The 135,963-nt window shown below is 38.6% G+C and overlaps 2 protein-coding genes across 2 annotated transcripts; both read left to right on the forward strand.

The window, feature by feature from the left end:
• Positions 1-1,703: 1,703 nt before the first annotated feature.
• ELOC (elongin C) lies at positions 1,704-4,659 on the forward strand (the record flags this gene model as incomplete). Its single annotated transcript, XM_084230138.1, has 2 exons — positions 1,704-1,803; positions 4,456-4,659. The coding sequence occupies 2 exons, from the start codon at positions 1,704-1,706 to the stop codon at positions 4,644-4,646; spliced, it is 291 nt and encodes a 96-aa protein (XP_084086264.1). The 3' UTR covers positions 4,647-4,659.
• A 30,983-nt stretch (positions 4,660-35,642) lies between these two features.
• On the forward strand, positions 35,643-89,176 carry UBE2W (ubiquitin conjugating enzyme E2 W; the record flags this gene model as incomplete). The annotated part of the gene is made up of 6 exons (XM_084230552.1): positions 35,643-35,744; positions 59,974-60,065; positions 66,027-66,129; positions 76,099-76,254; positions 79,986-80,061; positions 89,043-89,176. 6 exons carry the CDS (start codon positions 35,643-35,645, stop codon positions 89,174-89,176), a joined length of 663 nt encoding a protein of 220 aa, XP_084086678.1.
• Positions 89,177-135,963: the final 46,787 nt, after the last annotated feature.

Below are 135,963 nucleotides of genomic sequence, written 5' to 3' on the forward strand. Positions count from 1 at the left end.
GAAACTTTCCCAACAGACATACTAAATAATGGATTAGCTTGCAAAAAATACTGAAAGTATAAATTTTTGCTCTCCAGGGTTGGCAAAAACTGCTAAAAATCTGCATACTATAAGTGTCAGTAATTTAGACTTTTTTTTTAAGATTCATTTATTTATTTATACAAGAACCCGGGTACAGGCCAGATGCGCGGGAGGGGGAGAGGATTTACCAGAGACAGAGCCAGTAACAGAACAGGCAGACTGACTAAATACACTGCTGAGAGGAGCAGTGGGCGTGACAGGAGAGGTCTGCCGCCCCATGTGGGACCCTTGCTGGCCAGCCGGGATCAAACCGGGGCTGCAGAGGCTGTGGACAGGTTCACAGCGCTGCGCTCAACCACCTGCGCCACCAGGGGAGGCCCAGTAATTTAGACTTTACTTGACTTGACCCAGCGTTTTATTATGGAAAATTACAAAAAATAATAAATTGCATAGCCTTTTCTAATTGTTAATGTTTTACCACTTTTGTTTTCCCCGTGTATCTTTGTGTTTAAAAATAGTTCCCTATTTTGGGTGGTTGAGGAAGTGATATCTTTTGTGACTATTTTAATTTAGATTTATCTTGAGTGTTTCCTTCTGATTAGATTCAGATTAAACATTTTTTTAAGATTTTTATTTATTTATGCAGACGGACTGCGGTATAGGCCAAAGGTGGGGGCGGGGGAGGTGAGAGGATTCACCAGAGACAGAGTGGGGAGCAAAACAGGTGGATCTACGGAGATACACTGCTGAGGGGAACAGCAGGCAAGACAGGAGAGGTCTGCTGTGCCATGTGTGGGTTAACTCCCTGTGTGGGGATTGAACTCAGGCCACAGTGGCTGGTGATAGTTTGATAGCTTTGAGACTATAACCCCTGAGCCACCAAGGAGGCCCACAGATTAAACATTTTTTGATAACAGTAGTATATAAGTGATTTTGATATTTATTAATCTAATTTTAGAGATTTCTAAATTGACTATTAAATAAATGAGTAAATGGAGGTTTTATCTGAATAGTATTTCAGCTTCTGTACTTCCCTTTTCCAGGATTTCCTGAATTTTTAGAATAAGCCTTAAAATACTTTCAGATATTGGTAGCCATAAATATTAAAATTCTTTTATCATAAGTTGCAAAAATTGTGTTAATGTATGCGAGGAAAGATCTTAAAGGGATATGCAGACATACATACCCCCCAAAAAATGTTCTGTTGAGTTAACTACTGTGGTGATGGTGAGGGGAGGGAAAGGTTGTGGCTGTTAACATTAGAGTAACATCTACACACTCTTATCTTCTCACCTCAAAAGGAAGCCCTAACAATAATGGGCTTGTCAAAGTTGAGCTTATATGACATATGTAAGTTTTACTATCTGAGTATTTTGTCTTAGTTCTGAGTATTTTGTCTTAGTCTTCAAATTTGTGTGTCACAAAAAGAAAATGATAATACTTAAAGTACTGGTACGTAGAGTTTATTCTGACATTGAAAAACGTTTAGAGAATAAATAAGGAATTAAAAACTTTAAACTCTTGGGTTGCTTTTTCCTTCCAGAAATGTTTCTAGTCTGAGTTCCTCAATTGTTGGCTTTGGCAGACCTATATTAATAAATTTTATGATCTGAAAGTAATTTTAATACTTTACTTTAGATGGAGAAGAAAAAACCTATGGTGGCTGTGAAGGCCCTGATGCCATGTATGTCAAACTAATATCTTCAGATGGCCATGAATTTATTGTAAAAAGAGAACATGCCCTTACCTCAGGAACTATAAAAGCCATGTTAAGTGGCCCCGGTAGGTACATTATATCTTTTTTTTTTAAAAGATTTATTTATGCATTATAAGAACTGGCACAGGTCAGAGGTGCAGGGGGCACGGGGTGGGGGGGGGTCCTCACCAGAGATAGAGTAGGAACAGAATGGGCAAATTGGCTGAAACACTGCTGAGGAGAGCAGCAGGTGAGACAAAGAGAGGTCTGCTGCGTCATATGGGTTTGCTCCCTGGCCAGGGATCAAACTTGTGCTGCAGAGACTACAGATAGCTTCACAGTGCTGTGCTTAACCCCTTGCGCCACCAGGGAGGCCCGGTACATTATGTCTTAATATATCTTTGCTTTTAATGTTTAGTGAATGTTTTCAAGTTGAATAACATTCAAAGAGAAACAATAATATATTATTGTATTGTGTTGTGGGGAAAAATTGGATTTTGCCATTTCCTGTTTTCAGTTATCTACTCTAGTTTCAGTAAGACTGAATTGATAAAGGATCATTTTCCTCCATTAGTTTCCATGATCAACTTCTTAACCATAAAAGGTCTGGTGTCTGTGCTCCTAGTTATATACAGAGTTTGTTGATGGAAGCCAAACAAACTCCTGATACTTCTTTTTATTTGTAAAATCTGTAGTCTCTTTGCAACATCCCTCACTTTTCAGATCTTCAATTTTACAGAGAAAAGCAGGTTTTTATAGTGTCTACCTTCAAATATGGTTTAATCTTTTATCTTACAAATTCTTAATTAGAACTCTAGCAGCTTGAATCTGATTCATGTTTTTAGGCTAGAATACCTTATAGTTGGTATTATTGTATTCTTGTTATATGACATCTTTTAGCAGTGTTAGGATTGATTAGCAGAGGCTGGGGCTGTCAAACTGATAGCATCTATGAACAATTGCTCAGACTTCATATAATGGTTTTAGCATTTATTGTAATTATTGCTGAGATGTACTTTATTTGGAATTACAAAACAATGGTTTCCTAATTCTATCATTTATTAGCTAGATTTCTCCTGTAAAGAACTATTTGGCTGCCCTGACATAGTGTATACCAGAAAGAAAAGATAAATGCTTGTTTTTCCCCTTTATATATTTTTCAGACTAATGAGGTAGTTCTCTAGTATCTTCCTATAGTAAGAAGTGTTTTGTCTGTCATGTATATCATTAGCAACTTTTTATATTGATGTTTTTCAATCTGGTGCAGTCATTCTTACACTTATATTGCTCCATTTTTATGCCAAAAGGAACCTTATCATATTGACTCTTGAGTCCTTTTGACATGTATCCCTTAATCTTGAATAGTTATACTACTTTCTATAATATAGTAACAAGCTTTCTTGGACTCATTTTGAACATTACTCCCCAATCCTGAGAACAACTGTTTTCTTTTAATGCAAAATAGTACTTAGGGCCCTAATCTAGGTCCTTGCAGTTTCTCATTGTTTGAAAATACAAACTTTTCTACTGGGCAAAGCTAGGATATACTGTAGGTGAAAAAGCCATGGATGCCAACATTTTAATTAAAAAATTGTTTCTTTGTGTAATTTTGAAGAGTTTTATCTTAGAAGCATAAGATATTCACCCAAAACTAGTATTTACATTAAAAGGAATGAGTTACTAACATGGCGCAATGTGGATGCACCTCCAAAACATTGTGCTAAGTGAAAGAAGCCAGACACAAAAGTTTGTAAGTTGTATAATTTAATTTTAATGAACTATCCAAAATAGACATTCCATAGAGCCAAAGTGGCTTGGTATTTGCCAGAGGCTGGGGATTTGGAAATGGGGAATAATTGCTTAGAGGTTTTATTTTTGGATGATGAAAGTGTGGAACCAGATAGAGTGGGTGGTTGCACATACATTGAATTGTATACTTTAAATGGTTAGTTTTTTACATGAATTTTACCTCAAAAAAAAAAAGAACTTTAACCTAGCCTGTTAAAGTCTAAATTAGTACCTTCACTAATCAGAACAAGATTCTGAGGTGGTGAGCTACTTAGAGTATCTAAACTTCTGGGAGAGAATTAGAATTTTAAATTCAATCTTGATAAATCTCAATTGCTGTCTTAAAAAAATTTTTTTAATGTTGATACTCAGAAATCAGAGTTACATATTTTGTTTAATGCTAGTTGGGGTTATTCTTTTCATATTGTATCACTGTGTTAGGGCTGCCATAATAAGGTACTATGAACAAGGTGATTGCAACAGCACAAACTTATTTTCTCATAGTCTAGAAGCTAGATGTTAGATGTCATGGTATGGTGGGGTTGTTTTTTTGACTCTCTGGCCCTGCCTCATAGAAGGCTTTCTTTCTCCTTGTGTCTTACATTGTTTTCCCTGTGTCTGTAACCTAACTTATTTTTATAAGGATACCAGTCATATTGGATTAGGGCCTGCCTTTTAATAACCCCATTTTATCTTACCTCTTCAAAGACCCTGTTTCTGTGTATCGTCTAAGATTAGAATGATACCAAGATTAACATCTGCACAAGGATGGCAAGCATTCATGAAGTGTCCCATATTTTTTAAAATACTTATCAAAAGGGGGCAGGGGGAGGGGGAATGATGCTATCTCCAAATATAGTTATATTCTGAAGTACTAGATACTAGAAATTCAGTGTATGAAGTTTGGAGGAACACAGTTCAGCCCATAACATTTTCCTTTTCTTTCACAGGTCAGTTTGCTGAAAATGAAACCAATGAAGTCAATTTTAGAGAGATCCCTTCACATGTGCTATCAAAAGTATGCATGTATTTTACCTACAAGGTTCGCTACACCAACAGCTCCACCGAGATTCCTGAATTCCCAATTGCACCTGAAATTGCACTGGAACTGCTGATGGCTGCGAACTTCCTAGATTGTTAAATAAAATAAATTATAATAAACTGTTAACTTTTTTTCAGTATTTAATACCTGTAGTTCAGTTAGTAATTTTTTCATATATAGCATGTTGCCTATGTGCAGTCGAACTTTAAAGTTCATTACAAAGCAGATTATCTTCTGTTCTTTTGCATAGCAATCAAAGTTGAAATTTGTTTGCTACATCAACAAATTCAGGACATTTTCACAAACTGAGATATAAACAATGCCAGTTCATAGGGGGTTTTGCCTTATCCTTTGGGTATGGTTTTTAAAATTAGAGCAGTGGTGATACAGTAAATGCCGAAAATTAGGCACCAATGAACATGTTCTACAGGTAAATAATGGGGCAATGTATTTTTTATGTTTTTAGTGTTTTTTTAAAAACTTGATCTTATAGCTGTCATTAGCATCACTAGTTATGCAAATAATTGCATTATAAACGTGTTTATAACTTAGCCAAAACAATTGATTTTTATAACTGTCAAGGACATAGAGTTGGTGTTTCTTATGTGTCTTTTGATAAACTGCAGTATTGTTTAAATGTATCTTTTTGTTTAATGCTACAACTTAAGAATTTTATTTAAAGCAGTTTTGGAAGATTATAAGGTACAGTTTTGGAGTGGTGACATTTTAAACTGTAGCCAGATGGTCAAAGGTCAACTATGCCTTTGATTTCCTGTGCATTGTGCATTTTGGCCAACCCAAAGTACATACCTTCAGCTACTATAAAGCTTTTTTTGCAATATTCATTCTTCTTACATAGTCTTTGTGATTTCATTTATTATTTGAATTTGTTTTAAAAGACTCACTATGAATTTTATCCAGATCTTAAAAGCTAGACGTTTCTGAGCTATCCTAGTCTTCCTCCATCCAAATAAAATATGTATGAAAAACATGTGGAGACATGCAGTGTAAATCTTACAATACCCTTTGATATAGTATATAGATTCTCTTCTATTAATTAAAATATGTCCCAATAAATATGACACCCATAATCTTTGTATCTTATACTGAAATAAAACTTAGAAGGATGTCAAATCAGGTTTTATACTAAGCAAACAAAAAGGATTTTGAAAAACTGACCAACATCTTTGCTTAGGCATTGGGAAAAGAAGCACTGGAATTGGGTTTATTGTCTCTGAAGTAAAACAATGCTGTCATCATAGGGTCTATAATATTTAAGTCTTCAACTTAATTCTTCTAGACTGATTCAATATGGACCATTTTTTCTGGAAACTGAAAAAAACCATAAACAACAAAGACTTATAAAAATAATTTTGCATCCTAAAAGACCTAACTGTACTTTCTGACTCATTGAAAGCATTCAAATATAAATGTTACTTGCATATATTTTAGTAGTAAATTCTTAAGACATACTGGTACATATTTTAGTATAGAAGATTATCAAGTACAGGAACTAGTATAGAAGATTATCAAGTACGTGACAAATTATGCCAATTATAAACCTAAATGATGATCTTAAAGGTCAAGATGATGGCTAGAAGTAAAGTTTAATTTTGACCAATTTAGTAGGTTACTTTATGTGTTAGGTTCCGAAGTAACCTTATGTTTAAAACATTGAAATAGAACTGAAATGAAGATTAGGAAAACCTGTATATCTTGCAAATGGTACTTGCATGTTAATAAAGGCTCTATTGACCGAAAGGTTTGATGAACACTTGGTGTTTGATCTTTTTAGCCTTAATTTTCTCTTTTTTCTGAGGATCCCTGAATCTTTGCTTCAGAACACCTTGTCATGATTGAATAGTGGAAATTTTTATTTGGTGAAATTTAAGGCATTTTTATTTTTAAGACAATTTTATATAGCAGTGAAGCCTTGGCAGTTTTCTGACACTTGATAACTTCAAATAATGTGCAAATCTCCCCACCCCACCCTTTTTTTTTTTTTTTCATAGACAACACTGCCGCAGAATCCTTGTTTTATTCAGTTAATCTATTTTTGTACTGTTTGGGCATTTTTTATTACAGAAGTATTGCTTTGTTTTATAAAACTTTTCTTTAAAAACAAGTGGCAGGGCCATCCCCAGTGGCTCAGCAGGTTGAATGCAGTACTGTGAAGCTGTCCATAGCCTCTGCAGTGCGAGTTCGATCCCTGCCAACCGGGGAGATTAACCACATGGCGTGACAGATCTCTGCTGCCTCGCCTGCTATTCCCCACATCAGTGTATTTCAGACAGTCTGCCTATTCCATTCCCTGCTGTCTCTGGTGAATCCTCTCACCCACCCGCACATCTGGCCTGTACCCCGGTTCTTGTATAAATAAATAGATCTTTTAAAAAGGAAAAAAAAAGTGCACCTTCAGCTTCCTTATATACTTGGCTGTTGTTCAAGCTGATTTTTTTCTGAATCCCCAGTTATATTAAGAGGGTACAGGTAGACTTTGCTCAACAACATGAAAGTGTTTGAGTAAAATAATGACTTTCCCAGAGGTAGTATTTTATTCATCAGATATAACCTGAGTACCTATCCTATTAAGTATCAAACATTCTACTATTTCTCAGGACCCTTTCATCCTTAAAAACAGTCTGAGTAAATTGAGAAATTTAAAATTGAATTACTGTATTAGGACTTAATCTCAAAGTTTTTCTGCTTTTTAAACTTCTGAAGGTAGGAAATTGTAAGAGAGCCTTTTACTTGCCCTCTTGAAAAATTAAAATATTAATTACTAATAATCATTGAAAATGCTGATTTCACATCATCTATCAAAATAATGAATGAGCCATTCCTGAATAATCTTTGTTCTTACATGACTTGGGTTTACATTTTTACTCCTCCATATGTGCACGTTTCACTCACCACATAACCACCTGTGCCAGTTGCCTATCTACCTTCCTCCATCCTCCCCCATTTCCTCTGGTAGCGAGCAAATATTTTCACTGAGTCCAAGATTTGTTTTTGCTGTTTTTTGCCAGTGTGTGTTATTTGGTTGTTTATATTCCACAGATGAGTGAAACCGCGCCAATATCTGTCTATTCACTTTCTGACTTATCTCACATAATCTCGAGGTGCATTTATTTTGTTCCAAATGTCACTATCTCATCTTTTCATATTACAGTTTTCATATTGGGGGCAAATACCTAGCTGGTATTGCTGGATCATAGTAGAATTTCCACTTTTATTAAGAAATCTGTATTTTCCACTGTGCACCAATTTGCATTCCCACCAATAGTAGACAGGTTCCTTTTTCCCCACAGCCTCAGCAACATTTGTTTCCATTTGACAATGTACCATTCTTACAGGAGTGAGATGATACTGTTTTTGATTTGTATCTCCCTTATAATAAATGATTTTGAACAGTTTTTCATGTCTGTAGGCCAACTGTAGTCTGAAAAATGTCTATCAATGCATAGACATTTTTGATTGAGTTGTCTTACTGAATTGCGTAAGCACTTGTATATTTTAGAAATTAGCCTCTTGTCAGATGTGTGTGATGTACAAATATTTTCTCGCAGTTTGTAGGTTGCCTTTTTGTTTTGACTATGGTTTATTTTGAGACACTAGAACTAGTTTCATGCAGTTCAACTTGTTTGTTTTTGCTTTTGTTTCTCTTGCCTTTGGAGTTGCATCTTTACAGTAGATATCATGAAGTGTATCACCTGTGCTTTTTAAGTATTTTATGGTTTCAGTCCAATGTCCAGAGCTTTAATCCATTTTTTAAATTAATTTTCATCTAGGAAGTATGAATCCAGTTGTTTTTTTCATTAGGTTAGCTTTGTTTCCCAATGCCATATGCTAAAGAGGCTTTCTTTTCTCCATTGTGTGGTTCCATTTTCTCCATTCATGGCTCCTTTGTCAAAGATTAAATGCCCATACTTCCATAGATTTATCTCTGGGCTTTCGGTTCTATTCCATTGGTCTAAGTTTCTGTTTTTGTTTCAGTACCATTCTGTTTTGATTAGTATTGCTGTGTAGTGTCATTTGAAGTCAGAAAGACCATTTTTTGTTTTGTTTTCTCTCAGGATTGCTTTTGGTATTTTGTGATTCCATATAAATTTTATAACTGTTTATTATTCAATTTACTTGATAAAAGTTATTGGTATTTTGAGAGGTATGCTGGTTAATTTTTTTTAGATTATCTTTTCATACAATTTTCACTAACATGTAAGTTTCCCTACTTTCTCAAAGTCTTGTTGATCTTGAAATAAAATTTACTATCAGCAATAAATCCAGCTCATGCTAATAGAAATGCGTCTGGAGATATGTTGTTATGGATGCATGCATAAAACTGTAACCTTACTGTGAGTCATTTTGCTATGTATCAATTCAAAATAGTAGAACTATACTGAGAAATACAAAATTCCTGTTAAAAATTGAAGTGTTTAATCCTAGTCATTCCTAACTATATAGGAGAAATTTCGTACAATTTAACAAAGCTTGTATGTATCCAGTCTCAGCAGCATTAAGTTGAGCGGATTAAATATATCTAAGTTGCATAAAACATACTAGGTCTGGTAATCAATAGATGCTATTGACTTTATATGTATGGTGTTTTGTTTGCAATATATTAAACAGGTCTTATTCCAGACCAGTCATATTTGTTCCACGATTTTGTAGTATTAGGCTAGACTCTTAAATATTGTATCTAATATTTTACTGGTTTGAGCAAATATTAGTGTAGAAGTATTTTGGAATATTGGAGCATTAACCTAGGAGTTAGGAAGTCTGAGGTCTTGTGATAATTAACATTGTGTTTTCTACTGCCTACTATATAAAGAAAATTCAATTTTAGCTTGGTTAACAATAATTATTGATATTAAAAGGAAATAAGCAATGCTAGGGCAACCTGAAACTCATTTTCATTCATGCTATAACTTATCAGTTGAATTAGGTACATATATAACTGCTGTAACTTATCAGTTGAATTAGGTGCATATATAACTGCTACATCTACTTCATGTATCAGACATTTTAATAACCTGTGGAATATTCAGATTCCTTCACATTGCCTAGTTGGTCTCCCAACCCCTAAATTTTTTAAAGTTGGAAATATTTTTAAGTTGCCCTGAGTAGAATTTATGGTCTTAATTATCAATATATTCTATAAAATTTGTGCTTTTGTATGTTAAAACTGTCCTGTAGGACACAAGTGCATCAGAATTGTGTTTCCACCCTATAATACTGGATGCTTACATTCATTTTAATATAGAGCTATCTTGTTATGTAAATATGTGCTGAGATCTTTTATTTGTGATAGAATCTATTGCTTCATTATCTAAAGAAGTGTGTGTGAAACTTAGAATAAGAAAAGTTTTAATTTTATGACTTTATTCCACCAGGTAGTAGGAAATGCTTTTCTTTAAATGTGTTGCAATACCACTAGTTTTTGATCCAAAGCTGAACAAAGGTTAGTTGTGACTTCTAGTGAGTCCGAACCTGGGACACGATGGGGAGGGAAATCAGCCATGGGGGACTGTCATGTCCAGCATGCAGTAAATCTTTATTGTCTTAGTGCTCATTATATACTATTTTAATTGCAGCAGGTGTAACATCAAAGCATACCATATAATGATAACATGTATGAATGATTAGTCTATTTTCTTACTATTATTTATTCAGACAGTAGGGTACCAGGTGGTTAGTTCTCACACACATAATCTTATCGCCCCCTAGCCAGAGCCTGGGAAGTGCACTTATTATTTTTGTTATTCTTAAACTGTGGAGTTGTACGCAGGTCACTTCCAGGCTCTCAACACCAAGTCCTGTCACCCAGATGTTTTCCTCCGAGACGCATGTGTTTTCACATGCCTTAGGGACTCAGGTCAAGGCCCTTCTGCTCACTACGCGGGGTGGCCGCCTCCAACAGTTAGTGACCAGAGTAGGTCAGGAAAAAGATGTACCTGAAAAAATTAAAGTAAATTTCTCTGTACTCTACAACCTGACTCAGGTAACATGACTTGTCTCAAAACCAAATTTTAGAAAGTGGTTGCATCAAACTTCTAATTCGAGTAGATTATATAAAATACTGTCTTGTAATGCAAAATATCATATCTGTTACTTTGCTCAAAGCAGTAGTAAGCTTTAGCATTGTGCTATTTTTCTTTTACTAGTATTATTATTGCAATATATAAAAAGACAGTTTTCCTGTCATAGGCAAGAATGGGACCTACCTGATAAAGTAGCACCCATCCTTAAATACTGAAGGTACTCTTCAATGAAAACTATGGCTAAAGAGTCTATAATAAACTACATTGACTAGTGGAATGACAAGCTGTTGGCCTTTTGTGATTGGTAGAATGATAATGTTAACGTTAGTCATTATGCTATACATTATATCTCCAGTACTACTTTTTACTTGCTGCAAAAAACTTTATTGTTCCCATTTAGTCCTCAGCTTAGGAGAGGGCTCCAGGGTGGTTAAAAAACAGCTTAATAGCTGCAGAGAGGCTCAGGTAGAAAGCCTTGTTACCAGGCAAAATGTCAGAGAGGTCACTCAAAGGCCACTGGGCTCCAGAGGCTAATAGAGTTTGATAGCCTTTTCCCAGCTCACATAGGGGCTGGCTGGCCAGTTAACCAGCTGAGGTGATTGGATGCTGGTAGAAGGGGCAGTCTTTTCTATTCAAATTTAAAGCAAAAAATTTGAGAACTCCCCAGGGTACTTCCCTTATTTGTCTTAGTGCCTTTTGACTACCTTCACCCAATTCCCAAACACCCTAGCCTCTACTTCCACTCCTCCCCCTGCTAACCGTAAACTGATCTTATCTTTGAATTTGGGTTTTTTAGATTGTAAATATAAGTGAAATGCATTGTTTGTCCTTTTTTATCTGACATTTCACAGAGCATAATGTCCCCAAGTTCCATTCATGTTATTGCAAATGGCAGGATTTGCTGCTTTTTTATGACTGAGTAATATATAAGTATATATATAATATATATATTATATATATCTCACAACTTCATTATCCACTCATCTATCAATGGACACTTTGGTTGTTGCCGTGTCTTGGTTATTGTAAATAATGCTGTAACGAGATAGGGGTGCAGAATCTCTTTAACATAGGAATTTCATTTATATGCCCAAAGTAGGAATGCTGAATCATTTGTTAGTTCTATTTTTATTTTTTTGTGGACACTATGCTATTTTCCATTGTGAAATTGACTGCACCTGTCTATATTTCAACCATAGTGCACATGCATTCTTTTTTTCTCTACATCCTCACCAGTATTTGTTACCTGTTGTCCTTTTCTTCTTTTAAAGTCATTTTGATGATAGCCATTTAGCAGGTGGGACATGATGTCTCATGGTTTGGGTTTTTTTTTTTTTTTCCCTTTGTTTTTAAGAGGGAGGAAGAAAGATAGTGTTGTAAGGAAGAATCAGGGTGTAAACCAGAGGCACAGGGGTGAAAGAATTCACCGGAGACAGTGGACAACAGAAAAGGCAGATTATTTGAAATACACTGCTAAGAGAAGCGATGGAGGAGACAAGAGAGGTCTGCTGCAGCTGCTCATGGTTTTGATTTGCATTTCTCTCATGATTAGTGACATTGCAAACGTTTTCTTGTACCTGTTGGTCATTTGAACATCTTTGGAAATAAGTCTATTCAGGTCCTTTGCCCATTTTTAAATCAAATTACCTGTGTTTTTTTGCTATTGAGTTAGTTATATCAGTTCTTTCTATTTATCTGTTAACCGTTCATCAGATACATGACTTGCAAATATTTTCTCCTATCCAATAGGTTGCCTTTTTATTTTGTTGGTTTATTTTGCTGCACAGAAACTTTTTAGAAAAAAAAAAGAAACTTTTTAGTTTGATGTAGTCCTACTAGTGGATTTTTATTACAACATGACTCATTGCATTATATTAGTATTTCAAAAGTATAAGTCTGCCAGGGGTGAGATGTACTGAATATCAGGTGGGATATTCTTGGTTTATCCACTGAATGTTCTTAGTTGGAGGGATTCTTCCATTGTGTGACTTTTTATAAGAAGGATAACTAAGATTCCTGTGACAGAAACCCAAGCAAAGTGGTCCTTTACCATATGGGAGCCAATGTGGAAGCTCCTGATCTGGAATTTTGAATCCCAACTAATGATGGAAAGACCTGAATAGATTTGTAATGAGGTACCTGGCCACTGCGGCTGTGTCTAGGGATTGGTGGAATATTATAGTGTTGTCAGTGGTTTCTGCTGCCTAATAGGGACTCCTGTCCATTTTCCAAGACTGTTCTCCCAAACTCATGTCCATTCTGTGAGTCCTTCTCAGTCCCTCTGCCCTACCCCATGTTCTTCCACAAAAATATTTTTCAAATCAGCCAGAATTTAGTGGAATACTAAATTATATCATGTAAATTTTTTTTTAATTAGTCAACAAAATATAGTATTTTCATTTCTTTGTTACATGTGCTTGTATGGAATCATCTAACACCTGGATCTCTTCCACGTCTGTTATCTGGTCAGATGCGATATCCTATCCATTTGATATCCTATCCATTGATTCCATTTCCATAATATTTCTAGCACTGATATTTTATTTTCACACCAACTATCATTATCCCATTCATACTCTTCATTACCTATTACCTACACTGTTTTTGAAATTTTGAAAACCATGTTATTGTAGCACTAGAGTTAGTGATTTTTTTTTTACTATTTTATTTATGCATACAAGAACTGGGGTACAGGCCAGAGGTGCTGGATATGAGAGGATTCGCCAGAGACATAGTGGGGAGCAGAACAGGCAGATCTACTGAAATACATTGCTGGGGGGAGCAGCAGGTGAGACAGGAGAGGTCTCCTGTGCCATGTGGGTTGGCTCCCTGGCCAGGAACTGAACTCATGCCACAGTGGCAAGTGATAACTTAATAGCACTGAGACTTTAACCCCTGTGCTACCAGGGACACCCCAATTAGTGATATTTAAAAAACAAGTTAGCTTATTTAGAAAATTAGCATTTCCCTTATTTCAATTTTAATTGTCACTACAAATCCCAAACAGTCAAATCTCATATCTGTCTTCTTTTTTAAAAAATGTAGACAAGGGCCTCCCTGGTGGCGCAGGCAGTTGAGTGCTGCTCTGTGAAGCTGTCCGCAGCCTCTGCAGTGCTGGTTTGATCCCGGCCTGCCGGCAAGATTCCCACATGGTGAAGCAGACATCTACTGTCTCGCCTGCTGCTCCCCTCAGCAGTGTATTTCTTCAGTCTGCCTGTTCTGTTCCCCGCTCTGTCTCCAGTGAATCCTCTCACCTTCCCGCGCATCTGGCTTGTACCCCAGTTCTTGTATAAAAATAAATAAATCTTAAATAAATAAATAATGTAGATGAACGTTATAGGAAAGTACTAAATCTAAGTGTGCAACTCAAAATTTTTCAGAGTACACAAACACTACCCAGATCAACAAATAGTATATGACAGTTACCTTACAAACCTCCCTTACAGCTTAGTCACCTCCCTAGTCACTGTTTCCACAAAAGGTAATCACCTCAGATATTTAATAACCAAAATTCTTCACAATTTTAAACTTTATAAATATGGTGTAAGACATACCTGGCTCCCCGCACCCCCCCCCAGCATTGTTTATGAGATTCATTTGTGCTTTATTTAAAAAATAGATTGTTTATTCTCATTGCTGTAAAGTATTCCTGTGTGTGTGTGTGTCTGTGTGTGTGTGTGTGTGTGTGTGTAAAAGAGAGAATGTTAAGTTCTTTCCGGTTTTGAGCTGCTATAAATAATGCTGCTATGAACTTTTTGCACATGGCTTTTGATGTCCATATGTATTCATTTTGTGTAAATAACCAGAAGTAAAACTGCATATGTATAGGGAATGCCTATGTTTGATTTTACAAGTTGCTGGCTAACAGTTTCCCAATGTAGTCGTACTAGTCTGCACTTTCACTAGCAGTGTACGAGAGTTCCAGTTACTCTACATCCTTACCAACAACATAGTATTGCCATTTAGCCATTCTGTGGAGGTGTAGAGGTACTACATTTATTTAGATATTCTCTAGTACGGTGCCTGTAAAGGTTTTGGTTTGAAAATGTCTCATTTACCCAGTTTTCTATAGAGTTGCCTGTCTCTTATTTGCATGTAGGACATCTTTCTATACTCTGTACATGTATCTTTTTGTTATATGTATTGAAAATATCATCTATCAGTCTGGTTTGCCTTTCACTGTCTTAATGTTAGATTTTTTGTGATCAAAAGTTCATAATTTTGATATAATACAAATTATTTTCTTTATGGTTAGTACCGTGTGTTCTGTTTAAGAAATCTTTGCCTACCCCAAGGTCATAAAGCTATTCTCTTATGATTCCTTTGGGAAGGTTTGCTTTCCTTTTCACTTTCAGAACTACAATCCATACAGAATTGATATTTTATGTATGGTAGTAGGTAGAGGTTAGGATTTATTTTTTTTCTGTATGGATGGCCTGGTATCATTGACTGGAAAAGACTATTTCTTATTTCTTAGCTCTAGTGTGGAGTTGTCTTTGCTATGAGTCAAGTCACTGTATGAGTCTGTTTCTGGACTCTTGTATTGTTATGAACTAATGAGATGAAACCCCTTCTGCCATGCCTCCAGTCAGAATCATCATCTTGGGGCAGATATGATTTACTTCTAATACATCCAAAATAAATAATTTCAAGGCCAACCACAATCTCAATTAAATGTGTAATACCCACTAGCAGCTAGCACAATTAATCTTCAGTTTTTAGTTCAATTATGTGGAGTTCTAGCTCAATTCTGGTTAAATCATGTATTTTAGAAACCTCACTCCCATTATTAACTAGAGACTGGAATGAATGTTGCTGTTCTCAACCTGGTATCTAGTAGGTCTGGGTTAAATTTAAAGAGTTTCAGCTTAAACTCCTTCATCTCTTACTCTATATTGATATGACTTCATGTTTACACAGGGTCCTGGTTCCAACTCAAATCTCTTACCAGTTATGGTGCAGACCTTTACATCTGTCTTGAGTTGGGACAAAACACCATGCCTATATCTCTTTATAGGTATATAATTTCTCTCACGCGTGCACACGTGTGCGCACACACGCACACACACAAGATTTGTCTTCAAACTTGGCTTCTACAATACGGGGGCTGGCAAGTCTGAAATCCATAAGGTGGGCTGACAGGCTGGCAAGTAAGACAGGAATTGATGATGTAGTCTTTTTTTTTTTTTTTTAAATGCTTGCCATCTCTCTTTTTTTTTTTTTTCCCTTTAATATTTATTTATTTATTTATACAAGCACTGGGTACAGTCAGAAGCGCGGGAGGGTGAGAGAATTCACCAGAGCCAGAGCGGGGAGCAGAGCAGGCAGAAGGACCGAGGTACAATGCTGAGGGGAGCAGCGGGCGGCAGGAGAGGTCTGCGCGCCATGTGGGACCCTCCTCCGGTGGCCGGGGAGCAACCGGGGATCGAACTGGCGCTGCAGAGGCTGCGGGCAGCTTCGGCCCAGATGATGTAGTCTTTTTGATGCTATAGTCTTGAGCAGGATTTACGTAAGAAAACCTCAGTGGGCCTCCCTGGTGGTGCAAGGGGTTAAGCACAGCACTGTGAAGCTATCGGCAGCCACTGCAGCATGAGTTCGAACCCCAGCCTGCCAGGGAGCTGCCCACACGGCGCAGCAGACCTCTCTTGACTCGTATCCACTGCTCCCCTCAGCAGTGTATTTCAGTCAGTCTGCTTGTTCTGCTCACCACTCTGTCTCTGGTGAATCCTCTCACCCCCAACACCTCTGGCCTATACCCCAGTTCTTGTATACATAAAAAAATCTTCAAAAAAAAAAAAAAAGAAAACCTTGGCTAGCTCTTAGAGCCTTCAACTGATAGCATGAGCCCTCACCCAAATTATCTCATACTTAAAATGAACAAGAGTGTAGATGCTTACCACATTTACAAAATAATCGTAAGAGCAAAACCTAGATTAGCGTTTGATTAAATACCTGGGTGCTATAATGGCCAACTCAAATGCTATCATTTGAAGATTTATTTATAGAAGAACTGGGGTGTAGGCCAGAGGTGTGGTGGTGGGGAAGTGAGAGGATTCACCAGAGACAGTGGGGAGCAGAACAGGCAGACTTACTGAAATACACTGCTGAGGGGAGCAGCGAGGGAGACAGAAGAGACCTGCTTCACCATATGTGGGTTAACTCCCTGTTGGGAATCCAACTCACGCTGCAGAGGTGATAGCATGTTATCACAGACTTAACCCCTATGCCACTAGTGAGTCCCCAATACAAATACAAATACATATTTGTATTCCATATGTGACATTTGTAGTTTTGTTGTTTTGACTGACCCTTTGAAAGTTGCAGAAATTCTGACATTTCAGCCATAAGTACTTCCACAGGTTTCTCCAAAGTTTACTTATTTCTTTTGTATTATTTGACAGATGTTTGCTCTAGAATTAAAGAGTAAACTCTAATTCTAGAACAGTCATCACCTTTTTCTTTTGTTACACTGACATTTTTTTTAAGGCGTCTAGGCCAATTGTTAGTATTTCAGTATAAGTTTGACTGTTACTTCATGATTAGATTCCAAAATTTCAGTCAAAGAATACTAAATAAATAAGTTTGTGTACTTATCAAACCCCACCAAGAAGCACATAGTATCAATTTGTCTCTCAAGCTTATTTATTTAGTCTCTTTAAAGAGTTGGGGAATATGCCACCCTTCCTGGTACCTGAGCACATTTGTTAATTCGTAACCTTATTTCAGAACCTTATAATTGTTGGGGGTAATGGTGATTTCCACACATACCATATATGCATGATCAATTGTTAACTCAATCTCCCACCCTTCTCACCTCCCTAGAGGTTTTGGGTTAGGCTGAATGTTCCAGGCTTCTAATTAAGATTTGTTCTTGGGGGCCACCAGTTCCCAGCCTGAGGACGGCCAGTGGCCTGCCAAGAGTTGCCATATTACAATATGCAATGCTCCCATCAACCAGGGAATTCCAGGATATTAAGGAGCTCTGTCTCAGATGCAGGGCACTGAGATCAATTATTATACTGAAGATGCCTTTATCACTCTGGAAATTATAAATTTGAGGACTTTTGTGTCAATAATCAGGGACAAAGATCAAACATATATTTCTTATTATGCCCTGTATCTTTTAATGTTTTTTATATTCCAATCCTATTTTTCTTCAGAGGCCATCAGCTGTGCATATATTTTGTTTATAAAAAAAAATAGAACAGGCCCAATATAGAGTCCTTCCTGGGATATTGTTGGGGGGAAAGGGTGAATCAGCCTAGGAAAGGAAATTACAAGCTGGTAAGATGAATTGCCCCAAGTCATGTTTGAACAGGTAGACTAAATGAAGGACTGGCGAGCCCTGTCCAAACAATTTGGCCCAACACACTGACCATGCGGCACCATGATAGACAAAAAGTGTTTGACCTTTACTAATGATTATCTCACAATTTCCTAGAGGGAGAAGGACAAGGGCCTAAATGTGCAGTTGGATTGTAACCCATCTACACATGCCCAGACCTGTACATGCCCAGGCTTGCCCAACCCAGAACAAACTATGATGCTGTTCTCCACTCCACCTCTTAACTCCCTTCAAGGAGCCAGGGTAATTTCCACTTCCTGATGCGTGTATCTCTAATAAACCCTCGTCTGGTTCAACTATGTTTAGTGTGCTGATTAATTCTTTCCCTAGTAGGCAAAGGACCCACAATTTTGGGTTGGGGCCTATGACAAGGCTTAACTCCAGTTCAACATCTCTCAAAAGTATAATTCTAAACCAATCAATTGGAGTTTCCTAATTAGCACCAGTAACATAATCTGCATGATACGACCACCCCTACCTTCCCCCAGGAAAAATGGTTTTGCCTGAAATAGTCTTTTCCTTTGCTAATAACCTTACCCCACCCTCTATCTAGAAATACCCTGCATTTTATGTAATATCTGGCAGAATCTTATTTTAAAAAAGATTTTTATTTATTTATGCATACAAGAACTGGGGTATAGGCCAGATGAATTGGGGGTGGGGTGGGTGTAAGAGGATTCCCCAGAGACAGAGTGGGGACCAGAACAGGCAGATCTACTGAAATGCACAGCTGAGGGGAGCAGTGGGTGACACAGGGGAGTTCTGCTGCACCTTGTGGGTCAGCTCCCTGGCTGGGGATCAAACTCATGCCACAGTGACTGCCAATAGCTTGATAGCACTGAGACTTTAACCACTGCACCACCAGGGAGGCCCCTTCGTGAATTTTTTAATAAAGCCAATTAGATCTCTAAATTTGTGATTTTTGTTTTATAGCAATATTTAATGATATTTTTTTGTCTTCCACATCTATCATTTCCTCTCTAATCCTTTTTAAAAACTACTTCTATAAACTAGTATTCATGGCCTCCCTGGTGGCGCAGGGGGTTAAGATGCAGCACTATGAAGCTATCCCCAGCCATTGCAGCATCAGTTTGATCCCTGGCCAGCCAGGAGCTACGCACATGGCGCAGCAGACCCTCATGTCTCCCCTACTGCTCCCCTCAGCAGTGTATTTCAGTCAGTCTGCCTGTTCTGTTCCCTACTCTGTCTCTTGTGAATCCTCTCACCCCCCACACCTCTGGCCTGTACCCCCGGTTCTTGTATGCATAAATAAATCTTTAAAAAAATTAATATTCAATTATAGGAGTCATTCTACCACAAAAATAGAAAATGAACTGGATTCTACCTCAGCAGATTTAGTTCTACTCTCAACATGGGGATAGGGCTAAATAACACAACAACAATTTAGGTTATTATCAGTCACAACATGTGAGGTTTAAATGCAAACATCTTCCCAAAATGCCTGAATTCTAATAACTATAATTCCAACAGTGAAAAACATATCTGTGTCTAGGTGTATAAGTCATATAAATACATGTGTGTACATATATTTAATATTATCCAAAATATTTTAAAACATTGGTATGTTTGGCCACCTCATAGTTGAAAGTTTCAAAAAAATTTCACATAAAGTCATAAAGGAAGGAAACATATGGGACAAATCATATAGCCTACAACACAAAACAGAAATCACATGATGTCAATAACCATCAAATTTTCTCAGTACCAACATCCATTTGAACACGAGAGAACTTTCAAAGGATGTAAAAAAAAATTAATATTCAATCTGTTTAATCTCCTTTTGTCCAAAAATAGCATTTTACAGTTTATCTGAATCAGGATCTAAACAATGTTAACATGTTACATTTGTTTAATATGCCTCAGAAGTACCTTTATCCTGTTTTTCTCTACCTCACTTTTGTGCCATTTCTTGAAGAAACTTCTCCATTTACCCTTTAAAATTACTTTAGTTTTTGGCAGCTTTATAACATGGTTTGACAAGCTTCTATTTTGTACCTCTCTCATCCAGTATTTCTGTAATAGGACAACCCCAGGGGAAACTGGGGTGACAGGGTTGTGAGTTGGGACAGAACCCAAAATTAGATACAAAGGAAAACTTCATTTTTGTGAAAAACTTCATTTACAATGGAGTTACAGGGCCTCAAGCCAAAAAGAGTGGGTACTTTGCCCTCTAGGGAAAGAATTTGGCATACAGCACTAGTTCTAGCTGAACCAGGCAAGGCTTTATTAAAGGGACTGGTGCACGAGGGAACAAGTATGGGAAAGGAGAATATAGCCTGGCTCCCTGAAGGGAATTAAGAAGATGTGTCCCCGAGGTGGGGAGAAGGAGAGCGGTGTCATAGTTTATTCTGGGTTGGGCTGTGCCTGGGCATGCACAGGGTATGCAGAGATGGGCTACATTCCAACTGTGCCACCAGGCTCTCAGCTTTCTGCCTCCAGGAAATTGTCAGATAGTCATTAGTTAGAATTTAATGCCTCTTTTTTATCATGGCACTTCATGGTCAGTGTGGTGGGCCAAATTGGACAGGGATCTTCAGTCCATGATTTGGTTCACCTGTTCAAATGGGACTTTGGGGAACTCATCCTACTAGCTTACAATTTCTTTCACTTAGGCTGTCTCAAGGCGAATGAGAAGAGGGAGAACACAGAAAGAGAAGACGAATGGCTGATGTGCCGAGAGAGCGGGGTACAAGTCACATCTGAGATCTCAATCACATCTGAGATATTGGTGTGGAGATGGGAGTGAGTCTGTTTAGGACATCATTTCCTGGTCCATAGTTTGCTCCTCACGGTTCTACTGACATTTCCGACAAACTGATCATGAGATACAGGAAGATTTTGATTACGTTTTTTGATAAAAGCAATTCATAGTACTGATTGCACAGTCTTCAGGAGACACATAATGCCCAGATGTTCCACTTACCAATGATAAAATTGACCATTTGCTTCAGGTGTGTCAAATAATAATATGCATTATGAAGATTCGCTAAACTTTTTTTTAAGATTTATTTATTTATGCATACAAGAACTGGGGTACAGGCCAGAGGTGTAAGGGGTGAGAGGATTCACCAGAGACAGAGTGGGGAACAGAACAGGTAGATCTACTGAAATACACTGCTGAGGGGAGCAGCAAGCAAGTCAGGAGAGGTCTGCTGAGCCATGTGGGTCACCTCCCTGGCCAGAGATCTAACTCATGCTTCAGTGGCTGTGGGTAGCTTCATAGCGCTGCATCTTAACCCCTTGCACCACTAGGGAGGCCCCGAGAAGCTTCTCTCTTATGGAAAGTCTCATTCCATGTGATTTCCCCACTCCTCATTTTACAAGCGTCAACTCAGTCATGATCGGTCTGGGTACCTCACACCTCCTTCATCTTTGATTAGTTGAGAGATAAAGCTGATTAAACTAAGCCACTTGGAGTTCCTCCAAGGTCTGTGTTGCTAGAACTGTCTTCTGGAGTTACTGAGCTGGTAGTTTGGATATGAATCTGGAGACGAGAGGATACCCTGTTCACCAGAGACTGACTGCTCAAAAATTCCTCCATACCATTTAAGCCTCTGTTTCCAGGATTTACTCATGGATTCATTTCATATAAATTTTGAGATAAATTTTACAATTTCTACTTGAAAAAAAAAAGACTATTATCCTATAGAAAATTTAAAATCCCCAAACCTATCCAAAATAGATTTTTCCCCTTCTCATTCTACTTCAATTTCTTCTGTCAACTACTGTATTTTCAAATATGAAACTTTGCATTGATCTATTCACTCATCCCCTACATACAATAAATTTCAGTACTATCTGTCCCTACTTCTTCTGAACTGTCTCTTTTGTTTCCTTTCCTTTCTCTACATGCTGTAGTCCAAGCCCTTGCTTTCCTTCTTTCAGACCTCACTTTTCTGATCTTACCTGACAAATCTGTTCAGCCACTAGAACAGTCATTCCAAACACAAAACTGACCTCATCATTTCCTATTTAAAAATATTCTAGGGCTTCCCTGGTGGCCTAGGAGTTAAGTCTCAAAGCTATCATCATTATGGTCTGAGTTCTATCCCCAGCCAGGGAGCTAACCCATATTTGGTCAGGAGACTGCTCCTGTCTCACCCGTTGCTCCCCTTAGCAGTGTCTGTGAGTAAATCCACCTGTTCTGCTCCCCACTCTGTCTCTGGTGAATTCTCTTATACACTACCCCACCCCCATCTCCGGCCTACACCCAGTTCTATGCAAAATAAATAAATAAAAAGAAACACCTCAATTTGCCAAATGATTTCCAAGATAAAGTTCAGCCAGCACAGCATTTCCATGTATTACCTGCCTCTTATCTCCCACTCCACTCCCTTCCTCAGTTTCTGTTGGGTAACACCAAACTGTTGCATCTTTTGTAGGTACTAGTTACATAGATCACACTCCCTCTAATCTGAATGCCTCATTTCTACCTCTTTTCACCTAAGCTCAGACTTTGGATCTTCCAGGAAGTCATCTTCAGTTCTAGGTGAGGCCAAGTACCCCTCACTTATGTTTCCATCATGACCAATGAGTAGTATTTTCCATATACCATCAAACTGCTTTCACTGTTTTCTTGACTCTAAGCAAAGTGATTGTAGAAAGTGTATCTTACTTATCTTTATAGCCTCACTGCCTGGTAATCAATATATATGTCTTTTAGACATATTTGAATACTTTTTATTTTGTCAAACTGTCTGACAGGCATCAGGCATTGTTGGTAAAATGTCAAATCTACCTTGCTTGTTAAATTTCATAGTTTAAAATGAGTTCATTTGAATGTTTATTTTTTTCGCCCAAAGCCTCATTGATATGTTTCATTAAGAGAAAGAATGCTTTGGAAGACCTAGACTGTGTACTAGCTAAAGAGTTCAGTCCTTAGAGTCATAGAGTTAGAATTCCCAAGATAGAATTTGAACTCTGCTATTTATTCACCAGCTGGGTGACTTTGGTAAATTGTCTACTTTCTCTGTTTCCTTACCTATAACATGGGGGTTGTGTTTTGTATCTCATAAAGTTATTTTAAAGATTAATTAATATAGGGACTCCTTGGTGGCCACCAAGGAGTTAAGATGCAGCATTATAAAGCTATCAGTAGCCACTGCAGCATGAGTTCAATCCCCAGCCAGGGAGCTAACCCACATGTCACAGCAGACCTCTCCTGTCTTACCCACTGCTTCCCTCAGCAGTGTATTTCAGTCAGTCTGCCTGTTCTGCTCCCCACTCTGTCTCTGGTGAGTCCTTTCACACACCCCCCACCCCACACCTCTGACCTATACCCCAGCTGTTGTATGCATAAAATAAATAAAATAAATTTTTTAATAAATAAAGATTAACTAATATAAGAAATACAAGTGCCTTTCATAATGCCTAAGTAGCACATACAGTCAACAAAAAGAAGCTGTTATCATTATTATCTTTAAAAAGAGATGGCCTAGGAGGATGTCACATTCAGGAAAGGACACTTGGATGGGCAGAGACAGGCAACATCCTAATCTGTCCATGCTCTTGTGTTCACAAGTCAGATGAATGTTTGGGATCTTGGCATGGGTATTTCTCATCCACTGCTATTCTACCCATTCCTTATCACTAGCCAACAACTTATCAGCTCATGAGGGAGAAACATAATGTAACTGGGAAGAAAAACTAGGTATCACCTCTCATCTGGGTGTGCTGTGCAGTTCACAAAGATCCTTTCACATCCATGATCTCATCCAGACTCCACCACAAACCATATGTTAGCATTTTTATCTCTATTTTACAAATCAGGAAACTGAGGTTCAGAGAAGTTTAAAGGACCAACTCCACTTCACAGAACTGATTAAATAGCTGATTTAGGGCCTCTCTGGTGGCGCAAGGGGTTAAGATGCAACTTATGAATTTGTCCGCAGCCACTGCAGCATGAGTTTGAACCCCGGCCAGGGAGCAACACACAAGGCGCAGCAGACCTCTCCTGACTTGCCCATTGCTCCCCTCAGCTGTGTTTTTCAGTCGATCTGCCTGTTGTGCTCTCCACTCTGTCTCTGGTGACTCCTCTCACCCCCCTCACCTCTGGCCTGTACTCCAGTTGTTGTATGCATAAATAAATAAATCTTTAAAAAAAAATAGCTGCTTTAGGAGCAGCTTTTGATTACAAGTGTAGTTCATTTTTGATATGTGCTAAATGAAAATAGGTGAAAATAAATTAAAAATACATATAACTGAAAAAATAAAATCAGGCCCAAAAGTGTACAAAAAAGGGATGTGGAAATGAAGCAGGAGGTAAGGTTATAGGATGAAAAAGAATTGCTTAGCAAAGACAAAAATCACTAGGCTGCCATCCTGTCTAAGCAGCAGAGGAAAGATAAATATGTTTGGCCAATGAAGGTCTATGAGCAGGAGAAAGGGTGGGTAGTAAGAAATTACGATAACTATAAGATTATGATAACTAAATTATGATAATTATAAGAATTATGATAACACATTTATGGAATTTTTTAAATTTTATTTTTAAAGATTTATTTATTTATGCATAGAATAACTGGGGTATAGGCCAGAGGTGCAGGAGTTAAGAGGATTCACCAGAGACAGAGTGGGGAGCAGAACGGGCAGACTTACTGAACTACACTGCTTAGGGGAGCAGTGGGCAAGACAGGAGAGGTCTGTTCCACCATTTGTGGGTTAGCTCCTTGGCTGGTGATCTAACTCAGGCAGCAGATGAGATAGTGTGATAACACTGAGACTTAACCCCTATACCACCAGGGAGCCCCTATGGAATATTTAGACAAGGAAAATAATTTATCCTGAGAACAATGAGGAAATCATTAACTCTCCATTTTACAAAATGAAGAAATCCAGACCTAGGGAGTTACCTGACCAGCTTTAGGTCTCATACCATTTATGGGAGACCAAGACCAAAGACCAGCTAGGATTTACTGGCGTAACTGTTAGTTTATTGAAATACTGTTCCCTGTTTTTAAAACATCTTTACCAGGATATAATTTATATACCATAAACTTCACCCATTATAAGTAAACCATTCAATACTTTTGAGTAAATTTGTACTTGTGCAACAATGACCACAATTCAGTTTTCAAACACTTCTATTACCTCCCCTCCCCCTGCCAAAAAAAAGCACTGAAATACTTTTATATTGATTAGTAAATAACCACTACCCTAAATACCCACCCCCCAAAACTCCCTTCTATCGTCCTTCTATCGTCTCTGAATACCCCTGGACATACCTTTGATCAAATTATAGATATCTGGCCCACTGGGCAGGAGTGTCCAAGTCCTTGCTCCAGCACTTAGCAGCTTCTGTTTTACATGATTGATACCTGTGCCACGTCTGTGAAATAAGTTTGATATCGCCCCATGGAAAGGATCTAGGCAAGTGTTCAACCTTTCTGGTTCCTAATCCAGAGTTTTTCTACACAGTACCCTGCTTTTCAGAAGACTGAAGAATAACCAATAGAACAAACAGAAAACAAGTGCTTTGAAATTTTGTCTATATGAAAGATAGGCAGGTTTTGAAAAGGTAAGAGATTGCCCTGGATACATCCTCACCTCCTCAGCAAAGGTATTCTTATGTTAAGAATACCTTTGCAGATACTGAACTTCTGAGAGTCAGATAATTCTTTGAGATACAAAATTTCATGGGTGTGTTTATCTACGGGGGGCGGGGGGGGGGTCCATGGCTCTTTCATTTGATTTTTAAGGGTTCCATGGCCAAAAAAAAAAAAAGAACTTGTTAAGAAAAAGTTTGTATGAGGTCTAGAGCAAGGAATGTGCCAGTGGGTGGCACTCACACTCAATTCCGTGGTAGAAAGCAGAGCTTTCTTGATTCCTCCACCTGAGTGGGAGCTGATGGGGAAAATGGGCAGAGCTGGAGCTTTTGGCAATTAAGCTGCTGGGGGTTTCAGCAGTTAAACCCCCCAATGAGGAGGGGTGTCTGTGGGGAAGCCACCAGCTTACCTTGTGACTTTTTTTTAAAAAAAAGATTTATTTATTCATGCATACAAGAGCTGGGGTACAGGCCAGAGGTTCTTGTGGGGCTTGGGGGTGGGTGAGAGAATTCACCAGAGACAGAGTGATTGACCGAAGGCAGATTGACCAAAGTACACTGCTGAGTGGAGCAGCGGGGGAGTCAGGAGAGGTCTGTGGGTTGCTCCTTGGAGGGCCAGGATCGAACTCGTGCTGCAGAGGCTGAGGATCGCTTCATAGGTTGCGTCTTAACCTTCTGCGCCACCAGGGAGTCCCTTTACCTTGTGACTTAAACTGGGACCTCAGTCTCTGCTGAGTAGATGCTGTCTGGGGTAGAACAGATGGCATCTGCCCACAAGCAAGCCTACAAATTCTCTTCTCTCTCTCTTAGTTCCCTGCTTTCTCATTCCTTGTGTAAGTAGATCTTATTATCATTGTATTTTACCATGTCTCTGCTTTTGGGTTGTTTTCTGCATTCTTAAGTGGGTGAGGACCCATCAACCAGGTCAACACAGTTCCCCAGAGTTTGCAACCAATGTGGGGCCAGATACCAAGGGACTACTCCTTGTTTTAGCTAGCACAAGTTCATGGCAATTGCTGGACACCTGGTGGGATTTTTTTCTACATCTATTTTAGAGTAGTTTGGTTTTATAGCAGTAGTTTTCTCTTTGTGTGTGTTTTGATTTAGACATGGGCTCAACCTTTAGTTGAAGTACCTCTGCTTCTCTTCTATACCTCCTTTCGTCTCCTCCTCCTACTTCTTTTTTTTTTTTTAAAGATTTATTTATTTATGCATACAAGAACCAAGGTATAGGCCAGAGGTGTTGGGGGTGAGGACTCACCAGAGACAGAGTGGGGAACAGAACAGGCTGATTGACTGAAATACACTGTTGGATTACAGGAGAGGTCTGCTGCACCATGTGGGTAGCTCCCTAGCCAGTGATTGAACTCGTGCTACAGAGGCTATGGGCAGCTTCTTAGTGCTGCGTCTTAATCTCTTGCACCATTGGGGAGGCCTTGTCCTTCTTCTACTTCTTTTCGAAGTTTCAGTTTGGAGATTCTGAGAAATGTATGGAAATTGATTTTGTGGGCATACATAATGGAGCATGTTTTCAATAGCTGACTTAAGACCTGTGCTTTTGGGGGCCTTCTTGGGTGCATGCATGTGTGTAATTTCTACAGTTTTATTTTTGGTTTCAGAGGAGGTGAACTTCTACTTCGGGCCAAAAGTCTGCAAGAACAAATTCTATCTTCCCTTCATAAATTAGATTTAGAAGAATCAGAGGCCTATTTCATGGCACAAAGAAGAGGGACGCAGCCTTGTTCTTACCCTGACAGCAGACAAGGGAAGAACAGGAAGAGGACCACCACCACCTACTGGAGACTTTGAATACCCCAATGAAGAATCTTCAAGAGGTCAGAGCCCCTCCTGGGGAGGCTGCAGAGGCTCTGCAGGTCTCTCTGCCCTACCAAGTAAGGTTTAGAAAGCCTTCTCCTTCTCATACCAGGTGGGGCACCCACTTCAGCCAAAGGAGCTGCCCTAGGGTAGGACAGTTCCCTCTTTGCCAATTCCTGATGGGTAGATTAAACAAACAGGGGCAACTTGGTCTATATTTGATTTTTTCCCCTCTTTGTCTCTTTGAAGGTTGTTTTTCCAAATACATATGTATTTGGGGAAACAGTCTGGCTACTTCAATGTGAGTAAAACTGCCTTTCCATTAGGCAGTGATAAAAAGACTACCTTCAGAAAACTAAGGTTTGTCCTTGCAAGGAAGCAGAGAAAGTTCTATATGTTTGCAAATATGAGCAAAATTGAAGGTTCATATGATATTCCATATATGTTAAATGAAAAAGCTAAGGGAGCTATTTGTGCCCAAATGCTTTATATCTCTATATCTTCCCCTTTGTGTCTAATTGTTCTGTATTCTCCAGAGGATAAAAATAAAATATTGTTCTAGATGGTGCAAATAGAAATTTTGAGCTCAGAAATATGATGGGAACTGCTGCAGGTGTTCCCAGGAAGCATGGCTTAGGATAGACTCTGGTTAATGAAAACATCTGAAATTTAATGGTTTGGTTTCAAACATGTATATCTTTGAAGTTATGCTATGGAGTGTAATGCTTTTCTCCTTTTTACCTGTGTCATTTATGTTAGTACATGCTGCACAGAATAGGCAGCTTGAGGTGAACTGCTAAAGTCTTTAAACATTGGATAAAATGGGAGTTGGGTTATTAAAGATCTTGGAAAGTTAAGAATTCTAATTGTGGAACTGAAAAAAAATAAGTTAAAAGGCCTCCCTGGTGGCACAAGGGGTTCAGACGCAACTCTGTGAAGCTGTTTGTAGCCACTGCAGCACGAGTTTGATCCCCAGTCAGGGAGCAATCCACATGGCGCAACAGACCTCTCCTGACTCACCCGCTGCTCCTCTTAGCAGTGTACTTCGGTCAATCTGCCTGTTCTGTTCCCCACTCTGTCTCTGGTGAATCCTCTCACGCCCTGCACTTCTGGTCTGTACCCCATTCTTGTATGCATAAATAAATAAATCTTTAAAAAAATAAGTTAAGGTTTGGTGGAGGAAAAGTGGTTACTTTTGGAATGAGATATAAGATGTGAAAAAACTAATTCTATTAGCATTTGCTGGTGAAGGCTAATCATAGCTTTGACATCTTAAGTTGCCAATATTGTATAATGTACAATGGTGTTTTCTTTAAGATTTATGATAAAATTTCCCAGAAATCTATATTAGGAAAAATTAGGAGGGGAAAGAAGGCCTTTTATTAATTGTGCAGAGGAAATTTTATGGAACCTCAGTAGAGCCCCTGAGACACTCCATAAAATGTCTCCCTTTCCTTATAAGAAAGACATTAAATGAATTCAACCTATGTGATATTTATCTGGTAAATTGGGAAACACTATTGCCTGAAAGAAATATTTCACCTAATCATATACAAGAATATTTTAACATTGGTGTTCTAAAAATTATGTGAAGCTTCTTAAGAGTCTGATCTGTTTTAGGGCCTCCCTGGTGGCGCAGCGGTTGAGCGCTGGGTTTCGAAGCTGCCCGCGGCCTCTGCCGCACCGGTTCGATCCCCGGCTGCTCCCCGGCCACCGGAGGAGGGTCCCACACCGCGCGCAGACCTCTCCTGCCGCCCGCTGCTCCCCTCAGCAGTGTACTTCTGTCCTTCTGCCTGCTCTGCTCCCCGCTCTGGCTCAGGTGAATTCTCTCACCCTCCCGCGCTTCTGACTGTACCCAGTGCTTGTATAAATAAATAAATAGATAAATCTTTAAAAAAAAAAAAAAAAGAGTCTGATCTGTTTTGATACGGTATGATATTGCTTGTCAATTGTGGTGGTGATTATTGTTGCTCTGGAACATTGAAGCATTAATGTTGAGCAAATTTCCTTGTCAACTACGTTATTCTCAGTTCTTTAACTTTAGTTATTTCAGTTATTTAACGTTTGCAGAAATTGTTTCAGGAGAAATTAATAGGAGAAAAACTTCAGTAATATTTTAAGGCACGTGCTAATTGGCAGAACTCAAGATAGTTTTCTATTAATAGATATGTCTGAAGGAAATTAACACATTTTTTTGCTTGAAATGTTTCTAGTTTTTTGGTTCGAATTCAAGGAAAACTTTTTGTAAAAAAAATTTATTGCGCCTGCTCCATCCCCGGCCGCTAGGGAGGATCCCACATGGCGGGCAGACCTCTCCTGCCACCCGCTGCTTCCTTCAGCAGTGTATTTCGTCAGTCTGCCTGCTCTGCTCCCCGCTCTGGCTCTGGTGAATCCTCTCACCCTCCCGCGCTTCTGACTGTACCCAGTGCTTGTATAAATAAATAAATAAATAAATAAATAAATAAATCTTTAAAAATAAATAAATACCCTTTCAAAAAATAAAAATAAAAAGGATTTATTTATGCATTCAAGAACTGGGGTACAGGACAGAGGTGCAGGGAGTGAAAGAATTTGCCAGAGTCAGAGTGGGGAACAGAACAGGCGGACTGACCGAAATACACTGCTGAGGGGAGCAGCAGGCGAGTCAAGAGATGTCTGCTGCACTATGTGGGTAGCCCCCTGGCCAGACCAGGGATTGAACTTGTGCTGCAGAGGCTGCGGATAGCTTCATAGCTTAACCCCTTGCACCACCAGGATGACCCCTGTAAATAAGTATTCTTATTACCAGTGGGAATGTGTCTATCTTTATATAATTCCAATAAAGAACTTCATTGGCTTCTCTTTAAAATGAGAATTGTAAAGATGATTACATTATCTAAGATTTAATTGTAATGTTACAGTTGAGACCATCTGGAGGCTGTCACTGAGCAGAGAAGAGCCTGCCACCTTGCCTGTAGGGTTCCAGAAACCTCCCAAGAGAGTAGGGAAGCTTATCTCCCGTGGCAGAACTGGAAATACCAGAGAGAAAAACCTTGGGAACCTCTAGAAAGGAAAGTCACCTGAAGATACAAATGGAGAAAGTGGAGAAAGTGGACTCTGGTGAGACAATCCCATGGAATGAAATCCTGCATAGGGTGTCAATCTAAGATTCCTTGTGGAAAGTTCCAATAAGGCCAACAGAAATTCTACTGGTTATTCTGTCCTATGAGTTTATGCAAGAATATATCAAATAGATTGGAGTTAGATTTAGTTTACAGATGCATTTTTCAATACTATTTGATAGAACTGGGATGAGGGAGGAGAAAAAATTATGTTAATTGCCTTTCAACCATTTTTGAGATTTTTTTTTTGTCTTTTTTGCTTGGATTAATTATTTTCTTTTTCTTTCTTAAAGATTTTTATTTATTTATGCATACAAGAGCTGGGGTACAGGCCAGAGGCATGGGGGGGGTAGCAAGAAGATTCACCAGAGACAGGGCAACAGGATTCACCAGCAGAACAGGCAGATTTACTGAAATACACTGCTGAGGGGAGCAGTGGGTAAGACAGGAGAGGTCTGCTGCGCCATGTGGGTTAGCTACCTGGCCAGGGATGGAACTTGTGCTGCAGTGGCTATGGATAATTTCATAGTGCTGAGACTTAACCCCTTGCACTACCAGGGAAGCCCCTGACTGACTATTTTCTAGAAATGGAGGACTTCGTTATACAGATTATGCATGGAGTATGACTGATTGCTATTTCCTTTGAATATACTGCAACATCAGTTATAACTGCCTTCTCAGACTGCACCTCACTATCCAGTTTTTATCACCATAGAAATTGAAGGTGAAAATTGTAAGTGAAAAATTGAAAGTGGGAAAATTGTAAGAACAGTGAAAAGCAACCTCTGAGCCCGTGGATGGGACTCACAGTTAACTTAATGGTAGAAAGTGGAGCTTTCTAGACTCCACCCCCTGAGCAGGGCAGGTAAGGGAAAGGGGCAGAGCTGGGGCTTTTGGCAATTAAAATGTTAGTGCTTTGGCAGTTAAACCATTGGTGGTGAGGGGTGTCTGTGGAGAAACCATGAAATTTGATTTGGCTTGTAGCTTTGGTTTGGACCTTGATCTCTGCTCAGCGGACGCTATCTAGGGTAGGACAGATGGAATCTGGTCATATGCTAGCCTATAAATACTCAGTTTCAAGAGCAGCGGATACTAAGAACAAAGTATTCCAGGGAGACATGCTTAAGCAAGTACTCTCCTACTCTGCCTCTTCTTGCTCCAAAAGCATATTCTTGAAGGATTGCTCCTGACCCTCTAGTCTAGAAGAACTCAAGAATTCATAAATCATGTTCTATATCAATACTGCAGCATTTGCCAGTGAACCCTTTGTGGGCCTTTCAAATTACTCCTCAGTTTCCCATTAATTCCTTCCTTTTCTGTCAGAAAGTCCAGCTGCCCTTTGTACTCTGTGTCACAGGCTCTGCCTTTTCCTTGGAAGGGGAGACTTCAGCCACATACATAGCTTGTGCATATCCTGTTCTGTTTTGTTTTTGTCTCCCAGGGGCGTGGAGGGAAGTGGTTTGTGAGATAAGAATCACCTCCTTGAACCTGATGTTGGTTTTAATTTCTGTGAGAATTAAACAAAAAACATTATTTAATGTAACACAAATAATCCTTTAATGTCATCTAATATCTATTTCGTTTAAATTTTACCAATTTTCTCAAAATCATTTTTTATAGTTTTTTAACTTGAATCAGGATCCAAATTAGGTTGACATACTGCCTATACTTGATGCTTCTTAAATATCTTTCACTACAAATGATGCTATTAAAAAATCCTTTGAAAATATGGGAAACTCTGTTATTGCTGACCTGTTTTCCAAGTTGTATCAATTTCACTTCTTTTTTTTTTTTAAAAGAATTTTTTTATAGAGGCATGTTTTTATTTATTTGTTTGTTTGTTTGTGTTTATACACGCACTGGGTACAGTCAGAAGCGCGGGAGGGTGAGAGAATTCACCAGAGCCAGAGCGGGGAGCAGAGCAGGCAGAAGGACCGAAGTACACTGCTGAGGGGAGCAGCGGGCGGCAGGAGAGGTCTGCGCGCCATGTGGGACCCTCCTCTGGTGGCTGAGGAGCAGCCGGGGATCGAACCAGCGCCGCAGAGGCCGCGGGCAGCTTCGCAACCCAGCGCTCAACCGCTGCGCCACCGGGGAGGCCCTCAATTTCACTTCTTTACAGTTTATGAGAGTTCACTTCTCCCATGTTTGGTATTGTTTCAGACATTTTTACCTTTTGCCAATCTGATACTAAAACCCACTCTGTAAAGGAATGAGATGTGAGCCTAACCTTCAAACTGTATAATCAAGTATTCCAGATAAAAAAATTTCAACATAGGGCCTCCCCGGTGGCGCAGCGGTTGAGCGCTGGGTTGCAAGGCTGCCCGCAGCCTCTGCGGCGCCGGTTCGATCCCCGGCTGCTCCCCGGCCACCAGAGGAGGGTCCCACATGGTGTGCAGACCTCTCCTGCCGCCCGCTGCAGCCCTCAGCAGTGTACTTTGGTCCTTCTGCCTGCTCTGCTCCCCGCTCTGGCTCTGGTGAATTCTCTCACCCTCCCACGCTTCTGACTGTACCCAGTGCATGTATAAACAAACAAACAAACAAATAAATAAAATAAATAAAAAAAAACATGCCTCTATTAAAAAAAAAAAATTTCAACATATACCCTCAACCCATCTGAAAGTCACTGTTTTAGTTTCAGAGTACATCAATATCTTTCTATTACATATTAATGAAAGAGTGAAGAAGACAGTGAAGTAATTATGTGATATTTAATATTTTTTAGGATTATATGACTGGTTCTGGCTTTTCCCTCCTATAAAGAGCCTTTTTAACACATTTGAAATCCAGTGAAGCAGATGTGGGTTTTATGGTGACAAATATCAGGCATACTGTAACCCTTTATCTTTCTTATAAGTAGTTGTCATGGCATGTTGTCAGTTCTGATGATGTCATAATGCTTTGTGAGGTTATCTGATATTCTGATATTCTGATGACTTGGAAAGAATCACCTTTCTTTTTTTTTTTTTTTTTTTTGAAGATTTATTTATTTACTTATACAAGAGCTGTGGTGTAGGCTGGCAATGTTGGGGGGGAGGTCAGTGAGAGGATTCACCAGAGACAGAGTGGGGAGCAGAACAGGCCGACTGACTGAAATACACTGCTGAGGGGAGCAGTGGGCAAGATAGGAGACGTCTACTGCTCCATGTGGGTCACCTCCCTGGGTGGCTGGGAAATCAGTGCTGCAGTGGCTGGCAATAGCTTGATAGTGCTATCTTTAACCCCTGCGCCACCAAGGAGGCCCCAGAATCACCTTTTAAACAAAGTGAACTTTAGGTAAAACCTGATCTTCTGGAGCAATATTCTGTGATCACAGGGATAAAATCTCCAGAAGAAAATATATCAGGAAAAGCTTTTGTCCTTCATTGGGATGTATGGGTTTTACTTACTGTTGAAATGTTGACAACACATCTGAGCTGATGTCTGATATGCTTTTTAAAAAAAAAAAACAAACAAGATTTATTTTATTTATTTTGCATACAAGAACTAGAGTCTGGACTTCTCCCTGGCTGGGGATCAAACTCATGAGTCAGTGGCTGGTGATAGCTTGGTAGCTCTGAGACTTTAACCCCTGAGCCACCAGGGAGGCACCTGATACCCTTCTTTATGATTCCTGGTTGCCAAGAGTTTCCAAATATTCCTCAAGGACACAGTCCTTTTGCACAACAAAGGGAAAAACAGCCCATTTCTGGCAAAAGAAGAAATCTGAGAGGAAAGACACACCATATTACTTCCCCTCTAATGACAACTGTGTTTAATATTACACTATAGAATAATTGGTATATTTTAAAGATCTTTTACCGTCTTGAACACATTATTCATTAGGAAAGTTCCCAGAGAACACAATCTTAAGGGTGGGAAGGATGAGGGCCTCCCGGGTGGCGCAGCGGTTGAGCGCTGGGTTGCGAAGCCGCCCGTGGCCTCTGCGGCGCTGGTTCGATCCCCGGCTGCTCCCCGGCCACCAGAGGAGGGTCCCAAATGGCGCGCAGACCTCTCCTGCCGCCCGCTGCTCCCCTCAGCAGTGTACTTCGGTCCTTCTGCCTGCTCTGCTCCCCGCTCTGGCTCTGGTGAATTCTCTCACCCTCCCGCGCTTCTGACTGTACCCAGTGCATGTATAAAAAAATAAATAAATAAATAAATAAAACATGCCTCTATATTAAAAAAAAAAAAAAAGAGTGGGAAGGATGATATCCTATGTTGCTGATATATTTAAAACTTAATTAAAATTATTTTTTAAGAACAAGTTAATGAGAAATTTTAAACTTTCATTCTGGCAAAATAAAAGGCTTTCTACTTAATGTATCGGTCATCTTAATTTTTAAAGATAGAACACAAGGCGCCAGCTTTAGACTTCCTTCCCTTTTACAAGCCAATGACATCTTCAGTTCTGGAATAGCACTTTAAAACGTGGCTTCTGATAAATGCTGGCAGAACTGGTGCATTCCCTACTCAAACACATCCCTAGGTCGAATGACCACACACACACACACACACACACACAAAAACCGTCACGAAATAGGCGTTAGAAAAGCCTAGAAGTGGAAGGTATGTGTGTATATTATGACACTGGTACATTAAAACAAACAAACCAAAACCCCAAAACCATGTCTAGAATCAAATCTTTAATCAAATGTCAATGTCATGATAATTGCTGTTACGTCTTAAGTTTAAAACAGGGGAGCGATAAGAGGGCGGAAATCGTAAAAGAAACAAAAGAAAAACTTCAAAATTTCCTCTCCCTTCGCAGGCAAGTTTCAGCTCCACAAACTATCCTTGCCTTTAAAACATGAAAGTGTTCTCTCAACTCTCTTCCTCTTGTACAAGGAGATCCGTGTCTCTTTTCTCCAAATTAGGAATGAGAATCCTTCCAGGTCCGCACAAACAGAAAGGAGCCCCGCGGCAAGTTCCTTCTGGCCCCAAGGGTGTGAAAGTGGGCACGTTACTGTGGAAAAAACCTACAGACCCCAAATTTGTGGTTGGGAAAAAAAACAAAACAAAACAAAACTGAAAAAAACCGCACGGGTCGGGACATCATCCTCCCGGGCGTCCACAGAGAGAAACGGCGGCCGGTCAGAACCCCAGCGGCGTCGCCCAAGCAATCGGCGAAAGAGGGTTCGGACAGCGCCATTAACCACGCACCAGCCCGCCCTGAGCGCCCCCACCCGCCGCGGGCGCCGGCCAATCCCCTTGCGCCATCCCCTTCCCATCGGAGGCCCCGCCCCCGATCCCGGGATGCGAGGGCCCCGCGGCGTGACGCGAGCACGGCAGCTCCGCCCCCTGCGTCTCTGGCCTCGCCGGCCTTGGGGGGATGGTTCCATCATGGCGTCAATGCAGGTGAGAGGAGTTTGCAGCATCTGGGCGGGTGAGGGAGCCGCGGAGAGGATGCGAGTGTACAGTCGGGGGAGGCGACCGGGACTCTGGGGCGCTCGTGCGGCTCCGGAGAGGCCCTGGCGGCCGGTCCTGCCCCAGCTTCAGGGGCTTCGGGAGGGGTGAGAGGCGGCGAGAAGGGCGCGGGGGGGTGGGGGTGGTCCTTGGTCGGTCGAAGCGGACACCGGGCGGCGGGGAAGTTGGCGGATAAAGAGGGCTGGAGGCAGGAGAGGAGAGGGCGAAGTTTTGGAGGTGGCTCCGCGGCAGTGGTTGGGAAACACCTTCCGCTCGCAGACGGCCGCCGCCGGCCTGCCCTCCCGCCCCAGGGATGCCTTTTCCTCCGGGTCCCGGGCCGGGCGGAAACAGCTGCTCGCCGTTGTCGCCCGGGCGAGGGCGGCGCTGAGAGGGGCTGAGCGTGGGGGGACTGGAGAGGCGCCCCGGGAGAAGGCAGGGAGCTGCAAAGACGCTTCGCGGTCTCTGCTCAGGCCTCCCGCGTCTGGTCCCTGGCTGCTTGGCCCCTCGGCTCTCCTTCTCTCGGCTCTGAATCCTCTGCCCCGTGGGTGCTTGCCTCTGTCAGCCTCCGCGCTCTGCACGAACGTTCGTTCAGCAGCTCCAGTTTCTCACTCTCCTCCAAGCTGCCCTTAGTCCATCCAGAGCATTTTCCATCAGATCTGCAGTGTCCGCGAGAGCGGGGTCACCGGCCCCCTTATACCTCCCGGGATAGCTCGTTCGCAAATTTTTTTTTTCCTCCTGTGCCCCACCCTTGCGGTCGCCGAAAGGCTCCTGCTGCCGTTTGCCCTTGTCCAGAGACGGAGTGAAAGCTCACTTTGGTAGGAGGCATTTGTTAACCCTGTCGCATCTACCTGACTTGGCAATGCGTAGTTTTCTGTTTTTTCAACTTAATATACTTTTTTTTTCTCCAAACCCGGTGAGTTTGATTTTTTTCCAGGCAAAGATGGCAACCACAGTTGCAGTTTTGTAGAGACTCTGCATTATCTGTAGCCTGCATTTACTTTACAGATGAAGACTAATACCACAGAAAAATAGGAAGAGAAGGTAGAACTTTAGTTTTTTAGTCAACCGAGCCCTATTTAGAGTGTCAACATCTCCTTAATAAAGAGACCACGTTGTTCGTAGGATTTTGTGCTTTTGTTTCTAGGAAAATAAACTAATCTCCCACCCACCAACCTCCCTTGTTTTGTTCCCTCTAAGCAAGAACTGTGTTTTTCATCTTTTTTTTGCGTCCATCCTCTTTTACACATTTATTTGCTTCACACTTCTGTGTTAGTTTTCCTCTTTGAATCTGTTTTTCCATACAATATTTTCTTGACCGTTGCTTCTCTGGACTTTCTTGCAGTATAGAAAAAGAAAACCCCCACACATATACCATTGCTAGTTATAGTGTCGTGAAATGGTGCAGGAAAAAAACAACAATTTCAGGAAATATATTTTACACTAGACTCCCCAGAGACATTAGAGAAGTTTCCTCCTTTGAGGCCAAAAAAGGAAGTATGGCACACTAGTTGAACAGTAGATGGACAGTACAACAGATTTAAGTAATTTGTACTAAGGTTAGAAGTACTTAATACTAAAAATTAAGATTAAATTCCAAAACACTTGTAATTATATTTGAAAAGAGACATTTAGGCATAACCAATTAGATCGTTAGCTGTAGACTTCAAGTGTCTGGAAAAGGTAGATTTCAATTTTTAAGAGAAGAAACTGAGTTGGTCCAGAACTTAGTGTTTGGTAGTCTTGACTTTTACATGGCAGCTTAAGCAATGGGAAAAAATACTTGCCAGTGCAGTACTGTTTTTGTGTCCCAAGTACTTCTAACTTATCACCTTAAATTCTTTTGTGTCTTCTGATTAAAGAAATGGAAAATGGATGTGTTCTCCATTTTAACTAAAATAAAATTAAGTCTTTTATTTTTGTTTTTAAAATCGGATGCAGATTTTTTGGTGCCCTCTTGAAAAATATTTTAATATTGATAAGTCAGGTTACATGAAAAACACAACACTACATGTGTGGTTATTCCATGTCTTTGGTGAGCAGAGTTCTTTCCTAGCCATCATACTTTTCAAAACCACTAGTTTAAAATAAAACTACAACCAATTTATGAAATTTGTTCATTCATCAGTTTGAAACTTCACTTTGTGTCAGGCACTCATCTAGATACTGGGGATACAACTGTGAACAAAAGCAGACCATGTTTCTTTGTGGATATAACAATTTATTTGGGGAAAGAAAAAATATTTTTAAGTTTATTTTCATATTAAAAGGTGATAGTGCTATAAAGAAAAAGCTTGGAAGGAGATTAGGAAATGGATATTTTGCTTAAACAAGAATGATGCTTTGACCATGTATGTACTTCAGAAGCTTTTAGTACATTCATCTTGCCCATACCAGGATATTACTGCTACTGAAGAGGTTGCTTAAGCTGTATGAAGACCTGTATTTTTAAAAACATGCATATTATGCAATCATAGAACTTGGTTACTTGAATTGATAAGAAAGAAATTTGTCTTTTAGAATGAGTTTAATAACATTAGATAAGGGTAGACTTTGATTTTTTTTTTTTTTTTGCTTAGAAGAACTGGGGTGTAGGCCAGAGGTGTGTAAGGTGGGGAGGGGTGAGAGGAATCACCAGTGACAGAGTGGGGAGCAGAACAGGTGGATCTACCTAAATACAATACCTTGTGAAGGGAGCTGGAGCAGCAGGGGAGACTAGAGAGGACTGCCCAGGGGATCTGACTCAGGCTGTAGCCATTATAGTGCTGAGACTTAACCCCTCGGCCAGCAGGGAGGCCAGACTTTGAATTTCTTATTGGATAGAGTGTATATTTTAAGTTGGGGTTCTAACTAGTTTATAGTTTACATGGTAAGCGTCTTCCAACCTTTTTTTCAGTCATGGCTTACATAGAAAATAATTTTTGAATTGCATAGTAGGTGGGTAAGATTGTTGGAAAATGGAAGCCTTATGCAGCTAGCTCCCAGTAAAACATTTGGAATGGGAATCAGTATTCTGGCACACCTGAAATGGTGGGGAAGTTCTGCTTTGTAATATTGCTAGAGTTGTTCAACATACACTTAGGATTGTAGCTTTAAAACTTATGTGAGTGCCTCCCCAGTGGCACAAGGGGTTAAGATGCAACCTATGAAGTTATCCGCAACCACTGCAGCACGAGTTCGATCCCTGGCCTGCCAGGGAGCAACCCACGTGGCGCAGCAGACCTCTCCTGACTTGCCCGCTGCTCCCTCAGCAGTGTACTTTGGTCAGTCTGCCTGCTCTGTTCCCCACTCTGTCTCTGGTGAATCCTCTTCCCTCCCCCCTCCCACACCTCTGGCCTGTACCCCAGCTCTTATATACATAAATAAATCTTTTTAAAAAATAAGACAAATCTATAACAACCTACCAAGAAATGAATATATTAAAAAAAACTAACTTATGTGAGCCCTTCTTTCCTATGTCTTTTTAAGAATGCTTTCTTAGAGAGTGGTGGGCTCTGAGCAGTACTTAAACTTGGCAAGAGTAGGGCCTCCCTGATGGAGCAAGGGATTAAGCACTGCACTATGAAACAATTCGCAGCCTCTGCAGCATGAGTTCAATCCCAGGCCTGCCAGGGAGCAACCCACATGGCGAGTTCAATTCCAGGCTCCGCCAGGGAGCAACCCACATGGTGCAGCAGACCTCTCCTGTCTTGCCTGCTGCTCCCCTCAGTGGTGTGTTTCAGTCAGTCTGCCTGTTCTGTTGCCCACTCTGTCTCTGGTGAATCCTCTCATCGCCCACCCCCCCCACACCTCTGGCCTGTACCCCGGCTCTTGTATGCATAAATAAATAAATCCTTAAAAAAAATAAACTTGGCAAGAGTAAAGAAATAGATCTACATTTCATTTTAATAATTCTAGAAATCATAATTATTAAATAGAAGGTGGTTTGTACAAGCTTTTAGATTTCACCTTTTAGGGACTTGATTTTTTTTTTTTTAAGATTTATTTATGCATACAAGAACGGGGGTACAAGGCAGAGGCGTGGGGGATAAGAGGATTCACCAGTGACAGTAGGGAGCAGGACAGGCAGATTGACTGAAATACACTGCTGAGGGGAGCAGGGGCGAGACAAGAGAGGTCTGCTGCGCCATGTGGGACTCCTCCCTGGCCGGGAAAGAACTAAATAGCTTCATAGTGCTGCGTCTTAACCCCTTGTACCACCAGGGAGGCTCCAGGACTTGATTATTTGGTACAAACTTTCTGTTTTCAAACTGCAGAAACATTATTTGGTGAATTTTTATGCGATTTGAAATATTTCTTAAAAGTTTAATAATATCGGGGTATGTTTTTTCATTTACACCCTAAGATTGTATTTTTTTTTTCCACTTTGTAATTTTTTTTCTTACCCTGTTGACTCATTCATGTTATTTAGCAAGTTTAATCTCCTGGATATATTTTCTGATTTTCAAAATTGTTTCATTCAGACTCCTCTTATGTTGAAAGTTTTTAAGTATTCCTGTTATAATTTTCTAATTAGACCATCTAAATTTATTAATGGTAGATGTAAATTCCCCTTACATTGTCTTAAGAATGTTAGTGTGTAAAAGTCAATGATATTTGTCAACTCTAAAAACAGTGATTTTGAGAGATATGGTCAATTGAATTACTTTAGTAGATTTTCTGCGTTTTCCTCTCTTTGTCTAATGCTCTTAGATTTGAGTTCATTAGATGGAAGGAGATTGAGATTTACTAACAGGAGGCCAATTATAGGTGTGTGCTTATTTTCAGATAATTTAGAAATAAATCCTTCATAGCTTTGCATTGTTTTTTACTCAAGTAATTCATTGTAGTGATTGAGGTGGAATATGACTCTACCAATACTATTATTGTAGTCAGGTTGCCTTGACAACTGGATACTGTGCGGCTCTCTCGATGTCATTATGAAGTATTACAGCATAATCAAAAGTTAGAAAATTATTTCTCATCTTAGATCCTGAGTCTTGCTGAGCAATGGGAACTTGGGGGAGTATAACTGGAATTACAGTATTTGAGAAGGTTGCCTGAATTCTCACTAGGAATAGAGTTGTCAAAGCTGTGGAAGCAAGTGCCAAGAGGAAAGAGTTAACAGTTTAGAATAGAATTGAAGGTATTCCGTGTGAATGGTAGATGTAAGTAGAAGTTTACTAAATGTCAACAAAAGTGTAAAGCTAGGGTAATCATCTCTTTTTATTAAATGTTTTTAATTTTCTTACATTGTTGTTTATTTTTGTATAATATTTGATTGCTCATGTATATTCCCCATAAATCTCCCATCACTTCATCACCTGTGAACTGTCACTCTTCCCTGCCCTATTTTGACCCATCTTCCTACCCCTCCCCTGCTGTATGCCTCTCTCTCTCTTTTTTTTTTTTGATAAGGTAATCATAGCTTAATTCTCAAAGTGGTCATTGTGGTACTTTTTGCTGTTAATTACTATTTTATGAGCTCCTTTGTATTTTTGACCTAGAGAATTTGAATGTTTCTTTAACTTTTCAGGTGTCTTTCACTCCTCTAGGCCATATATTTGCATAAGGATAGGAAAAATTATTCCTCTCTGCCCTTTAATTGTGCACATAGGTACTGCAGTAAATTTCTACCCTTTGACATTTCAAAAAGCATTCCCAAATTGCAAATTCTGCATTAGTTTAATTATATTTTAGAGAACTCTACTAAGTTATTCTTTAATAGGGAGGTTGATTACCTGTAAAGGAATAATTTAAAGATCATATGTATATATTCAAAGGAAAGTTAACTTATTTTCTTGATATATATATATATATATGCCATACTTTAATGTTTTTCACAGTATTTTCACTCTCAATTCTTATTCCAACCCTGTAAAATGGAAAGTCGAATCATCCTGTTTCATTCTAATAGAGACAGACTTTTGGTAAGTAATCACTTGTTTGGAAAGTAACTTACCATAAATTATATAGCAACTGAATAGCGAAGTTGCAATTAGAAACCAAGCTCTTCAGTCTACTGATGCCGTGAAGTTGTAGATAATGAACATTATCTATGTATTAACAAGTTTGGCATTGTGTAGAAACCATTGGGATAATTATTTAGCTTCTCACTCGAGTTAATCACTTAAGTATTATTTTGTAACTCCTACCTAAGAAAACAAGAGGAAAGTAGTTCTGATACTTTAAACTGTAAAGTTACTTCATGTAATGTATCAAGTTATCTTTTTTTAAAAGTTTTCTTAAATTTTATGAATCAAATTTTGAAAAGTTCTTTATGCATATATTGGCGCACTCAGTAATTTAGTGTTTGTCAGTACACCTTTCTGTCATTGCTGTCTAACTTCATTATTAATATTGTCTTCAAAATACCTCTTCATGCTTGTCAGGTGTTTTAAAAATTTCCTCACTTAATAGCCTTTATTTCTGAATTCAGTTTTTGGTTTGAGTTACTTTATTCATTTGCCTTTTTTTTTTTTTTTTTTTTTTGGTAAAGATTTATTTATGCAAGAGCTGGAGTATAGGCCCAGAGGTTGGGGTGGGGGGCGTGGGGCGTGAGAGGATTCACCGTAGAAAAAGGGAGGAACAGAACAGGCAGATCTACTGAAATACACTGCTGAGGGGAGCAGCGAATGAGACAGGAAAGGTTGCCTGCACCATGTGGGTGACCTCCCTGGCCCCTGGTAGCTTATTAGCCCTGTCTTTAACCCCTGCACCACCATGGAGGCCCCAATATTCATTTGCTTTTGTAAAACTTCCGTAGAAAAAAAGCACAGGATCTGGAATTAGAAGACTTGGATTCAGGTTCTGTTTCACTACATATAACTATGTTGCACAAAAATCAATATGTAGTTCAGTGTTAAGAGATTAACAGAGTTAAGCATGTAAAAAATAGCCCCATATCTTTTCTTTGTGTCCTATTACCCTTGTTGGTGTATGGCAACTTCACTCTTACATTTGTTCAACTAGAAAGAAACCTTTTTCTCATCCCACCCCATAGTCAATCCATAAATCAGCAAATTCAGTTAGCTCTACCCAAAATGTATTCAGAATTCTGTTGTTTATTTTTTTCTTCTGAATTGTTCTTTGATATAAATCATTATCTTGGATTATATTAACAGCTTCATTACTGGTTTCCTTAGTTCTGCCCTATTCTCTTTCTTGTCTTTTCTCAACCTATTATTTAAGTTCTTTGAAAAAACAAAAGTCAAGTGTCACTTTACATTTCATTCAAATCCTTACTGTGACTTCTTTGTCTTAGAAAATATTCCAAAGAGTCTTCAGGGCCTTTGCCCTTGTTTCCTCTGCTTAGATTGCCCTTCTGCACATATCTGGATGGCTCACTTTCTTTTTTTTCCTCTCTGGTTTTTGTTTCAAAATACTTTCTCAGAGAAGCCTTTCTTGACCACACAATATCAAGTATTTCTCCACCCATGACACTTTAATTACCCATACCTACTAAATTCTTCAGAGCCCTGATGTCATTATTAATTATTTCCCTGGGAATAATCTAGTGCCTGGTATGTAGTAGATCCTCAGTAAATTTTTGTTTGTTTGACTCAGTAAATTTTGAAGGAATGAATGAGCACAAACTTTGGATTCAGATAAACCTAGTTTTAATTTTAACTTTTCCACTTAATAACAATATATCCTGTTTTTCTAATATAAAATAAGGATAATAAAAAAATTACAAATTTCTTCATGTAATAGATCTCTGGAGTTGATTGTGAGTTATATATTAATTTGTTATAGGTCTCTTTTTTTTTTTTAATAGAGGCATGTTTTATTTATTTGTTTGTTTGTTTCTTTGTTTGTTTTGTTTATACATGCACTGGGTACAGTCAGAAGTGCGGGAGGGGGAGAGAATTCACCAGAGCCAGAGCGGGGAGCAGAACAGGCAGAAGGACCGAAGTACACTGCTGAGGGGAGCAGCGGGCGGCAGGAGAGGTCTGCGCGCCATGTGGGACCCTCCTCTGGTGGCCGGGGAGCAGCCGGGGATCGAACTGGTGCCGCAGAAGCCGCGGGCAGGTTCACAACCCAGCGCTCAACCGCTGCGCCACCGGGGAGGCCCTGTTATAGGTCTCTTATACTACCCCTATTAGGTACTCACCTTTTGTTTTTTTCCTTTATTGTAAGATTTTTATTTTATTTATTTTTGCATACAAGAACTGGAATGTAGACCAGAGATGCCGGGGCAGGAAGGGGGTAGTTTAGAGGATTCACCATAGACAGAGTGGGGAGCAGAACAGGCAGATCCACTGAAATACACTGCTGAGGGGAGCAGCTGGTGAAACAGGAGAGGCCTGCTGCATCATGTGGATTAGCTCCCTGGCCTGTATTGAGCTCAGGCCACTTTGCCCAGGTAGGGCTATTGAGGTGGTAGCTCTGAGACTTAACCGCTAGGCTACCAAGAGGCCCACAGATACTCAGCTTTTTAAAAAGAATCTGACGTCTGTTTCTTTGTGAGCTATCAATGGAAAAAAGCAAGTTTCCTGTCTTATTTTTTTTCTTTTTTAGATTTCCTTTATGATTATGTGTCACAGGAGATCACTGTTTGTGTTTCTAGACCACAGGAAGGCGGGAGGAAATATGATTCCTAATTAGCATGTATTTGCCACTCCTCTTCCAAAATTGAGAACCAAAATTTGAACCTTCTGCATCAGTTTGTGATGGCACATTCTTCTATCTTAAATTGAAGTATACTTTGCATACCATAAAATTTATCCTTTCGTTAAAATTTGTACCATTTGGTGATTTTTATTGAATTCACATCCTTTACCTCTAATTCCAGAACATTTCCATCACCACAAAAATAAAAGCCTTATCCATTAGCAGCTAACCCCCAAATCCCTCTTCTCTCAGCATTGGAAGTCAGTAATCTGTTTTCTATATCTGTGGATTTGTCTATTTTAGGCACTTCATGTAAGTGAAATCATATAATACAGAACCTCTTGTGACTGACTTACATAATACAGTATTTTTGAGGTTTCATCCATGTTGTAGCTTATATCAGTACTTCTTTCCTTTTTATGGCTAATAGTCCATCTTTTCATTATACCATATATATTTTGAGAGGATTATGCCATATTATTCATTCATCAATTGATAGATATTTGGATCATTTCCAGTTTTCATTCATCAGTTAATTGGCAATTGTTTGCATTTTTTAGAATAATTCTGTCAACATTTGTGACATGATTTTGTGTGAACTTGTTTTAAGTTTTACCTAAGAGCTGAATTGCTGGATCATTTGGTCAGTTGTTTAACTTTCTAAGGAAATGTCAAACTTTGAAATACACTGCTGAGGGGAATAGTGGGCAAGACAGATGTCTGCTGCGCCATGTGGGTAGCTCCCTGACCAGTAGGGGGATCGAATTCTTGCTCCTGAAGCTGCAGATAACTTCACAGTGCTTAAACCCTTGTGCCACCAGGAAAGCCTAAGTTCCAGTTTCTACACATTCTGGTCAATAATTGTTACTGTCCTTTCTAAAAAAAAAAATATAGCAATCCTAGAGGGTGAGTGCTATCTCATTATGGTTTTGATTTGCATCTCCCTTATGGTTAATAATGCTGAACATTTTTTCTTGTGTTTATTGGTATATTTCTTAGAGAAATAGCTATTCAATATTTTGTTCACATAAAAACTTAATGTGTCTTTTTACCATTGTTGTGAGAGTTCTCTTTTTTTGACTTGTTAGTTGTTATCAAGAGAAACTATATCTTAGCCCTAATATTTAATGTTTGCTAGTTCAGAAGCTCAAGTCAATGACATGCTTTCATGGACGTCAACCCAAAGAAATTCTTTACATTCCAGAAAGTTCACTTTGCACTCTGAAAGTTACTGGCCTTCCTCATCTCTTCAGAATCTCCCCTGGAATCTGAATTTCTGTAGAAATCTATATATGCCGCCTTTTTCTTTTTTTTTTTTTTTGGTTTTGCTCTAGAGCAAGCTTAAAGCTGCAATCCTTAGAGTTATAACAAATATTCCAACAATATGAAATCAGAGCTGCTTGACCAGAAGGTCACACATCTGAGGTTTGTCAAAGCACTGGAATCTGTAGTAGTTACTTTTAACAATTTACTTCTAGACTGAAGGAGAAACCAAGAGTTTTTATTCTGAATACAAGCCCCTCTTACCAGATAAGTGATTGGTAAATATTTTCTCCTATTCTCTTACCTATGTTTGTGCATCCTTGATGGATTCCTTTGAAGCCCTTTCAATTTTTAATTTTGTCATTTGTAATTTTGGTGTTATATCTAAGAAGTTATTACCATATCCATAGTTTTGAATTCACACTTGATTATACCTGTTTTCTCTTGAAGTTCTATAGGTCCATACTGTTCGGTTTGATAGTATTCTGCTAAATTCAGTTCCCTAAACTGTTAACTGTTTTTCAAATGATAATTTATATTGCAGCCCTACTACTAAAAAATTAGATTGGAATCCTAATAAATTATTTCTGAGAATATTTTGTAGTAATGTATCAACTGTTATTAGAATTAAACTAGGCATCTCTTTAATTTTGGGGATTACAAAAACTCTGAGCCATAGAACATTTTAGAGATTATCTGATTCAACCATTTACCTTAAAATCATTGCTACATGTTGTCATTAGGTGATAGATATAGTTTTAATTTTGTGGTGCATGAAAATTAATTTTTAAAACATTTTTATTATTTATGCATACAAGAACTGGGGTGTAAGCCAGAGGCTACAGGGGTGAGACGCTTCACCAGAGATAGTGGGGAGCAGAACAGGGAGAACTACTGAAATACACTACTGAGGGGAACAGCAGGCTAGTCAGGTGAGATCTGTGAGCCATGTGGGTTCTGAGACTTTAACCCCTGCTCTCTGGCTGGCTGGGGATTAAACTGGTGCTGCAGTGGCTGGCAGTAGCTTGATAGCATTGTCTTTAACCCCTGTGCCACCAGGGAGGCCCCGAAAGTTAATTTTTGAATATTGAGCAAATAGAATACATAGATTTTTTTTCTGTATATAGATTTGATATGAGAAAATTGTTACATTCTTAGGAAATTTTGCATATTTGTGCCATCTTTGCTCGCGATGTTGCTTTTGGAAATACAGAATTTATCTTTTTATTATAATTACCTTGCTCTGCTATTTCTATAGTCTGCCCTCATTATTTGTGGATTCTTTATTTGGGAAGCTTCTTAGTGAAATTTATTTGTAACTCTTAAATCAACATTCATGGTGCTTTTATGGTGAATTATATATAAATGTCCAGGAAAAATTTGAGTCAAATCATTGGATGTATATATTCCCAACTGAGGTCAAATAAGGTGTTGCTCTGTCTTGTTTCAGATGAAAACAAGTGTACTTTTCCTAGTTATTTAGTACCACTTTTTTTTTTTTTTTTTTTTTTGCATTTCTGTGCTTTTGGTGATTTTGCTGTTTGAAATGGCCTCCAAGTGTAATACTGTTATGCAGTCTAGTGTTCTTAATTCTTAAGAAGACTAAGTGCTTTTTTAGAAAATGTGTCAGACCTTCCTTTTAGGTATTTCTGTTGGCCTTGGTTTCAGTGTTAATAAATTGGCAATATTTATTAAGGAGGGGCCTCCCAGTGGCACAAGGGGTTAAGTCTCAGCACTATGAAGCTGTCACAGCCACTGAAGCATGAGTTCCATACCCTGCCAGGAAGCTAACCCACATGGTGCAGCAGATCTCTCCTGTCTCCCCCACTGTTCCCCTCAGCAGTGTATTTTAATCTGCCTGTTCTGCTCCCCACTCTGGTAAATCCTGTCACATACCCCCCCTTCACATACACCTCTTACATCCCAACTCTTGTATGCATAAATAAATAAATCTTTAAAAATACATTTATTAAGGAGTCTTTCAATAGAAACACAAAAACCCAAGGGTATTGTTGATCTGTTAAAGCATTGCAAGAACCTAACTTTGTATTTCTTCTGGAACAGTATTTCAGTATTTGTTGATTCAGCATTTGCTGTGACAATAGAAAATAACTACTGTGAATCCCAAGAATTATGTTTTATTTAAATTTCAATACACCTTTGAAATGTAATTGAAGCAGAGTTAAACCTGGCAAAATATAATGTTGCTGATTTCAGTTACCTTGTTTGCCTTCCATTTTCCAATGTAGATCATTACCTTTCCCCAGATATTTTTTTTGTGTTGCCAACACAACTTAAGTTAGTGGATTTCAACTTGGTGGTATATTTAAACCATATGGGAAGCTTAAAAAAAAAAGCAACTAACTATCCCAGAGATTGATTTAATTGGTATGCATCCTGGGTATAGGAAATTTTCTCAGATCCTCCGTAAGTCTAATGTGCAGCCTAAATTGAGAGGTCATCTTCACTACAATGGAATTTAGGTGTGCAAATTCTGTAAATTTTTTTTTTTTTTAAACTGTAATATATCTCCTTGAATCCAGTTAGGAGACTAGACATTTCAGAGTTGATACCTGTGGAGAAAACTGTAAGAATCAAATTGAGACTAGGAAATGTTTATTGTGGCTCCTGACTATTACTTAATTATAGTTCTATCAAAGAATATCCATTTCCTGTGCATAAGAGAATGGTGTGTTTACTGTCTTTCCATTTTTGGAAACCTCATGTTGGAGAGGTGGAGACTATTTTTATACAAAGAAACAAAGTATCTGCCATGAGAGTTCTTTGTGGAGGAGGATTAGTAAACACAGTACTCAAGATGTGACTACTGGATGCTCCTCTAGATTCATTTTCATTTATGCCAATAGTGTATCTAGACAGTCTTCCAAATTTTGTATCTTTGAAGGAGAGTATGAATAATTACAACCTAAGCTTTTTGGGGGGAAGGTTAACAACTTAGGGACCCTGTGCTGAAATATTTATAGCCCTGGGAATGGTAATCTTGTTTTTCAGAGTTTTAGTCCTTTGTTGGGACCATTATTGTTGCTAGCTCTTGCACCTCCCATTCTAGGGCCTATGCTGAACTTTGTTATTAGTCCATTAAAATTCCTGACAATCAGCTTGTTTATTCTGGATCTCCTGTCTATCTCCTCTGACCTTAAGTTAAAGTAGACATTAAACATTGCTGTGGATGTATAGATTGTGTCACTATCCTTTACTTACTAGGAATACCTAGGCAACTCTTTTCAGTCATTTTTCTGTTGAACATTTTGGTTTCTAACAAGTTTAGACTGCTCCTTCATCTTGTCTTTTCCTAGGAATAATTTTTTAAAAAAAGGTTATTTAGGTTAGTTAGCCCTTCCACTCTTTGTACTGTCATTCTGACTTCAGATTTTACTCAAAATCCTCTTTTAATTTTTTACAACACTGTACCTGATATCCTGAATCCACTAAACTTAGCTTCAGTCCTCATAGCTACACACTTTTTTTTTTTAAAGATTTATTTATTTATACAAGAATTGGGGGACAGGTGCAGGGGGTAAGATGATTCACGGGAGACAGCTGGGAACAGAACAGGCAGACTGACGAAATACACTGCTGAGGGGAGCAGCGGGCGAGACAGGAGAGGTCTGCTGCGCCACTTTTTGTTATTTTCTGTTCCCTCAGAATATTTTACCTCTTTTCATAGGTTTTTCAACTTCCGCCTTATGGTGTATTATAAAGATTCTTTGTCTTTATTGGATTTTTTTAACGCACTGAGGGCAGTGTGCTACTGTGGTAAAACCTCAAATGTTTTCTGAATGAATATAGAACAAAGACTCCTGTAAATGGCTTTTTCAAAATTGTCAGAAATGATTTGAAAGCATTGCTTTCTTGCCCAATCTCTGATTTCTTTGGTGCTAATCTATTAGTTCAACTTTTGGCCTGGCCCAAAGAAACTGAGGAATTTGAATAGGGGAAAGTTGTAGTATTTTTAAATCAGCATATGTTTTATTTAATTAAACCAATAGATATTTGCTTGGTAATTCTGTAACTTTGGTGATTATGCGTCAATGAAAGTTGTTTTTCTGATGGTGGATTTTTTTCTTAAGCTTTCAGTCCTTAATTCTTTCCTTGACAGCAAATAAACCTTAGTTCTTGCTTTGATACTAAGATTATGTGATAACTTTTTCCCTAAGCCCAAATGTATTATGACCCACAATAGTTCTCATTCCTGAAATTGTATTCCTGTGCCAAATGTTTTGTTCTTAGGGTGTGTCTGGGTGTGATTTGCGTGTAGGTCCATCTGTGTGCTTGTAAGAGAAGCAGATATGAGATGGTTATGGAGAGGGCAGAATATCTCTTGCTGTTTGCAAAATGTAAATTGGGCTTCTGGTAAGTTTTTTTTTTTTTTTAAAGATTTATTGTATTCATTTATGTATAAAAGGCCAGAGATGTGGGGGTGGGTGAGAGGGTTCGCCAAAGTCAGAGGGGGAGCAAAACAGGCAGATATACTGAGATACACTGCTCAGGGGAGCACCAGGCAAGACAGGAGAGGTCTGCTATGCCTTGTAGGTTAGCTCCCCTGCTGGGGATCGAACCATGCTGTGAACTCTTGCCTATGTGGCTGGTGACAGCTTGATAGTTCTGAGACTTTAACCCCTGCACCACCAGGGAGGCCCCATGGTAAAGCCTTTTTAATCTTAAACATATTACAGAGCTTCACTTTTGATTATTTTATCTTTAAGTATATGGGTCTGTTTAGAATAATACTACCAAAACAAAAACAAAAACCCCCCACAACCCACCAAAAACTTCCTACAGGATAAAGAAATCTGGCACAGTCTTTGAAACCTTTAATTTTCAGAAGTTTGTGATGGCAGTGATAAAATACCAGAAAACAACAGAGACAATTACTGATCGTTGAAAGGATTACTCATGATCCTCAATAGCAAAAATACTGTTAATTAGGTACTACTTCTCCAGCTTTTTTAAAGCAACTTTTCTAAAATTGGCTTCTGACTGAAAGTAACTATTTCTACTTAAAATACACTTAATTTTTTTGTCTTATTTTCGATCTTCATAAACTGGCAAAAATTAAGTTACTAGATTTTTTAAAATTCAGCAGCTCAGATTTTTGTAACTGGAAAAAAAATTGAAAGGTAAAATGCTCATTTCTTAAACTGGGAATATGGGATAGCAAATTGATTTTATAGGTCATTTGTTTACACTTCACATATTTCCTACTTGTTAGAATGAAACAAAATATATAAATATATTTTATGTTTAAGTTTATATTTTAAGTAGACTGAGTTTTGTGTTACTCTAAAAAAAAAAAACGTGGTTGTTATTTTTAATGACCTTGTATTTCCAGAAATTTATACATAAAGTGGCCCAAACTATGTTTACATTAAATAGGTATTTGGGCTTGTCAAAGTGATTTGGAATCTAAGGGTTTCATTCTCGCTGATGGCTGATGGTAATCTTTTTGTAAATAATGCTTGGAAATGCATAGGAATGTAAGTTTCCCCTGTTATCTCAGTGTGGATCATTCCTATTTGAGATGATTTCCTAGGTTATTTTTTGGGACTAGGAATGCTATTATCATTAATTTATATGGAAAAATTTTTGAGCATTCCTAAACTCTCAACCTTGGAAATCAACATTGCTTTGGGAATATCTACAAAGAAGAGGGACCAGCAAGCAAATCCTAAGAACTGTAACAGAAATAGGAAGAGAACCAAGTATGGTGTAACATAATTAAAAAGGGAAAGCTCTTTGCATGAAGGATTATAAGTGGTATGTCACTGCTGCATGCCCCCAGTAGATTTGATAAGCAAGTGGCACTGAACCCTTAAGTTTGCATGGATTAAAGTTTAAGTGAATTTATTAGAGTAAGTAGTAGCAGTGGATGTTGACTGAAACAGAGTTGTATAGTGAAAGGAAAGAAAAGAATGGATGGAGATTATAAATAAATGATTGTTTTTAAACTGGGAGAAACCTAGTTGACTAAGGGGAATGGGGAAGAGTGAAGTTATTAGAAACCAAATTGGTAATTATGAAAACAAGATCTTGGATGAGTTGATAAGACTCATGAGAGTCCAGAGGAAGATGCCAGGAGAATCTTCTTTCTTTGGGATTTAACTGAAGGACCACAGATTGATATAGGGAGGTGTGACTTCTATTTTTCTTTTAGTTATTGGCTACAAAAAAAGCATGTTGGCAGTTTACATTCTTTCCATATTTAGCATTTTTGCTTAGAAAGAGGCTTTTCATGAATAAATTTTGGAGAACCTTTGGATCAAATTTTGTAATGCTGGTTTGTTATTTTAAAAAAATATTTCCCAAAAGCAACTGAAGCTGGTAAATATTTTCATTTGCGTTCTAATAAAGTGGTTAGGGTAAATTCATGGTTTTAGGATACTTATCTTTATTTCCTATCTTATTTTTTTTCTTGATTGTCATTTATGAATTTTACTACTTCCTTAATGTGATAAATTGGAACTTTACACTTTTCAAAATGCTGTTTTATCTGCCGGCCCACCTCATCCTATCCTATTAATAGCAATCTAATGTAGATTCTTAATTCTAAGAAGATTAAGATACAGATTATTGTTTATTCAAAGTGGCATATATTATATACTGCTGAAAGTAGATACTGTGTTTTCTAATACATCCCTGATAGCACTTAATCTTTACGCTTAAGGTTTTGCCTTTTGCTTACACTTTGAACAAGCAAGTGACAAATCCTTTTATCCTAAATCCTACTACTCTGTTGTCATAGATCTCCGTTTAGATGTGTAGGTCAAAATTTCTACTCTTTGAGGAAAGTATTGGTCATTTTTTTCAAAACTTGATGTGTGCCAAACTCTAGCTATCATCTACGTTTTCTACATAGCATGTTTTTATGCTTTTTTTTTTAAATAAAACTCTATTTATGCATACAGAACTGGGGTGTAGGTTGGAGGTGGAGGGGGTGAGGGGATTCACCAGAGACAGAGTGGGGAGCACAACAGGCAGATCTACTGAAATACACTGCTGAGGGGAGCAGCAGGTGAGACAGAAGGGGTCTGGTCCTCTATGTAGGTAGTTCCCTGGTGGAGGATCAGAACTCTTGCTACAGTGGCTGGCGATAGCTTGATAGCACTGAGACTTTAACCTTAAGTTTGATCCCCAGCCAGGGAACTAACCCACTTATATGGAGCAAAAGACCTCTCCTATCTTGCCTACTGCTCCTCTTAGCATTGCGTTTCAGGAAATCCACCTGTTCTGCTCCCTACTCTTTTTCTGATGAATCATCTCACCCCCCTGCATCTCTGGCCTACACCCCAGTTCGTCTATGCAAAAATAAAAATAAAATCTTTAAAAAATAATTATTACTAGTAATAATAATAGAAATGCAGGTGACAGTTTTAAAAACTGAAAAACTATCAAATTATCAGAACTGTTCAACTGAATGGTCAAATGATTTATAGACCTCACTGTTATCTGAGGCTGTTAAAATTGAATAATCATTAATAGATTAAATAATGTTCAGTAAACATGGCATCCCTTTTTTAAAAAAAGATTTATTTATTTATGCATATAAGAGTTAGGGTGTAGGCCAGAGGTATAGGGAGGGTGAGCAGATTCACCAGAGACAGAGGGAGAGGCAGAACAGGCAGATGGACTGAAATACACATTGAGGAGAGTGGTGGGCAAGACAGGAGGGTCATCTCCTATTTGGGGATCGAACTTGTGCTGCACTGGCTGCTGATAGCTTCATAGGGCTGAGACTTAATCCCTCGCGCAGCCAGGGAGGCCCATAAGTTATTTATTTAAAAATCTTTTATATTTATCTCCATTATATCTCATTTTCTGATCATGCCAGAGAGACATATGTCATATTCAAACTTGAGTTAATAATATTAGTACATGTTTGGACAGGCATCAATATTTTGAATTGGGGAAAGTGGTACAAAACTGATTCAAATATAGTGATTACAGCTTCTAATGGGGTTATGTTTTAAATTGCTTTTACTCTTGTATATTCATTATGACTTGAGCCATCTAAAGGCTTTGAGTTTCAGAACAAGACTAAGAGTAAAATAGATGTCTTTTTATTGTGTTAGTCTTTTTGTGTTCCTACATTGGTATCAAGCAGCTAATACAATGATTCTCAGAGAGGTAATACTAGATAAAGGATATATTAAATAACAACCTCTTAAATAATTTTTTCATATTACATAAATTCTCCCACGCTGTAGTAAACTCCAGTCATAGGGAAGAGCCGATCTCAAGAATTATTCCTAATGTACACTGAGGTGGAAAAAGTTTTTAGGAGCAAAACCATTCTTGTATTATGACTCATTGTAGTGTCACTCAGTTTTGTGGTATGTCCCAGTACCTTGTTGTTGGTAATAGTTAATTGCAAAATTTACCAGTGATTTTCTTAGTTCAAAAAAGGGGAAATAAATTAGATTTGATTCCTATCACTGATTCACTTATAGTCATGAAAAAAAAAAAAAAGGGAAGTGCTGGTTGACTATAAAGGCCCTGAAAAGCCAAGCCAGTTCTGAAAGCATTTAATCATGTATCTTTCATGATATTTAAGGTATCAGGATCTTTTTTTACCAGGCATATAAACTCATCTCTTGAAAGAGCTCAAATTGCTATGAACTTTTCAGACTTGAGCCAACAAAAGATGACACCTAGATAGAATTTTTAGGTTTACTCTAGATGTGAGATGCTTTGAAACATTTAGGTTCTGGGCCAGTCTATTTCTGATGGATGTGGTGTTGCTCGCAACCTCAGGCTCTTTGCCTTGGAGGTCAGATGTCTATATATGCTGCTTTGCAAATTAAAGGAATAAATTGCATATTTGAAGATTGAGATCATGTATCTTGGGATAGGCCAGTCATTGAGATAATAATTATTTTAATATTTAAAATTTGCTCATTTTTCAAGTAGTTCTAATACTTAAGAGTTAGGAAAAGTAAACTTACTAAGACCGTATTTCATGAATGCTTAAATGCACATTTTTTTCCACATATTAACATCTCTGAAATCAGGGTATGTCTTACTGATGATGTATCATTGTTTAATTGGCCAGAATTTTTCTTTCTTGGAAAGATATGTAACAAAATAATGGTGTATCTCTATGATTGATGTTGTTTCTTAGATTCAGAAAGCCGTGGAACATTCATTGTAATATATAGTTTTCCGATATCTCACCAATTTAGGGACAGACAAGGGTAATACTTGGTTATGAACCATTGCAACTAATTTCTCCTCTCCCTCCCTTTTTCAACATCTACTGAAGGGTAACCTAACCCAGGGACCCCAGACCCAAGGGGTACATGCTCTAAAACAGGGTCCACCCACCTGCTCTGTAAAAACAAGGAAGCAGACTCTGAGTCTGAAAGATTTTTATTAGAGTCACTGTGTATATAGAGGAGTGAGAAAAGAGAATATTCCTAATAATAGTTTCCCAGTACCACTTCCAACATTACCTGTCCCCTTGTGCAAATGCCCGGCCAAACAAGGTCAGACAGAAGTGGTGCCTCTGAGGCCCTAAAGCGTGCCACAAATCTAAGTCACCTTCTGGAGGAGAACAGCAGGAAGGGATTCTGAAGCAGACCCCAAAGGACTGAGACAAAAGGATATACCACATTAAGATAATGCCTTTGTCAGCCTTCTCATGTGTCTCTTCCATGTCTCTGCAAGTCTCTGGGTGCATGTCAGAGCTGGAAAGGGAAGAGCCTCTTTTCTTGAGTCCACTTACTTTCCATGTACATAGCTTCATCTGGCCACTCAACTCCACCTTTCTTCCTAGTAGCTAGTCCAAGGTGGCTGCATGTAAGTGGGGGCAGGGAACATGGTCCTTCCCCAAACACTTTCCCAAAGGTTTCTGGGTGCTTCTGCTTCTTTACTTACAGTAGTTAACCTCATATTGTTTTTTTTTTTCCCCCATTAACTTTGGTTATCTCAGTCTATAGTTGCCATTTTCACCACTGTCTGAGAAATGATTGTCTTATAAACTGCTAGATTTTCTTGTTTACTTTTGTAACACTTTTGTCTTTAAAGTTAGGAGGTGAATGTCTCTTTACATAATAGCTTTTTGTTGATTGATGCTACATAGTACATGGGCATAAAGAGTTACACTAGTTCTTCACATTCTCAAATTACCTTCACATCAAGCTCTTTGAGTCCTTCTCTAGGTTAGTGTGAAGAAAGGTGATAGTGACCATATCTAGGGCTTTTAAAACTAGTTTTCTTAGTCAGAAGACCCTTGAAGGTCCTGATTGCTTGAATCATGTCCTGCCTTTTATAGTGAATTACTGTTCCAGGAAGGATACACCTAGTTGTTGAAGTCCTTTTTCATGAAATCTGCCACTGTTTGGCCTTCCACTCTTTGTACCTTTTTAAAAATTTCATTAGTAATAACTCATGGGTAAGTTATTATTTTTAATAATGGGCTTAGTAATTACGTGTACCCAAACTTTAGACCCTGGTCTGTCTCTTTACTGTAGGGAATGTGGGTTTGCAAGGTAGTTTACTGCCTCCTAGCTAAGGCATTAGAGCATGGGTAAGATTGTCTTTTTAATGTCGTGATTCATCTCCCATGGTGCAGTTAATATCTTGGATTCAAATCTGTCATGCAGAAATGAAGAAGTTGGGGGAGATGGGTTTGTGGCAGAGGTCCTGTATTAATTATCTGTTGCTATATAACAGATTAACCTGAATTTAGTAATTTAAAAGCACAAGCCTTTATAATCCCAACTGGTTCCAAGAGTCTGGAATCAGGATTAGCTGGATGTTTCTGACTTTTATAGTCTCTCTTTAGTCTGCAGGCAAAATTTTGGTCTAGGCTGCAGTCATGTAAAAGTTTGGCTGGCACTGGAGAATCTGCTTCTACATCATAAAGTGGTTATTGGAAGGAGACCAGTAACCTCACCACATGGGCCTCTGAATTTAACTATTCATAATATGACAACTAGTTTCCTCCGGAGCAGTTATTCTAGAGAAAATGACTAAGATGTAAGCCATAGTCTTGGAAGTGACATACCATTATTACTGCTGTAGTCTATTGGGCACACAAACTAATTTGGGTACAGTGTGAGAGGGAACTATACAAGGATATAAATACAAGAAAGCAGAGTTAATTGGAGAGTCTCTTGGTTTAGCTACCAGGAGTTCCTTCCTTTGTGGACATGTAATAAGTAGTATCTAGAATCACGTCTTTTCTTTTTTTTTTTAGAAAACTTTTTTTTCCCATAGTACTCTTTACCATTATGTTCAGGACACTTATGAGGAAACATTTTAAACTTGCCTTTATGTCCTTTTTTTCAGTTGGTAGCAAGGCAAATTGATCTTCCTTTATGTCCTTGATTCATGAACAGGGATTGTCTTTTTTGTCTTCGGGGTTTGTTTTTTTTTTTTTTTTTTTTTTTTTTTCTGTTCTGTTTTCTTTTCTTCCTTTTCTTTCTTTCCTTCCTGTCTTTGTAAAGTTCTCACAATCTAGATAATTCCATAGCATTGTTTTCCAAAATGTGGTTGTTGGAAAACAGCTGGTTTCAGATGCTGTACCCTGAGAGGGTGCCATTATTTTTAGAAACTGTATATCATTTTCCTTGGAGTTACCATTGTGCAAGTTACTATAGCAGGAGTCTCTGAGAAGTTGTGCACTGAGGAAGTCAGTTTTGACTTGATGAATCCAGGAGTTTTTAAAATGTCAGTGATACACAACCTATATTTGTTAACATCTGTAGGATAAGGACGCTGGCTGTTCTGACAAATTCATCACAAATGTATTTCTCCTTTATTCAAAACAAATCATATAGGCAACTTTATTTCTATATTTTGGTTAACAATTTTTTTCTTGACTTTTTTTTGAAGATTTATTTATTTATGCATGCAAGAACTGAGGTACAGGCCAGGTGTGTGGGGGAAAGAGGAATTCACCAGAGACAGAGTGGGGAACAAAACAGGCAGAGTGACTGAAATACACTGCTGAGGGGAGCAGCTTGCGAGCCAGGAGAGGTCTCTGGCGCCATGTAGGTTGTTCCCTGGCTGGGCATGGAAGTGGTGCTGACTAATTTTTACTTGACTAATTTTTACTTTGTAATTACTTTGCATTTTGCAGGGCAGCTCAAGTCTGAAGTTACAAGTAGTTTATACTTTATTTGCATTGTTACTAGCAATAATGATATTTTAAGATCTGACAAAAAGTTTTCATTCTTTGCATCTTAAAAGGAACATTTACTATAAAAGTTCTATTAGAGTGACGTGTGTGTGTGTGTGTGTGTGTGTAAAAAAACTGGGGTGTAGACAGCTCTTTTTTAATGTATGTATGCAAGAACTAAGATGTAGGCCAGAGGTGGGGGGGGGGGGGGTGAGAGGATTCACCAGAGACAGAGTGTGGAGCAGAACAGGTGGATTTACTGAAATACACTGCTGAGGGGAACAGCGGGCAAGACAGGAGAGGTCTGCTAAGCCATATATGCCATATAGGTGGGTTAGCTCCCTGGCCAAGTCCAGGTTGTAGTGGTGATAGTGCTGAGAACCCCTAGGCCACCAGGGAGGCCCCCTAAAGTGATTCTTAGTAAAGAAAGAAGTGTTTTTAATCTTTAGTGGTTTTGAATGATGGAATGTTTATTTAAAGGTATGAATTGAAAAGGTCTAGAAACATTGCTGTGCTGATAGTAATGTTACACTGTCTAGAAAAAAAGAAACTAGATTTAAGCAGAGTTCTGAATAGATCCTTGCTTATTTACTTTAACCCAAGAAAAGATTCTCATTAAGAATATATAATGATGTTGCAAACAATTCTAATAACAGTTTATTTTTTAAAAAGATTTTATTTATTTTTGCATAGAAGTACTGGGGTGTAGGCCAGAGCTTGAGAGGATCTCCACAGATAGAGTAGGGAACAGAACAGGCAGATCTACTGAAATACAGTGCTAAAGGGAGAAGTGGGCAAAACAGGAAAGGTCTGCTGTGCCATGTGGGATCAAGCTCAGGCTGTAGCAATAGCTGTTGGGCCTTCTCTGTGGTAGCACTGAGACTTAACCCCTATGTGCTGGTTACTTGGCTTTTAAACCCATAAATTATGGACTGTTGTGATTTTGCTTTGTTGTTTACTAAAACAGAATGATCTCTGATAGAAAAAGGAAGACTTGAACAATAAAAGTTGTACCAACAAGAATGCAGAAAATACGTATTCACTTGGGTGCATCTGATACATGGAAAGAGAACATTTTCCCTCTTATATGGTGGTGTTAGATTAAATTATGTGCAGATGATCTTATTTAAGAAAACAAATATAGACTACAGTTATAAATTAAAATTATTTAAAACTTTTTCAAAAGGCTTTTCTCATGAAAAGTTACTTGTATAGTTCCTCTGGAAAGCTTGTCTGCCTGAAATAAGACACATTCGTTAAGGATTATGGAGAACTATGAGCAATAAAGGAAGAATCAACTATTAAAATCTTTAGGCACGTATAGCCTAGGCTAAGAATTTATAATCTCAGTAGCCTGGTTAAGATCCTATAGGTAACTGGCAGCTCTTCATAATCCCTTTACAGCATTGGTGGCATTCATTGGGAAGTTTGCCATCCCATCTGGTTTCTTCTAAAGCTGAACAGATGGGACAGATTAACATCTGACAGATTAGTAGGAGACGACCAAAACTAAATAGCATAAGTATGGAAAATGTTCATGGTTGTAAATTCTAAAGAATAATGGAGCTAGGGATATTTATCCTGTGTTTAGGGACCTGGTACATAAAAGAAAGGGAGGAGATTTTACTGACAGACCTGAAGGGATTATCTCATCCTAACTCTGATAAAGATGAGATGATTGGACAGAGAGGACATGTTCCTTTGATAAACCTACAACTAGATGAGAATCTCCCCAAACTACATTTTCTAGGCCATAAAAAGGGAAGCAGTGATTGCTTCTGCAAGGACATGCAGATACCTTCTTTGATCATGGAAGGAAAAGGATTTAGGCATGAACAGCAGCTTCACCTCAGCTTGTAGGAATTTAGCTGCTCTTAGTTTAAAAGTGTTTTGTATGCCAGATGGGGCATCTTGAGGAGACCAGTTTGAAGGATGTTGGTATGCTGTAATTTGGGCACCTTAACATCAGTGTTTACAAATATATTTAGAAATATTTTCATAATAGGTTGTGAATTGCAGGGCAGTAATTCAAATTTGAAAAGTAGAAATTCAAGAGATATGAAAGATGTAAAGGGCTTATAAAGGAAGAAATGAGCATTTAGAGGGAATTTAATGACAAATTTCCGATTGTGTCATTTGAAGGACAATTGTTGAAAAATGCAAATTACTGTTGATATTCTTTTCTAGAAACGACTGCAGAAAGAACTGTTGGCTCTGCAAAATGACCCACCTCCCGGGATGACTTTAAATGAAAAGAGTGTTCAAAATTCAATTACACAGTATGTATTTAAATTTTAAAGTACACGAATAGTATACATTCATTATTTAAAACACATTTTCATATTTCATCCCATTCTCCTATACCATGAGATAAATATAATAAACATCTTAATTCTGTGCATTTATGTGCAGTCAATTTTGTTTGATATCATACCTATAGTGCATAATTTGTAAACTTTATTTTCAAACTATATCTTTGGTTAGTAAGGTTTTTAAATGTTTCATGATGATGAGACAGCATTTAAAAACTTTGGTCTGACTTTTGTTTCAAAAAATTTTCATCTATAATAGAGCAATTTGGTATGAGGTTATCAGGTTTTTTAAATACACTTTTTTTTTTTTCCCCTGGGACCCTCCCCTGTGGCCGGGGATCGAACTGGCACTGCAGAGGCTGCCGGCAGCCTCGCAACCCAGTGCTCAACCACTTTGCCACCAGGGGAGACCCTCAAATACACATTTTTAAAGCATTGAGAAGCATAAGTCAGAGGTATCCGTATCTTCATCCACTGAACACATGAACTGCCTCCTGTACAGAAGAGTTGATGAATAAATGTTAGAATCTTCTCATTTAATAGATAAGAAACTTTTCCATGAGTATGAAAAAGTGAAGGGGTTATGAAGAGAATATAGAAGTATTTTCTCTAATTGAGCTCCTTCCTTGGGAGTGGAGCCAAAACAGGTTCTTTTCCACAAATGATACCAAAGAGATGGATCCCTTCTCTTAAAAACAAGCATTTGAAATAATTGGCAGTGTTTTCAAGAGTATTATCCAAAGGCTTTACAAACAGTATAGTCTGTCCTTGTCACTCTTGATTTAATAATTATTTTAAATGATAAATGTTTTGAAAGAGAGGAAAACTTAAAAATAATTGGCTCTCCCTCTCAAAAAGAAGTCCCCCCCCCCCAAAAAAGCATAGAAGCCAACAAGATAAAAACTTACTATAAGCCAATTTATAGGACATATAAGACAGTTCAAATATTTAACTATATTTTAGGTCGAGAGAGCAAAAATAACCAAAATTCACATAGTGGGGGGCATCAGAAGAAACAGTTTACCTTTGACTTTGATTTCTAAGTCAGTCCTTAAAACAGAAGTCCACTTTTAAGAACAGGAGTATGAAGAGAAGATATATTTAATTTTTTGGATGGATGTATTAATGTTAGAAAATGTAGTACACTTCTCTCTAGATCTGTAACAATCGCTTCAGAATAATGTTAGGTTCCCAATTGACTTTTTTAAATTAAGATCTTTTTTAAAGAATATTTTCAGGTTCATTGCAAAATTAAGTAGAAGGTACAGATGTCCCATAAGGTCTCTGCTCTCACACATGCATGCATAGCCTCTCCCATTGTCCATATCCCCCATTAGAGCAGTATATTTGTAACATTGATGAACCTATGTTGATGCATGGTAATCACCCAGCACCTACAGTTTACATTACGACTCATTCTTGGTGTTGTATAGTCTATGGATTTGGACAAATGTATAATGACATGTAGCACCATTATGGTATACCAGATATTTTCACGACCTTAAAATCCTCTGATTACACCTATTTATCCTCACCCATGTCTCTGGCTCTTTAAAGTGTCTCCTTCCATGTCCTCCAAGCCCCTGGTACAAGTCCAAGGCCAAGAAGCAAGCACAGCTTCTTCACATGTCTCTGCTCCATGTGCCTCCTTCAGGTCCTCTTAATCTCTTTTTTTTCTTCTGCCATTACTCTCTAGCTTCTCCTCCCTGCTCAGCTCCACCCTTCTTTAGGGTGTGGCAGGGATCCTGGAACCTCCCCTTTTCCTTGGGAATTATTGCCCTGTTACAGGATTTTATGGACTGTAGCTTTATAATAGATAAGGAAGATGACGAAAGTATCTTAAATTTTCTGGGGGACAATTGAGATGTATCTATAAAACTAAAAAAAAAGTTACTTTGACCTAATAAATGTACCCCTATGCTATCCTGAGGAAGGAATAGCTAAGACTGACTTAGAGGGCCTCCCTGGTGGTGCAGCGGTTGAGCGCTGGGTTACGAAACTGCCCGCAGCCTCTGCAGCACCGGTTCAATCCCCGGCTACCAGGCGAGGGTCCCACATGGCGCACAGACCTCGCCTGCCGCCCGCTGCTCCCCTCAGCAGTGTATTTTTAAAAAAAAAATTAAAAAAAAAAAAAGACTGACTTAGAACTAACTGTACACATTTTACCATTACTGTTTTTTTTTTTTTTTTAAAGATTTATTTATACAAGACCAGGGTACAGTCAGAAGCGGGGGAGGGTGAGAGAATTCACCAGAGCGGAGAGCAGAACAGGCAGACTGACGAAGTACACAGGAGAGGTCTGTGCGCCATGGACCCTTGCCTGGCAGCCAGGGATTGAACCGGCGCTGCAGAGGCTGCAGGCAGCTTCGCAACCCAGCGCTCAACCGCTGTGCCACTGGGGAGGCCCTTACCATTACTGTTTCTAGGGAAAATTTGGACAATGTAATGTCAATATCAGGGAACTGGTTTCTCAGGGTAGTACAGAAAATTGGCATCACTTGAATAATAATATGTAAAGCAAATATATTGTACAGTCATAATTGCCTTTGAAAATCCCTTCTTAGAGGCTATATTGGTATGTATCTTAATATATACCACAATGCTAGTTTTTCCTTCAATGAAGAATTGATGTTTCTTTAAGAGCCATGATTTGTGAAAAATAACCTGTTTAAACATTGGAGCCATAAAGCAGTCAATCCTCATAATAATTAAAGAACTGAGACTTCTATTGTATCCTTACTCTGGGGTTTGTGCTCATGATTGGAATCATAAACACTGGTGGTATGGATTTATGTAATTAAAGTATATGACTTTATCAGGCTTTGCATCCATCGATAGAGAAACTGCAAAATGACTAGAATGAAATGTACCCAAAACCCAGAATGATATGTACCCCCAAAACCTTATGGTTATCTTTGGGTTGTTTTGTTTTATTTATGCTTTTCTAAATTTTCTATATTGAACTTATTTTATAGTTAATAAAAGTTTATTTTAAATTTTCCTCTACAGTATTGAAAATTATGCCTTCTTTCACCTGTCTCACCTCAGAAATTGGAAGGATTACTGAGATATTTACTTAACTATTATTTAAAAACTGTGTTTGAGTAGGTCACATATATATTAATGATACATTTTCTGTCCTAAAATTTGCTAATGATATATTTTGTGTCCTAAAATTTGCTAAGTACTCCGATTTTTCCTGGAATATCACTCTGCTTAGTGTATGTCTGGACAGGATTATAAAAGGGAATTTTGCTGGCAAGGTAGGACCAAATTTATTAAGGAATATGGTTTGGTTTTGGTTTTGGTTTTTATTTTATTTATTTTTAAAACTTTTAAAGATTTATTTATTTTTATACAAGAACCGGGGTACAGGCTAGATGCACGGGAGGGTGAGAGGAGTCACCAGAGACAGAGTGGGAAACAGAACAGGCAGACTGAATGAATACACTGATGAGGGGAGCAGCAGGCGAGACAGGAGAGGTCTGCTTCGCCATGTGGGAATCTCACCGGCTGGGATTGAACCAACTCTGCAGAGGCTGCGGACAGCTTCGCAGTGCTGTGTTCAACTGCCTGCACCACCAGGGAGGTCCTGGCTTTGGTTTTTAAATGAAACTGTTGCATTGTATTTAATTTGTACTGGCTGTGATGTCAGGAATGTGCTAGGTTTTTTGCCTGTATAATATCTATCTTCCCAACAACACTATGATGTGAATATACTTTTTTGTTACAATTTTAGCAGTTTATTTTGAAGATCTTTTTCGCAGTTGAAGTACTTAAAACAGGAGGGGTAAAATGCATACTGGTGGCCATACACCTATTTAAGGAGTAAAATCTGTCAAATTTCACTGTAAAATGTTGCTTCTTGGGCCTGTGGTCATATCTTTTATATATATATATATATATATATATGTTTTTTTTAAAAGACTTATTTACTTGAACTAGGGTACACTCAGAGCTTGGGAGGGTGAGAGAATTCACCAGAGACAGAGCCGGGAGCAGAACAGGCAGACAGACTGAAGAAACTGCTGAAGGGAGCAGTGGGCGAGGCAGGAGAGGTCTGCTGCTCCTAGTGGGTTACTCTCTGGCCAGCCAGGAATCTAACCAGCGCTGCAGAGGCTGCGTACAGCTTCACAGTGCTGTGTTCAACCCACTGTGTCACAGGGGAGGTCCATATCTTTTATTATTATGTGTGGTACTCACATGCATTCTTAAAACGAATTGCTCTGCTTTTAACAATCTGCGTTAGCTGATTGCTTTCATGGTGGGAACATTAATTATTATTTTACATGCTCCAAAGTCCATAGTATGTGAGTTGGTGAATAAAATCCCTGCCTTCTATTTTTAGTCTTCCTTTTGTTTCTGTATATTTAATATAATAAAATTTTATACATGAAAAGTATAAGATTAAAGGAACTGGCTAGGTGTATAATAATTATAAGTGACAGAACTATAATTAAGAACTCATTCTTAAAACTTTGGCCCACTTTTTCTTCTAAATGCTGCCCAGTCATCTTTTTTTTTTTTTTTTTAAGATTTATTTATGCATACAAGAGCTGGGGTATAGGCCAGAGATGCAGTGGGTGAGAGGATCCACCAGAGACAAGAGTGGGGAACAGAAAAGGCAGACTGACTGAAATACACTGCTGAGGGGAGCAGTGGGCGAGACAGGTCTGTCTTGCCATGTGGGTTGCCCCCTGGCTGGCCGGGGATCGAACTCCTGCTGCAGAGGCTGTGGATTGCTTCATAGTGCCATGCTTATTAACCGCTTGAGCTACCAGGGAGGCCCTGCCCAGTCATCTTTGCCATCATCTTCCCCAGTCCTCTGTCACCACCCTCTCCCCTTTAAAGTTGAGGACAAACAATAGTGTACAGAATATAATTAAATCCTATTTGTACTCATGATTGTGTGTGTGTGTGTGTGTGTGTATATATATATATATATATATATATATGAGTGAAATAAGCCATAGAAAGATTCCATAGCATTCTATTGTGGGGCTTTATTAAACAATAATGGTAAGTAAAGGCCATATAGAACCTTGCATAGCGACACCAGAGTTAAGTGGACTGAGGTCAACTTAACTTTTTTTTTCCTGTTTAATCTTTAGAATACTGATGAGCAAATTGGTCTGAATGTTACAAATTTCTATAGATACTCTTGGTACCTACTTCCCCCTTTATTTCTAATTGATATCAGAAAGATCGTTCATTATTGTGATTATTTATAAAATCTACATAGTCATGCAGAAATAATTTTTGAAAAAAATTTTTGAAATAATTTTTGAAAAAAATCCTCCTCGGTGGCACAGCAGTTGAGTGTTGGGCTGTGAAGCTGCCTGCAGCCTCTGCAGCGCCAGTTTGGTCCCCAGCCAGGGTCCCACATGGTGCACAGACCTCTCCTGCCATGCCCTCTGCTCCCCTCAGCAGTGCATTTCGTCAGTCTGTCTGTTCTGCTCCCCGCTCTGGCTCTGGTGCATTCTCTCACCCTCCCACACTTCTAACTGTACTCATTGCTTATATAATTAAATAAATAAATAAATAAATAAATCTTTAAAAAGAGAGAAAGAAAAGAAAAAATATGGTAGCATCAATTGTATAAGAAGTAAAGAAATTTTGATACCACACTCCTGAGTTTGGGTTTTTATTGTTTGCAGACCTTCCTGTGTTAAAATTTGGCTCTATCCTTGGCTAACTCTCTAATCTTGGTCTAGTCATTTAACCCTTGAGTATATTGGGAGAGGAATAGGACCAGGGGTGTTAACACCCACTTTTATAGTTGTTGTAAGGATGAAATATGCTGTTACACGTGAATGATCCTATCCCAATGCCTGACTTAGGTGAAGTACTCACTTTTCCCATTCTCCTTTTCACCCCAATTCCTTTTATCGAAAGTGTTTAATTTTTTTTTTTTTTTTTCTGTTCTAGGTGGATTGTAGACATGGAAGGTGCACCAGGTACCTTATATGAAGGGGAAAAATTTCAACTTCTATTTAAGTTTAGTAGTAGATATCCTTTTGACTCTCCTCAGGTAACTGCCTTACCTTAAAATTTTTTGTTCTGTAGTATTTTAGATTATATAGCTAACTGCTCAATGCTAAGTTTTTACTTGACTAAGGCATTAGAATTATGTGAATGGATTTGCCCCCTTAGCTTATTTGCAATGTAACGAAGATTTTTTGAACATTTTTGCATTCCTGGGATTATATCTTTGCTGCTTTTGTATTTCCCAGAACTTAAAGCTATTTCTTATCCATAGATGTGAACAGGAAAAGGGATGGAAATCTAACCCAGGCCCATGAGTTGTAAGAGAGCTTAAAATTTGGGAATAATTGGAAGCACCACTTCCTAGAGAGGATGATAGAAGTACATAATGAAGAAGTGAATGCTTTACCTAATGGAACACTTTGATTTTGCATTGACCTGCTATCGCTGCAACCTTATATTGTTTAGGGGGCAAAATGGGTTACTTGATATTAAATATCTAGGTAGCCCCAAATTCAGTCTGTTGTTTGGTGGAAATGGCTGGAATGACACTAAAGCAGTAAAATCCAAAATCAAATTTTTTAATTGATGAGAACTGGCAGCATTTACACTGATTAGATCAACTCGTATTTCATTTTCTTATGCAATAATCAGTACTAGATTTCCCAATACTTGCAAGAATTGAATTTGGGGAAATGTCTCTAAAATAGACCAGTCTCCTTATGAAATTATGACTTTTTTATTTGAAAATGAGATCTCTGAAACCTGCATTTTTGTAGAGAGTAACAAACATTGAACAATAAATAAAGTATAGTATGTAAGATGATAAAAATAAGTAGAAAAGGGAAATGAGGCTGTTGTGGCATTTATAGAGTAATCACATGGAGAAGGTAACATTGGAGCAAGGATCTGAAAGTGGTGATGAATAAGCAGTATGAACAAGGTGAGGGGACAGAGCTGGTAAATATAAAATTCTAAGACCTAGAATCTAGAGTGTGCATAGTGGGTCTCTCAAGTGGTATGTAGGCAAACAGAGCAGTATGGGGCATAAGTAAGAGAGGTAATTTGGGCTGAAGGGTCCATCACAGATTGTATAAGACATAGGTCTTTTTTTTTTATAAATTTTATTGTTATATTCCCCATACAATTGCAGCCCCCCCATTCTGACCCCAATCCCTCCCCTCCGGCCCCCCTAAAAGTGTCTCTGGTTCATAGTTTTTTGTTGATTTTGATTTTCACTTTCTTATAGTTATTCATTTTCCTGGTCCCTTATTTATGTTTTCTAGATTCCTGCTGTGAGTGAGACCATCCGGTATTTTTCTTTTTCTTTTTGGCTTATTTCGCTGAGCATGATCCCTTCCAGCGCCATCCATGTTGCTGCAAATTGCATGTGTTTATCTTTTTTGAATGCTGAGTAATATTCCATGGTATATATGTACCACATCTTCTTGATCCAGTCATCTATTTTTGGGCATTTGGGTTGTTTCCAAAGCTTAGCCATTGTAAACAGTGCTGCTATAAACATAGGGGTGCAGGTGTTCTTTGGAATTGATGTTTCTGTGTCCTTTGGGTAAATACCTAGGAGTGGAATTGCTGGATCATATGGAAGCTCTATGTTTAGTAGGTCCAGAAATCTCCACACAGCTCTCCACAGTGGTTGGACCAGTTTGCACTCCCACCAACAGTGCAGAAGAATTCCTTTTTCTCCACACCCTCGCCAACATTTGTTGTTGCTAGTTTTTTTAATATGTGCCATTCTCACTGGTGTAAGATGGTATCTCATGGTAGTTTTGATTTGCATTTCCCTGATGACAAGTGATGTTGAACATTTTTTCATATGTCTGTTGGCCATTTGCATTTCCTCTTCAGAGAAGTTTCTTTTTAGCTCTTCTGCCCATTTTTTGACTGGATTATTTTCTTTGCTGTTGTTGAGTCTGATCAGCTCTTTGCAGATTTTTGTGATCAGTCCTTTATCATTAGTGTTGGGTGCAAAAATGTTCTCCCAGTTGGTGGGGTTTCTCTGTTTTTGTTATTGTCTCTTTTGCTGTGCAAAAGCTCTTTAATTTGATGTAGTCCCAGCTGTTTATCTTTGCCTTCACTATCACTGCTTTGGGTGATGTGTCTGTAAAGATGTCTTTGATGTGCAAATCACGTAGTGTTTTGCCTATATTTCCTTCTATATATTTTATGGTTTCAGGTCTTATGTCTAGTTCTTTAATCCATTTTGAGTTGATTTTTGTGTATGGTGTGAGGTAGTGGTCAAGCTTCATTCTTTTGCATGTAGCGACCCAGTTTTCCCAGCACCATTTATTGAACAAACTTTCTTTGCTCCAATGCATAGTCTTTGCTCCTTTGTCAAAGATTAGTTGACCATAAATCTGTGGGTTTATTTCTGGATTTTCTATTCGATTCCATTGGTCTGTATGTCTGTTCTTGTTCCAATACCATGCAGTTTTGATGATTATGGCTTTGTAGTATAGTTTGAAGTCTGGGAGTGTGATGCCTCCATTCCCTTCTTTTTTTTTCAGGAGAGCTTTGGCTATTCGGGGTTTTTTGTGATTCCATATGAATTTCATCAATAATTGTTCTATTTCTTTGAAGAATGACATTGAAATTTTGATTGGAATAGCATTGAATCTGTATATTGCTTTTGGAAGGATGGCCATTTTAATAATGTTTATTCTTCCAATCCATGAGCAGGGGATGTCTCTCCATTTCTTTGTAAGACATAGGTCTTTGTAAGAATTTTGACTTTTACTCTAAATGAAATGGGACTTTGCAGACCTCAAGTACAGGAATGATTCTACTAGAAATTAAAGGGAAAAGTCAGCTGTGTGGCATTTTGACTGTTGGGGCACAAGGGTACCGGGGAGACTAGATTGGCTATTACAGTAGTTTAGGCAAAAGAGGACTTGCCCTCAGAAGGGTAGCAGTAGAATATGGAAGGTGACCTTTTTTTCTTTTTAATTGAGGTAAAATTGGTTTCTATCATTGTATGTTAGAAGCATAGTATGCCCCCCTTAAATGGTGTTACTACATTGTACCCACCACCTAGACACCCACAGCCCACCATCATAGTCCATTTACTTCCTACCCACTTTTTCCTCATCCTTTCCCCTCCCCTGCTGATAACCTTAGTTCCATAGTCAGCTTTATGTGGTTACTTCTTATTTTGGCTTTATTTGATGGAAGGTGACTGTATTTTGTACCTATTTTAGAAGTTGAACCAACAGAATTTGCTGAGGGATTGATTGATATGGAATATGAATGAAGGACTCAAGTAAGACCCAATGATTTTTGGCCTATCAATTGGAAATGACAATAAAATGCAGTATGAATTACATGGTTTGAGAGCAAAAGAGAAAGTAGTGACCAGTTTAGACTAGAGTTAGAAGGCAAAGAAAATTGCACCGGTACTTAAAAAACAAGAAAAAGTTTTTGTCACAGTTGGGGTAAGGCATGAAAGGAGATGCCTCTTCTGAGATTTGTTGGCAGGTGTTGTAGCATTACGTGTAGAGATAGGTGGACATTTGCAACAGGAGATGAAAGTAGAAGGAAATTTGGGGGTCTATTAAGGTAGATCTTGTTATAATATGAATGAGTTGGAAATTTATCTCAAGAAACTGGCAGGAGGCATGTTCAGTCTCCATGAAAGTATGGACTACTTAAACTTTATACCTTTACTATTTTGCTTTTTCTTTCTGCTTGCCCCCTCACATTAGCTTTTCCCTTCGTCAGCCATCCACTTATACCCCGGTCCTCTCTCAGAGCATCGTATTTGAATGAAACAAATCAGAAACGTATTGTAAATGCCCCAGTTATAGTTGTTTTAGACTTTTCTGTTATAATTTTGTTAAAAAAATTAGGCATTTTAAAAATTATTGTAGGAGAAATACTTTTTTCTTTAAATAGGGAAGAGGACATTGTCTTTTAGTCCTGAAACGATACTGATGGCTAGAAGAGATGCTGAAAAGTACACTTACCTTGATTGTAAAGCTTTAGAAATCCAGAACAAAAGAGTAATCACTTTCTCCTCCCCATTTTAATTCTCTTTTCTACTCATGCCACCATAACACAGTCTTTTTTTTCCATTGCTCAAAATCCCCTCGTTGGAGAGCTCCAGAACCTATTTTCATAAGTGTTTCATCATTTCTTTCATTCCTGGTCTGATTGTCCCAGCTTTTCCATGTGATGGTGTTCAAACTTTCCAAAATCCTAACAATTTTTATTGCCTTAAATTATCTAGTATCTAGGACACCTGACAAGGAGAAAATACTTCAAAGTGTAAATCCTATTCATTGAAACCTTGGGGGTGAAGCAGAAGGAAGATAAAAAGCTGATGAGCTAGAAGAAAACAGTATAAAGAAAAGAATGGTTATCATCCAAGGGACTCCACGTTTACTTTCATTATATTCAGGAATTTTGTCTTTGCAGTACAAGTATAATTGTATGTTACTGGTAATTGTGGAAGACCAGAAAAACCATTATTATTGATGCTACTGATACATATTAAAGGACTAAAAGAGGAGAACTGAATTGAAAGCTATACTAAATATCTAATCCTTAGTAGCTTCTTTCAGATATCTACCATTTATGCTAGAGTATACATATACCACATATTATTTGTAATTAGATATCTGACTTATTACATTGAACTCTGCTTATATTTTCAGTTTTTATAGTTCACCATTAAATATTCTTATCTTGTGCTTTTAATGAGAAAACATTCCCTTATTGATTGTCCCTGGAGAAACTTTAGTATCCATATTATAGATTGGCTTTTATAATTATAGCCTATTTTGTACTGTTTAATTTGTAAATACTTTGCTTTGACCTAGCTTGACACTATACTAGGTACTTCACATTCTAATTATTTCCAGTCTAAACATAGTCATATGTCTTCCATATAAGATCTCAGTATTGTGAGGTTATTCAATATTGAGTTGCATGTTCAGAAATCCTTATTACATGCACACCATGAGTTTCATATTAGAGTTACCTAATCTTCACCCATTATTTTGTCCCTATTGGTGGTTTTCAGGTTAAATATTAGTAGTTGTATGATAGATAATACATTCACTAACAAAAGTTATACAGCAGTTGGCTTGCTTTGCACCCCTATGTTTATAGCAGCACTATTTACAATAGCTAAGCTTTGGAAACAGCCCAAATGCCCAAAAATAGATGACTGGATCAAGAAGATGTGGTACATATACACCATGGAATATTACTCAGCATTCAAAAAAGATAAACACATGCAATTTGCAGCAACATGGGTGGCGCTGGAAGGGATCATGCTCAGCGAAATAAGCCAGAAAGAAAAAGAAAAATACCGGATGGTCTCACTCATAGCAGGAATCTAGAAAACTTAAATAAGGGACCAGGAAAATGAATAACTATAAGAAAGTGAAAATCAAAATCAACAAAAATCTATGAACCAGAGACACTTTTGGGGGGGGTGGGTGGAGGGAGGGGAGGGATTGGGGTCAAAATGGGGGGGGTTGAAATTGTATGGGGAATATAAAAATAAAATTTATTATTAAAAAAAATTTTAGTTTGGATGTGGGATATGCATTCTTACCTCCTCCATTATATGGATCCTAAGTATATAGTTCTTTCAGCTCTTACCTGCTCTTGAAAATGACCCACACTGATAGGGAGATGTTTGAAATTTAGAGACTTCTGATGAGACTGTTTCAAGTGCAGGCCCAGAACTTCAGACATGATTTACATTCATTAGAGCTAAGATCCTTTTCTAAAATTGTTATTTGACTTCTATCAAAAAGCTTGTCTCAAAAAATCTATAGTACCATTCCACTTTATTGGTTTATGCAGTGGGGAATGTATGTAGTCTTGAGTTGCTAAGTATTTAATCTGTATGATCAGTTTGAACAAATTATTTCGAAAACGAATAAATTAGCAAAGTTGTTACTCCTTGTGGTTTCAAATTTATCATATTCATATATTCGGTGTCTTATAACATCCGTTTTAGCTACTTGGGACTCCAAGAAAAGTGTTTGAACTCTGGAAACAGCTTAATTATCTCACTTTTCAGAACCCCACTTCAGTGCATTAAAATAACTGAAATGTCCATTTCTTTATTTGACTTATGCTATATCTTAAGTAAGTGAGGAAGGTTAAGAGTGTGAACCAGAATAGGGAAGCTTGCATCAAAACTTTCTGTGGAAACTGCTTACCAGCCTTTTATGTGAATAAATCTGTTTGAAATTTTTTTTTCTCTTATTTCAGGAATTCATCTCTTGACATGTATATTTATCCTTCCCATAGTTAGACAAACTTCTAAAATTCTTTATCTGGCAGGCTAGGCCCTAGGGCTTACCTTTAATATCTACAGCTTATTAGTTCACCCTGTTTTTAGTGGCTAAAAGTTTCAGGCTGGCTGCATTTGCCCAGCATGCAGCATGTTAGAAACCCTGCTTTTTGTTTGTTTGTTTGCTTGCTTGCTTACTTGCTTGCTTGTTTTTGTAAGAAAATTTTTGAGATCTGATTTATTTTTATTTCTGTCACCTCAGACTTTAAAGTGTTTTCTGGTATCCTTCTTGATTATTCTTGATTATTTCTTGATTTCTGGTATCCTTCTCTGCTTATAGTTTGTCTGCTGCTTCTGTGTAGATGTTTTCTGCTGCCACTTAGGCGCATCCTTTTCTTCTCTTCTGATTTCCTTTTTAGTTCATGCACACCCTTGGCTCTCAAGCCATGTGATTTAGTTTATAATCATTTATCCCAAAATCTGCTTTCCTCAGTTCATTGAATTGGCTAGTCAGAGCTTGTTGATAACCTTTGTTATTTTATTGTCTGTGTATTTTCCTTGATGGTTACTAATACGTTGATAGATTTTTGCCATAGACATTAACTTGGCAGTTCTTTTTTTGGCACTTTCAGGGCACTATTCTACTTCTGATAAACGAGATCTTGACTGGAAAACAAACATCTTTTAAAAAATGATCATGGCCAGGAAATAAGGTCTTAGGCTTTGCTTGTGTTCCTTTAAAAAAAAAATTATTTATTTATGTATATAAGAACTGGGGTGAAAGCCAGAAGAAGGGGGGCAGGTGGTGAAAGGCAGATCTACTGAAATATACTGCTGAGGGGAGCAGCTGGCGAGACAGGAGAGGTGTGCTGCGCCATGTGGGTTAGCTTCCTGACCAGGGACTGAATTCATGCCACAGTGGCCATAGCTTGATGGTGCTGAGACTAACTCCTGTACCACCAGGGAGGCCCTGCTTGTGTTCTTAATGAAAATACTGTCAAATGACATTTTGCAGGAGAATGAATCCCACAAAGCAGATGCATATTCTGTAAGATTTGTGAACTCCTATTCTAGATACATCTACAACATCTAGGAAATCAAAAGCATACAGTATGACACATTAAAGTTCATGTTTATGAAAAATAAAATAAAATTGAAAAAAAGAATTATGATAGACTCAAGGTATAGAACTGTAAAACCCTTTAAGCAGTGATTTTCTCTTGTAGAGCAACACTTTTTTTTCAAAATGACACTAAAATTGATGTAATTGATATGATTCAAAAAGTTGATCTTCGGGCCTCCCCGGTGGCGCAGCGGTTGAGCACTGGGTTGCGAAGCTGCTTGCAGCCTCTGCAGTGCCAGTTCGATCCCCAGCTGCTCCCCGGCCACCGGAGGAGGGTCCCACATGGCCTGCAGACCTCTCCTGCCACCCGCTGCTCCCCCCAGCAGTGTACTTCAGTCCTTCTGCCTGCTCTGCTCCCCGCTCTGGCTCTGGTGAATTCTCTCACCCTCCTGCACTTCTGACTGTACCCAGTGCTTGTATAAATAAATAAATAAGTCTTACCCCCCCCCCAAAAAAAAAAAAAGTTGATCTTCTACATTCAGGCAAGGCATAAAATGACATCCTTTATATCTTTTTAGTGGAAATGAAGGGTGGATAATTAGAAGTTAAATAGGTAATTATTTGGGGGAAAAAATTTTCCCTTATATTAGCTTCAACCTAGGAAACAAGTCCCATATGTTAATAGTAGTATACTTGAAATGTTAGGAGACTCTTACTTGTATGAGAGATGGCTTTGTTAAAATGTAAGATTGTAATAAAGTCAGTTTTGTAGCTATTCAAAAACAAAAACCTAGCCTTTGTTAATTTCCTGTAACATCCCATATTAAATGGTGGCATATCTTTACTCTGGCCACACTTATTTCACTGGCTCTCTTTTCTGCTCCATTAAGGGAAAAAAACGTTATACTTCACCAATTTCTGTCATAACATAGGATATTCTCACTAAAATTCTGCTAAGAAACTGAGGTAATTTGCAATACCTAGAGAGAGCTGTAATTCTGGATTGGGAACTACTGGTTTATATTTAATGAGCTTTTTAAAAAATTTTTTTCCTAAAGGTTTATTTATTTATGCATACAAGAACTGGGTATAGGACAGAGGTACAAGGGGGTGAGAGGATTCATCAGAGACAGAGTGGGGAACAGAACAGGCGGATTGACTGAAATATACTGCTGAGGGGAGCAGCCAGGAGAGTTCTGATGAGCCATGTGGGTAGCCAGAAATGGAATACATGATGCAGAGGCTGAGGATAGCTTCACAGTGCTGTGCTTAACCCCTTTTGCCACCAGGGAGGCCATACTTAATGAACTTTATAAAAGCCTATGATAGCTACTGAATCAGAATCTGAAAAGGGGGCCCTTAAATTTGTATTTTTAGCCAGATATTCTGCTATATTGTTTTTTTCTAAATAGGCCAGGTCAGAAATAAGGAATTACTACTAAATAGCAGAATAAAAATAGTACATCTCACTGCAGTATAAAATTTAAACAAACATTGGTGAGTTACTTTTTACATAAAAATAATTAATACACAGTAATACAGAAACATTCTTTAATGCAGTTTCTATCTTTAACCTACTTTGAACTATGCTTCCAGATTCCTCAGTATAGGGCCTCCCCCGTGGCACAGCGGTTCAGTGCTGGGTTGCGAAGCTGCCCGCAGCCTCTGCAGCGCAGATTAGACTCTCGCCCCACATGGCGCGCAGACCTCTCCTGCCGCCCGCTGCTCCCCTCAGCAGTGTACTTCGTCACTCTGGCATTGGTGAATTCTCTCAGCCTCCCCGGCCTCTGACTGTACCCGGTGCTTGTATAAATAAATAAATAAATCTTAAAAAAAAAAGAAGATTCCTCAGTATATAATGCATTTATTTTCCTGCCTGTTCATATGCTTAGGTAGGTAAGTATCGGATACATTACTGCTAGGATATATGTGGACTTATGAGGGCAAAGAAAAGAAATCATAGATTTATTGCCTTTCAAAACAGTGCTAAGATGGAGAAAGGAAAAACTTTAGATGAACTGAGTAACAGAAAAGGCAGAGAAAAAACTGCAAGTACTTAATGTAATTAGGGGGCTAATTTTACTTTTGTTTTTTCACCTAAATCACAGTTACTTCGTGATTAATAAGTAGTAATTATAATGATTGTGAGTTTAGAGGAAGTGGAATGTATAGCTGTCATTTCCTTTTGCACAGAGCTCTTTAGGGGATATAGCATTGTTAAAGGTAGAAGGGATGAGAAAAGAGATGTTCCTACTGTCATTTTCTTAACTGTATACTTTTGTTTGAAATTTTAATGTATTTGATTTCCGTATGCAGAGAGCAATGAGTAGAATTTGAAAAACTTACAATTTGAAAAACAAACTTATTATAAATAAGTTGTCCTCACTAATCTAAAAGTACCTGCTAACTTAGAAATTTTAAAAGAGAAATTTTTTTTAAGTAATTAAATTTTTAAAAGGGAAAATACAAAGTATTTAATCTGGGGTTTTCCCCGTACAACATGATCATTCAAAAAGTGAAATCAGTACTTAATGAGATTAAACAACAAGCAATTGTTTGTCTTGTTTCTGGCATTGATTTGGTTTGGTTTTAATTTGGATTTTAAAATATAAAATTATGTGAAGAATATTTTTTGGTGATACAGAGTATTTAAATGTTAATTGAATTTTATTCTTTCTTAGGTCATGTTTACTGGTGAAAATATTCCTGTTCATCCTCATGTTTATAGCAATGGTCATATCTGTTTATCCATTCTAACAGAAGACTGGTCCCCAGCGCTCTCAGTCCAATCAGTTTGTCTTAGCATTATTAGCATGCTTTCCAGCTGCAAAGAAAAGGTAGGACTTTTTCAGAATTTTTCCAGGTACTACTACTTCTTTCACTTAGGCAGAGAAATAATTTTCATATGTAATATGCTTTTTTAAAAATAAAGTTATAGGGAATGCTATTTTTAAAAAATAGATTGGAAAATTATTTTGATAATCTTTAGTTCCAATTAGAAGTCAGATTTATTGTTTTATATTTCTAAAACAGGAAATTTCTGCTGACATTTTTATGATTGTTTTTCAGGTGTTTTTAAGTCTGAATTTCATTCACATAAGCATGTTCAGTGCAAAAGTGTACAAGAAATTCTTGTTTCTAGATTTTACAGTGGAAAGCCTCATCAATAAGCATCATAGTTCCCTCTTCCCTCTTCTGGCTTCCATTTTATCAGTCTCTTGGGGAATTCCCAAGAATCAGTGCTTTCGTATCATAATGATTAGGTTGAAGAAGGAGAAGTAGTTTACCAGTAGAATTTTCTTATTCTCCTTCACTAACCCACAGAGCCTATGTTTGATGGCTAGGAGGGGAAGACCAAAAAGAAAATCACATGAGTTAAATTTAGGATACCCTTTTAAAGTATCTAAATCCTCTGTACAATCCTGGCCCTCTTATCATTCTTGCTAAGGGATAGTGTAGCTACTTCCGCAGTTTAAAACCTCACTTCTCCATGAGAATGCATCCTTGTGTATTCTGTTTAAAGGGAAAACAAAATTTCTAAGAGATTAAGAGCTTTATTTATTTTAGAAGTATTTTAATGGTCTCTTAAGTTGAATTGACTCATTTTTTATTAAAGTAGTATTTAGAGAATGTTTAAGAGTAGATCATTTTAATATGGTAGGTTATCTAGATCTACCGTATTAAACACTAAGCCAGTTGTTTGCAAAGTGAGTTTCTTGGAATGTTAGTTCATGAGCAGTTAACTTAAAAAGGTTTTGTTCAGATAAGCATGGTAAATAATGGATTTTCTAAAATGTAGAATTAAGAGCCCTTACGCAATTTTATGTACCATATAGATAGAAAATCTTCTGACAGTAAATAGTGTCATGTCATTAAGAGATGTGTCTCCATTCAGAAATACTAAAATGTGCAGGAATAATGAACATTATAAAATAGATGAAAATAGAGTATAGTTATCTAATGTTAGTATCACTTTTTAACTCAGTTTACTCTTTGTTTTTGACTTTTCTAAACTGCATTTTAAGACTATTGCTTAACTTCAGGGACTTTGAAAATAAGTCTTTTTCATTTACTGCTTCAATATTTTCTCTGCCCCATCTACTGCTTCAACATCTAAGTTTTCAACTTTTAGTTGTAAGGCAGAGCAGTTTGCTACAAAAACTTCTGTGTCACAGTTAATGTTTAATATCTGTAGAAATGTGAGGCATTAACTGTAGGATTAATAAGAAAGGTTAAGATATGAACATCAAATGATGTTAGCACATAGCTCTTCCATGTTCCTTATTATAATTAGCTTTTGTTAATATTTAAGTGTAATTTACTTTTAAAAACTAGAAAATAACTGTACTTTCTACCTTCTCATCCTTTTCTAATCCTTATACTTTATCTGCTACTAGTATTTTTTATATACTAATCATTCCATTTAAATTATTGATAAATTATATTGTATAATATAAATTATAAGTTCTAACTTGTTTGTTCAACTTGATAATTTGGAAATCAGGATTGTAGCAGCATTAGTTGTGTGAAATATAATAAAATTCTGAACATTTTTTTTAGAAACCTGCTGTGTGCTATTTTTATGTGCTAAGCACTAGGCTACAGAGCTGACGTGGAAACTTGCTTTGTCATTGAGGGGATCTAGTTCCAAAAGAGCATTAAAAAGTCTTTTAAGTACTCACCAAAAGCTATCAAAACAGGTGAATTTTATTCTGTAATGGACTTGGTTCTGTGAGTTTCACTTTAATATTTTACTCTTTGAATACAGACTTTATTTTTTTTTAAGTGCAAAGGTTTATATTTCAATATCAAATATAAACTTAAATTTTTACTATAGACATTTGGGGACTTTGATTAGTAATAATTCTTTCAGTTTTCATTTCAGCTTTTTTTTTTTTTTTTTTTTTACAGTAAATGGTGTTTTCCTAAGGCGAAGGCATTGAAAATACAGTATGTCAGTAGATTTCACTAGATTAGAGATAATTTCTGGTATTGATACCAAGGGCCTTTCAACTGCCTACCCTTTATTCTCATTGCCCTTATGATATATATAGGTCGTTGAAACTTCTCAGTTTATATACCAAACAATTTTGGTGACTCTTCCTTTTGTATATTTTTCTAAGAGCCATATCTCTTTGATTGCTCCAATGTGGTTATACTTTAACAATCAAATAAAATGAATGTTTTTTTTCTTTCTTAAATGTTTACTTTTTGAATGAAATTTGCAGATAAATGACTTCATGTAGTTATTTGCTATAGTAGTAACAGTTTATTCCACATGAACGCAGATTATAACTTTGCAGGACAAGCAGCAACAGACCTTTGAAATCATCAGTCATTTAATTTCATAATGTTAATTTTTAGAAACTTTCTCAAGTTATTTCAATAGGGTGATCTTGGGATAGTTTAATTTCTTCTCTTCCCATTTGTTAAATTACTATTAATTCATAAGGGGATTATGAGACTCAACTAAGGTCATAGCAGTATACGTGAGTATTATGAATACCTAGTGAGCTGGACTGTTTTCCTTTCTGCAGGCAGAAAGGAAATTACCTATGATTACCTATGCTTTTTGGTTGGACCTGTCATGTTATCTACAAATCTGTCCTCTATGACTTTAAAAAATTATTTATGCATAGAAGAACGGGGGTGTAGGCTGGAGGTGCAGGGGGTGAGAGGATTCACTAGAGACAGAGTGGGGAGAAGAACAGGTCGTTTTACTGAAATACACTGCTGAAGGGAGCAGCAGGCCAGACAGGAGAGTCTGCTGTGCCCTATGTGGGTTAGCTGGCCAGGGATCCAACTCAGGCCTTAGCAATGATAGTTCAGAGACTAATCCCTGTGACACTAGAGAGTCCTGCCCTCAATGACTTTCATGTAAATTTGACGTTTCCAAGGCTTTGTAGAGAGTCACATATTTCATTGGTTATTTCCCAGCAGTTTTTTAGGAAAAGTCTTTTCCATAATCTATCTTTAGTGTTGTTGGCATCACCATTTCTGATGTAACCCCCTACAGAGCTGCCTTATGTTTCTAATATTGTGCTAGCCAGGGCATATATATGTTAGAAATGTCTATAACTTTCCCCATTTTTCCCCTTATGTATTTTTTGAAAACAGAATCCTTTGGTCTGTCCTTGATGATACTATCTTACTGGAAAACGATAATTCTTTGTGGAAGTTTGTTACTATAATTTCTTAGACAAATCTATTAGGCAAACTTTTCTGTTTTAATAGGTCATAAAATTAGTTAAAGTATTTCTAGGGACATAAAAAATGAAACAAAAATTCATCACAACTTGAATTCTATTACTCTTTAGTTGATACTCATTCTTTAGTAATCCATGGACTCTAACCCATACATGTACCTCCTTCGCCTCTTTTATTTTGAACAATTTCATTATGAAGAATCTACATCACCTGGAATATATTAGGTTTTTTTTCTTCAGTTATGCATCAATGTTTATATTGTTTTTTATGCCTTCTATAATAATTTTGTTAAAACTGTCTCCCCCTTATATTATTCTTATATTTACAACTTCTTACCCATTTAAACTTTTTTTGGTTTCAGAGAAGACCACCAGATAATTCTTTTTATGTTCGAACATGTAACAAGAACCCAAAGAAAACAAAATGGTGGTATCACGGTAAGCAGTTTTATTTCAGAATAACATTTCAGTTTTTTGGTTGAAATATTATATAATACCTGCTTGCTTGGATGGGAAAAGGGAATATGTCACATGTCTTTTTGTGTCAATAATACAGAAATTCTTTAAAATATTTTAAGTTATCTTATGAACAGATTACACTAGATTTTTAATGGGGCAGATAAAATCATAGCCATCATAATACTTAAGTCATGTTAGAACTAACTTAGTTTGTTGGGAGACCTGTTATTTGAAATACAAATTTTGATGCCTAATGTACTCATTCAGTTCTGATGGTGGTCTTGGAGGATGGTGGGATCATATTGTTAAAGAGGACCTATTAAATTAAAGAAAACTCTTCCTTTCTCATAGTTTTTCATCAGAAAATTTAAGACTGCTAATTCTAGCTTTGTGAATACAGCACTCAATTTTAAATTTCTACTGTTGTAGTGGGAAAGCTGGTGGTATCTTTATAGTTGAAAGCTAGCATCTTTTCTGAACTAAACTTACTACTTTCCTAAAGACATATTTATAATTAAAAACAAAAAGTTTTTATATCTCATTGAGCTTTTTGAAATGAGGGAATAAAAACCAGCCCCTGAATTTAATACATGATTATTTTATTTGTCTTCCTTTTTAAAATGTTACCCTGATAAGAAATTAGAACTGATAAAACTAAATAGTAGGACTATGGTCTTTCCCCCTACCTTTCTATCCAATGTGAAACCTTCTGTTACCTCAGCTTAATTTAAGTCAATAAAAACTTAATTGTAATTTGTAAGAGTTCTTGTTAAGTGTTGAGATAAAAGATGGCAAGTTCAGTATACTAGCACAATACCAGCAATTGCAAGTTAGAAAACACAAACAAGAATGACATTCCTGAGAACCACAGAATTATGACTATTTGCATAATGCTAATAAGAAAGGTAGATTATCTAAGAGAAGCAATGACAAAACTTTTAAGTTCTGGAAAGAAAAAAATAATTTAATGAAAAAACAGTATAATTTAAAAATGTAGATTCTTTACAAATTGTAGGTTTAATGTAATTCTGTAAAGACCAATGAAATGATGGTCGCTAAAAGATAAGAAGAGTACCTTGAATTTTAAACTAAAGGATAATGAAGGAGAAACCATCTACCAGACTTCAAAGCATATTAATGCAAGAATAGATAGATCTTTGACATAATTATATTTCTCTAGGTCTTTTTGTATATAAGATTTGAATATATGGTAAATAAGACATCACAAATCCATAAGAAGGGGAAAGTAAAGTAATTCATTAGAAAACGGGTAGTAATTTTGGGTAAGAAATGTTTGTGTTTTATTTCATATATAGAATAGTTCCTGTGGTTTGAATTGGATATTTTTCTAATACAACAATAGAAAATGTATTTTTTTTAAAATTGGGCTTCAACCTAGAGGATGAATTTCTGACATCAGAAATCACAGAGGGCCTCCTGGTGGCGCAGCAGTTGAGCGCTGGGCTGCGAAGCTGCCCATAGCCTCTGCAGTACCAGTTCAATCCCCAGCCACCAGCAGGGGTCCCACATGGCACAACAGACCTCTCCTGCCGCGTCTGCTGCTCCCCTCAGTAGTGTATTTAATTAGTCTGCCTGTTCTGCTCCCCGCTCTGGCTCTGGTGAATTCTCTCACCCTCCCGCGCTTCTGATTGTACCCCCAGTGCTTGTATAAATAAATAAATAAATCGTTTTAAAAAAATCACAAAGAAACTAAACATTTAGTTATAGGCAAATTTAAACTTAAAAATGCATCCAAAAACCTCAAAGCAGTCAGTATAAAGTTATAGAAATAGAATTGTGTAAAACATTTATAGATTATAAAAAGTGAAGAGAGCTTCCCTGGTGGCGCAGGAGCTTGGGACGCAACCTATGAAGCTGTCTGCAGCCACTGCAGCACTAGTTCAATCCCCAGTCAGGGAGCTACCCACATGGCACAGCAGACCTATCCTGCCTCACCCGCTGCTCCCCTTAGCAGTGTATTTCAGTGAATCTGCCTGTTTTATTCCCCACTCTGTCTCTGGTGAATCCTCTTACCCCCACACCTCTGGCCTGTACCCCAGTTCTTGTATGCATAAATAAATAAATCTTTAAAAAAAAGCGAAGACCATTTATAAAAGTTGCTTACGATTAAAAGTATAGGCAAAAAAGTTTCTTCTGAGAATACTAAACATCTGATAGTCATATTTAATAGATGAAATATTTCCTACATGAAATCTTCAATAGAAAATTATTTATAATATAGACTGTTTCTTATGCTCCATGTTGTTGCTTCTACATTTGCTGTTTGCTGAATGAATCCTTCCACTATACACACACACAGACCTCTTCTTGGGAATTCTTTCACCAGAGCTTTATAGATTAACTCCCTTCTTTAAGGAGTCTAAGAAACTAGTACTGTGCCTAGAATGCTGGTTTGGTTTTACTTTTTAAGACAGCGCTGATAACTTGAGAATTACTGTTACAAGCATTCTCAGATGTGAAAGAACAGGTTTCCAAGCAAAACACATTAATAATAATCAGGCCAAAGGAATTCTCTGAGCACTGAAGGTCCACTAAAATTTTTAACAAGATCCTACTTTAATTAAATGACCATTTACTTCAATTTACATTGCTGACTTCTCATTCTTTTGCATCCTCTTGCCTTTTAGGACTAGTCACTAAGCTGCCTCTTCTCTCTGTTCCTTTGCATAAAACCTCCCCACCCCCACTTTATATTTTTAAAAATTCCTTAATAAAAGCAATCATTGCTTGTATGTCACAGCCCCCCCCCATCTTAATATAATAAGTTTTCCAAGTCCATCAAAAATTAAGATTAGTCAATCAATTTTTGTTTAGGTGTCGAAGTTCCTAAGACACAAGTCATTCTACTTCAGACTCAGTCCCACTAATAGAAAAACTTCTTCATTGTCTGTTCCATGGTTGGTGTTTTGTTGGGTTTTTTTTTTTAAAGATTTATTTATTTATTTATACAAGCACTGGGTACAGTCAGAAGCACGGAAGGGTGAGAGAATTCACCAGAGCCAGAGCTGGGAACAGAACAGGCAGACTGACGAAATACACTGCTGAGGGGAGCAGCAGGCGTGGCAGGAGAGGTCTGTGCGCTATGTGGGACCTTTGCCGGCGGCCAGGGATCAAACCAGCACTGCAGAGGCTGTGGGCTGCTTCGCAGCCCAGCACTCAATTGCTACACCGCCAAGGGAGGCCCCCTGGTGTTTTTAAATAAGGCTTGCAGATAGACTTAAAGTGATGAATTTTGAATATACATATTTTTTGAAACTAGAACCCTCACCACCATCCTATCTTCCCCAGCAGTCCCCCTGTGTTAGGCAGTGTATTCCTATTTTTCCCTTCCTTATTCCCTGGTAGGGAAATTTCAAAGAGATAACCATTTTTCCAGTCTTCTACTGCTATCTTGTGTGGTTGAAAGGATATGGAACTCCTTTATTTAAGAGTACTTAAGGAATTTTTTCTTACTTACTTTTTGAATAAAATTGGGAAAGTCACATAATGAAATTAGACATTTAATATTTAAAACAAAATACTTTAGAGTGGAGCTTACTTTTCATAGTTAATAGTGTAGTATCTGTTGTTGAGAAATATATTTTGTTTCATAACTGAAGTAGATGAGTCTTTTACTAGTTTAATGCTGGATCATCTTCTCCAAGTTAGCCAGGAGAAGGAGGCTTTTCAAACTAAATTACCCTCCTAGTAGAAAATAGTCTAGAGTTTTTGTAGAAATTCATTCCCCCAATAAACAGATTAAAAGTATTCCCTCTTTTCTTTTCCAAAATACAAATTAGCCATATTTAAAAGTCACTGAATTTTCATTCAACCAAATCCTGACTATCCTTGTCTAGTTTCCTATCCCAGGTACTGATACATTTTTTCCTTAACAGATAATTATTTTTAAAACATCCTCAGTTTATTAACATACAGTGGTCATTCTAATCTCAATGTTTTATGTTCCTGCTTGAATTCTGCTTACCTATTATCATTCCCCTCCCCTTAGTTTCACAGGTTTGCTCCGTGAATGAGCTTCATATGAAATCAGTGAAGGGTAATATTAATTATACTTTGAGATGACAAAGCACTCGTTCTCTCATAAAGGTAGATGGGTGCAGAGAATCTTCCTTTAACTTTTTTCCCCCACTTTAAAGTTAAAAGCATTTCGGCTATGTAGCATATATTATCTTTTTTATACATTTCAGAATAACAGTTACAGGCAATGAAAAATAGCTTACATTGGCATTATAGATGAATTGGGAAAATGTTATCAGAAAGGTAATCATACTCATAAAGCAAAACAAATCAGCTTTGTTTTAGAGCTTTCCAGATACCAGATTATGTTTCTATGTTTAGTTGCTTTAGTTCCAAAAGACCTTCACTGATCTTGTTCTCCTTATCATACCAAGTTGCCACGAAACATGAACTCTTATTTTTTAGCATTACCTAATTCTAAAAGGATTACAAGAGCAGACCAATGTCCTGATGTGACCTGCAAAGCTAAACAAAAAGACTGAACAAAGACTTGCTTGGAATTGAATGAACTCACTGAAACACAACATTTCAGTTTCTAGAAACCAAGCAGGCCTCAGTTATCAAGCTCCACCATCCTTCCATGTTGTGTTAAACAGCATACTTGGGTCAGCCTGGGTTCAGAGTATTTGTCACATGTAATCAAAGAGGCAGGAGAGAATCTGGTTTAGATTAGTAATATTTTGTGTAGGGGAGTGAGGAAAGACGGTGCTTCCTGGATATAGAATGGAGGCATTAAATCTGAAATTCAGTTTGTCTCTTGATTTTAAAAGAGGAAGATTCAGCTAACACACTGAAACTGAGCTGCTAGATAGCAAGTGTTGGATTCTTGGGGGAGGGGGGAGACTTTCAATTCAAATTTGTAATCTTCCACATAATATTAGCTAGTGTGCTTTGAAATCAGGCCATTCAGTGTTACCCTACAGTAACTGTCTTTCTATAAGTCATACCATGATGGATTGCATTCCTTGGGGTTCCTCTCACATAATAACTAATTAAAATTTAAAAAGTCACTGATAAAGTGAATACATATTCCTTATTGTTACTTACTTGAAATTGACTATCAGCCTGTTTACCAGAACTCTATAATTAAAAGTTTCTACTCACTAAGAATTATGGTCTTGTCTGCATTGGAATGCAAATAACTGTGTTGTCAGTTAAGGCTGGGGTCTCTATGCTTTGAAATATCAATTGAGCCTAGGTAATAGGGTTGAAAAACAGGGCCTCCCCGGTGGCACAGCAGTTGAGCGCTGGGTTGTTAAGCTGCCCACAGCCTTTGCATCGCTGGTTCAATCCCCGGCCACCAGGCGAGTGTCCCACATGACGCACAGACCTCCCTGCCACCCGCTGCTCCCCTCAGCAGTGTACTTCGGTCCTTCTGCCTGTTCTGTTCCCTGCTCTGGCTCCGGTGAATTCTCTCACCCTCCCGCGCTTCTGACTGTACCAGTGCTTGTATAAATAAATAAATAAATAGATAGATAGATAAATAAATAAATAAATAAATCTTAAAAAAATAAAATAAAAAATAAACTCTGCTATGCTTTAAAAAAAAAATAGGGTTGAAAAACAAACTAAATCTAACCAAAATAGATATTTGAATAGATAATTCATCTCAGTGTATGAGGGGACCAAGTAATGTACCTAAGATTCAGGGCTAGGATCTATATCTACTTCAGCACATAAATGAATGAATGATTGAGTTCTCAAAATAGGATTTCTATGACTGAGTCACACTATCATTATACACATAATTCTTGAAAAAGATACAAAGTCTCTTTATGAGATCATAAAAATATTTCAGTGAGGTAGCCAGCTAGAATCCATTAATCATATGATTCATCTGTTCTCTGGGATTAACATTAAGCATATACAACTTAGTTTCATAAATGATTGCTTTCCACAGATGGGAGAATAGATATGTGGTTCCTGAGGCATTTTCCTTAAGACAATAGAGAATTGAGCAATGGTCATTTATACAATAGCTCAAAGCTGTGTTGAGTATTGGCTCCAGAAAACTAGGTGTATAGGAAATAAATTGTTGTAATATTTAGATTTTATGTCTAATAAATTGATGTTTATAATTTTGGGAGGAGTAGAGCAGTATTTTTTCCCCAAAACTATAAATGATACTCTATTTCCATACAACTGGAACATTTTGAATAGAATTATAAGGATTATAAAGGAATTAGGAACATGAAGTTGTCTCAGATTAGTATTAATGAGCTACTTTTGTCCCTGTCTTATAGTTGTTTATAGATATACCTATGTTAGCTGTGAATTTTTTATTTACACTTTCAGCATTACAAGCTTGTAGGGGTTACAAAATCACTTTCTAAATTCCTGAGTTCAAACATTAATTATTTTTAACAGTCTTTGCCCTTTGATTCCTGTTAGATAACAGTTTTATTTTCCACTCTGAAGTCTTTCTTGAAGTAGTTCATCAAAGGAAAATTTTAATTCCCTAAACTGTTGAGAGACTGTAAAGATTTATTTTTGTCTTTCTTGGAGATAGCATCCCATTTCATATCTACTGACCTATTGCTATGTTCCTTTTCTTCTAGTCTTCTGTCCCTGGGAATATCCAGGGAGATGGTTTCCAATATAATGTGATGGTTCTTATACTCTGGGGAAAACTAAATGACCTTCTTCTAATATAGTTCTCTCTCATTCACGTTTCCCAGAAGCCCAGTGAAGTTAGCCATGGTAGGTGTCACTTCTTTGGAACTGGTAATTTGTGTATTGTATTTGAGGATATAATTTTAGTAGGGACTTCTGCAGTTGCACAGAAAATTTAAGTTGTTCATGAGATTATTTTCAGTCCATCTTTTCATAAACACTTTAGCTACAAGATTAAATGTTTATTCATCCTCTGTAGGCCTACATTTGTCTTGATCCAAAATGGATTTACCCTAACAACTTTTTTTTTTTTTTTCATAAGCCAATCCTTTTCATCTGGCTAGGAAATTGTATTCTTCTGCGAACAAATGAGGTTTTTACTTCTTGTTGGGGACTCCATTTAAGGAAAAGGTGGCCATAACTTTGGCTTATACCTGTCTCCGTACTTACTTAGAGAATCTTGATTGTGTGTGTGTGTGTTTTCATTCATTTATTATGAATTTGTGAAGATTAAGGCCTTGTGGGTCCAGCTATCAGAGATTATTGAGCTTCATCTTAGAACTTAGAAATTTAGTATTATTTCTCCAAAGACAGAGTATTCAAGGCAGGTAGTGTGATACTAGTTCTAAATTTTATTTTGAATCTGACCAAAGATGGAGATTGGATTGGATAGAAAGAATAGTTTCACTTAGGTCTCCTAATCATTTTAGTGGTTTTATGTAGCACATTCTACAGAAGGCTACTGTATTGAAAATCTTACAGAATGAACAACGTGATAAAGCTACATTTAGGATATGTCTTTAGAGATAAAAGCTTATGTAGTTGACCAGATAACATATTCAAATAGAATTTTAGCTGTCACTTTTCTTAATATACACATTGTCAAGTGGTATCTACATTAAAGTTTATCCCTGTTGGTTTGACATGTTAAATAAAGTTGAGTGCCATTTTTCAGCTGAGAAGTTTAAGTGTGATTAATTTCAAGGATCTTAGTGCTGTAAAATGCTCTGTTGCAAAAGTGATGTTTTAAGGATTTTCTTCATGTTAAGTTTATTTTTGCATCCATGATAGATATATTCTCTTTATTCCAAGTTTCATGGTAATTTAACAAACAGATATTTGAAGGCTATAAATGATCTACTTGTTTACTTCTTAAAAATACTCATTTATTTAAAAGATTCAAATAAATTAGATTATGATTTACTTTAAAAACCTAGCCTGTTTTACCCTTTAGATTATCTTTAAGGTATAGAGTTGTGGAATATTCCGTTGGTTTGCCCAGCATTAAAGTCAGATATCTAGGTTTTTAACTGCTATTGAGTATGACAAGAATTTTATTAACAATATTTATTTTTTTAATATGGGATGGTTTGTAAAATACTTTGACCAGTTTTCCAGAATTTTCTCCTTGAGAATTTTCACAATTCTTAGGTAGTTTCCATTGGTCTTGCTTCTTCCTAAATCTTCTTACTGAAGAATAACTATCCTCAAAATAAATCCTTCAGCTCTGGTCTGTTAAATAAGTCATAAATTTAAAAATATATGTATATTCTATATTATGTTCAGGCTACCAGATGGTAATTACTAAAAGGTTCTCTGGGGTTTTTTAAAATGACCTTCTTTACATATCTATCTATACTTGCTAAAAATTTTATTTTTTTAATAAAATTTAAATGGTCAGGACAATTATCTCATTATAATTTCAAATTGTTGCCCATGAAAGAATTCTCCTAAGATTGATAAATCTTAAATATATGCTAACATATCAATTTATTATATAAAATTAACATATCAGGAATTTAAGATTTGTATGAACTACCATTTCTCTGAAAGAATAGAATTTGCTTTTTCACTGTGCATTTGAACAGAAATTGGACCTTTTATTGCAGGTTTTGGGGGAGATCAGACAAGTAAACCATGTTTTTCTTGTTACTTAAAATTATTTCTATGTAAGACTAACTTGTAGATTTTATAACTTATTGCATGCATGACTTAATTTTTTTTTTCCCTTTTCTTAAAGATGATACTTGTTGATGCCACTGTTACCGTCCTCCTAGCAGAAGATAGACCTACTGAGAAAATGAGCACTTTGATCATTCAGTCTTTGAACTTTAACCTTTGACTGGAAATGACCTATAGGCAATGAAGACTACTTCCTTTTACTGCATTTTTACTTGTGTGCATTCTGGGCGCATGTTGATCGCTGGTTCAGTCCAAGCAACTGACATGCTTTTATTAGTCATACAGTATTAATGCAGGTGTCAGGAAATGTCAAATATAATTCCATTTTTTATTTTTATTTTTGTAAGCTTTTGGAAAAGTTCCAGGTCCTCATGTATTATTGTGCAATAACAATGACTTCCTTGGCGGTTTTGGGACGTTCATTGCCGGCAATGGACGTTGTAACAGGAAAAATTTTCATTTAACTCCTGCCACCCAATGATTAATGCATGATAGGGCCTATGAAATGAACTTATCGGTTATAGTGGGATTATAAGTAAAGTGAGGGATCCAACATTATTTAGAAAGTCACCCCAACTGTTTATATTTGGATTCTATGCACTGTGATCCTAAGGTTAACAGCATGAATTAACATGCGTCTTTAAAGGACTGTAATGAAAGATCATTGCGTATTTATTGAATTGTTTATATCTGCTGTCAAATTGTTTTGACATGGAAGGTTTTTCAAGTAACATTGGCAGAGAGGTACAATGTGTTATCCCTATGGTGAAAATAAATCCATTCATTGTATATAGTTTCTCAATCTCTGAAGTAAAGGTATGAGTAATATAGGGTATGAATGGTTTAATCAAGGCTTTATTTTGGAAGTAAGAAAAATGGCAGTGATAATTGAACTGCTGCAGTCCATAATTGGGCTTGTTATTTGTACATTAACAATTTTTCAAATAGATTACACTCTGTTAACTTCCTGCTAGCCATCAGCATGAGCCCTTACTGCCTAAACACTATTTCATTTATTTATGTTTGGAAAATCCATAACATTTTTGTTTGCAATTTTGTTTCTTTTGTTATGTTTTAAGTCAAGTATGAATGTTATAATACTTAATTGAAGAACTTTTGTCAAGTTTTTTTCTTGTAAAATTTCTTTACTTGTAAGTATCATCTTGTCCTTCAATCCTGTACCCTAAAATAAGAAATACATTTTTGACAGAGGCTTAATGTTTTAACAAAAGAGTGTGGACATTTTTATTTTAAAATTTAGGCAAAAATACACTATAAAATGGTATGTTTGCTTGTTTGTCTCACACAACCATACAGTTTTCCTGGAGGGATTTGTTTTGTTTTCTTATTGTTTAAAAGAGTTTGCTTATAGCTAGATAAAAATTTTTCTATAGAAAAAGAAATTGTTGAAAGGTCCAATTCTCAGTACCATGTAAGAATGATAGTATAACTAGATTCTCTTTTTAAAAAGTGATTAATGTATTTTATAAATTACCTTTTCACATATGCAAAATCTGTTTCTACTACAATGTTATTTTTACTAATGTCTATTATTGCACTCTTTTTGACATATCCTGCAGTGAATATATAAATCAATTTGGGCTTAAAAATAAAAGCCAGTTAGTTGGCTGAAAGGTTTGCAGTATATACCCCAGCAAAACCATCCAATCCATAAATTGGCAAAGAATACTTAAAAAAATTGTTTTTAATCTATATAGATGACATTTTTGTAGATTTGTACATGTTGTTAATTAAGGGCATATAATTTTACATTCTAAAAATATATTTGCTGAACTCAGGGGTGGGTAGACTTCAAAAATATGTCTGCTATAGAAATAACTTGAAAAAGAAATATTAAAACCATGGCCAGCACCAAATTGTGAGCACTATTTATATTACTAGTTAGCAACCACTTTTTAAAATTAAAAACATTTTTGTTCTATATTAACTAGATATACGCAAGTTCTCACAGTAGTCTCTATCAGTCTTATTAGTTGGCCTATTTAACCAAGACAAAAACGTTTTTTGGACTGCTTTGAACTACTGTTAGTTTTTAACTGCTTTTTATTATGAAAACTGCAGCTGTAAATTATGTATTTTTCCTATTTTACGTAACTGCTCTAAACTACTGATTGACTTGATCATTTTGTGATGGGGTGGGATGAGGAATCCTCTCCATAATTGCTGGTTCTCTTACTAAAATCCTTTTATAAAGAAATGACCTGTGACATTTATTCACCAAAGGAATTTATATCAGGTCAGAGATTAACAATGCTATACTATAGATTAATAGGTTATATATAGCCTCAATTGAGTTTTTTAATATGAATAACAGTGTTTTAACATACCTCTCTAAATATAGAGATACCATAAACTAAATTAAAATTAAGCAGAGGAAAGTAAAGGAAAACCAAATATTGTCAATACAGTTTATGTTGGTTTAAAGAGAAGGAAATAAGATCAAATATCCTAAAACACAGAACACCAACCATTTGTATTTACAATCAGATCACACCTTACTCATTTACCCCCTTAAACTTAAGAACCATTGAAAACTTTTTTGCACTTAGATTTAATTACTAAGTTAATTTTGAATGTAAGTTAACATTATTAAAAGACGTAAGACGTTTACCTGAGAGAAGGCAGTTAATGGCTTTGTAATAATAAAAAGAATATTTCCCTATAATCTGTTGTTGAATAACAATAACATCAAGAAAATGTATATAGGAACATGATACATCCCTCTACCCTATGTTCCTCTATGCGACAAATTCTGCTGCATAGCCTACAGCATCATACTTTCATATTTAGACTATGTAGTCTCTTCCCGTTTTTATTTATTTATTTATTTATTTTAAGAGCATTCTTCTGGTTTGCCAAATTCTGTTAAGACAGTGCAACATTCACTTCCTTATTTTTGCATGCTTAGATAATGAATTTGGTACCCTTTCAAAAAAATTATGTTAAGTAGGTACTAATGCCATACATTTTAAAAGAGAAGTGGTTTTCAATTTTATGAGAAATTTTTAAAAGTAAATTTTATGGCTGTTCTAAGGAATTTAATATTCTAAAGGACTTATTTGTAATGTGTGTAATTCCACTTTTTTAGCTAGCAGGGAAATAAAGCATTTTTAATCCCCATAAGAAAAGCTAAAAGTGACTTTTATTTAATCTTCAGTACATCATCTGGAGAAAGATCTTAATTCTTATTGTTTTGACTAGGCATATAATTATTTAATATAAAGTAACAGAATAGTTTTATTTTCCCCTTCTAAAATTTTAAGTACATGCAAAAACACATTATTAGATTACTGTGGTGGATAATTACTTCACATTCTAAAAAACAAGTATCTATTGACTACTCAGTTGTTCCCAGATTGCAGCAAAGATGAATTTGCAAATAATGGAAATATGAGTAGTGATATAAAAACGGTGTGTAACCACATATTACTTGTTTCTGGTTCTGAAGTCTTATTTTTTAAAAGCCTATTGTTTTTGAGAATTGAGAGATTTAAAACTTGTTAAAGCTACTTTCTAAAACTAGAAGAGAAGAGGAGGTACTGTGTGTTGAAAAATTTTTTTAAATAAAGAATTCAGTGTCACTAGTCCTAAGCCTTTATGGTTACTGCTGCTTATATTTCTTGATCTCATTTTTATTTAGGTTTTTTTTTTTACATATTTTAGTGTGAATGCTTAAAATTAATAATTGCGTGTAAGTTTATTTTCACAAATAACCATATGTATCTTTTCTAAAGGATTCCTGCTTATCAAAATAATTACTGCACTCTGCTAATGCCTTTGCATGACTAAAGTCTAAAAACAAAAAGATGTCTTTTTAATCTGCACCAACTGGTCCTAATCCTCCTAGTAGTTTTGCAGTCCTTTTTTTTTTTAATTGAGGCAACATTGGCTTACAACTTTGTATGACTTGTATAGAAGTATAGGATCACTCTTCAGGTATATGTTACCATACTACACCCACCACCACAGAATCCACCACCCCCCAACTTGTTTTTTGTGTCCACGTCAGGTATCCACAATTCCAGGGCTTGTTACTGGTTGGTTTTATCTGACCTTTTGTTTTTCTGTATTCCCACATGAGAGTGACACCATCCAGTACTTAATTTTTTTGTTTTTTTTTTCCCCTTCCTGTCTCCAGATGTCCAAAGCATCAGTTTTTAGCAGTTTCTGACTTCTAAGATTCTCTTTTTCCCCAGGCCCCTCTACTTCCTCTCTGGTTCCCCCACTTTCTCCCTTTATCCTTTCCCTTTTCTTTAGGGGATCCAGAAAATGAACATTAAGATTACATCAGATATATATATATATATATATATATATATATATTTAATAATAAGGACTCATCCACAAATTCATAGAAACAGTTTCTGATACCTAATTTCAGTTCATTAGTAGAGGGCTAAATTTGTTGAATAATTAACTACTTGATAAATGAGCTGTTAACTGTCATTTAGTTGGTAAATACTATTAGGGGACTTTATTTCCTTTTTGTTGGTAGCTCATCCAAAGCCTTAATTAGTGCCCAAATGAATTATTTATTTTGGTAAAAGTGTTTTTCCATTTAAATTTTCATGCCATTTTCAGATTTGGAACTTTTTTAAATAGTAATTTATGGGGAACTTTTAATTTATTTTCAGTATAAATTGTGGTATTAGGACAAATTTGTATACCATTTGGTGGCCCATGGAATCTAAACATGTACTTCTATCTTAGATTAACTCTAACCTTCAAGTTGAAGCTCTGGTTCTGACTATGGTTCTGATCATTGAGATAATATTGTAATTTTAATTTTTAAATGTTAGTATTGAGGCTTGTATTTGGTAAAGAATCTTCAGAATGAATATCTTTGAAATTTTTTTGTTCATAAAACAATATATCTGAAGCCATTTTGAATATATGGAAGAAATGCCTAAATGCTGGTGTATCTAAGGAACTCCAGTTTTGAAAATTGAGTGCAGTTGACTAGGAAAACAAGTGTTCTTATTTTATTTCTTGGCACATAGACTATCTGGATTTTAAGAAAAGTTTACTTCTACTGTAATTCTAAGCTGTTTACTCAAAGGTATTAGCATCATTTTCAAATTTTACTGGTCTTTGACTTGTTAGGTATAACATCACTTGTCACATTTCCTGGTGTGTGGAAAGATGGGATAATGCTGCCGCTAATTTTGAAACCTGAAACAAAACTATTAAGAAATTCAGTAGATTGTGTCAGGTATCATGAAAATGTAAGTTTCTTCATAGTTAACCACAGATTGTTTATATGAACGGAAATTGTCAGGCTCATGACGTAAAATAATTATTTGAATTGGTTATTTATTAGGCTAATTAGCCAAAAATCAACTGTATGTTGACGTCAAAGCGAATTCCTTGTTTTTAGTTGGTGCCATTTTTCTCTTAATAATCAGTAATATAAATTGTGAATTTTATGAGTAGGAATGGGAGCTCATAGTTAAGGATTTGAATATGGTAGATGTATAAATTTTATAAATTTAAGCTGTAAAATGTGTAAAGCTACTGCTTTTTAAATAGAATATAAATGTCAAGCAGATAAATTTACATATATATTTTTAAATGTATCAGGCATTTGTTAGTTCAATATAAACTACATTGTGTGCTTTCTTGAATTTAGTAAATAATAAACCAGTTGTTTTTGATTTGTTTCCTGTAGACTTGAATACTAAATTGAATAGGTATTAAACCTCTGTAGTTTACAATATAAAAGTTTACTTGCATAATAGTTCCTCTTTACAAAAGACTGTGATCTTTAAAATATTATGGAAACAATAATATATCCATTCCAAAATGAGTGCAACAGGTTGAAGTGTCACTAAAGCCACTTGCTTGTTTATTTCACAGATCATTTTTATGGAGTGGTGTGGCCCAGTGTATTTTAGTGGTTCTTTATGCTTTCATTAAATACAGATTAAATGCTAGGCATTTTCAGAAAGGCACTTGTTTAGAGTTACCGTGAATCTGGTGTTGCTAAGTTGAAGCTGTGTGATTAATATGACAAACTTTAGTAAAGAACTTCTGGATGTTTTCCTGAGTATACAAGGGATTCCTGAAGCTACATGATAAGGAAATAGGTTATTCCTCACAGGAAAAAGTTAAATATACAGTGCTAATAGGCTTGGGATTTCTTTTCCACAGGAAATCTACTTGGCTAAAGGAGCAACTTACTCCTTATTGGAGCAAGTGTACTACCATAAAACTCATTTGAACAAGCTATTTTTGCAGCCCTAAACAACGTTAGGTGTAATTCATTAGATAAATGCAAAATACATCTCCCTTTGTACTTTGATGGCATTGTCTCCCTTTATTACTATCCTTAAATTTCTACCTCCCATAGAAAGTAAGAGACTCTCTAGGTTAAGTTTTTGTAGATGAGTGATTCTATTGAAGTCCTCCCTATCTCAGTACTTTTCACACTAACATAACAGCAAAATTCATGAGACAAGTGACAGGTTTCCAGCTTCTGTGCTTGGAAACATGATCCAAGACCACTGTGATTGTATAACTGTCCTTTTGGGAACCTCTGTGAATACATTTTTTTGTAAATTGCTTATTAAGTTTTTTTTTAATATTAAATTAAGGCAAAATATGTGACAGTTCCTGTCTACACTTTCGAATTCAGTGGAATTATGAAAATAATAAGAAAAGTTGAAATGAAGAAATACTTTGTACCTACTTCTTCAACGACCTATTAGGATGTAGTGTGGCAATATAGATGATTGTATCCTGCAGAAAGGTATCCAAGTCACCATCACAAAATGTTTATCTGCGCTCTTACCCCAATAAAATTATGCTTTGCTTATTTTTCTTGTCATAATAGCATTTCCATCCAACCCTGTTACTCAGAGATTCTAATACTATGTACTAGTCATCCCTGATATTTTTCATCATGAAGTCTTGCTGAGCCTATCTTTAAAACATATCTGAAATCTCTCGTCTCTTCAGTCTCTCTACCATGCTGTCCTCTCACTGCCTGGTCCTGGTGTGCTCAGACTTCTGTTCAGCCATCCACATACCTACCTTATTCAGAAGTAGTAGCAAAACAAGACTACCAGTGCTTTGCTGATATTCTCAATTTCTAGAATATTCAGTTGCTTTTCTACCTGAAAGGTGCAGTTCAGGTGTAGTTATAAAGTTACCTTCTTTGTCCTTCCCTCCTCACCACCTACCAGCCTTCTATCCTGGACTCTTTAACAACAGGGACAGTGTCTGAATTGTGTTTGTGTCCCCAGCATGCAGCACACAGTACTTAGCCAATAAGCTTTTAATAAAAGTTTGTTAACTTACCTTGTCTGTACTTGTATTTTTATCCTAGCTTTTTCAAAAAAACTTAACTATTTAGGTGCCAGTAATTTTGAAATCTATCTAAACTACTACCTAAATGAGATGTGAGATGGGCCTCCCCGGTGGCGCAGTGGTAGAGCGCTGGGTTGCAAAGCTGCCCGCGGCCTCTGCGGCGCCTGTTCAATCCCCAGCTGCTCCCCGGCCACCCGAGGAGGGTCCCACATGGCGCGCAGACCTCTCCTGCCGCCCGCTGCTCCCCTCAGCAGTGTACTTCGTTCCTTCTGCCTGCTCTGCTCCCCGCTCTGGCTCTGGTGAATTCTCTCACCCTCCCGCGCTTCTGACTGTACCCAGTGCATGTATAAACAAAACAAACAAATAAATAAATAAAAACATGCCTCTATTATAAATGAGATGTGAGATGTTACAGCAAAATAACTTACCTTCCTGCCCCAGAGTTTGAGAGAATTACTTTTAAGTAAATCATTAACCATTCTTCACTGGTTTTTCTTTCTTTAATCAAAATGATGTTTTTCATATTTCTTGCCCTATTTATCCTGTTAATGATTTCATGAATATCTTCACAAGATTATAATTGTTTTAAACTTAAAATATAATGAGGAGACCTAAGGTAAAGGTAAGCCTAGCACTCACTGGTGTTAAAAGCTACATTAAGCAAGTACTTACTACCTCTCCTTTGCCAAGGACAGTGGGTAAAACCTTCAAAGGGACAGTATAATAATGAAGGTAAACAGAAAAACATTATAGTGATGAACCCTAAGATGTGCAGGTAAATGGCAGTTCTGATACAGAAATTAGTTTGCAAAGACTGTCATGACTTGAAAATCGTGAACTTTATAAATAGGTTATAAGCATGGATAGTGGTCGCAGATACAAAATCCCTAGGACTGGACTTGTATGAAGGTTGGCCCAGAGTACTACGTTGCTTGTTTAGGGGGTGAGGTTGGGAGCAGGGCAAAAGCCAAAGGCTCTATATTGGAGGGATTATGAGTCAGGGTGAGACTGAAATTGGTCTTCTGGTTTTCACTAAACAGAGATGAGCTTAGTGCTAACACTCAGTTCTTTTTTTTCCCTCAGGGCATTTATCAATTGAGTAGAAATTACAAAACTTAGTATGGACAATGTCACAGGGAAACACTGCAAAATGAGTCAGCCACTATGTCAACATTCCAGCCTTCAAAATTAAAATCTGAAACCAGTAGAGCTTTGTTCCATCCTCCAAGTAAAGGCTATGTAGGGAAGCAGGCTTGATTCAGATTTGCACCCTATTGCAGTTCTGGGGGATGTCAAGCCTTGGACTTGGATTGTGGTGAAGTCCCTGACTGTTACTGTCCTTAAGGATGTGACCTGCAAAAGCACATGAAATCCCTTCTGGAAGAAGATATTTCCCTACTAATACATTTTAAAGATAGCATGATAAACATTAGGAAAAAAAGCAGAAGGTGGGAGAGTGAAGATGAGGGCATCTGAGACACATCATGCATGCAGCATATGCAAAAGCCCAGGGTGAGAGAATAGTGTGTGTGTAGCTATGGATTTGGATAAGGAATGTTAAATAAAATTTAAAAAAATGTGGAGCTAGACTGAAGAATCAGTTATAAAATTTTGAATTTATCTCACGGGCAATAGGGACTGATGGAATCAGAGTTGTACTTAATAAATTTACTTTGGTTATTTTCTTGAGGGTGTGTTCTAGGGGTCACAAAATGGGGTGGGGGATGAGACAGTTTATCCAAAGAAATGATAGTGATGGCTTAATTGTAAAGTGTTGTCTTAAAGATAGGTATTAGACCAATTGATCTTTTTTAAAAAGATTGATTTATGCATACAAGAGCTGGGGTACAGGGCCTCCCCGGTGGCTCAGCGGTTAAGCGCTGGTTTGCGAAGCTGCCTGCAGCCTCTGCAGCGCCGGTTCGATCCCCGGCTGCTCCCCAGCCACTGGAGGAGGGTCCCATATGGCGCGCAGACCTCTCCTGCTGCCCGCTGCTCCCCTCAGCAGTGTATTTCATCAGTCTGCCTGCTCTGCTCCCAGCTCTGGCTCTGGTGAATTCTCTCACCCTCCCGTGCTTCTGACTGTACCCAGTGCTTGTATAAATAAATAAATAAATCTTTAAAAAAAAAAAAAAAGCTAGGGTACAGGCCAGATATGCAGGGTAGGGGTGTGTGTGTGAGAGGATCCACCAGAGACAGAGCAGGGAACAGAACAGGCAGATTGACTGAAATACACTGCTGAGGGGAGCAGCGGACGAGACAGGAGAGGTCTGCCTCACCATGTGGGTTTCTCCCTAGCCGGCTGGGGATTGAACTCGTGCTGCAAAGGCTGCAGATTGCTCCATAGTGCAGTGCTTAACCCCTTGCACAACCAGGGAGGCCCTAGACCAATTGATTTTTAAGAAGAGATGCCACAGACATGTCTAGGAGGAAAGCGTAATTACTCAACGAACATCCAAAACAGTACTAGAACCAGTACTAGAACATCCAGAAAGCCATTTTCAAGAAAGTAAAAAAATCTCATACCATAAATAAAAACCCAAAATATCTGGGTATGCCTTCTTCACTGTATAATCATCTGAATAGTTGTGTGTATCTTTTAGTAGCCTGGGGGTTGCTGAGTTCCTCTGGGGATTGAGCTACCCTGGGCCTCCAGTTCCACCGTCTTTGTATTTTGGGCAAAAAAATTGCATGTATTTGAGGCCTCCCTGGTGGTACAAGGGGTTACGTCCCAGCACCATGAAGCTATCTGCAGCACAAGTTTGATCCCAGGCCAGGGAGCTGACCTACATGAAGCAGCAGACCTCCCCTGTCTCCCCCGCACATCCTCTCAACAGTGTATTTTAGTACATCTGCCTGCTTTGCTCCCCACTGTCTCTGGTGAATCCTCTCACTGTCCCCCAACCCCACACCTCTGGCCTACGCCCCAGCTCCTGTATGCATAAGTAAATCTTTAAAAAAAAAATTTTTTTTTAATTTTAAAGGGGTTAAAGACGGTGCTATCAAGCTACTGCCAGCCACTAGAGCATGAGTTCAATCCCCGACCGGCCAGGGACAACCCACATGGTGCAGCAGACCATCTCTCCTGTCTGGCCTGCTGCTCCCCTCAGCAGTATATTTCAGTCAGTCTGCCTGTTCTGTTCCCCACTCTGTCTCTGGTGAATCTTCTCACCTTCCGCAAAACTCTGGCTTAACACCCAAGTACTTGTACGCATAATAAATAAATCTTTAAAAAAAAATTGCATATATTTAAAGGAGTACATCATGTTTTGATATATGTAATACATTGTGAAATGACTGCCACAACCAAACTAATTAATATATCCATTGCTATCCACAGTTACTTTTGGTGTGGTAAGAACACTTGAGAAATACTCTTAGCAAATTTCAAGTATACAGTACATAATTTTTATAGTTAGCCAGCTGTTCTTGCTTTTAATTATATCTATTGAACAGTGTCTTTATTGGCTGCTTCATTTTGTCTCTTGGGACTGTTCCAATCCTCTCCAGAGCTCTGCAATTCAAGCCCCCTCAGGTACAAATCTGATCTAGTCATTTATCACAGTAATTAAACCTCTGACTTGTAAGAGTAATGCACCAACACCTGCTTTATGTTGCTTTAAGGCCCCATCCTCCCCATTATTAACAATGGTCCAAGATTTGGAACAACTTCTCTATGGTCAGTTCTGGCCTGCAGAGGAGAACTGCTACTAGATTCTGGTGTCTTATCTCTCCAGCACCTTATAGATGGTGACTTTTTTTTAAAAAAAATTTATTTGTGCCTACAAGAACTGGGGTACAGGCCAGAGGTGTGGGGGATGAGAGGATTTACCAGAGACAGAATAGGGAACAGAACAGGACTGACTGAAATACACTGCTGAGGGGAGCAGCGGGCGAGTCAGGAGAGGTCTGCTGCGCCATGTGGGTAGCTCCCTAGCAGGGGATCAAACTCAGTGGCTGCGGATTGCTTCATTGGTTGTGTCTTAACCCATTGCGCCACCAGGAAGGCCCTATAGATGGTGACTTTGATGAGCAGTTTTCTGGATCCTCTCATGGATTATAATCTGGGGAGTCTTCTGACTTCACATAATATCGACTCCAGTATGCCCACTTTATTAAGCCTTTATTTTTTCCCTTCCCCGCCTTTTATAACATTCAGACATTTCAATTTAGATTAGCATGGACAACTTTTTCTCTACACTTAGAAAAGTGACAAATAGGGGCCAGACAATAGAGTCCTTGGCAGCTTCCATTTTCCAGTGGGTTACTGGGTCTGTGACCCCACTCTGTGGTTATTCCCCCACAGGAGTTGTCATCATTGACAGAGAAAACATTGCACCTTGTCTGCTTAGAGGTTGTCAAAGCTATCATATTAGGTAAGGCCAGTGAAAGCCTCTCATTCTATCCCTTACCACTTTTTCAAAGTAGAATATATATTATATATATATGTATAAAATCATACTAGCAAGCTGAAGTAAGAAAGACCAATTTAAAGAATTGAAAGAATTAAAGCCAGATGAAATATGTGAAACAGCAATTTCCAAAATAATAGCGATCATTCAAGGAAGGATTGGTCCCAGAAGAAAGGAAAGCAAATTGGGGTGAACCCACTATTCACTACAGCTTTCTGCTAGAGAATGTTTCTGGAGCCCAACCATTCTGAATTAAGGAGGCAACCTAGGAAACGAGGGAGCCCAGGTGACTGATATTCTTAGACCCCACCACTGGAGAAGACAGTGCTGCTGTGACCTGCAGACAGCAGCCTGCATGTCCTTTGAATGTGAGGAAACTAGACAATGGTAGGAAAGAACCACTCAAAAGGAACAACATACAGGGACCACAGAATGCTGAGTAGAGTTTCTTTCCCCATCAGCCAGAGTGGGCAGAGGATGGAATATTCAGAAGTGCATGCTTCAATAATGAGGAAAAATTGATCCTAAATACTGTTCTGCACCCACTTAAAAAAGTTTAAAGGGGTTTTCAAGAAAAATCAAAATATTTCCAAATAACTGAATTACATTGCAGAACAAAGCTCTAGAGTATTTTTATACATATACAAAATGTATTTACACACACACACACACACACACACACACTCATAAAACCAGCACCCTGGCATCCGATTAGTGGAAAGTTGACTACATTAGGACTGTTTAGTTTTGGAAGAGTGTTGTGGCTTGAAATATGTACTCTTCAAATTCAAATTTTAATATTCCAATTTGGACTTTATTTGGAGATGGGGTCTTCACAGAAGTAATCAAGTTAAAATAAATTTATCAGTAAACTCTAGTCCATTTTGACTGCTGTCCTTATAAAAAGGAGAAATTTGAGCACAGAGACACATAGAGGAAAACAACGTGACGATAAAGAGAAAAGTCTTGTGGAGATGAAGATAGTCATCTATAAGCCAAAGAGAGAGAGGCCTGGAGCAGGCCCTTCCCTTGTAGATTTCAGAAGAAACCAACACTGCCAATGCCTTCATGCAGACTTCTCATCTCCAGAACTGTGAGAAAATAAATTTCTGATGTTTAGGTAACCCATTTTGTGGTACTTCATTATAGTAGTTTTATTTACATAATAAAACTAATACAAAAGGCAAGCAATGTTATGTCAGCATGGAGGCAATAGTTTGCAAATATGGGAGCCACCTTCCAGGATGCTGTATAATCACTTGACTCAGAGACCTCTATTCAGGGCTTTACCTCTAATAGAACATGTGTTTAGGAATCACAGCCCACAATTCAAAGGGTTGCATTCATGCCAAGGAGCAAACATGAGCCCCATTGTAGGCCAGATTATTGCTACTTACTGTCTTAGCACTTCGGATTCCTTATGTGCAGAGGCATAAGGAATGAAGGCCATCTTGACAGGGGTTATTGACCCTGATATTCAGTTTGGGAATCCCGAATAGACTCAAGGAAACCCCCAATGGGTTTAGACTAAAAGACTACACTCTTGGGCCTCCCCGGTGGCGCAGCGGTTGAGCACTGAGTTGCGAAGCTGCCTGCAGCCTCTGCGGCGCTGGTTTGATCCCCGGCTGCTTCCCGGCCACCGGAGGAGGGTCCCACATGGCGCGCAGACCTCTCCTGCCTCCCGCTGTTCCCCTCAGCAGTGTACTTCGGTCCTTCTGCCTGCTCTGCTCCCTGCTCTGGCTCTGGTGAATTCTCTCACCCTCCTGCGCTTCTGACTGTACCCAGTGATTGTATAAATAAATCTCAAAAAAAAAAAAAAAAGATAATAGTTTAAAAAAAAAAAAAAGACTACACTCCTACTTTGCTAGAGCACATTTTTTTCCCCAAGAAGTAATATTAAAGTTATTCAGTGATAATTCCTAGATCTAAGTGTAGTTTCTAGATCACAAAGGAATTTTTGGAGGATGTTGCTTACTGGAGACATAAGAATTGAGTGTCAGGATGCACGTAGCTGAACAGGAACAAAACAATACCCTTGGAAATTTGACTTAAATCATAGAAATATACCTACTAGTGAGCTTAAAGTAAAAAATGTCTTGGGGACTTCTTGCTGGCACAAGTGGTTGGGATGCAAGACTAGGGAGCTGTCTGCAGCCACTGTAGCACAAGTTTGATATCTGGCTGGGGAGCTGACCCACATGGGGCAGTAGACCTCCCCTGGCTTGCCCCCTGCTCCCTCAGCAGTGTATTTCAATTGTTCTGCCTGTTCTGCTGCCTATTCTGTCTCTGGTGAATCCTCTCACTCCCCCCGCCCCCCACCACACACACACCTCTGGCCTGTACCCCAGCTCTTGAATGCATAAATAAATCTTTTTAAAAAACGTCTTTTTAGGGCCTCCCCGGTGGCGCAGAGGTTGAGCGCTGGGTTGCGAAGCTGCCCGCGGCCTCTGCGGCGCCAGTTCGATCCCCGGCTGCTCCATGGCCACTGGAGGAGGGTCCCACATGGCGCGCAGACCTCTCCTGCCGCCCGCTGCTCCCCTCAGCAGTGTACTTCGGTCCTTCTGCCTGCTCTGCTCCCCGCTCTGGCTCTGGTGAATTCTCTCACCCTCCCGCGCTTCTGACTGTACCCAGTGCATGTATAAACAAACAAACAAATAAATAAATAAATAAATAACATGCTTCTATAAAAAAAAAAAAAAAACGTCTTTTTAGTCCTTAACCCCCAGTTGCTTGTATAATGCCCGCTATAAATCAATAACTCAGTAAACTTCTGTAAAAAAGAGTGATTATCAAAAGTTCTGAACCTATGATTCAAACAGAACTTCCCATTCTAATTTTGATGTTCCTGAAATTACATTTTTAGCTCAAACTTTTACATGACCAAAATATTTCCTCTAGTTTCAAAGCTGAAGAGAGACTTTCATAAGCTCATTTATGCCTCCTAGTGATAGAAAGTAAATAGTGTTTTTATATCTGCCTTTTTAAAAAAAATTATGACTGTTCAATATAGCATCATTGAGTGTAAAAGCAATTCAAGTCATTGAACTTTCAGTAAGACTTGGAATGTGGTCTGAACTCATACTTAGGGGAATAAAGCTCTCCCAGATGATTTTGAAGTGAAAACAAGTTTGAGGATGACTGTTTTAACTCACACCCAAGTTTCTTAGGTTATAAGCAATTTCATTTCTCTTTCAAACGTAATCCAGTAGAACAAAAAACAAATAATTTTCAGCTGTAACTTAGTATCAGGAGTGTAAATAGGGAAGAATATAGCAAAGGAACAACAGCAAAATGTACAAATTTTAATCTATTCTCTTGCAGAAAAGGGGGAAATAAATAACTAAAAATTGAGAGGACTTTCTGCGACTGGGAAGCTGAGGAGACCCACGCTTGTCCCTCCACCCCATATTCCCTTCCTCCAAGCCCCTTAATACAATGTTTTGACCCTAAAAAAAAAAGTAAAATAAAGCTTAAGAGGAAATATGATTCCTACTTAGAATAAAAATGGAATTTCAGTTGAGAGAATTATTTTGAGATCACTGAGAAATCTCCTCAGTCATGTTAAGAAATTTCAGGTTAGAGCATTTTTAATGTGCATAAACATCCTTCCCATTTCAAACTGGATCTTGGCCTTGTATTAGAGCTATTTTTATTTGCAAGTAAAACTAGCTTAAGCTGAAGGGATTTGTTGGTTTATGAAACCTGAGAGTCTAAGGGTGGTACTGGCTTTGCAATAGCTGGAGGCACGGGCTCAGAGAGCATAGTCAGGTCTCTGTCTTCCCATTCCAGTTTTATTTGGCTTTATTCTACAAGCAGATTCTCCCCAAATGGTAGTCAAAGAGGGTCACTCACTGCTATACCTTCCCAGCCGAGCAACTCCAGAAAAACGAGTCTCTCTTTCCCACTGCTTGTATAGCATCCTAGAGCAGACTTGATTCAGTCTTTTTCAGATCTATGTCTGCAGCATCCCTCAATGTCCCTGAGGTTGGGGAATATGAAGGGAAAGACCTGGGTCTCATAGCTGTCCCTATAACTGAGTTTACAGTCCCATCTGAATCATGTGGAACTTTGGGGAAGTTTCCCAACACAACAATAATGGGGCTGGGGACCTTTTTTGGCAGAGAACATTTATCTACTACTCCCCCTTACAAGATTATTCATACCAACTAAATGACAGATAACAGATCTGAGTTTGTGCATGTTCTTATTTAAAATATTCTAATCTGTGAAGTTGTGTGTGAATGTAAAATATCAAGGGAGTGGGAAGGGAACAGGTTACCATCTAGATTGCAGTGACTTATGCCTATGCTTTTTAACCCTTATAAGTGCATTTTTTTCCACCAGCGGAAAGAAACTAAACATTCGCTAAGTGATGCTTGAACAGGGGGGGAAGCTATTGTTTTTCCTTTTATTATATTTGTTGGAACTCAACCACAGTAAAACCTGCTCTCTGGTATTTTATTAACAGAGTCACTATAAACCTGTATTTTCTTATCAATTGTATTTTCTTTCTTTTCCTCAAAGATTTTTTTATTTATGCATAGAATTGGAGTATAGGCCAGAGGTGCGGAGGGTGAGAGGATTCACCAGAGACAGAGTGAAAGGAGAACAGGTGGAGCTGCTGAAATGCACTGCTGAGGGGAGCAGCAGGCAAGACAGGAAAGGTCTTATCCTGCTGCCCGCTGCTCCCCTCAGCAGTGTACTTCGGTCCTTCTGCCTGCTCTGCTCCCCGCTCTGGCGAATTCTCTCACCCTCCCGCGCTTCTGACTGTACCCAGTGCTTGTATAAATAATAAATAAAGAAATCTTAAAAAAAAAAAAAGACAGGAGAGGTCTGATGAGTCATATGTGGGTTAACTCCTTGGCTGGGGATTGAACGCAGGCCACAGCGGTGATAGCACTGAGGCCTAACCCCTAGGCCACCAGGGAGGCCCAGTTGTATTTTCTATTGAGGAATGTTGGGAAGGTATTGATGATAGACATAAGAAGAATTGATAAGAACTATTTCACAAAGAAAGTTATTTATATTCTGGAAGTAAACTATATATATTTGTCCTTAATTCACTTGAATTCTATTCAAAAAATGGATGGTGTCTCATGTGTAATTATTTTCAGATTACTGTTATGAGATAAATAATTAAGTTGCATAATAATTATGCAACTAATTAAGTTGCATAATAATTTAACTTCCATTCAAGCAGTGGATTTTTTTTTTTAAGATTTATTTATGCATACAAGAGCTGGGGTACCGGCCAGAGATGCAGAGGGGTGAGAGGATTCACCAGAGACAGAGTGGGGAACAGAACAGGCAGACTGACTGAAATACACTGCTGAGGGGAGCAGCGGTGAGACTGAAGAGGTCTGCTGCACCATGTGGGTTGCTCCCTGGCTAGCCAGGGATCGAACTTGTGCTGCAGAGGCTGTGGACTGCTTCATAGTGCTGTGCTTAACCCCTTGCGCCACCAGGGGGGCCCCTCAAGCAGTGGATTTGAAGCTATAAATGACATGACATGTAAGGTTGCTGTAATATGTTAAAATATAAAACTAATTATAAACTTGCAGCATAGGGCTATAATTTAAATCAAAACCATGAGATAGTCTTATGTTCTTACAAGAATTAGCTAATCCAAAACAGTGACATCAAATGCTGGTGAAGATATGAACTGATAGGAGTTCTCATTCATTGCTGGTGGAATTGCAAAATAGCACAATTACTTTGGAAGATAGTTTGGCAGTTTCTTACAAAACTATGCAATTTTTTGAAAAATTGATCCAATAATTGCTTTCCTTGGTATTTATACAAATAGCTTAAGAACATAGGTACAGAGCTTCTGTACAGCAAAAGAGACAGTAACCAAAACAAAGAGACACCCAACGGATTAGGAGAAAATTTTTGCACACAACACTAATGATAAAGGACTGATCACAAAAATCTACAAAGAGCTGATGAGACTCAACAAAAACAAAGAAAATAATCCAGTCAAAAAAAAATGGGCAGAAGAGCTAAAAAGAAACTTCTCCAAAGAGGAAATGCAAATGGCCAACAGGCATATGAAAAAATGTTCAACATCACTTGTAATCAGGGAAATGCAAATCAAAACTACAATGAGATACCATCTTATACCAGTAAGAATGGCACATATCAAAAAAACCAGCAACAACAAATGTTGGCGAGAATGTGGAGAAAAAGGAACTCTCCTGCACTGCTGGTGGGAGTGCAAACTGGTCCAATCACTATGGAGAGCTGTGTGGAGATTCCTCAATCTGCTAAAGATGGAGCTTCCATATGATCTAGCAATTCCACTCCTAGGTATTTACCCAAAGGACACAGAAACATTAACTCAAAAGGGCACCTGCACCCCTATGTTTATAGCAGCACTGTTTACAATAGCTAAGCTATGGAAACAACCCAAATGCCCAAAAATAGATGACTGGATCAAGAAAATGTGGTACGTATACACAATGGAATATTACTCAGTAATCAAAAAAGATAAACTCATGCAATTTGCAGTAACCTGGATGGAGCTGGAAGGGATCATGCTCATTGAAATAAGCTAGAAAGAAAAAGAAAAATACCAGATGGTCTCACTCATAGCAGGAATTTAGAAAACCTAAATCAGGGACCAGGAAAAAGACTAATTATAATAAAGTAAAAATCAAAATCAACAAGCAACTATAAACCAGAGATACCCTACAAGGGGGTGGTGAGAGGGGGGAGAAGGGAATAGGATCAAAACAAGGGGGGTGGGAATTGTATGGGGAATATAACCAAGATGAAAATGCACACATTGTGCAAAAATGAAAAATAATGTAAAAAAATATATAAAATTAAAAAAAATTTAATTAAGAAAAAGAAATTAGGTACATAAAAAAATCTTCACTCAAATGTTTAGAGCAGCTTTATTCGTAATTGCCAGAACTTGAAAGCAACCAGAATGTCCTTCGCTAGTGTAAATAAATTGTGATACAAGAGAATATTGTTTAGAGTTAGAGATAAATGGGCTATCAAATCACAAAAAGACATAGAGGAATCTTAAATGTGTATAGCCAAGTGAAGGAAACCAATCTGAAAAGACTACAAGCTATATGATTCCTCCTACTATATGACATTCAATAAAAGGCAAAATTATGAAGACTGTGAAAAGATCAGTGATTGTGGGGCAAAGGGAGGGTGCAATGAATAGCACGCATAGAGGAGTTTTAGGATGTGAACATATTCTGTACATTAGCATAATACTGGCCTGTACCCCAGATCTTGTATACATAAATAAATTAATCTTTTAAAAAAAAATTAATAAAAAAATAAATAAAAAAAGAATACAGGACATGGGGACTCCCTGGTGGCACAAGGGGTTAAGCACAGCACTGTGAAGCTATCCACCGCCACTGCAGCACAAATTCAATCTCCGGCCAGCCAAGGAGCTACCCACATGGCGCAGCAGACCTCTCCTGTCTCTCTGCTGCTCTCCTCAGCAGTGTTTTTCAGTGGATCCGCCTGTTCCGTTTCCCACTCTGTCTCTGATGACTCCTCTCACCCCGCACACCTCTGGCCTATACCCCGGTTCTCCTATGAATAAATAAATAAACCTTTAAAAAAATATATAGGACATGAAGCCAAGAACAGACACAAGGAGAGAAACAACAATAACAAGAGTTACTAAGTTAGGGAGTGAGAAAAGGAAAGAGTGGGGGAAGGGAGAGAGAAGGGGGAGAGTGAAAGAGAGAAAAAGAGAGAGAGAGAGAGAGAGAGAAAAAAACAGCTATTTATAGACTGGCATGTTTATAGACTGGCCAGAGGCCTCGTTCTGTTGTACCCCAGTCAGCATCTGCGGAGCAGAGACAGAGGTACAAGCTGAAGCTGCACTTGACAAGCTTCTCCTCCCACTCCCCTTCTCAGCAGCCGTTCAACTGCCGAAGTGCTAGTGTTTCTTAAGCGCCAAAGCACCAGACTTCAATTGCCACAACCCAATCTCCGCCCCTGTCCACCCTCAGCATCTGCTTACCCCCAGCCCTGCTCTGGACATAAGTGGGTGGGGTCAGGAAAGCTCCACCTTCTGCAATTGAATTGGCTCTGAGCGCCACCCGCTGGCTGCGAGGCTGCTGCTCCAAGTCCCTTTCACATGAGGACATTTCCAGAGAAAATGAGATTGAAGTTCAAAATGCCACAGAACTTTTAAAAGGCATTTATAATGTTTTAAATATTTTTAAAAAGTTAAGAGTAGTAGGTACTTGTTCAAAATACCAAGTAGAGGGCCTCCCTGTTGTGGCGTAAGGAGTTAAGTCTCAGCACTAGGAATCTATCAGCAGCCTGTGGCCCACGTGGCGCAGCAGACCTCTACTGTCTGGCCCCCTGCTCCCCTCAGCAGTGTATGTCACTCAATTCACCTTTTTTTTTTCCTACTCTGTCTTTGTCAAATCCTCTCACCCCCTGCACTTCTGACCTGTACCCCAGTTCTTGTATGCGTAAATAAATCTTAAAAAAAAAAAAGAAAAACTGGGGTATAAGCCAGAGGTGCAGGGGGTGAGAGGATTCATCAGAGTCAGAGTGGGGAACAGAATAGGCGGATTGACTGAAATGGACTGCTGAGGGGAGCAGCCTGTGAGACAGGAGAGGTCTGCTGTGCCACGTGTGCTAGCACCTTGGCTGAGGATCAAACTCATGTTGCAGGGGCTGGTGATAGCTTCATAGTGGTGAGACTTAACCCCTTGTGCCACCAGGGAGGCCTTTAAGTCCATTTTCTGATGTCACCTAGGCCCTCAATTTTCCTGCTTTGATGTGCACTGTTCACACTCCTGGTTTGCCCCACAGTTGTCATGCAGGGACTTTACCATCATCTCAGGAAATCCCTTGTGTATTGCCTCACTGAGTTCCTGTTTACTGGATCAGGTATCTTTTTCTTTCTTTGTTAACTTTCTCATTTGCTGCCTTCATTCTCCCAGTGGAATGAGAGAGCACAGTAGACTTAGGAGATAAAATTTGATGCCTTCAGGTTTAAACATAGCTTTTACTCTCCTAGAGTGTTATAAGTTTCACTTTTAACTGTAATTAAAAAAGAATTCTAAGTTGGAGGTAATTTTTCCTTATTTTTTTAATAAATGTTTCTTCATTAACATCTAGGTTTTGGTTTTTTGACAACCTACTGCTATTTTTTTTTTTCATTCTTTTGTAGTGATTGATTCCCGTTCTGGATATAGAGGTCTGGAAATGTTATGGTTGTTGCTTCTCTTCCTTCTTCATCTCCTCTTACTCCTCCTCCTTATCACAGAAGCACTAAATCTCATGATGATTTGCCTCTTTTTATTCATTCTGTGGAGGTGCTGATGGCCTCTTTCAATCTGGAAATACATGTTCTTCAACTCTGGGTAATTTTCCTTCACTGTTTCTTTGGTAAATTTCATCCCCAAGTTTTGTAACTCAATGGAGACATTGCACCTGGTTTTCTAAATTCCTTTTCCTTTTAAAAATATTATTGGGGTCTCCCTGGTGCAAGGGTTAAAGTCTCAGTGCTATCAAGCTATTGCCAGCCACTGTGGCATGAGTTCAATCCCCAGCCAGGGAGCTAACCCACATGGCTCAGCAGACCTCTCCTGTCTCAACTGTTGCTCCCCTCAGTCAGTTTGCCTGTTCTGCTCCCCACTCTGTCTCTGGTGAATCCTCTCACTTCCCTCCCCCTTCCACACCCCCCCCCCCGCACCTCTGGCCTACACCCCAGTTTTTGTATGCATAAATAAATAAAAGAAAATCTTTTAAACATAATAAAAATATGATTAGTTGCTTATGTTTTTATACTGACTCTTCTACTTAGATATTTACTTCAGGTTTCATTTTTAATGATAATTAAAGTCTATTTTTTCATGTATCTTTTTATAGTATCTAGTTCTTTTTTTAAGGATGCATTATCTTATCTAAATTCTGATGAATGATGCAATTTTAAAGCAACCTTCTGTTCTTTGCATTGTCAATCATCTTAGTCTTACCTCTTCTTCCTTTTTTTTCTTTTTTAGCTTTTGTCTTTAATTTTATGCTTTCTTCTGGGGTTTGGGAGGCAATAAAAGTTGATAAAGTCTCATGTGTGGCCATGAGACCATACCATGGCTAATTGATGTGTAGGATTTAGTGTGGTGTGATGAGACAGTAAGCCTGATTCTTGTTGCTGTTCTCAACAACCCCTATAGCCCTGTAAATTGTTTCTCTGTAGCCCACCAGATTCTCCAGAGAAACTGCTAATCTCCTACCAGGGTGTCAGCCTGGCTGCCACACTTCTCAGAACTGGGCATGACTGTGTTTTCATAAATCCTCAGGCAATTTGAACCCTGTCAAGGTTTAAGAACCCCTCCCGTATTGTTAACCCTTTCCCTATGCCTATACTATGCCTGGTGTTCCTGAGCCCTGAGTCCCCCTAGTCAGTGAACCCCTCTCCTTGGAGGGAGTGGGAGGGTGGTGCTGAACAAAGGAGAGTTGTTCAGCTGTTTGCTGGGAGGAAAGAACTAATTTAGTGACTTAGATTTTTTCCATCAGTTCTTATGTTGTAAGTTTACAACCTCCTTACCTCCTCTTAGCACTAGCACTGGTGCCTCTGTTACTGGGTTTTGCCAGGATTCTTTTTTTATTATTATTAAAGATTTATTTATGCACACATAATAAATACAGGGGTACAGGCCAGAGGTGATAGGGGGGGTGAGAGGATTCACCAGAGACAGAGTGGGGAGCAGAGCAGGCAGATTGTCTGAAACACACTGCTGAGGGGAGCAGCAAGCAAGTCAGGACAGGTCTGCTGCGCCATGTGGGTAGCTCCCTGGCTGGGGATAGAAACTGTGCTGCAGGTAGCTTCATAGTGCTGTGTCTTAACCCCTTGCGCCACCAAGAAGGCCCATCCCCACTATCTATGTCTTAAAAGTTTCATTGCCCCAAATTAGAAACTCTGTAACTACTAACCTATTACTCCCTATTGCCTCCTTCCTCCCACCCCTGGTAACTTCTGATCTAGTTTCTGTCTCCGTGAATTTGCTTATACTTACAGCTCACATAATTTGAGTCAAATAATATATTTTTAATGTGTGTCTGGCTCATTTAATTTAGTATAATGTTTTCAATTTCCTTCATGCTGTAGGATGTATGAGAACTTCATTTCCTTTTAAGGATAAATACTAGTCCCTTGCATGGAATGTTTATACAAAATGTATCTAACATATTAAAACAAGCATTTTCTTATGACAGATTTTTTATCTCTTAAAGCTCTTGCCTTCTTCACACAGAGATTGAGTCTGTCTTAGAGATAATGATACCCTGAGTTCTAAATGTGATATCTTACCTTGTCAGGATGTCAGGATATTATCAGACGCCCAGGAAAATAAATGCTTTGTCTCTATAATTTGCTTGGCTTAATACCACATTTTTTTTTAAACTGAGAATAACCCTACCTGTATCAGCTATACTCTATTGATATAAAGCATCTGATTGGTACTCTTTTCTTTTTCCAGGCTAAACCTCAATGTTGACTCCAAAAATAAATTTCTTTTTTCTTCCACAGAATGGTGATTCTTTCTAAGTCAACACTATAGACTTTGGGTGATAATGATTTGTCAATGTCAGCTCATCAATTGTCACTGATAACGCTCTGGTGGGGTCTATTCTGTGTTCATAGCTTTCTCCAGAATTTTTTATCTTCTATATTGATCTTTTTACAATCTGCATCTCTGTTCTTTTCTTTTTTTCTTTTTTTAAAGATTTATTTATTTGTGCATACAAGAACTGGGGTACAGGCCAGAGATGCGGGGGGGTGAGAGGATCCACCAGCGACAGAGTGGGGGACAGAAACAGGCAGACGGACGAAATACACTGCTGAAGGAAGAAGTGGGCGTGATAGGAGAGGTCTGCCGTGCCATGTGGGACCCTCGCCGGCAGGCTGGGATCGAACCGCCCCTGCAGAGTCCGCTGACAGCTTCACAGCGCCGTGCTCAACCGCCTGCGCCAGCAGGGGAGGCCCTAAAGCTTCAATTTCTATCTTCTCTTCATTAATTTTATTTCTCAGGATATTATTTGATTTTATGAGTTTTCTTGTACATCCTTCACCAGCTTTCCATTTTTTTTCTTATTTCTTTGAATTTCTTTGTCATGGCAATTTTGATCTCTGTACCTGATAGAAAGAAAAGATATTCCATGTCTTTATGGCTTAATTCTGGAAATTTGTTCTCTCTGTGTGGTGAAATATTCCTTGATACTGAAGGTGCTATGTGTTGATTTTTTTCTATTTACCCATTTTGTAGCTTTCAAGTGTCCCAAGGGTGCAGAAACTCTACTTTTCCAGAAGATGGCACTGTTTGTCGGCGTTAACCAAGCTAAGGCTGCTGATCAGGTGTGGGGAGGAGCCTGGTGGGGTTCACTCACTGGTGAAAGTAGTTTGTGTGTGGGGGGTTGTGTGTGGATTGTGTTTGTGGCAGCACTGATAACCCTTCTTTCTGAGTTTCTAGACCTGCGCCTCTGCAGTCTGTGGGCCCTCTACCTTTAGACACTGCATCACAGGATCAGCTTGAGTCCTGAGAGGGTAGAAGAGAGGCAATCCTGCTCCTTGACAGGATACTTCACTAGGAAAACTGCCCGCCTCTTTTATCCCAGCAATTTGGCATGTCAAGGGTGCACTTCCACACCAACCAGCTTTCCCCTCCCAGTGTTGCCAATCAAACACGGGGTGCAACAATGACTCCTGCCCCAGCACTACGCTCTAGGGGCCTATTTCCATCTCTTTCAAGGTATAGAGTTGAATTTCTTCAGTGTCCCTTTTGTCATGGACAATGTCATGGACAGAAGGGGCTCCGGTTTTGCCTCAGATCACAGGGTCCTCTGAGTTTAGTGCCCCTCTAGATTATCTTAGATTATCCACCTGGGGAACAAAGCAGGGAACTTCCTCTGGCTCCATCTTCCCCTAGTACCCCAAAGTCCCAAATTCTCCAGTGTTACCTTAGTTTTAAATAACTCCTTTCTGGGGCCTCCCTGGTGGTGCAAGGGGTTAAGACGCAACCTATGAAGCTGTCAGCAGCCTCCGCAGCATGAGTTTGATCCCCGGCCAGCCAGGGAGCTTACCCACATAGTGCAGCAGACCTCTCCTGACTTGCCCGCTGCTCCCCTCAGCAGTGTACTTTGGTTAATCTGCCTGTTCTGCTCCTCACTTTGTCTCTGGTGAATCCTCTCACCCCCCTTCCCCCCCACACACACCTCTGGCCAGTACCCTAGCTCTTGTATGCTTAAATAAATAAATCTTTAAAAAAAAAAATCTTTTCTGGACATCCCATTTCTCAAGTTCTTTCAGCTTAAAATAATCAAGATGTTGAAGTACCATTTTTGGGGGTTGTGTCCTAGACTTGTTACAGTTATGTGTTGAATGAATGAATGAATGAGTTTCTTGAGCCTACCGATACTGGGTGGGGTTGAAGAAGGAAGGAGCAGCCTCTGCTCTGGGGTATGAACACTCCTGGCACTGTCTGTTGGCTTGACGTTGTTTGGCTGCCCTTGGCTGGTCCTCCCTAGGTCATTTCTCACCTGCTTACCAGCATCATGGCCCACTTTCAAGTGCAGCAAGTCCTGAAAACACAGAATGATTAGATGTTACAATTGTATGTTGCTGCCTGGGAGTTTCCTCCAGCTTCGAATTCACCCCTCTTCTGATGCGATTGCAGACTGCCTCACCTTGCTCAATGCCTCCCTATGACTGAAGAAAGAGAGTAGATCAAGAAACATAGTAAGCCCTGTTCCTCTTGAACCTGACTCTTTTCATGGCCATAATTCAGGTGTGCAGTTGTCTTCAATGGGCAAGGATGGTGTCAGATGAATGAGGTTGGCTCCATGGTTCATGTATGCAAGGAGAGAAATTTAAATATCATCTTTACTTTAATGTGGTGAAAAGACTAGGTGATGTATTTCAGACAATGTGTGGATCTTTAAATGTGACCCTAAGATTCTTTGTCATGTCTCCCGTGGGGAGGTGCAGTCAGGTCTCTAATCCTACAACCTGGGCCCTATGACTACCTGCCCAATAGATATGGGAGAATTCACAGTATATCAGTGTCAGATTTCGGGCCCAGGCCTTAGGATACCAGTGACTTTGACTTTCTTTTTCTTGGATCCCAGTCACTGCACTGTGCAGAAGCCACACCGGAACACAGAGCCACAGGTTTCTAGCTGAGAGCCAGCATTAACTGCAGATGTGAGCATACCCTTAAGTGAGTTTGGCTCCCAGATTATGAGCTGCCCTAGCTGCTACTTCTTAGACTAGGGGAAACACTGTTGAGCTTTACCTAAACTGCCTAAACTAATAAATTGTTTTAAACTGGTCAATGTTAGCATGGTTTATTACATCGCGATACATTACTAATTCAAAATGTCACTGACAGTTACCAGTGTAAGCAAGGGCTGAAAAAATGTAAATAGCTGGAATGTTAAGTGGTTTTTTTTTTTTTCTTCCTTCATCAATGGGAAGGGGGAATGTTTTATGAATTATGAAGTCTTTTGTGAAGGGGAGACAAAAAGGAAAGATAGAGTGTTGATTGGTAAAATGATACCTCTCAAAATAGTTACAATCAGGGGCCTTCTTGGTGGCACAGGGGTTAAAGTCTCAGTGCTATCAAGCTATTGCCAGCCACTGCAGCATGAGTTCAATCCCCAGCCAGGGAGCTATATCACATGGCACAGCAGACTTCTCCTGTCTCACCCACTCTCCCTTCTGCAGTGTATTTTAGTATATCTGCCTGTTCTGCTCTGTCTCTGGAATCCTCTCTCTCCCATCTTCCTCCCCCTCTGTGCTACACCTCAGTTCTTGTATGCATCTTTAAAAAAAATATAGTTACGGGCCTTCCCGGTGCTGCAAGGGGTTAAGCACAGCACTATGAAGCAATCCACAGCCTTTGCAATAGGAGTTTGATCCTGGTCCCCAGCCGGCCAGGGAGCCACACACATGGCACAGCAGACCTCTCCTGACTCGCCCGCCGCTCCCCTCAGCAGTGTATTTCAGTCAGTCTGCCTGTTCTGTTCCCCACTCTGTCTCTAGTGAATCCTCTCACTCCTCAAACCTCTGGCCTGTACCCTAGCTCTTGTACGCATAAATAACTAAATCTTTAAAAAAACTATACAGTTACAATCATAGTGATGGGAGGAGTCCCTGAATTTAAGAGGCAAGCCCTGCCATCCTCCTCTCCCCCAGTTCCAACTACCCTCAACCCTATTCCATGTTCAGAAATGTTACAAATTCATTTCCATTGCAAGAAAATTCAAATAATTATAAGTAAGATATCTGTTTAGGCTTTGTTAGATACATATGGTTCAAAGAAAGGTATCAGAAATCTAGGGTAAAGATGGTGGAAGAAAGCCATATTACAGGCACTTTCTGGAATGTTTTGCAATACCACCAATCAATTCCCAATTCTTTGCATCCCAACAAAATAGGAGAAACACAGTTTTTCTTTACAATTCCCATCAACCTTTCTGACACCAGATATATGTATTTTCCATATCTGGCAATTCTAACAATAACAGCTTGGGGGTAGTGCAACCCCACAACTAAGAGCTCCATCCCATAAAACTGCTCCCTCTCCTCCTTCCCCCATTTTGGGTTTAATTGCAAATTCAGGTTGTCACCCATGCTTCTTATGGTCTGGCTCTTTCTCAGGCTTAATACTTTTTGCTAGAAGAGCTCACAAAAACAGTTTGCTGTTATATATATATAAAAGACAACTCAGAAGCAGCCAATTGAAGAGATAAATGGAAGAAGATATGGAGGAAGGAGCATAGACTTGCCATGCCTTCTCTGGGTGTGTCATCTTCCCAGAGATTTGACATGTTCAGCAACCAGTAGCTCTCCAAAACCTTCTGGTTATGGGGCCTCCCTGATAGCACAAGGGATTAAGACAGCACTATAAAGCTATCTGCAGCAGGAGTTCAATCCCTGGCCAGGGAGGTGACCCACATGGTGCAGCACACCTCTCCTGACTGGCCTGCTGCTCCCCAGTCTTTCTCTGGTGACTCCTCTCACCCCCCCATATCTCTGGTCTTTATCCCAGTTTCTTGCATTCAAAAATAAATAAATCTTTAAAAAAAAATAAACCAAAGCCTTCTGGTTAGGGTTTTTTTTGTGGAGGCTTTATTACTTAGGCACAACCGATTAAATCCCCATCAATGGTGTTTGAACTCAATTTCCAGTCCCTCTCTCTTCTCAGAGGTCAAGGGATAGGGCTGAGGGTTCCAATTCTCTAATCACAAGTTGGTTCCTTTGGCAACCAGAACCCACATCCTAGGGGCTTTCCAAAAGTCACCTCATTAACATAAACTCAGGTGTGGGTGAACGGGGGCTCATTATAAATAACAAGCCATTAACACTACTTTCACTTTTAACACATGCAGCTATTTCAGGAACTGGGAACAAACCCCAAATATTGTAACAAAATATGTTTCTGTCACTCCTATTACTTAGGAAATTAAAAGGGTCTTAGGACATTTGTGCTCAGAACCCTGGACAAATAATGAAATGAATACTATTTTTTATTACATTGTAACATCACACTCTCCCATGTCTGAAAACAAATAAAATGAATGAAATAAATTATATACAATTATATACATAATTATATTTTCTCCAAAACTTCTACTGCAAAAGGCTAAACTAAGAGATAATCTAGCAAGAGATTCCCAGAATAAGCTTGAGCAAAATGAAAATAAATTAAATTACTAATAATTTAAGTGAAAAATAATAAAAAAATGAAACACTGAATTCAAGAGACAGAGGAAGAAACCAGGGTATAAGAAAAATAACCCATGAGAAGGAAAAATACCTTAATGTGTGCTTTGTATTATATACAAATGCAGTACAAGTATACATTCAATAAATAAACTCAATTTACATCTGTTAAAACACGGATTGAGGTGAAAAAGCAAATTGTAATCCTGTTCATCTTGTATTTTAGCTAAGAATTGAGGCTTAAATAATGCCATTTCAAATTTCACAAATAAAATAGAATCCATTTCTGGCATGGGGAAAAGTATAGATAGCTACAAGAAAAAATGAGAGAAGATGATAGATATCAAGGAAAAATAATAGTCAATATAAGCATAGGTGTTTAAATCTTTTTAAATCCTATTATTTTTGTTAAAAATATTTGTTAAGGGGCCCAGCCAGGGAGGTGACCCATATGGCACAGCAGACCTCTCGTGTCATGCCCTCTGCTCCCCACTCTGTCTCTGTGAATCTCTCACCCTCCTGCACCTCTGGCCTACACCCCAGCTCTTGCATGCATAAATAGATGAATCTTTTAAAATATATATATATATATATATATATATATATATATATATATATATATGGATTCCAGTGTTGGCTTGGTGTTTGGGGATTGGCTGACTGGACATACGGTATACAATAATGGGGGTGGGGGCCTTCTTGTGGCACAAGGGATTAAGTCGCAGCTCTATGAAGCAATCCACAGCAGCCACTGCAGAACTGGCCCCCGGGGGTGACCCACATGGCGCAGCAGACCTCTCCTGCCTCGCCCACTGCTCCCTGCAACAGTGTATTTCAGTTAATCTGCCTTTTCTGTTCCCCATTCTGTCTCTGATGAATCCTTTCACACATACCCCCACATCTTTCCTCCCCCCCACCCTGCACCTCTGGCCTGTACCCCAGTTATTGCATGCATAAATAAATAAATCTTTTTTAAAAAAAGAATGGGGGTGTCGGCTAGAGGTGGGGGGTAAGATGATACACCAGAGACAGAGTGGGGACCAGAACAGGCAGACTGACGAAATACACTGCTGAGGGGAGCAGCTGGTGAGACAGGAGAGGTCTGCTGTGCCATGTAGGTTAGCTCCTGGGCAGGGGATCGAACTCATGCTGTCGTGGCTGGTGATAGCTTGATAGTGCTGAGACTTAACCTGTGGGGCCACCAGGGAGGCCCTTAAGCAGCAGTTATTGATTGCTACAGGCATTATGCTAGAAGCTAGAGAAACAAAGTTGATATTACTGTTCTTGTCTTCAAGGAACTGAAGGTATACTGAAAAGAAACATGTAAATACCGCATAGTTGTAGAAATATGTTCAGATATAAACATATAAAGGAGAATAACTTACATGGTGGGTGCAGTTGGTTAGATGAGTTTTACAGTATCTTAAATGTCAGGAAAAAGATGCCATAAGAAAAGCAAGGACATAGCTGGAAAAGAAATTGTGCTTTGTGACTTCAGATTCTACTAAAATCTGACCATCATTAATTTGAAAGCATTATCTTTTTCTGAACATTGAATTATTTAGCTGGTAAAGATGCATAGATAAGTCAATTGCTTTGTTTTAATTGGATCTTAATAGGTTCATACTTCTTAAAAATATCCATTATTTTTCAAATCCTATACAAATATTTTATTTTAAAGTCAAATCCGTGTCATTCAGATGATTTCATGAACTGATGCTATAAACCTTGGACAATTGAAGTGCTGATTTTAGCTTAAAAAACAATTTTCTGTGTTAGGACTTTTTAAATTTAATTCTTTTTTTGGTAATATTTGTACACCCATATTTGGAATAGTATTTTCATAATAGTCTAAAGGTGGAAATAATACAAATCTCCACTGATGGGGCCTCGCTGGTAGCGCAAGGGGTTAAGCACTGCAATATGAAGCAATCCACAGCCTCTGCAGCATGAGTTCGATCCCCGGCCAGCCAGGGAGCAACCCACATGGCGCAGCAGACCTCTCCTGACTTGCCCACTGCTCCCTTCAGCAGTGTACTTCGATCAATCTGCCTGTTCTGTTCCCCACTCTGTCTCTGTTGAATCCTCTCACCCCCCACACCTCTGGCCTGTACCCCAACTCTTGTATGCATAAATAAATAAATCTTTAAAAAAACAACTCTCCACTGATGAAGGAATATAGCCACACCAAATGTGATGAGTGCATACACTAGAATATTAGTCTTCTTTAGAGGAATAAACTCAGAATATGCCTCAACACAGATGAACCCTGAAGACATTATGCTAAGTGACTAAACCAGACAAAAGAGGACAAATATTGTATGATTCCATTTATATGCTATATCTAGAGCAATTAAATTCATGGAGACAGAAAGGTTGGTTTCCAAGATATGGAGGGAGCAGGAAATAGGAAATTATTGTTTATTAGTTAGAATTTCAATTTGTGGGGCCTCCCTGGTGGTGCAAGGGGTTAAGTCTTAGCACTATGAAGCTAACCCCAGCCACTGCAGCATAAGGAGCTAACTTTACCACATGGCACAGCAGACCTCTCCTGTCTCGCCCAGAATTTCAGTTTGGGAAGATCGAAGTTATGGTGATGGATGTCGGTGATGTTTTCACAGCAATGTGAATGTTCATAATGCCACTGAATTATATGGTTAAAATGGTAAATTTTATGTTTTGTATATTTTACTGTAACAAAACAAATTAATGGGACTTTGGTGAAAGTGTTTCCCTTTTGCAGACAAAGACATCTAGGAAAGCAGAGCCTACAGTTGTGGGGAAAGGAAGCACAAAAGCTCCAAGTGGGTAGCTGGGAGCACAGATGTATACTCATTCATTGTATTGGGGTTTACCAAATTTAAAATCAGTTTTTAAAAAATGCTACAAATGGAGGTAAAACTTTCAATTAACTTTAATGATCTGAAACAAAGGGAACGAAATTTCTGACCACTTCAGAGTCATTTCCAAAAACAAAAGGATTTCTTTCCCGCCAATACACTGTTGGATGCTGGGACTAAGATAAATGAGACAGAGCCGGCCCTTAAATAATGCACTGTTAGGCAGGTGGAAACAGGTTCAGAACAATCAAATAAACCCACAGTGTCAGAGAAGAGATGTCAGAAGAGTGCTGCTGGGAGGAGATAGAGAATGCCTCTTCAGGAGGAACTTTTATTTTTTTATTATTATTTTTTTTAATAGAGGCATGCTTTATTTATTTATTTGTTTGTTTGTTTTTTGTTTATACAAGCACTGGGTACAGTCAGAAGCACGGGAAGGTGAGAGAATTCACCAGAGCCAGAGAGGGGAGCAGAACAGGCAGAAGGACTGAAGTACACTGCTGAGGGGAGCAGCGGGCGACAGGAGAGGTCTGCGCGCCAAGTGGGACCCTCCTCAGGTGGGTGGCCGGGGAGCAGCGGGGGGGGGGGGGGGGATCGAACCGGCGCCGCAGGCGCTGCGGGCAGCTTCGCAACCCAGCGCTTAACCGCTGCTGCGCCACCGGGGAGGCCCCAGGAGGAACTTTTAGAATGATGGGTGGGGTAATTTGTTCCTCTGGGAAGTGAGGATTGACTGCAGGAGAGGGAATGGTTTAGGGAAAGCAGAGAGATGAGAGGATTATCCATCCGTTTTGTTAAGGTGAGAGAGGAGTACTCCCTCAAAATATTCAACAAGTATCCAACTCTGACTATGTGCTTGGCTGGAGAGCCTAGGGAAGGCACAAGCAGGGAATCAGGACCGTGTGGACTTAAGGAAGAAGGAACATTTTAAGTTTGAGGGATTTGGCAAAGATGAAAGGAGGAGAAGCAGCACAGGATACACTCCTAGAAGGAAAATATAACAATAATTAACATCTTATCGTAAGAGACCTACCATATGCCATGCTCTGTTAAGAGACTAGTAGACATTGCCCAGAGAATTGGAACCCTGGGAATAATAATGCAAATGGATAAGTTTGTGAAAACACAGTAATAATTCTATTTTTAGACTTACTTTATTGTCAGGTTATTTTTGGTGCCATTTGCTAAATAAAGTGTTGAATTTCATTGGGTTTAACTGGGTTGAAGTCATCTGGACATAAGTAACCCACATCAAAATCAGGACGCATCAAGAAGTCATTCGAGTTTCCTGGCCTTCCTGCCTCAACAATCTAGGATCTAGGGCACTGTTCGAAGATGGTCCTCATTTTTGGTTCCAAGGCTTTCCTTACCATGTGACCAAGTAGGGTCTTGTTGTTGAGGCGGACGTTTGGCTACGCCGCGGATCTTGGCGAGCAGGTGATTACTGATCACTAGTGTTTTCTAGGCGAGACAGTAGCACTACCCCCTCCCCTCCTCCCCGCCCCCTCCCTCCCCCCCCAGTCTGCAAAGGTGCAGGATCCGCTACACCGTGCATCGCACAGCGGCGGCCAGAGCAGACGCGGAATGGTCGCTCGTCCCCGGCAGAGCAGAGGGGGTCAGCCAGAGCGGGGCCTGGACCAGGTACGGGCAGGGCGTCTGGCCGCGGACTGCAGTCTAGAACCAACAGGGGGTCAAATGGGCGGGGGAGGCAGGCGCCGAATGCAGGTGTGGGAAGGGCTGCTCCTGGCCCACCCTTTGCAGCCGAGGCGGGGGCAGCCAGGCTGGAGACCGGCGTCCGCGGAAGGAGCGGCGCGCTCCCCTCGCCCGAGCTCGCGGGGATCCCCCGGCCCCGGGGCCCGGCCCTCGCCCCGCGGCCCAGTCTGCCGGCGCCAGCACCGCAGCGCCCGCGCCGGCCGCAGCTGCGGGGGCCCGGACGGCCGCCAGGGGGCGGGAGCGGCGCCGGGAACAATGGCCGCGCTGGGCCGCCGGCCGGCTGGAGCAGGAGCCGAGGTAGGGCCGGTGCCGGGCGCGCGGCGCGCGGTGCGGGTCGGCCGCGGGCCGGGGGCGCGCGCGCGCGCCGGGCGGCGGGCTGGGGCGTGGGAACGGCTGCGCAGGCGGGGGCGCGCGGCGCGGGCCCGGGAGGGCGCGGCGGGAGCGCTGGGGAGGCGGGCGGAGGCGGGGGGCGGGGAGCCGGAGGGGTGGCAGCCGGCGCGGCGGCGGCCGAGCGGGGTCAGTTCTCTGTAGTGTTTGCCAATGTTGGAGCCGTCTGCAAAGTGTCCCTGGCAAGAAGGTAAATACCCTCGTTGGGGGCGTCCGGGAGGCCCCGACTTCCGCCCCGCCGGCGGGGGAGGCAGAGGGCGCCGGGGAGCCCTGCAGGTCCGCGGTGCGCGGCGAGCCCCGAGAAGTGCAGCCCCTGCGCGGCCTCCCCTCCCCTCCCCCGCGCCTTCCCTCCCGCGTCGGGCTCCCTCCGGGCGGGAGGGGGATTCTGGGCCGCAGGGGAAGAGGCGCAGGAATGGGGGGGGCGTGTGTGGAGGGGGTGGGACGACACAGGTGTCCTGAGGGGAGGAGCCGGGAGGGAGGCGCGGAGGCCGGCGCAAATGGAGAGCCGGGGCCCGGGGGCGCGGGAGCCCGGCGGGGGGCGCTGGAAGGCGGGGTCGTGCGGTCGGGGGTCGGCGCGGCCGGAAGGAGCGCCGGCGGGGTGGCGGCTGTCTGGAAGAGGGGGGCCCGGAGGGTCCCTGCCGCCGCGAGGGGGCGGGCGAGAAGTGGGGGGAAGGCCCTGATGGGGGGGGGTTGGCGGGGAATGGGCCTGGGGGCGCAGGCGGAGGGCTGGCGGGCAGGGGCGCGCCCGGGGCGGCGGCGATGGCTATTTCTGTGTAATGGGCAAGTGGTGAAGACGTAACTCACCGAATTGGGGAAGGTAGGTGGGGCGGAGGGGACAAAATTCATCCTATGACAGGCAAGTTCTGCTGTGGCTCTTACGAACTACTACCGCGATGGCTCTGCTTAAAGGGGTAGTTGGCAGTTAGTGACCTTGCGGAGGTGAAGGGAGTTGGGCGGAGAGACAAAGATCAGTGGCAGAATCCACCGTCTGAAGGCCGAGCTCACTCCCTCCCGGGAGAGCCTGGGATTGTGGCGAGGGGGGTGTTCTGCAGGGGCGATTGTGAAGACGCTAAACTGGGATTCTTACGGGGGGGCGCGCGGAGATAATGGCCTCGGGGTTCTGGAAGCCCCTGGAAATAAAGTGCAGAATTTTGCATTTGGGAATAATTTTCTTTGCAAAGGGGCCACACCTGGCCTGACTGTCCACGGCCCCCTCCTCCACCAGGGTTTAGATATACTGGAGTAGAGAAGGACCAATTAGCGGGATATGCTGAAGGGTTTAAAAGTGGGTGGTTCCTGCAGAAAGGATTGAGATGATCCTTGAAAGGTATTACGCTGTTTGCTATGAACCTTTATTTTTAGAGTTTGATTTCACAATTTTGGTCAACTTGTGCTGAGCATCACTTCTGGTGCAGCCTTATGTTTTTAAGAAAGCATGGTGAACACTTTAAATCAAAATTGTGATGGGCTGGCAGGATACTTGTAACCTTGTAGGAGGAAAGATTGCAACATTTCTCCTGGATATTTCTTTCCCGTCCTTGCTTCTGAACATGATTCAAATATACGGTTGTGAATTGAGCAGCGGTGGGAAAAAATCTTCTTTAATAAAACCGTCAAAACCCAAATCATTGTGCATTTTGATTGTTTTGTAATATGGCACATTTTTCATTGTTCAGTTTGTCTATATTTTGCTGCCAACCAGAGAGATCACGTATCACTTGAATTGTAGATTTGCTGCATTTTGCAGCAGGCCTGTATTAAATTTGTGAAGCACTTGTGCCAAATTGTGTGGTGTGTATGCTTTTCCCCCTCTTCCTCCTATGGTTTCAACTCAAGTCACCAACTGCCACATTTTACTACATGGCAGTGTAGTTTAAAATTTATTCTTTTAACTTGGGTGTGTATTTCTTAACAAGTTAGTAAATTTTTCCTTAAAAATCCTTGTTTCGTATTTGTAAAAATATTGCTATATCACTCAACAATGTATTGTTAACCACAGTTAGAATTCCATGTAATTTTACATTTTTAACTTTTTATTTGGAAATAATTTCAGATTTAACAGAAAAGTAGCAAGAATAACAATAATGCAAAGAACACGCATGTAACTTAGTTATAGTCACCTGTTACCATTTCACCCAATTATCATTTGATCTTTCAGCACACTATTTTTTTTTTTTTTGGACCATTTGGACCATTTGAGTTAAAGTTGTGTACATGGTGGCTCTTTACTACTAAATACTTCAGCATGGAAAACCACATAAATTTTGTATTTGAGCTTACTTGGCTTGCCTGGACTGAAGTTCTGGAAAAGAATGGGCTGCTTTTCAGTAATATCAGAAATATCTAAGATGGTCATCAGACTTTTTAGTATATAAATACAGAAAGTTAGGATGGTTGGTTTCCCTGTTTTAGGATCAGGTTGGGAAGATGTAGGTGGTCACTATATTCATTTTCATTCTTTGTTGCTAACTTTTTCTTTACTCTTACTGTGTCCTCTTCCTTTGGACACTTGGAGTGCTGGGTATTTAATCATTTTTTGTGTATAGATCATAGAGAGGGAGAAATCTAGATATTGCAAAATGGCACTGGGTTAATATTAGACCTAACAGTTTGACACATGCACAGTATGATCAGATCACATATAGATTTGTTTGTACCTCTTGTAGGTACTCAAGAAAACAACAGATGAGTGTTAGGAATCCATAATAGTTTCAGTTTATATTTATGTATGGATCATTGTGTTGATGTTAAATACCTCCCCAAGTTTTATTTATATAGGAGCCTTGCCATTGTGTTGTCCTAAAGGTTAAGCCCATTATTACAGGAAAAAAATTAAGAAGTCTTTATTTGTAATTTAATGTATAATGAAGAGAAGAGGACTTTACAGTAGACAAAATTAGGTTTTGTTTTTATTTATTTATTTTTTGGTGGGACCCTCGCTGGCAGCCTGGGAATGAACCGGTGCCTTGCAGCCCAGCGTTCAGCTGCTGCGCCACCAGGGGAGGCCCCCAAATTAGGTTTTAATCCTAGCCGTGAGGCAATGGAAAGTAATCCAACCTGTAGGGAAATGGGAATAATACTTGCGTTGCAAGGTGATTAAATGAGTTAAAGTAAAAATGGCAAAATACGACACCTGGCAAGTAAAATTGATGTCTGATAAATGTTTGTTTCCTTAAAATTTTTTTTTTTTTTGGCCAATGATGTTTTTATTTTTCATGAGTTTTTTTGTTGGACTATTTCAGAGTGAAACTTGTGTATAGTACTAAGAATAATTCATAGACTTTTAAAGAGATCCTAGAATTTATACTAAATTGTTTTCTTACATGAGCATAGTTTTTGGGGGTACATATTTAAAAAATTAATTTTTATAGTAAGTTTTGAGTTGATACTTAGTTTTGTAATAGTTTGTGGTCTAAAAACTCAGATAATACATGTTTTTGCTTTTTTGATTGTCAACAAAGCATTGAAGTGAGGATTGCTGTTAATTGTAGGTGGATGCTAACATAAAATTTATGTTAGCATAAATTTTATGTTAGCATAACATAACTTTCAATTTATCAGATGGGCAAAATGTAACTCATAATCAAAGCAGTGAGTTACATCAGTCAGTACCTTTCAGATACATGTTAGACTTAATTCTTCATGAGCAGCAAGTTTTCTCCAGTTATTAATGCCCACTGTCCATAAACTACCCTGCCTATTTTCATTTAGTAGCTTGGAATCTGGAACTGCATGTCCTAATGTGCCTGGTTGGATATCAGTGAGGGCATTTTGGGGACGTGTGAATAGGTTTCTCTGAAAGTACCTAGCTGTAGTTGGAATGAACTGGAAACTTTTTTTTTTTTGGACAGAGAGGGAGAAATAGATTTTATGAGGCAATAGGCAGTACCAACCTGGCATTTTTATTGATATGCCTTGATATTTATCAAATTGTTTTAAATATAGAACAGTCAGACCAGTTAGGTCTTTAAAGAAGTAAAGAAGTTTTACAGACTGTTACCATTTTGAATTGTCCAAGGTATAGTTGTGAATTTTCATTTTTATATTGATGTAAATCTAATATAATTTGTTTGATAAGAAAATAATTTCAAAATGTTATCCTATTGCCTCACATAGTGCTATATGGACATATTAATTTCGTATGTTTTAATTTATGCGGATCTTTGTATTATAATTGCGAAGGAAATGCTTACAGAATATTTATAATTGTATGACCAATTTTAAGTGAAGAAGTACTTTCATTTTTGCTATTTCATAAAGCTACATTTTACAAATCAGAAGATTAGAATTCTAAAATTGTGCTCCTGTATCTTATTGTGCCTGCTTCTGGGAATCAGCTAACAGTGTTACCAAACTCGAGTCTAGAAGAAATGCATCTAGGTCTATGTAGATAAGCATTTTTAACTTTTAGAGGCTTACATTAGAGAGAATGGGATTTCTCAAATTTAGTTAGTGCTTATGTCAAATTCTAGAAAAAGACACTAAATCACTGAGATACTTTTTGTGGTCTATTTATACTTTTGACTTTCACATGACTTGCTTTCAATTAAATAGCATGAAAAGTGGTTGGATATTTCTAGTTATACCTAGTATATTTTAATATTATTTGACTCATGCTACACTTTTAATGATGTTACTTTTTTGAGTGAAATGTAAATGTTTCATAATTTACACTTTCAAGTTCTAATAACTAGTTTGCTTATGTTGAGAGTTTTTTTTTGCCTTTCTAAATATCTTAATAGCTAAAGCACCATAGAATTATAAAACTTGTGATTTGAACAGTATTCTTATTTTTTGTTACATAACAGATTACCCCAGAAATTAAGGACTTAAAATAACAGCCATTTATTATCTCACCTTTTCTGTGGGATAGGAAACTTTGTGCAGCTTAGCTTAGTACCTGTGACTTAAGGTCTCTTATTAGATTGCTGTTAGGCTGTTATTTGTGGTTATAGTTTCATCTGAAAGCTTGACTGGGGGAAGATTTACTCCCTAACTTATTTATGTAGGTCTTAGCATGATTCATTTCCTTGGGAACTGTTGAACTGAAAGTGTCAGTTTCTTTTGGGCTATTTGACTAGAGCCCTTCCATAGTTCTCTGTTGCATGTGCCTATTCAAAGAGCAGTTCACCATATGGCAGCTGGTTTCCCTTAGGGCAAACAAGTAAGAGAGTGAGGGTAAGACATCCAAGATGGAAGTTTTGGTCTTTTATAACCCTTTTTTGGAAGTGGTAGCTCATTATTTCTGTTGTATTTGTTAGAGTCTATCTTCTATGTGAACTTTATTTCTTAAAGATAGGAAAAAATGGGAAAAAGAGAAACAAGAACTCATAGGTACACAGGCTAATTTATCAAAAAGTAATTTGAAGAGTTTGGACTAAAATTCACTGGTACTCAGGCCTTGTCCTATTTCTATGGCATATGATTCTCTTGGAAAATATAAAAAACTAATACAGATGCTGAGGGCACTGTTGTAAGAAATATATTAAAAACTTTCAGTCATTTTGGATTTGCCTTCAGTTTGTTACCTTTGAAAATGATGGCCAGATACACTCACATTTAATTCCGCCTGTATATAAGTATAATGTTGAAGAGATTTGCCACACGAAAAGAAATACAACCAAGGGGAAGAGGTCAAGCCCAGAAGGGGGCAAACCCAAATGGAACAGTGTAATGGATAATGATTTTTTTTGGGAAAAATTTTAATTTTAATGGGTTTGTTATTTTGGTAGTGATAATAAAACCACAAACAGGAAAAATACCCCAGCTAGGTCATTTTACTATGTACTCTTCCTCCATATCACCTAAGAGAATACATTGATGTGTTAAATTCTTTAGGCTTAATTTATCTTATGGAGGATACGAACAGAGCTGTTTAAAACCAGCTGATTTCCACCTTACTGGAGCAAGGGGAATATACATAAAATGTTAATCTGGACCTCCCTGATGGCCTAGGGGTTAAGTCTCAGTATTGCCACTGTGAAGGCCCAACACAATGGCCTGGATTCTGTCTAACCCATATGGTGCAGCAGGCCTCTCCTGTGTCACCTGCTGTTCCCCTCAGCAGTGTATTTCAGTAGATTCATCTGTTCTGCTCCCCACTTTGTCTCTGATAAATCCTCTTACCCCCTGCACCTCTGACCTATACCCCAATTCTTCTATGCAAAAATAAATAAAAATAAAATCTTTAAAAAATCTTAATCTGAAACTTTAAGATTTGTTCTTTAATAGCTTTGCTTTTGCTGGAATTGTCTTAGAGCACTGGAACTAAAAAGGATGATGTTGTTTAGTCTAAATTTCATTGTCCGGTATGGTGTGCTGTCCACTCACTATGTGTGCTTATTTAAATTTCAGTTATATTAAATAATTTAATTTTTTTTTTTTTTTTTTTTTTTTTGTTGCATGAGCCACCTTCAAGTTCTCTGTAGCTACCTGTGGCTAGTAGCTACTTAATGGGACAGACAACACGTATTTACATGTTTATCATTAAAGACTGTTCTATGTTGATGTAGAACAACTCCATTTTATATTTGATTTTGATCAAGGGTGTGTGTTTGAAGTGGTAATCAGTGAGATCACTAACTAAGTTGAACTTTATTTCTTCATTCATTTTGCAGTTTTTGGAGCCTTGAGGGATACAGCTGTTTGGTCAATATTGTCTTAACATGCTTCAAATAAATCAGGTGAGTTTCTGTTAAACCATGTCATACTTATATGGTGCTTGAGCCATAGAATATGTATGTTAACTCAATGTTCTATAACATAACCTGACTGCTGCTTTACAGAGCAATTAAATACTATATATTCATCATAGCAGAAATTGTGTAGGACAGGTTGTTTTATGATTATAGTCATAGTCCTGAAAGTTGATAACCTCTAGTATCGATACCAGAAGATTTGTCCTTTTTTTTTTTTGATGTCATATTTCTTCAGGATTTGGTGTGTTCAGAATGCTTACAATGATGATATAGCTTGAGTAGATGGCAATTCTGCAGGCTGAAAGCATTTCTAGTGACAAATCTTGTGAAGTAGTTGTATCAGTGTGTTAAAAAAAGGCTCATTTTCTAGGGCAGTGGAAAAGGCTAAAAGGAAGTGCTCTGCTAAATAAACTGCAGCATATAATATCTTAGATTCACTAAAAGAAATATTTTCTGTTAGGCCTTGGCATTTTTCCAAGAACTTTATAGATTTAATCGTACCTGTTCTTAACAAGTCTGGCATTGCACCATAAATATAATATTAGAAAATACTGTTTTATTTCTTTTGATTGCAAACCAAGGAGATATAATTAAATTTATGTGTGATCCGACAGAGTAATACCTTCCCTACACTGCTCACTGCTCACTCTGGTCACTTTTTCTAAGAAATCTCCATTTCCTTTGTATCATGTACCATTTCTAAGCCAGTGACTTCTATTTTATACTTGGTCTAGACCTATTTTGTGAATTCCAGTCTCCTATAACAGTTACCAACTTGATCTCACTTGTATGTCTTTATACATCTCAGACTTAACTGTGTGCCTAAGGCACAATTTCTGAGCACTTCAGTTACAGTGGACTGCTTCAGTTCCTGGATTGGGTAAGGTGGTTCTAACTCCAGGGACTTTGCACAGGTTACCTCTGCCTGGGCTTCTCTTCCCCTCATCTGTACTTTATTCACTTGACTTCCAGGCCTAGTATTTGCTCTGTGGCACCCTGCCCTTTTATTTAATATCTTGATGTTCTCAGTTAAATTCAAATGTGTAGTTGCTTAACACCTACCTTCCTTGTTAGATGGTATGCTCCATGAAGGCCTGTATTAAACAGTATGCTCCACATAGGCATTGTCTTTGCTTGTTTACACTTAGACCCACCCCTAGATTCTAGAATGGTTTTTGTTGTATGTGGTTTTCAAGTATTTGCTAAGTGAGTGATCTCTCTTTTTTTCAACAATAACCAATTAATTGTTAGTACTGGTATTCTGTGATGCTTGCTTTGCACAATGCTATTAACATAAGCTTTTACCCTTTTGCAAAATTGTTTGTTGATTTTCTCCTTGTGCTAGAATTTTTTTGTGCAACAAATACTACTTTCTTCAGAAATGCCACTCATATAGAGTTAAAGGAATCTTAAAGCTCTACTGTGCTTAGTGCTTCCTGTACCTTCAGAGTTGTGAAATCCCATTGGATGCATTGAGGAAGCTTGCTGAGCTATGACTTGCAGACTTGTAGGTGTGAAGTTGTCACTAAATGACTGTGTGGATGCCTATCATTAATTGTATGGGTTCAGTTAGAAATTTTCTTATTATTCCATAAGTAGATGGAAACGATCATTTATTTTTATGCCAGTCAACATCTTTTAAATTTATAGTTTAAGGATTAATCCTAGTGAGGATTTACTGACTGTGTTACTGCTTTTGTTGAATCAGGCATAGCAGGCAATTCCTAAGCAGTGTTCTTCTTGGCCACAAGAAGTTCCCTGGACTTTGGTTAGAAATTTTGCACAGTACCTGGAGTTATGCATGCTTTGCTTATAAGGGATATGTATTTCTAGTCTACTTAAGGACCCCCTCATGTTAGTGACTAAGTTTTATCCCCCAAAATGTTCAAGTCTGAAGGGTAAAGTTAGTATAATTTGCTTATATTTGTAATAATAGAAGTTATAGGAAATACTTTGGGTAAACCTAAAGTTAAATCCAATTCTTATGAGTATTTTTGTTTTTAAAAAACTTTTCTTGGGAGAAGGGGGGGAGGTCACTGGATAAATGTGAAAAGGCACAAAAAAACGATTGAAGCGAATATTCAACTTCAAGCAATTCAGATTTTTACTATATGATATTCAACAGTCTTTGGGATTAGTACTCTATTTTTATTTTGGAGTTTTGTTTTCTTAAAATACCTGAATAGCACTAATGAATTCTTACATGTGTATTCCTAGAACTAATTAGGCTAACTTGGCTAACTAGTAAACTAGTTAGGCTAACTAGACTAGCTAGGCTATTATGTGATATTAATTCCTACTGACATTATTATTATGGAACCTGGTAATGTTCCACATTCTGTTATGATAATGACACTTCTGTGTTGCAGTTGTGCTCATATTTATGCTTGCCTTTAAAAACATATGTTCTTAACTATTTGCATTTGTGCTTATTTTAGAAAAGTTAAGTGATATTGGTAAGCGAGAAAGAAAACCTGCAAATAATTTCACTATTCTCTTACAGAGATAATCACTGCTAGCATTTTGGGGTGTATACTTACAGATTTTTTTCTATGCATGTTTTTCTATATATGTTTTCTGTGTATGTTTCTGTGTTTTTCTATGTATGTTTTTATGTGAATATGTCTTATTTAAAAAATTGGGATTATTCATTATGTAATCTATGTAATCCACAATTTGGAAGTAGCAAAACTTATTTAATCAAACCCTTATTGTTGGACACACTTTATGTTGTAAGTAGTGCCACAGTAAGTATTTCTGTTTTGACATACAGCTGTGCTCCGTTGTCCATTACTTGCATCTAATTAAATATTAGAAATGGAAATACTGGTCACTGGATTTTAAAGATATTTGATACCTAAATAGAAAAAGCACAAAATTAGATCTATTAAAAGTATATGAACTATCTGTTTCTTACTTTCTTGACAAATTTTTTTGCCATTAATTTGTGTGTGTGTGTGTGTGTGTGTGTGTGTGTGTGTAGAAGAATTGGGGTATAGGCCAGAGGTGTGGTGGGGGGACAGGGGCGAGAGGATTCACCAGAGACAGAGTGGGGTAGCAGAAAAGGAGGAACTACTGAAATATACTGCTGAGGGGAGCAGCGGGTGAGACAGGAGAGGTCTGCTGGGCCATGTGGGTTAGCTCCCTGACTGGGGATAGAGCTCAGGTGGTAGCAGTAGCGGTGATAGCATTGAGACTTAATCCCTAGGCCACCAGGGAGGCCCTGGCATTAATATTTATCAACCATACCATGCCTGTTGTTTTTTTTTTTTTTTCTTTTTTTGTTTATTAAGGTAACATTGGTTTACAATACTGTATGTGACCTGGAGGAATAAATTGACACCTCCTCAGATCTTTGTTTTCACACCACTCCCACCCATAGTCTTTTACTTGGGCCTCCTCCCTCCTTTGTTTCCACCTCTACCCTCACTGACAATTTTCAATATTTTGCAGTCTGTTAGACAATTTATTTTTATGATTTATTTATATACTTTTTTTTTTTTATGCTTTGCCCTTTTTTCCTCCTGAGATTTATTTTTGTTTATTTATGCATACAAGAACTAGAGTATAGGCCAGAGGTGCTGGGGAGGGTGAGAGGATTTACCAGAGACAGAGTGGGGAGCAGAACAGGTGGATCTCCTGAAATACAGTGCTGAGGGGGCCAGTGAGCAAGGCAGCAGACATCTGCTGTGCCATGTGGGTCAGCATCCTGGCTAGGAGTCATTGGGGATAGCTTGATATCGCTGAGACTTAACTCCGGAGGCCCTATTCTTTGCCTTTTGTGAATTGCTTATATGTGTATTCCACTCATATATTTTCCTTTATTTGTAAAAAAAAATTGTTTGGATTATACCTCCTTGAGAATTTTCTGAATTAGTAGTTATAATCATTTTTTATATACTTTTTTATTTATTCAAATAATTAATGGGAATTTATTTCCAGTAATGTTTCTGGGGTACAGTGCTAGTGTATTATATTTTGAATCTTTATCTCTGATGCTTGATTATACCTAGGGAAAGGATACCCAGTTAGCATTAAGCTGTAGCAAATATAAATAAATTAGGAAGGCATGTGACTGTGAAATACTCTTTTGAAACAAATGTCTTAAATAGGTAAATTTTGTTTGGATGAGTTGTTCAGGCAGACTTGACAGGACAGTGTGGCAAGGAGTTGGGGAAGTCTTTTTGAGGCAGCAGAGTACTGGGAGAGTCCAACAGCAGGGGATTTGCAGAGGCGTAAGTAGTCTGGTGGTTCCTTTTAAAGAGGTTTGGTAGTAGATATTGGGAACTTGGAAGCCAACAGGAAATTTTAAGACATGATTCAAGTAGAATGGGAGAGGAGCAGGACAAGTAAGAATTTCATTATGTGAAGAGTGGGAGATCTTGATAGGGTAAGAGCAAGTCAGGTATTTTATAGGAGAATAAAGTTGTATCATGATGAACTGAAGTGTAAAGACAGGGTATGATCATCAAGAAACAAAGGTTTAGCGTTTCAGAGCTAATGTTATTTATCTCCCAGGTTTGGTATGGACTAATTGAGATAACAAAGGCAAAACACTTAGTATTGGAACTGGTGCTACTGCTACTGTTATTGCTGTTCTATGAATATTTTTGCTGCTATTCCTGCCTGGTTCTAGATATTAATGAGAAAGGGCAGACATTTAGGTTGGTCATTAGAATAAAGTAGTTGGGAGAATGAAGCACTTGGACATTTCTCAAACCCAGGTCATTTATAGGTATTGTTCTTTTTCTTGCTGTAGGCACCAGAAACTCTATTCTTTTTTTCTTAAGAGCTGCTGATACTTACTTTTAGTTATATTTTCTCAAAGTCTGACTGTGGAGTAGGCTCTGTCTACTTGAAACCAGGGAATGCAGGCTACAGTTAAAGAATTTTTTTAAAATTATTTTATTATACAAGAACTGGGGTACAGGTCAGAGGTGCAACAGGGTGAAAGAATTCACCAGAGACAGAGCAGAGAGCAGAACAGGCAGAAGGACCGAAGTACACTGCTGAGGGGACAGGAGAGGTCTGCCACGCCATGTGGGTTTCTCCCTGGCCAGCCAGGAATGGAACCCGCACTGCAGAGGCTGCGGACAGCTTCACAGCACATTACTCAACCCACTACACCACCGGGGAGGCCCAACATTTAAATAATTAAAAAAAAAATTAGTAAACATAAGAAGGTTAAAATGTATAGGAGGACTTTGACTTTTTGCCATACTGGCATAACAGGATTTATCTTCTATGTAGCCTTTTTCCAAGATGGCCCTCATGATCCTCGCCTCCTGGTATTTACACCGTTGTGTAATCCCTTCACACATCATGTGGTCAATAGAATATGGTAGAAGTGATGGATTATTTCTAAGGATGGGTTGTAAAAGAAAGACATTGTGGTCTTCCTCTTCCTCTCTTTCCATCTGTGTCTACTCCCCCTCTCCCCTTCCCCATTACTTACACTGAGAGTAGTTGGCTGCCATGTTGTGAATAGCCCTATGGAGAGGCCCATGTATGTGTAAGAAATTGAGGCCTCCTGCCAACAGCTGTCAAAGCCACCAGCCAGCCGTGTTTGACTGAGCCTTCTTGGAAGCAGACCTTCCATCTGTTGTCAAATTTCCAGCCCTAGACTACTGGCCCACTGACATCTTGACTGCAACCTCATGAGAGATCCTGAGCCAGAACCACTCAGTTAAACTACTCCTTGGTTGCTGACTTTAGAAACTAATGAAAAAAGACATGCTTCTTTTTTAAGCTCTTAAGTTAGGGGTAGTTTGTTTCACAGCAATAGCATACCTTCCCCCCCTTAAACAACTTGAGAACATTTAAACACTGATTTTCAAAAATTAAAAAAGTTATTATTGTAGTACCAAAGTTTTATAGTACCTGCATATGAGTCAGAGGAATAGGATCACACTTCCTCAGATCTACATCACCATAGCACCTCCCGCACCAAGGCAACCATAGATAGCCCTTTGCTATATACTGTTGGGCCCCTCCCCCTTTGTCCTGACCCCATGCTTCAAACCCTCTAGTAGCCTCAATTCTGCAGTCATATTTCTAGATTTTGTTTTGGGTTAGTTTTGTTGGTTCCTTTGTTTTAAACAATGATTTTTAGACGTTGGATCGCAGACTGCTAGAAAGGAATGAAACTGGGTAAACCCTTCTATTGCATCTGTTTACAATAAAGCCTAGAGCTTTTTACAGACTAAAGTGCAAAGAGGAGACACCAAAACAGGACAATCTTGTGATAAGGAGACAAAGATAAGAGTTTGGGAAGTCAAGATGGTTGGAATTGCAGGGCAGGGCCTCCTTGGTGGTGCAAGGGGTTAAGCACAGCACTGTGAAACTATACATAGTCTCTGCAGCATGAGTTCGATACCGGGCCGGCCAGGGAGCTACCCACATGGTGGAGCAGACCCATCCTGACTCGCCCCCTGACTCGCCCGCTGCTTCTTTCAGCAGTGTATTGCAGTAGATTTGCCTGTTCTTCTCCCCACTCTGTTTCTCATGAATCCTCTCACACCCTGCACCTCTGGCCTATACCCCAGTTCTTGTATACATAAATAAATAAATGTTTAAAAATAAAAAGAATTGCAGGGTAGAATACCAGAGTGACGTGACCCGTGGGGGCTAATGTTGAGTATATATTATAGTGTAAGAACACACTCAAGTGAGTATGCATTCTGGAGACTGCAGAGGGTTCTAGAGTCTTTGGCTTAGTTCTTTGGATACATAGGAGCACCTACTCAAAGTCAGGGGAAGAACTACTGGAAAGCAGTAAGAAATTTTCCAGAGCTCACACAAGGCTGGTAATAGTTTATGTATTCACTATCCAGAGGATAAAGACTTTGTAATACATGGGAAGAGTTCTCAGAAGGCACCAAGTGATCCCGAGTAGCTTACCTGTGCATCAGAACAAAGTGCAACACTACTTAGAGGAATAAAACACAACTCAGAACACAACAAATATAAAATTTGCAGGTTTTGTCATTAAACAAAAAATTAAAATGCTTGACTCACTTTGAATAAGAGGTAGAATATTTAGACAGAAGATCAGTAAGAAAACAGAGGACTACAAACCAACTAGACCAAACAGACGTGTATAAAATACCCAGTGACAAAAGAATACACATTCTTAAATGCACATGAAACATTCTCCAGGATAGGTTAGGCCA

Source organism: Talpa europaea, assembly GCF_964194135.1.
Source record: "Talpa europaea genome assembly, chromosome: 3".
Classification (NCBI taxonomy): Eukaryota; Metazoa; Chordata; class Mammalia; order Eulipotyphla; family Talpidae; genus Talpa; species Talpa europaea.